The 124,166-nt window shown below is 39.5% G+C and overlaps 2 protein-coding genes across 2 annotated transcripts in view; one reads left to right on the top strand and one right to left on the bottom strand.

Moving 5' to 3' along the window:
• Positions 1 to 2,696: 2,696 nt before the first annotated feature.
• CD226 (CD226 molecule) lies at positions 2,697 to 86,976 on the top strand. Its single transcript, XM_068563670.1, has 6 exons — positions 2,697 to 2,742; positions 3,047 to 3,385; positions 63,047 to 63,394; positions 79,082 to 79,184; positions 83,923 to 83,980; positions 86,744 to 86,976. Exons 1-6 carry the CDS (start codon positions 2,697 to 2,699, stop codon positions 86,855 to 86,857), a joined length of 1,008 nt encoding a protein of 335 aa, XP_068419771.1. The 3' UTR covers positions 86,858 to 86,976.
• Positions 86,977 to 108,242: 21,266 nt separating this feature from the next.
• The window catches only part of DOK6 (docking protein 6), a 419,540-nt gene continuing 403,616 nt past the window's right edge, over positions 108,243 to 124,166 (bottom strand). Inside the window, exon 8 of the mRNA XM_068563092.1 lies at positions 108,243 to 108,608. Within this exon, the coding sequence (XP_068419193.1) occupies positions 108,469 to 108,608 (140 nt within the window). The 3' untranslated portion in view covers positions 108,243 to 108,468. The remainder of the gene's footprint in view (positions 108,609 to 124,166) is intronic.

Here is a 124,166-nt window from a genome sequence, read left to right as displayed (position 1 = left end):
TCCCTTCATAAATCATGCAAAAAATGGCTGCCTACACAACAAAAATAGCTCCGGACCAGTCTCTGTTTGCCTTTGGTTAGACGTTGATAAATAGGGCTCATCCTTAGCAAAGTTGTAACAGCTGAACTTTATCTTCAGTCCCATGTCTTTCTGCACCTTTCGTTCACATCTGAGACCTCTAGGTCCTTTGAGTTTAGACATATCAGAATGCAAGTGCCCTTCTGCTTTCTTCATCCTTTAGCTACACTGACTTCGGTGCCTTGCGAATGAAGGGGTTACTACAAGTTATTATCAATGAGCACCTGTTTTCCAGTAATCCTCCCACATTCCTGAGTCCTTACTCCCAGTGGGGGGGGGGGGGCGGGCATTCACTGAGGGTCTTTCTGTCTTTCTGAAGTGAAATATAATTTCCTTGACTCTGATTGGATCTACTCAGTCCACGCTTGGCTTCTCCACCTCCAGCCCCCAAATTAGTCATAGTTGTCAGTGGAATGGCTCAGATTTGTCATAATATCCCAGTGGTTTGGGAGAAGTGGATGCCCAAACCAAAACAGGCTTTTGTTAGCAGTGAGGAGAGGGAAATGGGTGATGCTCGGCTCTCTTTCTAAGAATTTAAATCAGATCATGTAATTCTGGTGCCTAAAAGCCTCCAACAGCTTCCACTTGCTCTTAGAATTGTATCAGAAAATCTTCATCCTATCTATCTACACAATCTGATCTCTTGTCACTGTCTGTCCCCATCTCCTCCCAATGGCTCCAGCTACAATGATTTTTTAAAACAAGTTCCTCCTAGAGCTGTTGTTGCTTATGCCATAGACACATGTCCCAGGAATCGTGCTTGGTGCTGGAGTGACAGATGTAAGCAAGATGTCAAGTTTGAACTCCCTTATGGATGTCATTCAAGACACTTTCAAACAAGACCCAATTTCATTTTTGTCCCTTCCCACCCACTAGACGGTAATCACATCATTTCCTGAAAATGCCCCGTGTTTTTGCACCTTTATCTCCTCTTCTCATTTCTCTACTTGGAAAGTCTCATTCAGGTTGGAAGGCCCAGGATGTGGTGCACTTTTTTTTTTTTTTTTTACAAAATCTTCCCCAAATCTGTTAGAATGAATTGTTCCTCTCTGGGATGTTGTAAAACTTGATCAAAGAAATGATCTAGTTTTATTATAACGAATTGCTCCTTTAATCTACCTGACCCAATACTTTATACATGACTAGAGGGCAGAGACTGTGTCTTTCTCATGCTTGTGTCTCCAGGACCTAAGCAGGGTACCTGGTAGAGCTCAGTAAAATTTTCGTCAAATTGTTTCATTAAATTACTTACAAAACAGAGATGAGAGTTACTTCATCTGACTATATCACAGAGCTGTTATAGGCACAGATAATATAGATGTGAAAGGTTTTGGAAAATAGAATGCTCTGTAACCATAAGGTAGCACTATACGTTATTATATGGACACATTATAATTTTGTTCTGATTATCATTACATTTTTTATTTCATATTTGATTTCATGTTTCCTGAGAAAGTTCCCACATTAGATACTGTTTGTTGTTAAGGAGAGGACACCTGCTGGTGAACTTTTGGATGGAATCACATAGGCTTAGAGTCAGCATTAGGCAAAGTTGTCTTTAGTGGTGCCTGCTCCCCCTTTTCTCAATTTTTACCCCCCTTTTATTTTGACCCTCTCATCAGGGATCAAATGCATTCTTACATTGTTGCCTCTTGTTACAGAGGCAATAATATATTTCTATGCTGACATGGTTATACGTTCCCAGCAAGTTCTTAGGAAACTGAACTGTTATTTTATAAGAGAGGGAAGGGATCAATGACGCACCTACTAAGATTATGTAAGATGGAACCATGGGGGAAATTAGGTGAAGGGTACACAGATCCTCTCTGTACTATTTCTGCAAATTCCTGTGACTGTACAATTATTTCAAAATAAAAAGTTTAAAAAAATCAACGATAATGGTGATTTGTATATTCCCTGAGCCACGATACTTTGGAATCTGGAGGGCCTTCAGCGGTCCCTTCATCACCCCCAAAGCAAATGCCTGAGGTCAGCGAAGAGGCAGAGGTGACAGGAAGCCATGCCCCGTGGGCCGTCCATGCTGGTGGAGCTGCAGGCCCCTCCCTGTGCCCTGTAGACTCTGCCCCAATGTCACATTCTCAGTGCAGACTCCCCAGCCCTCCTATCCCGGGGGGGAAACACTACCACCCCATCCCGGTCCCCACTCTCCTGCTTTGTTTTTCTTCATGCACTTACCACCTAACTCTATTTTGTCCTTCTTTATTTTATTTTATGCCTCCTCCCACTAGGATGTAAGTTCCATTATGGCAAGGATTTTTTTTTTTTAATTTATTGCTGTATCCTCATCGCCTAGAGCAGAGTTGGGCCCAGAGCATGCACTCAGAGAATGTTTGTTCAAATGAATGAATCTTTGTAGAAAATGAAAGCTTGAAAATAAGCTATTTCCCCGAGAGAGAAGTAACTCAAATCTGCCCATCTTTGTACGAGAGCAAACCTGACTTTGAAGCTAAGACCTTTTTCCTGTGTTCATACTTCAGATAAAGAAGACACTGCTGATAGGATCTGAGAGGAAGGAAACAGTGCACCGTGCTGGGGCTCTCAATGTGACATTATAAAATTGTCTTTCTCTAGACTGGCCTCCCAAACAGGTTCCAGAGATGGATTACCTTACTTTCCTCTTGGCTATTCTTTATGTATACAAAGGTAAAGATAATGTCTTCATTTAAAGAATTTACTCCTTTTTTAGTCTTATAGTGTGACATGTTCAGAATTTATAATGCTCTTAGTTGGCTTAGATAATTTCTCACTTGTTCAGAAAAACTACAAGTTGTAAATACCAATTATCAGCAGTGGAAACCTTTTTAGACTAAGGTAGAAACTGTTAGCCTTTACCATGATCTCAGTTTACTATCTTGCTAGGTCTAGAGTAAGCTTCAGATGTCTGTTTGGTGTTTCAATCATCAGGTCTAATTGAATTCACATGATCACATGATGGTGTGTCTTTCAGCTCGATGTGAAGAGATATTTTGGGACACAACTGTTCAACTTGCTAAGAATATGGCCCTAGAATGTGTGTATCCATCAAAGGACACTTTAACCCAGATGGAGTGGTTCAAGATCAAGACACTGGAGAGAGAGTCCATAGCCATTTTCAACCCTACTTACCGTGTGATCATAAGAGAGCCGTACGCTGATAGGGTTTACTTTTCAAATTCAACCACGGCCTCTAACGATATGACCTTGTCCTTCCATAATGCCTCTGAGGTGGATGTTGGCTTCTATTCCTGCTTTCTTCATACCTTCCCACATGGAACCTGGGAAAAGGTGATACAGGTGGTTCCATCAGGTAAGTGAAATTTTTATTTACCTTTTTACCCATCTACAATATTTGTTTCTGTAAAGACCAGGTAGAAGCTGTGAAATGCTTTATCATATTTTTGTGCCATTTTCCAATTCCATTTCTAGATTCTATATTATTGTTTCAAAGAAATAATACTGTGAATCAATTCCGTTTTTCTTAATGTGCTATCATTTCCAAGTAGAAGAAGCGTCTCTTGAATTCGAATGTCATGGGAGAAAGCACAGGCTTTATCTTGTCTTAATGAGAGCTTGAACCTAGATTAAGCTGATGTTGGCAATGTTTGGGTTCAGGGATCAGACACCTCCTGTGACGTAGTCCCATTTCCTTTTGCTTCCAACCCTGCTTGTTCAGAGTCCTTTCTGTAACACCAATTCTGGGTTTATTAGTGAATCCTAGGCAGAGTTCAAGCACTGGCTCTGTTTTTAGCTTCATCCAAGTTTCACTAGAGAAGATGCTTCAGAAATTGCAAGCTGTCATTTCAGAAAGAATCTAATGATCTCTTGAAGTATTTCCTGCCATGTCTACCAGTGATTGTGCTTTGACGCTTAGTTAGTCCTACAAGTAATAGCCACATGGATTGGGTGTGGTATGTTGGAAAAACTTGGGTTTTATAGCCTTTACTTCCTTTATAACCTTATATTGGCTGCTCAGTCCCTCTGAATCTCAGGTTCCTGAACAGTAAATTGAGTTAATAATACCATTCTCTTTGTTGAATGGTTTAGGGATCTTATATGTAAGGAACTTGGCCCATGGTAGTCGGGGAATGGTAGGTATTATTATTACTGTCACTATTATTATTTCCTAGGCTTTTGATACAAAATGACTAGCGATGAAAGTTTTAGTTGTCAGAGATAGTCTCGGGAAAGAAATAATTTGGGACTGTGTGTTTCTTGTCTGGTGTCTCTCAAATTATATCCCAAATAGACATCCAGCAGAGCACATCAAATACCACCTGATATAGTGCTTTCTTTTTAAGAAATCCGTATTATAAAAGAACAATTTAAAGTACTATATAAGGAATATCTAATGGTCAGGAAGTAAGAAAAATTCCCATGTGTTAGTTTTCCCTTTCTCTTTAGGAGTACCTAAGTTCAATGATAATTCTGTGTATATGGGTGAGGCTTACAGAGTGTCCATTAGCAAAATCTCTTCAGCTAAGTACTTACTTATTACAGACTCCATTTTGCCCCCCAGGGTCTCATTTGCTGCGTGTGCAGCCACCTGTGAAATGCTGTTTGCGCGTCTTCAGTGTATAGTCCACTCTGATTAGCCATGCAGGTGGCGGAGAGGATGGGAAGGGTCTTAGGTGTGAGTTGTTTGGCACGTGGCCTGAGCCACCCTGGCCAGAGATAGATGCCCCTCCCCACCCTGCCTCGTGTGGTGAGCTTTTGTAGTTTGGGTCCCAAATCGGGTATTCCGATTTCTGTAAAGAACAACCAATTGAAAACAGGTACACCTGAAACTAACACAACATTGTAAATCAACCATACTCCAGTAAAATTAAAATATTAAAAAAACAAAAATGTCCATCAAGAGAGGAATGGCTAAAGAAGATATTGTACATATATTCATATATACACTAATATGTATAAGATAGATAACTAATAAGAACCTGCTGTATAGCACAAGGAACTCCACTGTACAGTAGAAACTAACACAGCATTGTAAAACAACTATACCCCAATAAAAAAAAAAAGAAGGAAAAAAAGAGAACAGGTAGAGCGGTGGTTACCAGGGTGGGGAGGTGGGGAACGGGGGAGACAGATGTTGGTCAGAGTACAGAGTTGAAGTTATACAGGATGAACAAGTCTAGAGACCCAATGTACAGCACGAAGACATTAATGATAGTTAATATCATTGTCTTGAACACTGGCAGTTTGCTAAGAGAGTAGATTTCAGGTGCTCTTATCACCAAAAAATGGTAACTATATGGGGAGAAGATGTGTAAATTAGCTTGACTATAGTAATCATTCCACATATCATTTTGTTGTATATGCCCTAAACTTATGCAATTTTTATTAAAAGCAAAACAAAACAAAAACAGGTAGCTTGACCTCTTGTGAAGGTTTAGGATAGAGGGTAGCACTAAATTATTGAGAACTAAATTATGGTTGCCACACCAAAGTAGGATTTTTAGCATCATGTATGAATGATTTGGGCAATATTTTCTTGATTTTATCATCCAGATTTATTTCTCCTATTATTATTTTGAGGATAGGAAAAGGGAGATCTCTGCCTCATGGGGCTTTTTCAAAAACAGTGGTGAGATTTTCAGTCAGTCGCCAAGAAAGGGGCGGCTAACTCTCCATCTAGTTCAGATTAGAGTCTGATGGTATTCTTAAACATATTTTGCTGTTGTTTTTGATCATTTGTATTTTTAAAGAATAGATTGCATTAACCAGCCAGTGAGAGTATTTCATTCACTTTTGAGATTTGGAGAGCTTCATTTTTTTTTTTAAACTAAGAAAGGTAGTGAATTTATAAAATATAGTAGCTGTATTTACATTAAATATACTTAAATATACTTAACCTTAAATATACTAAATTAACCTTAAATATACTTAAATTCTTCCATGTGTGCTTTATTAACAACATATCAGGATCTACAAATATTACATGCTTGTATAACATAAAGGGGGAGTTGATGATCTATTTAACAGTGAAAGATTGGACTTGGAATCTGGAAATCTTAATCTGTATAATAGATCGTTAAGATCTGCAAAAAGGTGAAGGAATTGAGCCACATGCTCTCTAAATATACTGATTTCTCCTGTTCACTGAAAGCTGATGATGTGTGAGGAACTTGATCAGTACCTTACCTAGGTCTTCTCGTTTAACGCCCCCTGCACACTTGGCTGTGGATGTAACCTTGATTTTCGAGTGAGGACACTGAAGGGAAGTAAGGTCTAGTAATCTGTTCAAGTTCTCAGACTTCGTTTGTGTCCATTGGATAGAGTTGCAATTACAGGATGGAAAGTGCCAGCTTAGGGGGCATAGGAGCCGGCGGGAGCCCTTGAATGAGGAGACATCCATCATTGCTTGTCCTTTTGGCCTCCCTCCCCCTTGAGTTTTCAGCCCAGAGTTGAAGAGCAAATTGGATGTCTTATTCTGGATAAATGATATTGTTAATGCAAAATTATGTTAAAACATGTGTTACCTTCAGGACAGGCATTTCTTAATCAGTAACTGATTTAGAGCATTTAATGGCAAGAATGGCTGCATTTATTTCACTGCCTCATGGAAAAATATGCTGAGGCGACTTGAGAGGTGACATTTCAAAGGTAGCCCTTTCATGGCAGAGTTTGCGGTGGAAGTGGGGTTGTGGAGAAAATTACCGTAACCCATGTGTCTCTGGCTTTACTAGTCACTTAGGGCAAATGTAGTTATATTTATGGAAATGTCCCCCCAAATGTATGATGCACCCCAAAAACTCTGCTAGCTAACTCGGATTAGGTGCCTACTGTGTGTGAAGTAAATGCCTGTCCTCTCGTTTAATGCTTGTGAAACACCAGGCGGGAGATTAGCATGCTCACATTATACAGCTGAGGAAACTGAAGTTCAGGGTCATTAACCAACTCAAGGTTGCTGAGCTGCCAAGCCGCAGCACCAGGATGAAACCAGCTGATGTTTCCAAAGAACCAGAAATGAGAGGAAGGGGAGCTTGACACCAGCAGAGTGAACATGAACAATTAAAAAAAAAAATTGAAGTAGAGTTGCTGTACAATATTATATAAGTTACGGGTATGCAATGTGGTGATTCACAATTTTTAAAGCTTATACTCCATTTATGGTCATTATCGAATATTGGCTATATTCCCTGTGTTGTACAATATATCCTTGTAGCTTATTTAATACATAATAGTTTGTACCAGGAATTTTTTAGCATAGAGAGACTGGTGTGAGGGAAGAAGAGAAAAGGGCGTCTCCGGGGGAACTGATGGTGTGGAGAAGGCATGAGGAAGTCTGGTTCACGCAGAGGACAGAGCTCCAGGAGGGGTAGGTCTCACCTGGGCTCCAGGGCCCCTCACCGCCTGAGAGGCAGCCTTGAGGGTGAGGAAGAAACTGTGACAGTGGGACCCTCTCTCTGCTCTTACAGCAGAGGTGCTCTGGGGCCCCAGGTAAGGTTTTATACAGTCGATCCTATGTTTAAAAAAGAAGCCAAAGCCCATGGGGCAGGAGGATGTCAGAGAAGAACTTCGAAAGATGGGACGGCCCAATGTTGCTGAGCCTAATGGGGTTGGAACTTGACCCTGCAGTATAGACTGTGGGAAGTCTCTGAATGTTTTCAGAGAGAGACACATAATGACCACTTTTTTTTTTACCACCTAGAAGATTAAACTAGTTGCATCCTTATAGAAGGGGAAGAGTTTAAGGGGCAGGGTGAACAACTATTATTTTATGGATTGGAATGCTTATCCACTGCTGGTAGGAGTGTAAGTTGGTGGATCTACTGTATTATTGGTATTGGTAATATTCAGAGTTCTCCAGAGAAATAGAACCAATAGGATGTATCTGTGTATAGAAAGACATTTATCATGAGGAACTGGCTCATGTGATCATGGAGACTGCAGTGTGGGCCAGCAGGCTGGAGACCCAGGAAAACCAATGATGGTGTAGATGCAGGCGGAATGGAGGCCAGGGAGGCCAGTCTTTTTGTTGTATTCAGACATTCAGGTGATTGGATGAGGCCCACCCACATTATGTAGGCCAATCTGCTTACTCAAAATTCACCAATTTAAATGTTAATCTTATCTAAAACCACCCTCCAAATTAATACCTAAAATTAACCATCACATCTATTCTGGAAAATGATATTGCGTTAGCTAGTTAAAGAACCCCATTCCTAAGACCTAATCCTTCTCTCTATTGTATATTCTGGGGATTGCCCACATGTAGGAGGAATGCCTGAGAATGTGTAAGGCAGCAGATCACTGTGATAGCCAACAAATGAATGATCGCGATGCTCATCAACAGGGATGAATTTTGGGAACATTGTGTGAAAGAAAATAGCAAGTTTCAAAAAAACACACAGGGGATGATTCCTTTCCTTCAAAGTTTAGAGACATGCAGCTAAACAATATGCTACTTATAGATACAAACGTGTGGTAAAAGTCTAAGGAAAGCAGATTTCCGAAGCACAGGCAGGAAGGAGATAGAACCAGGAAGGAATACAAGGGTCTTCCAAGTTCACAATCAGGTGTTTTTCTTATACAGGTGTTTTATTTCCCATCTGTCTTAAAAATGTTTTATGAAACTTCTCTCAAATCTATTGAATTTCTAATAAAAACAGTGAAGAAGGATACAATTGCAATTTTGAGCAGTTCACAGGTAATTATCTAAGTTAAGGGTAAGATCTTCATTCTGATTTGGCCTGGAGGGCTGGAAGAGGGTAAACAAGGATTCCAAGTTTTTATGATTCAGGGACTGAAAAATGATGGTTTCCCTTAAAAAGATGGGAAATTAAGAGACCAGTTTGGCTTGGAAGAGAGTAAATAAGTTCAGTTTCAGATGCATTGAGTTGTAAAGTAGCCTTTGACCAGCTCACGGCTGAAATTACGGAGTGACAAACCATAATGAAGTTCAGGATTGAAAATACCAATTTTGGAGTTGTCTGGATGATCACCCAGCGCACGTGAAGAAGATGGTTCACTAAGAAACTACTTGTACGTGGGACGGAAGCTGAGGCCGTGGCATTGAAGGATGGTATGGTCACATCGAAGTGGGGGGAGCATTCATGTTAAAGACTGGAGAGGGCAGAGCGAGGGGAGGGAGGGAAGAAGCGGGGGAGATTCGAGATGCAGGACAGACGCGTAACTGGTGTAGGAGCCAGACGGGTTTCCTCTTAGCTCATGTGTACAGGAGAGGGTTAGATGGTCCCCTCCACACATTCTGGTGCTCTGTGTTGCTGTATCACACAGATTTCCCGCTCTGTGATCTTCCACACTCCAACCCCCCCATCTCAACTTTGACACGGGTTGTTCCTCACTGTCTCCTTTTTAAGGTTTCATTCTTTGCTGGGTGGGATGAGGCTCCCTGTGTGTCATCCATGCTCGGTCTTAGGTGGGTCTTATCTCTATTCCCGTCAACGTCAGTATTTGCTTTTCTCTTGCCAGTTACTTTTTCTTTTTCCTAATGTTGGGGTGATCTCCGGATTTAAATTTTATTTAAATCTGGAAATGGGGGCGTGGCCCAGATCTGGCTGGTAGAAATGGGTGTGCTGATTTGTAGGACCGAATTCACTTATCCATTAATTCACTCATCAAGTCTTATTGAGAACCTACTATATTCAAGATAATGTCTGTGGTGGGGAAGCTAGAAAGACATGATCTTAGCCCTAAACAGTATGCAGAGCATTAGGGGAGATAAAAGTTGTATATCACAAATTATAACGTAAAGCAAAGAGTAAGTGCTATTGTAGTTCAGAGGATAGAATTTACTTTCAACCGGGAAACTCAGGATAGATTCCCTGAAAGGGGGGAATTTGAAGTTTACCTTGAAGGAGGTAAGTCAGAATATTTGGACATGGAGTTGGGCGGAGTAGCATTCAGGAGAATTGCTTTAAATATTATCTAAAAAATAGATAACTTTGGCTCTGCTTTAACCTACTTTGCAAGCCAACACATAGGATTGATCAACAATGAATGCAGTTTATTCTGCTTTAAAATTCATCGCTTGGTTTATTTCAACATGTTGACTTAATGCTTCAAAAGGCATAGGAATCCAGATGTGTTATGCAATTGTATTTTGCAATGTATCTTGAGAATATTTTCATACTCTCATTTCACCTTGTGTGTTATCTATCGCAAATTCAGAAGGAAAGAAGAAAACTGCACTACCTTATATATTAGTGAAAGGTGCAAAATTATGGAGGGGAAGCCTTTGTCTAAAAGCCTTCTTCGCCAGTCAGTGGAAATTCCAAACAGGGCTAAGAGGCCGTGGAAAAAGAGCCTTTCTTACTCTCCTGTTACATGGGTCACCAATACATACCAGCATGTTTTGTCCCTGCTGGATTCTTTCAGCTTTGCCCGTCAGATGCTTCTCTTTTGCTTTGAGGTTGGGTTTGTTTGTTTGTTTTTAAGTGAGGTAGAAGAATAAGAAAAAAATTCTTTCATATCTACTGTTTAAAGAATTAATAAATAATTATTAACAGATAACAATAGGTAATATTAATAAATAATAAACTCTCTTAAGGTCCATTCTTACAAGCTCAGAAATCAGTCTTGAAAGTTTCCCCATCTGTATAACTGTGTGTTATACACATACATATATGAGAACAAAAAAGGGTTCTGTGAAATGTTACATTTCAGCAGTTTTTCATTTAAGGAAGAGAAAAGATATTAGGCAGTATCAATAAGAAATAGCCAACTGATGAAAACAAAAACATTTTAAAGGCTGAGAAATCTCACTCCTTAATGAAATAAAATAGTACATAGAGAAGGCAAATGATAAAGAGCATTTTAAGACTCGTGGAAAGCAAGGTTACGGTCACTGCACTTCTCAAGGGTGAAATTAATGGGAATCGGAAAGTGGACTACTTACCAGACCCGGGCCAAGGTTGTTTTCATTGAGTTGCTTTCTGTTCGCTAAGCCAGGGAGGAGATGCTTGAGAGCACGTATCACCATGAGATTCAGTGCTCAGGCTTTGGGGTAAAGCTCTGTAATCAAAAATCAAAAAGGGAGACATAAAAAACAACTCTGAAACAAGGCAATACTGGATTTATATACAAAATTAGACTCAACAATTGAATGGCAGGTAAAGTTTAACATAAGGAACAAATACACATCTGGGTTTGGTGAGAGTAGTTTTTTCTGTTTGCCCACCTGAGGGCACAGGCCTGTGTCCACTGTGCCACCTCCATGCCCTGCGAGGCCGCCCAGGCTTTCCCACTTCTCAGCCGGGTCAACGTCCAGAAGAGAACATTTTCCCTAGACTTGTTGGGAAACCCACTCAGGCGGTCCAGAGCAGGGGAGGCACCTGGCTGTGATCTTAGCCTGTCGTGGTTTTGTTTACTTCCACAAGCCCTACCCTTCCTTGAGCAGCTATTGTTATTTCCAAGATGACCCTGGCGTAAGGGTGGCTGTGGCTCGAGGATGAACTACGGCTGAAGCAGAAGCACGGGCTCCCCTGTGGCCCTCGGAGACGGTCTTCGCGCAGCGGAGACACACGGTTCTTGGGTTTTCCTCCTTCGGCCCTCAGCCATCAAGACAACTTGCACCTCTTCTATCACTTGTGACCACAACCCTCCTCTCCCCAGCACTCGGGCGGCTGCCAGCCGCGGGCTCTGGAACACGCTTCCTCTGCAGAGTGGGTGCTGCTGGCGTGCGGTGTGAGCGCGGGGCGGGGATTGTGGCTTCGCGAGTAAGAGCCCCTGCGGGTAATCGGAACCCGCTGGGCCCACGCACACTGAGACCCTCCCCTGGACCGTCTCGGCTTCTAGATTCTCTTAAAAAAATTCCTCTCGTCAAAGGTTGAGAACAGCCCCGATGGAGCTGTGTTCACCGCATCTTCTCTCGGAAACTTCTCGTAGGATTAGGGGGAGGCGTCAGGGACCTTCAAAGAGACCTTACGGGGATGTGCATCCTGACAGACCACAGTCCTGACGGAGGGTAAAATGATAAAAAATTTTGTAAGATAAAAATGCTGGATTTGGGAAATTTAAAAACGAAGACGCGCAAGGAAAATAAATAACTGAAGAAAGAAGGAGAAAGGTCAAGCTCTCAGGACCAGAAGCTTAGGGCTGTGCAGCCCGCTTTCTCTTTGAGCCGATGCTGTCCAGGGGCAGCTGGTTCAACGTTTATAGAAAGAAGACTTGTCTCTAAGCTCTGCTCTTGGTTGCTGGTTTTTGTTTTTGTTTGGCTTTTATAGGGAGTGGAGGTTGCAACTAGGATAGCTTTTCTGTTCCTTCGAGAACATTTCTGAAGACATTTAAGATTTTGAAACCCTTAAGAAATTTAAGACTATCAAGCCCATCCTTCAGGGATCAATGCGAAATTATTCCCCTAGGCACCATCTCTTCTACTTACTCCACAATAGTTTTAATTGAATAACTCAGCTGATGGGGCTTCTGGCACTTCCCTTGAGAGATTACTCACAATCCAATAAATCTCAATGTGAGAAAAATTTCCCTGACTTAAGCTATTTAACCAACTTACATTAAAAAAAAAAAAAAAAGTCTTCTTCATAATCTGCCCAGAGAGAAAGACCCATGTTCCGTAGAAGATTGATATAGAAAGCTTTCTAAGGATGGAGATGTGAGATGCAATATTCACATTTAATAGCAGTGTAAATAGCTATACACGTCATACCGGCAGGGTTTAGTAGGGCCAATAAGGATGATGTCTGGGCATGAATTCTGTGAGCATTTATGTGCACCATTTAACTAGCAGAATACTTAAGAAACTTAATATTCTCATTTCAGCAAATTACCTCTTAAGAACATATTTGTTCCATTTCTTGGCAGGCTACATGAAATCCTATAAGCTACCAACACTGACATTTCCAGAATAGCTTACTGAAGGTGTATGCGTATCTTTAGGATAATTTCCTTCTTGACATGAAGAACCCAAAACTTCAGAAAATTTTAGGTCATCCACCTAATTCATTCCACTAATGGAGAGAGTACATTTATTTCTCCTTACGAACTGGACACTACAATTGAAAGTGTGTATACCATTTTTCATTTGAGAAACAGCCAGGGAATTCAATACTTGTCTCTGAGGCAGAGCTCAGTAACATTAGTGTATGTCCCCAAATGAGATCATTTTGTGTCCCATTAGCTTGTGACACCACAATTCTCAAATTATGTCCCTGTTATCTTTTAAGAAGCATAGTTGCTCATTTAAATAAGTCAGTAAATATAAATAAAGAATATTTATTGAACACAGGACTTGTTCCTTCTTCCTCTTATTTTCCTTAAATCCTACAAATGGTTCCTAAAAGAATGAACATTTAATAAGATGGAAACATTTCCAATTACTGGTATTGTGTTTCTTTGAGCTGACACAGTGTTTGAATTTTTATTCTTAACACAGTCTGACTATTATGTTTTCAGTGAAAATAGCAGAACTGAACCAAAGAGCAAATTATTATACCTTATTGTTCAAATGACACTTTGAGATGTTCTAGTCTTTTATTGGATGAATGTTGATAACAGTAATTTAAAGAATTGTAAGCCCTTTCTAAATACATTGAATAGACATTTACAGTTTGCTGTGAGGAGAAGAAGAAATGAGTAAGAAGGTCACTGTTTTTGAGACGTTTATAATCTAAGAGGGGAGGTACGTACTATACATTATGTAAACATGAGGACTGAGTAACCGTGATGTACAGTGGAACTTGATAAGTAGCATAGAACAATGTCTGGGAAGTTGAGAGTGGCAGAGGTTACTTCTGGTTTGGGGGACCTTGAAAGGTGCCTGCACCAGGCTGAAAATCTAGGTATGATTCCAGAAAAAAATGCATCATGGAGAAAATCCCATGAAAGGGAAATGCTCTTTGCATTTGGGGCAAATGAAAAATACATTTGGTCACAAGCTTAGAGGAAGGGCAGTGGTGGAAGGTCTAGTTTTGAACTTCCTTGGTGGTTAGTAAAGTTTTCAAACAGCAGAAGTCACATGGGTCATGTTTGCAGCCATTATTTGGAGCCCTTACTCTAGCAGCTGCGTGTGGGATGATTTAGAGGTGGGGAAAAAGAAAGATGGGAGACTGGGAAACAAGGGAGAGGGAGCCTGCAGCCCTGAAATGCAGCAGGGGCACTGCCTCCAGGGCATGGCCCACCAATGCAATCTTCACAAAGTCTCTGCTTACCTTGCTAAATCACAGCCAAATGAAGCTCCCCCCTCCTCAAGGGCTTCCTTCCCATCCACTCCTAGCTTTCATTCAATAAACAGTTAAACCTTAGTGTGCCAGAGGTTGCGGGTACATAGACATGTCCCAGTCTCTGATCTCAAGCTGAGGACTCATTTATAATGCCATTCGATGCACGGGACAGGTGCTGGTTGCGATAGGATGGTGGTGGCGGCAGTGCGTGTGTGCGCGTGCCTATACGTGTGTGTTGGAAGGATGACTGGAGCGGGAGGAGGTCATTACGGAAGCTTCAGAGAACAAAAGATGCTTGAGCTTACTCATAGAGGGAGATGCCAAACCTCCTGGGTTGAAGGATGATCATGCTGTTAGCGGGATGGCATGCCTGCTAGAGGGAACTCACGCTAATGCTACAAAAGCAGAGTGAGTCTGGTGTGCTTGGGAGCCAGCCTGCTGGGTGGAGCCCGAATGTAAATTAGTTTAAGTGGCTAGTGGTGCCAGGTGGCGAATCTGGAGGGTGGAGAGCAGAAAAGAACTTTGTTATGCTTTCTACAGGGGCTCCAGATCTTTGCTTGGGAGGGGTGGGGTCAGTTTGGGGAATACTCGACTTGGAATTGTGTTGCGTAGCAAGGCCTTATTCTGACTCAGATCGCATTTTCTTTGCAGTGGGGTGGGAGCTAATGTTCCCTCTGGTTCCATTTTGTGTCACAACCGTACACCATTCTAAGGTGATTTTACTTTATTTTAGGCAATGGGGAGCCATTAAGAATTTGAATTAGGTGAATGGTTTGCAATTTAGAAAGAGAAGTCAGGCAAGACTCTACAAGGGGATTAGAGGAGAGGGACAAGTGAGGGAAGTCCAGAGGCTGTTATGGGCTGAGTTGTGTCCTCCCAAAATTCATATGTTGAAGTCCTAGCCCCCAGTACCTCAGAATGTGACTGTATTTGGAAATAGAGTCTTTAAAGATATAACTGAGTTAAGATGAGGTCATTAGAGTGGACCTTAATCCAATATGACTGGTGTCCTTATGAGAAGAGAACATAAGGACACAGACATACACAAAGATAAGACCATGTGAAGACACAAGGAAGAGGTGGCCATCCAGAAGCCAAGGAGAGCAGCCTCAGAAGAAATCAACCCCGCTGGCACTCTGATTGCAGACTTTCTGCCTCCAGAATTGTGAGAAAATAAATTTCTGTTGTTTAAGCCACCCAGTCTATGGTACTTTGCTGTGCCAGCCCTAGCAAAGTAATACAGAGGCTATAGTAGTGGGTCAGACAAGAGAGGCAAAATAATTAAACTGAGGCAGCATAGTGGGGATAAAGTAGAGAGGGGGTATATTCAAGATAGAGTCTCTTACTAGTGTACTTTTCATTATTTTGATTTCTTCCCCTCCCAAAGATTCAGAACGTATATAAAAAACCATTACAACTGCCAGCACTTTGGCTCAGAAATTGCTGGAGCACACTGTTCCCCCTGCCTTCGTGCTTTGTTGGGACTTTGTTCACAGCCGCTCCTGGTTCTCATTGTCTCTCCATCCTAATTTGTTCTTTTCGATGCACACCCTCTCTTCTCCCCAGACTAGGTACACATAGTTGTTTTATAATCTATGTCTGACATTCTAATATCAAAAGGCTCATTTCTAATATCTGTTCTCCCCCTGCTGCTGATTCTTCCTCTTACTGCTTTATTTCCTTATGTTCTTGGCTCTTTTTGACTGTGTGCTGCACATCACTCTTCATAAAGCATTTCTGGTTGTTCTTTGAGACCCAGAATAAATGGACCTTCATTCACAGAGGCGTTGTCTTGGATTACTTTAAACTTAGGCTTTGTGGAGCGCCCCTGCTCTGGGAATTTAGACTGTAAATTCGCGTGAGAACTGACTTGTGCTTACAGCTACTCAAGGATTTTCTTTCTTTCCATGGTCTCCTAGAGGTGTGAATGAGGGCAGGTTTACTTCCATTTCATCCTTACCATGAAGGTGTACCCCCAGCTGTCTCAACCAGAAGAGAGTCTTCTCCTCCATTACCTATCGCAGGGAGGCCCTGGGCCTTGACACCCATGTCACTTGTGCTGTGTGAGGCTCAGAATCAGAGTTCAAGTTTGCTGAGATTGGCCAGGTGTGCTCAGGGCAAAAGTGGCTTCCTTCCATGTTCTCACCTCCCTAGTTTGTCACTTTCTCTCAGATTTCTCCTGGTGACTCCTATGTCATCTGAAATTTGATGCTTTTAAGATATTTTAAATTGTTTAACATACATATTTAGTTGTTTATTTTTTAACATCTTTATTGGAGTATTATTGCTTTACGATGGTGTGTTAGTTTCTGCTGTATAACAAAGTGAATCAGCTATATGTATACATATATCCCCATATCTCCTCCCTCTTGCGTCTCCCTCCCACCCTCCCTATCCCACCCCTCTAGGTGGTCACAAAGCACCGAGCTGATCTCCCTGTGCTATGCGGCTGCTTCCCACTAGCTATCTATTTTACATTTGGTAGTGTATATAAGTCCATGCCACTCTCTCACTTCGTCCCAGCATATTTAGTTTTTAATAGGAGGTTTAGCGCTAATAATGGAGCCTGGTATTTTACTAGAAATGCAAATATCTACATTTCTAAAAAATAAATCCACCCCCGCACACAATCTGTTCTGCTCCCAGTCTCTCTCATTTGAGTCAATATCCCCGCTTCTCAAAACCATAGAAGTCATTCTTTATACCTTATTTTCTCTCATTCTTCCCATTTAAGTGGCTAGACTTCCAAAATAAATATCTCATCCATATTATCTCAGCCTATATTGCAAAGCACTATTGTTTCTTACCTCTATGTATTTTTTTAAAAAGTTTATTCATAATCTAGATGCTTTTACATGAAAGTTTGATCCGAGTAACATAGCCCATCAACTACCCAGAAAGACAACATCTGTTGCCCCAGTTTTTGGACTCTGGACCTGGTAGGACTATGTTTCTAGTTGTCTGTGTTCTACGTGCCGATAAGGGGTGCCTGATTTCCTTCATTGTTGATCATCCCCTGATAAGGCAGGCAGTCTGCTCAGCTCCCACATTTCTGGGAATGGGCTCCGACAGTGATTATACAGCAGGAGAGTTGAGAGAGAAGATTTCATTTTGTCTTGGCTGTTGGGTGTGAAGTAGCAGGAGGATTCAAAAGTGGTACCAGCTTTTTACCTGGGATCCCGGGCAGATGGTGCTCTCACTTCCTGAACTGGGGTGTATGAGGTGAGAGGAAGGCCTGGGGTGGGGCTGAGTGGTTCAGTTCTGGACATCCGCATGGAGCTCTCTCATAGGCATGAGGAGTTTTGAGTCCGAGCCCAAGAGAGAAATTGGGGTGGAGTGTAAACGTGCGGTCGTGAGTGTGCACGAGTGTGCACTCAGAGCTTTGGCTGGTGATCTTTGGCATCAATAACTATGGTTTATTGAATGTCTATTATGTGGCAGCCCTGGGCAGGGCCCTAAAGGCTTTACATGGATTCTTTTATTGATTCCTCGCAATACCCATATGAAGTAGTCTTATTAGTACAGAATTTTGAAAATGCATTCAAACAGAAAGTGAAGGCCAAACCATGAGAGTGGAGGGAGAAAAAGAACTTAGCACATAAGGGTGACTTGGTAAAACAGTGTTTAGTGGACATGAAAAAACCAAGATGAAAGAGATGTTATTGGACCAGGAGAAGCCTCACTATCTAAACCAGCATTTGCAGGCCGGTTCTGGCCCCTAAGGACCACTCCATTTGACCAGCACATTTTCAGAAAATTGGAGACACTCCTAAACATCTGGAAGGACTGTCAATATTGACCTGACTTTTCTGTTTGGCAGCCTTTTCTAGGCTGAGTAGCAGCTGCTTTTTCGTGAATGATACATTCGTTAAGTTCTCCACAGTTCCCACTGTTCCCTCTCGTTCTACCTTCTGGCTTCTGTAATTTCTGTTATCTTCCTGGAACCTCTGGGAATCTGACATTTCAATCCTTATCTACTCAATTAAGCCTAAATCTTGAAAAGTGCTATTCAAGGCCTTCTAAGATTTGGTCCTTGTGTACATTCCAAGCTTGTCCCTTTGTGCATCCTTCTTTCAGCCAAAGTGCGTTAAGTTTTGATTCCCTAAACGTCCTCTGTATTTCTGAATTTCATGTCTTTGTGCCTTTTCTTTCCCTTAAATATTCTTTCACTCCATATACTACTCATCCTTCAGGGCACAGCTAAAGAAACGTTGGCCCGTCCCTAAAATGGAAAACAGTGTCTCCTTCTCCACTCCCCAGATGTTGTTTGTGACTACTTTTAAATTGACTATAGGCTGGGACTTCCCTGGTGGTGCAGTGGTTAAGAATCCGCCTGCCATTGCAGGGGACACGGGTTTGAGCCCTGGTCCGGGAAGATCCCACATACCACAGAGCAACTAAGCCCGTGTGCCACAACTACTGAGCCTGTGCTCTAGAGCCCGCGAGCCACAACTACTGGGCCCACGTGCCCCAATTACTGAAGCCCGCGTGCCCTAGAGCCCATGCTCTGCAACAGGAGAAGCCACTGCAATGAGAAGCCCGCACACCGCAACTGAAGAGTGGCCCCCGCTCGCCGCAACTAGAGAAAGCCCATGCACAGCAACAAAGACCCAACACAGCCAAAAATAAAAATAAATAATTTTTTAAAAAAGAAAAGAAACTTAAAAAAAAAATTGACTATATGTCATTTTCTTTGTATTCCACCTAGCGGGTGCCATGCCAGTTTCTTCACTGCCTCCCCCATCAAAACCCTCAGATCCCTCCACTGAGGACCATACCCCATCCCCCTCCCCATGATCCCAACACACTTGGACACTGTTCTTTGCACTTAGGAGACATGACTCAATAAAACAGCAAAAAAGTGGGAGTGAAGGGAGGGGAGTGAATCTTCCATAGGAAATCGTCAGCATCAACCCCTGATCAGTACCTAGGAAAGGTGTTTATTCCAAACACAATTAAGTGGAACAGAACAACCTCTTCTGATGCCTTCCAGGAAGTGTAAAGTACTTTCCTGGGTGGTAAACAGAGATTTATAGCACATTATATATAAAATATAGTTTGAAGTATTTTTTGGTGTAGTTCTTTCCCCTAAATAATTTAATTATTTATACCTAACTTCATTCTAAAAGATAAGTAGAGGAGATTTTTTTTCCCCCTAAATATATTCTTTCCATTGGGCATTTATTAAAATGTACCTAACCACTTTTCTGCATATTTCACAGCTTGCTGAGATACCTTGGTAATTCACCCCACTGGTTTGTTATTTCACCACACAGAATGGTTTAGTGTCATTCGCAAGGTTTTCTATGGATGTCTATTAGCACATTATTTGTGAATGTATTGTGAGTTTAGTACACCAAGTTCACAGAAGCATTATTCATAACAGCCAAAAAGATGGAAGCAATGCAGGTCTCCAATGAGGGATGACTGGATAAACAAAATGTAGTAAAGACACAATAAATACTATTCAGCCTTAAAAAAGGAAGGAAATTCTTACACTTGATATTATATGGATGAACCTTGAGGACATGATTCTAAGTGAAATAAGCCAGTCACAAAAGGACAAGTACTGCACGATTCCTCTTATATGAGGTCCCTAGAGCAGTCAAATTCATAGAAACAGAAAGTAGAATGTTGGTTGTCAGGGGGTGAGGCCAGGGGATGGGGGTTGTTTAATGGGTATAGTATAGAGTTTCAGTTTTGCAAGATGAAAAGTTTTGAGGATTGGTTGCACAATGTTGTCACTGTACTAACACTACAGAACTGTACACTTAAAAACGGTGAAGGTGGTCAATTGTATGTTACGTAAATTTTGCCACAATTAAATGTAAATATAGAAAAATATATATTAAATATATAATAGTGAGCTTAGTTACAGGATTAATTCATGGGAGATTTACACTGTTGACAATTTTCTTTTCAGAGAAGTTCTTTCTATCTATTGTGTTGCTTTTTGTCTTCATGACACTGAGAACAAAAATGGATTTGTGGGCAGAGAACTTTGGGTTCTGGTTCTGCCCTTCTTCCTAACAGTCTTGTGACATTTGGAAAGTTCCTTCATTTTTATCGAGCTTCAGTTTACTCATCTATAGAATGGGAATAATAATATATGCCTTATGGGCAGGCTTGAGGATTAATGAGATAATGTATTCAAGACCCTATGAGGTCATAGCAGGTGCTGGGTGCATGGTGGCTGCATTGGATTCCCTTTCCACGCTCCCTAAAAAACTGGATCTTCTTGTTCTGTGTCAAGAGTATTTCCACAAACACCAAGTAAGCAGTTACCAGTTGCCAGGCAGTCCACCAGGAACCTGAGATATTATGATGAGTGAGAAGATAGAGCTCCTGCCCTCATCCCTGTTATATACTAGTAGGGAAGAGAAATAGGTGGTACTATATCACAGTATGATAGATGCTCTGATGGGGATAAATGCCAAAGGGGGCTATCAGAGCCCTTAGGGTGACCCTTGTCTTTCCTTATTGTGCAAGTTGTGGGCAGGGTATCTGACAACTAAAGGAGGGCCAGGAGCTGGCCAAAGAAGGAGCCGAGTAGATGTATCCTCCACAGTAGGACCAGCACGTGCAAAGGTCCAGAGAACAAAGAGAGTGTGAGGTGCTTGAGGTGGGAGCCCATGAACCTGGAAGGTAAAGTATGAGGTAGGGATGGGGACAGGTAAAAGGGAGAGGCAAGCAGGGGCCATACACTGAGTGGTTCTGTGTGCCGTGCCAGGGACGGAGAGCTGATTGAAGGGTTTGGCCAGAGGAGAGAGAGTAGACTGACTGTGTCGTGGAGAGTAGTTTGCATGGGACCAAGATTGGAGGGAGCTTGGGCTGGAGGCTATTTCAGGAACACAGACTGGAGGGGGTGTAACTGGGCTAGAACAGGGCAGTGGGGATGGAGAGCAGGAGACATGTTTGACAGATATTTAGAAGGTACAACTGACAGGCCACTGATTGCGTGAGCGTGTAAGGGAAGAGAAATTCAGCATGACACCGGGGCTCTGAACAGTGGGGAGAGTGGGATGGAGCCATCTTGGAAAGGGGAACGTGGCTTCGCAATATCTGTGAATTGAAAGTGGAGAAAGAAGTTCTGGAAATCTAAGTAAGTGTATCCATTGGCTCTCCTTTTCCACATCACTGTCTACTTAGGAAATTCTAGGAGGTGAGTTGGGTGTTGTTTCTCTTTGCAGATATCATGATGCAGTGTCCTTTCTCGTTTATAGCTGGTTATGAACTAAGTGCTGTTCCAGCACATCCTCCCAGTTTTCTGGACAAGAGTGAGCCTCAGTGTAGTTAATTTTGTGACCTTTCTAGAGCTCCCCTGTTGGATGGTGCCCACTGGAAAGATACTTGTTCTGAAGCATGGCCGCCATTCATAAATATCAGATGCACATTTTGTCAAACAAGCCTTCATCGAGCATCTGCAGAGAAACTTGAGTGGAGTTTCCCTGTTCCTGGGGAGGTCATTTTCGTCCAGTTCCTGAGTTAGGTCAAGTGCTCATCATTTCTTTAGAGTAACATGTTACCTCTCTGTTCTAATGGGAAAATCTGCAAATTCCCTAATAGCTTCCATAAAGATGGAATCAGATAATTCCTTAAGTGTCCTTATTCTCATTCTCTTTTTGTTCTCTGAAAAACTTGTTGTGTGTGCTATTTTCAAATGCTATCAAGTTTCTCTCACTCACTTTCTTTCTGATGTATTTAAAAACTTTTTGGCATTTATTTTGCGGTCTTTTGCAAGATGTTTTTCAAATACTCTTTTTGGCCTCATTTGTACCTCTGGGCTTCAGCACTCTCTCAGTTGGATGATCTTTTGTTTTTTGGTGAGACCTTCATCCTACGGTGGCGCTTTCACTTTGCTAGTCTAGCCATGAGTGGTTTTGTTTTAAACACCCAGACCTTTAGATCTGCAGCACTTACTTTCCCTGGACTTTCAAAAAGGTGTTTTTCAGTAGTCTTGGGGTTTCTTTTGGGATTTTTACTCTTTCAACTATATCTTTTATTTTTTTAACCAGAAAACATGCATTTTATTATCCTTTCTATATGTCATTATACAAAATTTCCAATTTGTTTTTTTACTTTGCTTTCCAGTTAGAATTGCCTTTAGTCATTTTGATCATGACAGGTGCTTCAAAGCACATAACATGTATCTATTCCATTTCACAATGTGATATAAATTTCAATGTATCTTTATTTCCTGTGGACTCACGGAACAGTTACATGTACAACCAAAATGCAGGGGGTCAATAGTGTTTTCAGAGGGGGAATTCAAGATAGATTGTAAATAAATTTGAGTTCACCAGTTTAATTTTTCAGTCTGCTCCATTTTGCATAATATTTTCCTCAAAGTTTTATAATATTGGCTAGAAGGTCTAAAGAACAACCCAAGAAGCTAGTGCCCACTTTGTAAAAATTTTAAGTTTCTGTAACACTTGCCTATTTAGACAGTTTCTGTGTATGCTATCCTTTCATACATGATGCTGTATCTATCTTCTAGAAACATTTTCTTTTGTCCAAAGGCACAGTACTCCATTGATTTTTATTGATTAACCTATTTCCACCCTGAATCAGATGTGTCACTTATATCAAGCTTGTCACTTTCTTGAAAGTTTCCCATTAACCCACTTAATTTTTTTTAGGCCTCCAGGATACATGGAGATAAAGTGATGGATTCCTACTGGTCAGTTCCCAGATAAGGGGGATAGAGATTTCACTAGGGAACAGCACATTTTAAGAAAGGCCAGAGCTGATGGGGCAAGGCAGGGATAAAGGAGAACATGTTGGCAGTTGCTGCTAAGAGACTTGAAAAATCATGTGTTTGGTGGGGTTCGAATCAGTCAAAGCCGAGGTCCTCCTGTATCTACCAGCCCCTCATCCTCCAATCTTGTCTTCCTGCAACCTGACCCAGCCTCTCCAACATTATGCTGTATTTTGCTATTTTGTTACCATATTTCTGCTTCAAAACTACTCTCAATGCCTCTAACTTAAAACTGTTTGGAGGTGGAGGTGGAGCTGGGGGGTGGGGCCGAGAGGGGCTCCCTTCCCAGGCTTTGGTTTTCAGCACTGTGTGTCCTCAGTTTGGCCTGGGTCTGAGTTTTTTGACTTCATGAGATTAGTGCAGAGAAGAGTGTGAGGTTCTGTTGAAGCCCAACGTTTCTACGTTGGGTCTTGGGCTCTTCAACACCGATTGTTCCTTTGACCCTAGTCTATGTTTAGTGTAAAGCATGATAGACACTCAGCAAACACGCAAGGCCTTTCATCTTGACAATGAAATGATTTCTCAATGAAATGATCCTTATTAGGCCTCTATTAATATTTGAAAAAGACTATCTATCCTTTTTAGTTAGAACAAATGTTAAATTTTGCAATATATTTGCTGCATCTCCAATGTTGTTATAAAAACCTTCTGAATGTTTACTTTTCCAGCTTTGTATACACCTTAGTGCTTCATTTGGTAAATGATAACTTGTTATTTTTCATGGGGAATTTCTTATGTTTGATGGACCTGGTAATGATGGGTAATAAAAACAGTAAGGATTCTTAGTACTCTCTTAAGTGTAGTCATCCAAAGACGGAAATAGGATCTTGTTTTCAGTTTACACACACACACACACACACACACACACACACACACACACACACACACACACACACACACACACACACACACCACCCAAACCAAACCAAAACCAAAAACCTGAAGGAAAGAAGTCTCTAGGGTAATAAGAATAAAGAACATCATGGAGACAAATTATGCCAAACGGCACTGGATACAATTTAGAGTGTGCAGGACATCTAATGTTTATTATGTCCTTCACTTTGATGTACAGTTACATTGACTAATGAGCAGACAGGTCATGTGAGGTCATATTCAAAGATCAGGTAAAGCGAGGAAGACCTCATGAGTCTCCCCACCAGGCACACGTTGAACTTGACGTTTTCACAGGGGCTCAGCCTGGAGGGCGGGGTCGCTGGCGTATTAAGGAGATTGGGTGGGGACGGTGAAAAGGCTGGTGCCCTCTGGTCTCAGTGGACCAGAGTGGCTGAGGCCGCTTCTGCCCTGGAGGTGCTCACAGTCTAGTGCACAAGAAGGTGTGTTAATTTCTGACAGCAGTGTCTAGATGGGAGAGATACCAAGGTGAAAACTTCCTGTGCAGTGAAGGCGGAGAAGGCTTTACAGAAGATCCCCTTGGAAGAGGTATTCAGGAGGGTTCCAGCAGACAGAGCAGCCTGCACGAGGACGCGGGGGAGTGGCTGAGAGTGTGGGCACGTGAGGCCTCGAGTGGCGTCGTGAGGACGGAGATTACAGCCGCGGGCGGACTTGGTGACGAGGCGATGAGAGCAGAAGAGGGGCGACAGACTCTGCTGGCCCAGGGGGCCTGAAACTGGGGGTTTGTGTGGTGCAGATGGTCGCGATCAGACTGACAATCGGGAAAGACTGCGCTCTCGGGAGAAAGATGGATGTGCGTCTCCATAGCCTCCGCGTGAAAAGCAAACGCATCTGAAGATGACGGTGACTGAAGACAGGAGGAGGGCACGTACAGCTGATTTACACTGTGCACGGGGGCTGACATTTTTATTTAAAAGGGCTCCAGAATCAGTAGTTTGTATAGGTCAAAGGAGGAGCTACGGGACTCCCCCGGCGGTCCAGTGGTTAGGACTCAGTCCTTCCACTGCGGGGGGCACGGGTTCGATTCCTGATGGGGGAACTAAAATCCCACAGGCCGCACAGCCTGGCCAAAAAAAAAAAAAAAAAAAAAAAGTAGGAGCTATGATGTGCTGTAAGATACACACCTACTATTCTGGTCCATAATGAGCCTTTGGTTCTTTCTGTTAAGAAACTGAATCACATTTCACATTCAAATACTGACTGTAGCTTCAGTAGCCATGACTTTGTTACCATACCTTTAAAATGAGAAGGATAATAATAGTACCTTTAAAATGTAGGGTGGCTTTGAGATTCAATGAAACACTCCCCAGAAAGTGTCACGTCTCAGGTCAAATTGTAAGTACTGAGTACATGTTAAATATTAATATCATTAATTGGCCAAAATTACCACATCAGAAAGAATGCACCAAAGTTGTTTTCTTTTGAAGAAGAGTTATGAGTAGTGCTGTGTAGAGTGAGAGATACAGAGAACATATGTTCATGAAAGTAAAAGAGAGAAGGGTCAAGATTTTTCAAATAATATAATAAAAAAGGAAAGGGATACATTCATAGGACAATAAGGGCTGATATAGTACATGCTGCACGGGGCATTCTTTTATCTCCTATCTGAATCGACATTTGAAAGTAACAGGGGTGTGTTTTCTGTGGGAAACTCCTGTGTTTCAAAACACGTGAAGTGAAGGTTCATAAATATGAAGGACAAAGAGACTAGGCCACCTTTAATCAGAACCAGTGGAGGGAGAGAAATAAGTTCATTTGCTGTATCTTTCCTGAGATAAGGGAGACAGTTAAGGTCATATTCCATGTTTGCCAGTTTGGGGTTTGAGTCTACGAGGAAAGAGTGAGAACAGAGCAGATGAAGGTAAGGGGATAGTTCATGTTCCTCAAGATAGCTAGTTGGCTCTTTTTTGAAAGAACTTCATTTTTAAAATCCTCATGCAGTGTCTGGTACTACTCTGCAAATTACACATCTTGTTAGTAGTACTTACCTATCAGTCATGATGAACAGTTCTTTGTTAGACTTGATGGTCCTGCCTTGCATTGATCAGCAAAATAAGATAAAAATATGCTTTGCAGAATGCCATTTACTTCACACAGAGATAATATGCTTTGTTTATTCACCATCTATTTATTCTTAAAATTTAACCTTCTTGCCTTCAGTTCTTTCAAAAGTAGAGTCATGACTTTTCTTTTGCTACCAGACATTGTTTGAAGGGTTTTATCTACCTTCCAAATGACCCTTTCAATTATTGTGGTGAAAATGAAATGTTTTGCCCTATATGATAAAATTTCCTGGTTCATGGCTTCTTTTGAAATATTTTAGATATTCTACTTTAGTCATATAAAAGGTCAAGTTTTTTTCTCCTGTGTTTGAAAAAATTTCCCCAGCAGCTTTCTGGAATGTTTGAATTACTCAAGTTTCCCCCGTATTCTTTCTCACCTTGAGCATGATGGAAGCAGAGAGGCCGCAGCCAGTGTTGGGTCATCCCTGAGAAATGAAGAGGCAGATTGGCTGAGATAATATCCAGTACTGATTCGGTGCAGTGGTCGCAGCCTCTCCTGTCAAAACATTTACTATGTAAAGTTTCAACCTTTTTGTGTGTTTGACATTTCTCTCCCCGTTGCTCTTTTCTCTCGTCTTGGTTGCCAGATCTTCCTGAAGCTACATGATTCCCAAGTCCTCCTTCGTCTTTCAATTTCTAGGCCCTGGACAGGCTCTCCACCACCTCCTGCCTCCTCTGATGGCTTCCTGTGTCCAGAGAACGGCACCCAACTCACTCTCCTGCAGTATCACTACTTTGCCCCAAACATTCCATCTACAAAATTCAGCGTAAGCACACATCCAACATTCCAGGCCATTTTCAAGGTTTGAATCCAGGGGCTCCCGGCAATTACCAAGCTCTTTTGCTTCTTTTCAGAGTGAATCCAAACTACTCATTTTTTTTTTTTTCACTAAACCTTCCCCCTGTGATCTCAAAGCATAGTGAGCAATGGATGAATTATTACACTGGAGCCTCAGTCTTGGATAATTTTCAGTGACATTTTTTTTTTTTTGCCACCAAGTTGTATAAGGAATCAAAGATATGTTTCTATGCAAAACTCAGGGCTTACCTGCTGTTCTGAATGATGATAGAGAGGTAAAAGCAACAATTGGGGAAAGTGTACTCAAACTATCAAGACAAAATTAGGTAAGAAAACATGTAAGTCCTTCTGTTTTATTCTTAAAAGTCAACCGCTATAGCAGAAGCGTATCTTAGAAGCAGCACTGTGAATAGAGAGATAAATATAGGTCAAAATATGGGCATAAATTGAGGGAGGGTGGTCTAATCTAGCGGGAGGAGGAGGAGTGATACAGAAAAGCTTAAGGGAAGGATCCACACCTGACTCCAAAGCCGGAGGCACAGGCAGGGGAGGAGGGGAAGGAAGGATGGAGCTGAGGGAGGGACTGACCTTGTGTGTGCGGGGGATGGGAGGACCCAGAGTGAGCTCAGGGACAGGTGAGCAGTCGACCAAAGTTGAAGGTTGGCAAAACCAGGCCCATTGGGAGCTTCCCTGGTGGCGCAGTGGTTGAGAATCCGCCTGCCAATGCAGGGGACACGGGTTCGAGCCCTGGTCTGGGAGGATCCCACATGCTGCGGAGCAACTGGGCCCATGAGCCACAACTACTGAGCCTGCGCATCTGGAGCCTGTGCTCCGCAACAAGAGAGGCCGAGATAGTGAGAGGCCCGCACACCGCGATGAAGCGTGGCCCCCGCTCACCGCAACTAGAGAAAGCCCTCGCACAGAAACGAAGACCCAACACAGCCATAAATAAATAAATAAATAAATAAATAAATAAATAAATAAAAATTTTAAAAAGGCTTTATGGTGCTGCTAAAAAAAAAAACAACAAAAAAAACCAGGCCCATAAAGACTTTGGGGATGCATTCAAGACTTTTAAACTGGGATCTACAGAGCCAGCTTTGTGTTTTACCAAGATTGCTCTGACTCTATGATAAGGGATGGATGGATAGAAGTGGGCATGAATAGGGAGAGTCAGTCTCAGGCTATTGCTACAACCCAGGGCAGTGGGGACGATAAGAACATTCAAGAGTGGGATGCAGGGAAGGGGCAGACTGAGGGCTTGTAGGGAGCATGCGTGACTGAACCTGGAGGTGAGTTAGCTGAGAGGAGTAGGCAGGGGGATATCAAGGCTGGCTTCTACTCAGGTACTTGGCATGTGGTGACGCATGTACCAACACAGAGACCATCAGGAGGATACCATGTCACAAAGGTTCAGAAGTTACATGCAGAAAGTAGGACTGTTCTTTTAACATCTCTTAAAGCAAAACTGAGACTATAATGAATGGTCATTAGGTACACATATTGAGTATAAAAATCTTCCCTGGTGTTCTCTTATACACAGATGGCATACACATGGTTCGTGCCCTTAGTAGGTTTATACTTCAGTTGATGAACCATTTATTCATTACAGAAGATGAAGCTAGATCTCTAGTTCCCTGGGAATGACTCATTGCAAAATACTATTTTGTGGTTTGACTTTTGTCTAAAAATCAAGAAAATATACTTTTTGTCTTATGCAATGAATCAAACATATGATGACTGTTTCTGGTTGAGATGATAAATGCTTCGAGTCATAGCTTTCTGGAAAACATTTTATTTCATACAGATTAGTCTGACAACCTAATTTTTTACCTTCTATTTTTAATTTTTTCAGAAGATATATTTCATTTTCAGAGTTGAAATAATATTTGGGGAGAGGGCAAGTGGAGATGGTCAATGCCACACTAAATTATTCCCTAGGGCTAGCATATTCTTAAATTCTGTTATTTAAAATTGGTTTTGGTTTACTTATCATATATGCTTGTATAGGTAACTATGCACTAAATTAGTCTTTTCCTGAAATCTGCAGTGAGGTTTTTGGTTTTATTTGTGAGCAGATAGCTCACAAATCATCGTCTTGGTGGTTATTTCTCGTTGCTTAAGCCACCAGCAATTTATTTATATGCACCACTTAGATGCCTAATTTAAGCCCATGAGTAAATTATTTTTGCGGTTGAATACTACTGAATCTATTGACAGGCAAAAAAGATGCTTTATTCTCCTATCTGTTACTCTACAAGGTATACCTGTGAAATGAAATAACATGACTGTGATAAACCTCACCTTGATTGCAACACATTAGGGTATATTAGTAATCACCACTACTGGCTCTGACACATCCTGTGATTAGACTCAGATCCCCCAACTTTACAGCTTTTTGTTTTGTTTTTAAAAGGCAAACCCGTAAATGTGATAAATGTAATTCCAAGATAATGGAGTTAGGAAGCCGTCACTGAAGGCAATTTTAGAGGAAAATGGAAAGTGTAAAATGATAACTTTAAAATATTTAAAATTACGGAAGTAGAAATTAAATTGCAGACTTTGGAGGGAAGTGTGTACTGTGTGGGGAAAATGGAAGTCACCCCTAACTTAGAGGAAGAGTTTACAGCAAGATAGAAAAGCCAGGGAGATGGCAAACGCGGGGTTCAGATATAACCATTTCAATTAGTTTCTGCTTTTAAAAAGTGACACGTAGCAATAGGACATACACATTCATAAGAGGTATATTTATATGAGCTCTTTATGACCTTGTTTCAAACAGTGTGTTTGAGAACTAATGGTAAACTGAAAAAGAATTCTGTTTTTTGTTTCTAGTTCATCTTTGCTTCCAGTGTTTACAAGTTTAATGTGGCTTTTAGATGAATTCTAGTAAGTGGAGAGCCACGGCACAACAGAAGGCACCCAGGGTCTTTGGTTAGTGACATTAACAGTGGATTCACTTATTAGACTGAAAAATACATCACACAGGCTCTTTGGTCACTTACTAACATGCCTATATGTGTCTATATATTTCCACTTATTCTACTAATAAATTAAAGCAAGTAGCAGTGATTCTAAACCCTATTAGAGCCAATCTTCCCTTTCATAATCAATACTTTATAAATCCCTTTAACTATTTTGAAATCATATTCACAGATAATAAAACCTACCTACACATACAATTTCAAAAGAATAAACATAATGCTTTAAGTATAATTTCAAGGAGAAGTAACAAGAAATTAATTTATTATAAGTCTACATTTAAACATGTAAGTGTTCAGGCTTTATTATGTGAAAAGTGGTCAAATGTGTCCACTCCATCTAGAATCACTGTGAACCATGACTACACGTGCCGTTGAAGATGCAATTACCCTGAATGGTACTGTCACCAATGTTGCTGTTTTCAAAACGAACAACTCCTGGTGAAGTTTTGATACTTCAAGGTGAAATCCTCCCCCATTTAAACTGACCAGGAATAGAATTCCTAAAAAAAATCAGGATATGCTAAAAGAGTTCAGAAATATTTTGGGGGCTTTTTCTTGTACCAATTTACTTTCAGATGAGTCAGGACCTCTTGCATTATTAATTGTAATTCCTTTGAAGGTTGTTAGGTTTTGGCTCGGAACTCAAAAAACATCGTATTAAATATAGTAAGTCCTCAACTGATGGTTACTTGTGTGTTAGTTACTTTAGAGCATGAACATTCCTATTTTATTGGGAGTAACAATGACAGCTGAATGCAACTGAAATGGTTTTGGTTGTCATTCTCAGTTAGAAGAAGGGCCAAAAGTCTGTTCTGTCTTGCCCTTCCTTCTTTTTCCAATTTCTTTGAGTAGAAATATTTTTCTAAAAGAGCGATGTATAGGACCTGGTACAAATATTGAACTCAACAGCGCTTCAGTGAGAAAACTGGAGACTGAAAGAGCCATTGCAAGGAATTGCCAACCAGGTTCAAATCAAAATTGGAAAAGAAATATTTTGTCCTAGGTCCATGGACACGATGAATATATTGATGTAGGATGTACATTGTGAGTTTCATTTCTTATAGTGGTAATGAACTTGAACTAAGCTCCACTGGTTCTTCCTCTCATTGCCAATGGCACTAATATGAGGTGGTCGGAAACAGTTCAGGAAGATCTCATCAAACTCCTCCGAAGGCTCAGCAATGCAGTTGCTCTCAAGACTTCTTAGTGCTCACCTAACACACTAAGGGCCACGGAGCTGTTTGAAATGTGTTGTATGGAATATTTTTGTGGAAAGGTAGGATTTCAGAGCCAGAAAAACTCTACTTCCTGATATATTTACAAACCCAACTCTTGGACAGTATTATAAATAATAGACACTTTTGATCATTGCTCTGAAATAACGCTAAGAAAATATGATCACCATAAGACAGCTTGCCAAATTTTGGAAATGTCTCTAATAACAGTGATGTATTTTCCCCAACTTACTTTGTTTTCGGAAGCTTCATTAGGAACACTAGGGATTATAGAGAAGGCATGGGATGCCAGTTTTCTCCTTGCACACTTCGATAAGAAGCATCTTCTTTCCTTCCCTCTCCTTCCTACGGGCGGTCTATAACCCTCAGTTCTCTTAGCCTGTCTGAGGTTTCTCCTGTGTCCCTGGGGCCGATTCTTTGTTTAATGACAAGCATTTGACTAGGGCACCTGAGCCGTGGGAGAAGCATTCTCTATCCACAGTGCCTCCTTCTGCCTCTGAGACCTGAGCTGGCAAAGGGACCATAACCACAGAGCAAGGCAGATAGAGGTTTACTAGTTCAGCTCTAAGGTGATCTTTTTTTTTTGAATATTTACACTTTAATGCATAAGCATAGATTAGTGAAATTCTGAATTTGCTTCTGGCAGCTTTCCATTTTAGAAAATAAAAATTTTTTTTGTTTGTTTTCCAGTTGTGGCCAAGCTAGTCCTTCTTCCACTTTGAGAAATGAGAAACTTGAATGGCAAAATAATCTGATCTGTGATCTATGACAATATCAAATCCTTTACACATATTTATCTCAATTAAGGACTTGTTTTGTGGTCAAAACTCTGCCACTCTACTTTCTAAAACGTCCTTATGTTCCTTTTTCTTTCTGTGATATCCGTGATATTCTCCAGATCTCTCTCTCTCTCATTTCTCCACTGCTTTTGAAAAGGTCATGAGGTGGAGGCTGGGAAGATGACTCTATGGATCCAGGTAGGATGTTCGTGGTGAAGCTGGGCCAACCTTAAAGGCACATCTGCAGAGGCAGCGTGTACCACCTGCTGTGTGAGGGGCCTTTGCCCATCAGATGTGACCTTTTCTACTGCTTCTCCTCTTAAGAAGCAGAGTGTCACTGAAGCCTGGGGGTACCTTATTCTAGTTATAAGAAGCCAGTGAATGTGACTCTTTGTTGAGATTGGTTTCTGAGATGCTCTCCATCTCCTAGCCTCTTCTTGTGCTGTATGTGGTGACTTGGAAATATATTGCATTTATTATGAGTGATAAGTTCAAATCCTGCCTCTTTCCCTTACTTGTCTGGCCTTAGTTTCATCATCTATAAGACAATGCTAATAATAAGGTATGTATATACCTTATTGGATTATTGTAAACACTAAAATGAAATACTATATGAAAAGCATTTAGCATAGTGGCAAGCAAATAAGAAGTACTCTAGAAAGTATGGCTATTATTATTATTATTATTAGCTCAGATCCAGAGATTACATTATTATCATCCTTATTGACAGGGATCAGGAAACATAGCCAAAATGCTCAGCAAATCAGGGTGACGATTGTAGCTCCAGTGGGGAGGATTTTTTATCCCAAATTTTAAACAATTTTATACTCTAGGTATCTCAGTCTCAAAATTTATAGAGTTTTATTTACCCTTTCTTCAGACTAAGAAAGAAAGAGACATGTGGATAGAAACAAAGAAAAAGTATAGAATGGGCACCGTTTTAAAAGTAGGCAGTTATGTCACGTCATGGTAACACCTCTGATTTTTTGGGGTCTGCTGGGTTTGCACAATATCCTTCCCATAACAGGGCTTGGCCATTTTATGTTGAAACGAAGAAGCTAAAACAACACTTTGAATAAGTATAAGGAAATGAAGAATTTACTTCATTCAACTGAACAAAAACTTAAGAAGTTCACAGCTAAGAAATATGATTAAGAGATATCTTAATTAATATACTGGGCAAAAATTATTTGTTCAGTATATTCCTGAATAATTTCTATTTTATTTTGAGAAAAGAATAAAAGACACAGAATTTTTTAAATGTATGCCAAAGTAGTTACCTCTTTACCTTGATCTAGTGATTTGTAAATAAATGGAAACACAGACTGAGCAGTATGGAGTAGGTGAGGATGGCGTGAAGAGCAGATGCCTGGGGGAGACGGATCTCAGGGTCGTGGCTTCACTTCGAGTGGCAGCGGGTGATTTCCCAAACCTGGGTGGATGTCCTCATCTATGACATTGGAGACGCAGTGACTTGAAGGAGTAGGTGTGCTCATGACTGGTGGGCTGACAGCTTCGCCTCTCTCTACAAGCACTGATTTTAAGGCTGTCCTCGCACTGGGTTGGGAGAGACACTTATTTAGGGTTTATTTCCAATTTGTTTTGGTCCCACCTTCCAAAAAGGGCAGCCTCTAGCACGTGGTGGGCTAATTGGCTTCTAATAACTCATTATTCTAGTTGGATAAATGTCAGTATTTGGGCGAAAGATACTGGAGCTCAGCTGATTTCACTAATCTGCTCTGTCCTGCAGAGCCCAAACTTATCTCACTGAAGCTCTCTCTGAATTTTGACATTTATTACTTACTTTAAAAAATAGGACTTGTACATTATTTTATATCAATCAAGACCCCAGAGAAACAGCTGTTACTTTGATCATCCCAATAGCATTGAAAAATAATATGTAAAATTATGCTACTTCATATTTATCCCTAAAATTAGCAATGAGCTAAAGGACAGAGATATAAATCACATTTTAAAATCTGCCTGTCTCACCAGGGAATGACTTAATTACCAATGATACCATCTGAAAAGACAATGCTAAACCAACTCAATAAAGAGATCTACTATTTCAGCATTTGAGATCACATGTTCAAGTATATTATATAGTGTATGTGTGTATTAATATGTTATTTTATATATTATTATTGTTTTTCTATAAAAATAAAATTGAACTAGTCATTTACAAAAAAAAAAAAAAATAGGACTAGCCCATCCTTCTCAATGTGGTCATGTCTCAGAAGAAACAGAGAAACTTGTATTCTTAGTTAACAAAATGTTGGGCAGTTTTATCTTATTTTTTAATTTTTTTAATTTTTATTTTTTATCAGGGTATAGTTGATTTACAATGTTGTGTTAGTTTCAGGTGTACAGCAAAGTGATTCAGTTATACATACACATATATCCATTCTTTCTCAGATTCTTTCCCCATTTAGGTTATTACAGAATATTGAGTAGAGTTCCCTGTGCTATACAATAGGTCCTTTTAATATAACGTTGCTTTGTGTATACCAGCTTGTTGTGCTGACTCACTTCACCAACACCCAGTTTATTTCTGCCTCTGGGTCCACCCGTATCTCGTCATCATCCCTCTTTCTGAACCCACTGCAGGGCAGCCCCAATGCTCCCACTGTATTTACTCAGTTTTCCTTGTGTCACTCTAGATGATACTGGAAAAATATTCCTCTGCTCCACCGTCAGTCTTGTCTCCCTTTCCTCTTCTAGGTTCCCAAATCCCACCCCTCTCTTTCTAATAAACTTTGATTTTGGAGTATTTTGGGGTTTACAGGAAAGTTGCAAAGATAGTCCAGAGAGTTCCCATGTGCTCCTTACCCAGTTTCTCCTTGTTAACATCTCACATTACCGTGATATATTTGTTAAAAGAAAGAAACTGAAATTAGTGTATTACTCTTAACCAAGCTCCAGATTTTACTGGGGTTTCCTCACTTTTACATCAAAGTTCTCCTCCTGTTCCAGGGTCCAATCCAGGGCACCATACTGCACTTAGCCGTCACGTCTCCCCAGCCTCCTCTGCTCTGTGACAATTTCTGTCTCTCCTTGGTTTTCATGACCTGGACAGTCTTGAGGAGTACTAGCCACATATCCTGCAGAGTGTCCCCGATTTGGGCTTTGATGTTTTTCTCATAATTATCCTGGGATTTGGGGATTTTGGAAAGAATACACAGAGGTGAGGTGCCCTTCGCATCAGATCATATCAGGGGTATCTGATATCCACACACCACTGGGAATGTTACCCCAATCCCTTGGCTAAGGTGTGTTTGCCAGGTTTCTCCACCAAAAAGTTACTCTTCTCCCTTTCTATGTTCTAGTCTTTGGACATGAGTCACCAAGTTCAGCCCACCTTCAAAAGGGCTCCCCTTCCTTTGAAAATAATTCCTTACACAACTCACCAAAAAGATCAAAACAATATTTACAGAGGTTTTAGAGCATGAAAATTAAATAAATAAGAGAGCTCAAGATCCCATTCTCCTGTTTCATCTTTCCATTTCCCGTTCAATTCTTATTCATTGGCACACATTTTATAACTTTCAGCAAAGTGCAGATGGCATTAATACATTTTTTCTCTTTACATTATATCATAAACATTTCCAACATTGATGCACTGACATCTTTATTTTTTATAACCCACTTAGCCTTATTATGTTGCTAGATATTTAGACTGTTTCCAATACCCACTATTTCTTTTTTAACATCTTTATTGGAGTATAATTGCTTTGCAATGTTGTGTTAATTTCTGCTGTATAACAAAGTGAATCAGCTATACGTATACATATATCTCCATATCTCCTCTCTCTTGCATCTCCCTCCCACTCTCCCTATCCCACCCCTCTAGGTGGTCATAAAGCACTGAGCTGATCTCCCCGTGCGATGCAGCTGTTTCCCACTAGGTATCTATTTTACATTTGGTAGTATATATATGTTCATGCCACTCTCTCACTTCGTCCCAGATTCTCCTTCCCCCTCCCTGTGTCCTCAAGTCCATTCTCTACGTCTGCATCTTTACTTCTGTCCTGCCCCTAGGTTCATCAGAACGATTTTTTTTTTTTTTTAAGATTCCATATATATGTGTTAGCATACTGTATTTGTTTTTCTCTTTCTGACTTACTTCACTCTGTATGACAGACTCTAGGTCCATCCACCTCACTACAAATAACTCAATTTTGTTTATTTATTTATTTATTTATTTTAAAATTTATTTCTTTATTTATTTTTGGGTGTGTTGGGTCTTCATTTCTGTGCGAGGGCTTTCTCCAGTTGCGGCAAGCGGGGGCCACTCTTCATCGCGGTGCGCGGGCCTCTCACCATCGCGGCCTCTCCTGCTGCGGAGCACAGGCTCCAGACGCGCAGGCTCAGCAATTGTGGCTCACGGGCCCAGTTGCTCCGCGGCATGTGGGATCTTCCCAGACCAGGGCTCGAACCCGTGTCCCCTGCATTGGCAGGCGGACTCTCAACCACTGCGCCACCAGGGAAGCCCAATTTTGTTTATTTTTATGGCTGAGTAATATATTCCATTGTATGTATGTGCCACATCTTCTTTATCCATTCATCTGTCGATGGACACTTAGGTTGCTTCCATGTCCTGGCTATTGTAAATAGAGCTGCAATGAATATTGTGGTACATGACTCTTTTTGAATTATGGTTTTCTCAGGGTATATGCCCAGTAGTGGGATTGCTGGATCGTATTTAGTTTTTTAAGGAACTTCCATATTATTCTCCTTAGTGGCTGTATCAATTTACATTCCCACCAACAGTGCAAGAGGATTCCCTTTTCTCCACACCCTCTCCAGCATTTATTGTTTGTAGATTTTTTGATGATGGCCATTCTGACCGGTGTGAGGTGATACCTCATTGTAGTTTTGATTTGCATTTCTCTAAAGATTAGTGATGTTGAGCATCCTTTCATGTGTTTGTTGCCAATCTGTGTATCTTCTTTGGAGAAATGTCTATTTAGATCTTCTGCCCATGTTTGGATTGGGTTGTTTGTTTTTTTGATATTGAGCTGCATGTGCTGCTTGTATATTTTGGAGATTAATCCTTTGTCAGGTGCTTCGTTTGCAAATATTTTCTCCCATTCTGAGGGTTGCCTTTTCATCTTGTTTATGGTTTTCTTGGCTGTGCAAAAGCTTTTAAGTTTCATTAGGTCCCATTTGTTTATTTTTGTTTTTATTTCCATTTCTCTAGGGGGGTGGGTCAAAAAGGATCTTGCTGTGATTTATGTCAACGAGTGTTCTTCCTATGTTTTCCTCTAAGAGTTTTATAGTGTCTGGCCTTACATTTAGGTCTTTAATCCATTTTGAGTTTATTTTTGTGTATGGTATTAGGAAGTGTTCTAATTTCATTCTTTTACATATAGCTGTCCAATTTTCACAGCACCAATTATTGCAGAGGCTGTCTTTTCTCCATTGTATATTCTTGCCTCCTTTATCAAAGATAAGGTGACCATATGTGCGTGGGTTTATCTCTGGGCTTTCTATCCTGTACCATTTATCTATAATTCTGTTTTTGTGCCAGTACCCTACTGTCTTGATTACTGTAGCTTTAGCATAGTCTGAAGTCAGGGAGCCTGATTCCTCCAGCTCCGTTTTTCTTACTCAAGATTGCTTTGGCTATTCAGGGTCTTTTGTGCTTCCATACAAATTGTGAAATTTCTTGTCCTAGTTCTGTGAAAAATGCCACTGGTAGTTTGATAGGGATTGCATTGAATCTGTAGATTGCTTTGGGTAGTAGAGTCATTTTCACAATGTTGATTCTTCCAATCCAAGAACATGGTTTATCTCTCCATCTATTTGTATCATCTTTGATTTCTTTCATCACTGTCTTATAGTTTTCTGCATACAGGTCTTTTGTCTCCCTATGTAGGTTTATTCCTAGGTATTTTATTCTTTTTGTTGCAGTGGTAAATGGGAGTGTTTCCTTAATTTCTCTTTCAGATTTTTCATCATTAGTGTATACGAATGCAAGAGATTTCTGTGCCTTAATTTTGTATCCTGCTACTTTACTAAATTCATTGATTAGCTCTATTGTTTTCTGATAGCATCTTCAGGATTCTCTATGTATAGTATCATGTCATCTGCAAACAGTGACAGCTTTACTTCTTCTTTTCCGATTTGGATTCCTTTTATTTCTTTTTCTTCTCTGATTGCTGTGGCTAACACTTCCAAAACTATGTTGAATAATAGTGGTGAGAGTGGTAAACCTTGTCTTGTTCCTGATCTTAGAGGAAACGGTTTCGGTTTTTCACCATTGAGAATGATGTTGGCTGTGTGTTTGTCATATATGGCCTTTATTATGTTGAGGTAAGTTCCCTCTATGCCTAGTTTCTGGAGGGTTTTTATCATAAATGGGTGTTGAATTTTGTCGAAAGCTTTTTCTACATCTATGAGATGATCATATGCTTTTTCTCCTTCAGTTGGTTAATATGGTGTATCACATTAATTGATTTGCGTATGTTGAAGAATCCTTGCATTCCTGGGATCAACCCTACTTGATCATGGTGTATGATCCTTTTAATGTGCTGTTGCATTCTGTTTGCTAGTGTTTTGTTGAGGATTTTTGCATCTATGTTCATCAGTGATATTGGCCTGTAGTATTCTTTCTTTATGATATCTTTGTCTGGTTTTGGTATCAGAGTGATGGTGGCCTCATAGAATGAGTGTGGGAGTGTTCCTCCCTCTGCTATGCTTTGGAAGAGTTTGAGAACGATAGGTGTTAGCTCTTCTCTAATTGTTTGATAGAATTCACCTGTGAAGGCATCTGGTCCTGGGCTTTTGTTTTTTGGAAGTTTTAAAATCACAGTCCCAGTTTCTGTGCTTGTGATTGGTCTGTTTATATTTTCGATTTCTTCCTGGTTCAGTCTCGGAAGGTTGTGCTTTTCTACTAATTTGTCCATTTCTTCCAGGTTGTCCATTTTATTGGCATAGAGTTGCTTGTTGTAGTCTCTTAGGATGCTTTGTATTTCTCCGGTGTCTGTTGTAACTTCTCCTTTTTCATTTCTAATTTTATTGATTTGAGTTCTCTCCCTCTTTTCCTTGATGAGTCTGGCTAATGGTTTATCAATTTTGTTTATCTTCTCAAAGAACCAGCTTTTAGTTTTATTGACCTTTGCTATTGTTTCCTTCATTTCTTTTTCATTTACTTCCGATCTGATCTTTATGATTTCTTTCCTTCTGCTAACTTTGGGGTGTTTTTTTTTTGTTCTTCTTTCTCTAACTGCTTTAGGTGTAAGGTTATGTTGTTTATTTGAGATGTTTCTGGTTTCTTGCGGTAGGATTGTATTGCTATAAACTTCCCTCTTAGAACTGCTTTTGCTGCATCCCATAGGTTGCACTGAAACCATAGGTTTTGGGTCATCATGTTTTCATTGTCATTTGTTTCTAGGTATTTGTTGATTTCCTCTTTGATTTGTTCAGTGATCTCTTGGTTATTAAGTAGTGTATTGTTTAGCCTCCATGTGTTTGTATTTTTTACACATATTTTTCCTGTAATTGATACCTAATCTCATAACGTTGTGGTCATAAAAGATACTTGATATGATTTCAATTTTCTTAAATTTACCGAGGCTTGATTTGTGACCCAAGATATGATCTATCCTGGAGAATGTTCCATGAGCACTTGAGAAGAAAATGTATTCTGTTGTTTTTGGATGGAATGTCCTATAAATATCTATTAAGTCCATCTTGTTTAATATGTCATTTAAAGCTTGTGTTTCCTTATTTATTTTCATTTTGGATGATCTGTCCATTGGTGAAAGTGGGGTGTTAAAGTCCCCTACTATGATTGTGTTACTGTCGATTTCCCCTTTTATGGCTGTTAGCAGTTGCCTTATGGATTGAGGTGCTCCTGTGTTGGGTGCATAAATATTTACAATTTTTATATCTTCTTCTTGGATTGATCCCTTGATTATTATGTAGTGTCCTTCTTTGTCTCTTGTGATAGTCTTTATTTTAAAGTCTACTTTTTCTGATATGAGAATTGCTGCTCCAACTTTCTTTTGATTTCCGTTTGCATGGAATATTTTTTTCCATTCCCTCACTTTCAGTCTGTATGTGTCCCTAGGTCTGAAGTGGGTCTCTTGTAGACAGCATATATATGGGTCTTGTTTTTGTATCTATTCAGCCAGTCTGTGTCTTTTGGTTGGAGCATTTAATCCATTTACATTTAAGGTAGTTATCAATATGTATGTTCCTATTACCATTTTCTTAATTGTTTTGGGTTTGTTATTGTAGGTCTTTTCCTTCTCTTGTGTTTCCCGCCTAGAGAAGTTCCTTTAGTATTTGCTGTAAAGCTGGTTTGGTGGTGCTGAATTCTCTTAGCTTTTGCTTGTCTGTAAAAGTTTTAATTTCTCTGTCAAATCTAAATGAGATCCTTGCTAGGTGGGGTAATCTTGGTTGTACGTTTTTCCCTTTCATCACTTTAAATATGTCCTGCCACTCCCTTCTGGCTTGCAGAGTTTCTGCTGAAAGATCAGCTGTTAACCTTATGGGGATTCCCTTGTGTGTTATTTGTTGTTTTTCCCTTGCTGCTTTTAATATTTTTTCTTTGTATTTAATTTTTGATAGTTTGCTTAATATGTGTCTTGGCATGTTTCTCCTTGGATTTATCCTGTATGGGATTCCCTGTGCTCTCTGGACTTGATTGACTATTTCCTTTCCCATATTAGGGAAGTTTTCAACTATAATCTCTTCAAATATCTTCTCAGTCCCTTTCTTTTTCTCTTCTTCTTCTGGAACCCCTATAATTTGAATGTTGGTGTGTTTAATGTTTTCCCAGAGGTCTCTGAGACTGTCCTGAATTCTTTTCATTCTTTTTTCTTTATTCTGCTCTGCGGTAGTTATTTCCACTATTTTATCTTCCAGGTCATTTATCTGTTCTTCTCTGTCAGTTATTCTGCTATTGTTTCCTCCTAGAGAATTTTTAATTTCATTTATTGTGTTGTTCATCACTGTTTGTTTGCTCTTTAGTTCTTCTTGGTCCTTGTTAAACGTTTCTTGTATTTTCTCTATTCTATTTCCAAGATTTTGGATCATCTTTACTATCATTGCTCTGAATTCTTTTTCAGGTAGACTGCCTATTTCCTCTTCATTTGTTTGGTCTGATGGGTTTTTACCTTGCTCCTTCATCTGCTGTGTGTTTCTCTGTCTTCTCATTTTGCTTAACTTACTGTGTTTGGGGTCTCATTTTTGCAGGCTGCAGGTTCGTAGTTCCCGTTGTTTTTGGTGTCTGCCCCCAGTGTGTAAGTTTGGTTCAGTGGGTTGTGTAAGCTTCCTGGTGGAGGGGACAGGTGTCTGTGTTCTGGTGGGTGGGGCTGGGTCTTGTTTTTCTGCTGGGCAGGGCTGTGTCCGGTGGGGCAATGCTTTTTTAAATAGGACACAAAAAGCACCAGCTGGCTAGCAATTTGGTGCTGGTTTTTGGTGGGAATCCTCAGTTCATGTACATATAAGCCTCTCCTAAGGCTACTTGAATGTCCTCATGACATGGCATCCGGATTCCTCTCTAAGTCTTGGGAGACCAAGGTAATGAAACAGGGAGAGTGCACAAGCACAGCAGCAGCCCTTCAGAGCTTTAGGAAGACCCCAGTATTTTAACTAATGCTTGATAGCCATCTTCATACATATACTTCTTTTAAAAGATTACTGTTTCCTAGGATTTGTTTGTATACATTTTCTCTGACTTAAAAAGAACTGAAATTGAATATTGAATACATATATTATTATATCCTTTTACTACTAAACTTATCTTTTATATATATCCCAAATTCCCTTTTAAATCCCAAATAAATGACATGGGAGCTCCTTGTTTCCCTCGTGCTACCAGTTCTCTCTGTCTCTTTCCTGGATTCTTGCTTTTCTGGACAGATCTGGTGACTCTAGCCACACTCACACTGTCTTTTCAATATTTTTAAGTCTTTAATTGTGGCTTGAATGACATAATTTCAGCCTCTCCTACCTTAGAGGGTTGTGAGGAATACTGTTGCTCTTGCTGTGGTTGGAAAAGCACCTGCAGCCCTTTGGAGAGAAGGTATTAAAGCTGTAAATATTGTGGTGCTGCTTGGTCTCAGTGATGTGCTAGGTGGCACAGCTCCTGTGTGTTCTTCCACTTGGCAAATCTGGGAATAAAGAGCCAAACTCATGGAGGACCTGGACTGGAAGATATTACCTTAGGTTCCTGGGATCTTCTGCTAAATTTATAATGTGTTGTCATCCTCAGAGATGGTTTCACACCCATTTATTCCACAGCATTTATTGAGCAAGTTCACGTGCCTGGCATTGTGCTGAGTGGGCGTGTTGAAGACGCACTGTCTAAGGCCTTGATGGTTTCATAGGGCAGGGCGAAAGAACAACAAATAAAAGACAGCATAATAACAGGTAGAGAAGTAAAACAGAGGAGGGTGTGGTTTGTCTATCTTATGATGATCCTCCAAGAAGCTCGTGCCACTGTTGGGTTTTGCAGGGTAAATAGCGATTTTCCTCGAATGGGTGGAAGGAGTGTATTAAGCCATTTCAGGAGAAGAGGTAGCTGGTGCAAGATCATTAAAGTGAATGCTGTTCTTGGGGGAAACTAGAGAGTTTGACAGATTCTAGCAGGAGATGAGACTGGAGATAAGGGCAGAGGTAAAATCATAAAGGATTTTGCTAGAGAATATGTTTTTGTCCTATAGTAGCAACAGGAAACATCTGAACCTTTCAAAGCAGAGATGTGGCATAATTTGCATTTTTAGCTATTGCACAGATTACTCCAAGAACATGCTTAACTCCTACTGGTGAAATAAATGAATTAGCAATTGTTTATTGATCATCATATATGTGTAAGATATTACGTGAGGTGTTTCCAGAGATTAAAAAAAGTACAATTCATGGTGCAATTATGTTGAAAACTCTTGGAACCTGGTGGAGAAACGAGCAACAAACAAATATTCGAAAGATGATTTTTGCTTCCAAGGAGCTCAGCCTAATCGAGAAGAGCAAGGCGTATCCACAAAAACAGGAAACACAGCAGTTTCTATTTTGCACGTGTAGTAATTTGTTACTAGTTAAATAGACGTGTGGAGTGAGAGTGGAAGCCATTGGACCCCGTGGTGGAGAGGTTGCTGTGGGGAGCGGTGAGCAGGCCCTTTGAAAGGAGTAAGACGAGCTAGACCTTGAAGGGATGATGGAGTCAAACAGTGAAACAGTTTTCATCAGCTCCAGCCACGTTCCCGAAGAAGACTTTTCGGTGGCCTCCTCTCCTCACACTGGTGTAAGCTCAAATTCTAGGCTCCAAGTAAAATTTTGTAAAGTTCCGAAACCGTGACAGCCTCGGTGCAGCCCCTGAGGAGGACGGTGAGTGTGAAAGAGACCTGTTAGGAAGTGTTCCCAGGGAGAACACCCAGCGGTTGGTGTGCCCCCAAAGGGCAGAGGGGTCCCAGGGGACCTGCATGGAGTGCTGAAATCACGTGCCAGTGTCCATGTCAACCACCGCCCCTTCTCAAGTTTATAGAGCTCCCTGCATTGCAGGGGCTGTTCGGAACTCATTGCTTGGAGAGACCCAAGCAAGCGACCAGATCTTTCAATTCTCCCACTTCATCAGTTGCCTTTATCCCTTATGGAGGACACAAATGTCTGAAAGTCTAAGCCCCCCAGAAACCCTAGCCTTTCTCAGTGATGGCCAGATACAGCATACGATATTTTTCCTAAGTAAAATAGGCTTATATTCAGATTTTCAAAAGAGAGCTGTAAGAGTGAATTTTCAGCTTGCTTTTCTTTAAATGCTGTTGCTATTGTTAACTGGAGATTTTTGCAATGCCGAGGGAGACGAAAGGGCAGCAAGTTCCCCTTTCCTTTTTTAAAATGTCTTCTGTTTCATAGATCAAGTCTTCTGGCTGTGGAATTTTGCAGAAATTGCTTCCAATTTCTCAGAGAAATTCTAATTGGATAGGAATCACGTTGGCAAAAACTGCGAACTCCCAATTTTCTGAGCAGTGTGTTTTAAAACTTAGTTTTGCAATTCAGTTAATTTTGTTACATCTTTTCTTTCTGTGGCAGTTGAAGTAGGTGAGCCCTCAAACACGTGTTTATGTGAAGTGTGTGTGATGGATTGTGGGGATGTGCATGTGTCATTTCTTCTTTCCCCCCTTTTAGCATTATATCAATTGCTCCTTAGCCATTTTTCATGTCATTCATCAGAAATCCTTTTTATTTGTTCTCCACAAAAACAGCTGGAAATATTAAAGAAATGTAATGAAGTAGATACTAAAATAAATACTGTAAATAGTGATGTGCCAGAAAATGTGCAATGAGGAAGGAAATTGAACCTGGGGTAGATGCTCTAAATGCATGAAGCTTAGTTAATCAGGCATCTTCCCTTTCGCATCCTCAGCAGATTTTCTTAGGGCAAATAACTTTGCATTTGGTCAAAGAAACTTTGACAGATCTTGGTGAGTCCAGAGTCAGCCTACAGAATGGCTTTTAGTTGGCTGGGAACCAAAATCACACCTTTTCATCCCAGGGTTTCTGCGGACACAGAGCTTCAACGGGCAATTTCCAGAGGCTCTGCTTGTGCAGTGACCTGGTTATGTGTTTCTCCACCCACTCAGAACTGTGCCTTGTCTTTTTTTTTAATCGAAGTATAGTTGATTTATAATGTTGTGTTAGTTTCAGGTGTACAGCAAAGTGATTCATTTATACATATATATCGATATATATTATTTTTCAGATTTTTTCCATTATAAGTTATTATAGGATATTGAATATAATTTCCTGTGCTATACAGTAGGTCCTTGTTGTTTATCTATTATATGCATAGTAGTGTGTATCTGTTCATCCCAAGCTTCTAATTTATCCCTCCCCCTTTCCTTTTCCCTTTTGGTAACCATAAGTTTGTTTTCTATGTCTGTGAGTCTGTTTCTGCTTTGTAAAATAAGTTCATTTGTATCATTTTTTTAGATTCTACATATAAGTAATTTCATGTGATATTTGTCTTTCTCTGTCTGACTCATTTATGTATGTCACTTAGTATGATAATCTCTAGGTCCATCCATGTTGCTGCAAATGGTAATATTTCATTCTTTTTTATGGCTGAGCTATATATATATATATATATATATATATATATATATATATATATATATACACACATACATATACACACACACATACATACATATACCACATCTTCTTTATCTATTCATCTGTCGATGGACACTTAGGTTGCTTCCATGTCTTGGCTATTGTAAATAGTGCTGCTATAAACATTGGGGGTGCATGTATCTTTTTGAATTAGAGTTTTCATCTTTTCCAGACATTTGCCCAGGAGTGGGATTGCTGGATCATATGGTAACTCTATTTTTAGATTTTTAAGGAACCTCCATACTGTTCTCCACAGTGACTGAACCAATTTACTTTCCCATCAACAGTGTAGGAGGGTTCCCTTTTCTCCACACCCTCTCCAGCATTTATTATTTGTAGATTTTCTGATGATGGCCATTCTGACTGGTGTGAGGTGATACCTCATTGTGCTTTTGATTTGCATTTCTCTAATAATTAGTGATGCTGAGCATCTTTTCATGTGCCTGTTGGCCATCTGTATGTCTTCCTTGGAGAAATGTCTATTTAGATCTTCTGCCCATTTTTTGACTGGGTTGTTTTTCTGATATTGAGTTGTATGAGCTCTTTGTATATTTTGGAAATTAAGCCCTTGTTGGTCGCATCATTTGCAAATATTTTCTCCCATTCCACAGGTTGTCTTTTCATTTTGTTTATGGTTTCCTTTGCTGCACAAAAGCTTATAAGTTTGATTAGGTCCCATTTGTTTATTTTTGCTTTTATTTCTTTTGCCTTGTGAGACTGACCTAAGAAAACACTGGTATGATTTATATCGGAGAATGTTTTGCCTATATTCTCTTCTAGGAGTTTTACGGTGTCGTGTCTTATGTTTAAGTCTTTAAGCCATTTTCAGTTTATTTTTGTGCATGGTGTGAGGGAACATTCTAACATCATTGATTTATGTGTGGCTTATTTGTCTTTATGTGAACAGTCAGTAATCTTTGTTGAATGAATGAATGACAAAATCGGTCAAATACCATTGCCTCCCGTTTGTAATCTATCTCCCTGCTTACGTCTCCACCCGCCCCTTCCCTGCACTCACAAGTGCTCCCTCTCCGCTGCCCTTTGCCCGCCCCCCCGGGAGCATCGTGGCCTGTGCCAGGCTGGCTCCTACCTCTTCTCAGTGTGTCCTTTGCTGCAGCCTGTCTGTTCCAGGCCACTCACCTGCGGGAACCTGCCTCCTTTCCTTCCACTCAGAAAGCAATCTAATGGACGATTTCACACCAGTGTGTTGGCGCCTGCCAAGAGCTGAGGTTGTTACATGCATTTTAACAAGGACAAGTAAAGAAACTGATTTCTAATTATAGGGTTTAAGGCATCATAAAATAAGATATTCAGAAAGAAGGGCTTCCTGGGAGCCTATTTTGTGTCTGTGCAATCTAGCCCAGTTGCAGGGTGGAGAGGAAAACTCTGAGTATCACATGTAGACACTTCCCAGAGATGAGGGCCAGGGCGGCTCCATAAACCCCTGCCGGGGGGTCGGGGGGGACTCCCTTCTGTGCCATCAGCCAGCCGGGAGACTCACCTCTGATTGCTGGTCTGAGGATTAAATGTGTTAGCACATGTCATGCATTTAGTGCGGGCACATAATAAGGACACATTCAAGGTGTATTATTTTGCTTTTAAAATATGTTAAAAATGTTTAAAGTATCTGAGACCAAATGCTTTAATGTAGTCTAGACAATTCACTAACGTGACATATTCTCTAGTAGGGGATGATTAGGGTTAGTGTTTATCTCTGATTCTTTCTCTGTGAAACTCTGCCATACAGAAACTCTACATTAAATTTCCAAATCTGGGAGGTCAATTGCTGACATTTTAGCAGAAAACAAGCCAATGCTCCTGGGCAGTATTGTCATCTATTGGTTTTATAAGACCTTAGAACTAGACCGTTTGAAATTCTTATATCCCGTGAGTCATTTCTTTTTCTAGCTGGGAGAAATTGCAGAATTGCCCAAAAGTTAAACGTTTTCAACAAACCTTGCGCTACTGACTTAAATAAAAAGCATCATTCTCATTGTACCATGACAGAGAGATTGCTGTGTTGTTCTTTCAACAATTAAAACCCATGAGGGTTAATTGGGAGATTGGGATTGACATATACACACTATTATATATAAACTAGATAACTAAGAGCCTGCTGTATAGCACAGGGAATTCTACTAAATACTCTGTAATGGCCTCTGTGGGAAAAGACTCTAAAAAAAAAAAAAAAGAGTGGACATATGTATATGTATAACTGATTCACTTTGCTATATACCTGAAACTAACACAACATTGCAAGTCAACTATACTCCAATTAAAAAAAAAAAAAAAAAAACCATGAGGAAAGTTTACAGTGTGAGAAGGCATGGTCACCCTTCCCACAGACCTCCTGGAGCATCTAGGAGCTCCATGAGACTGCTGGGGGCAGCTGGGCTCTGGGCTGGGTGCTGCGGCCACAGCGGCTGCTTTGAATCACAGGGGATTTTAATCACAAGTCCTTCCAGGCTGAGTTGCAAGCGTTTTACTCTTCGATGCCCAGAGAGGGTCATCGCATTTTGGACGTGACGCAAACCTTGTCTTACTATGTATTTTTTCGGCCGAATCTCTGACTTGCCATCCAGGACACACCTGCCTGATTCTAGTTACTTCTTTTGTTTAAACAGATGGCCTCGCTGGGCCGGCCTCCGTGATGACTTTGTGGGCCTGTGTTTTTATTTCTTGACGCAGCTCTCATTCTTCCCTCTTTATCTGTGCTTTTCCATCAAGCAGTCTATTAGCTTATTTTTATCTTGTTTGGTTCCTTTACCTCTTATCTGCACTTTAAATGAAAGACAGAAAATACATGGGGAGAGGAGTTGTGAAGACTGCCCATGTCCCTAACCTGGCGGCCTTGCTGCTTCTGATCAGTTCTGGCAAGGTCCAGATTGTACCGGAAATTCAGCCGATGAAGTCCTCACCCCCAGCATTAGTCTGCTAGGGCTGCCAGAACAAGATAACAGGCTGGGTGGCTTAGACAACAGCAATGTATTATCTTGCAGCTCTGGAGGTTGGATGCCTGAGATCAAGGTGTCGCAGGATTGGTCCCTCCTGAGGCCGGGAGGGAGAATCTGTTCCATCCTCTCTCCCAGCTTCTGGTGGTTTCTTGCAGTCCTTGGCATTCCTTGGCTTGTGGATACATCACCCTGATCTCTGCCTTCATCTTCACACAACATTCTCCCTGTGTACAAGTCTGTGTCTCAATTTCCCTTTATGAGGATACCAGTCCTGTTGGATCAGGGCCCATCCTACTTCAGCATGACCTCATCTTAACTAATTACATCTTCAACAACCCGTTTCCAATAAGGTCACATTCTGAGGTGCTGGAGCTTAGGGCTTCAACATAGGAATCTTGGGGGGATACAGTTCAGCCCACAACACCTGCAAACATCACCTGGGAGGATTCCAGCTTTTTGGAGAAATGCCGTCACTATTTTCATGGCTTTCTACATTTGAAATGATGACATCACAGGAGTTTGTGGGGTGGTCGGAGTGTGTAGTCCATACAGCTTACTGTGGGTGCTCTATTTCTCTTCTGCTTGAAGCTGCTCGACACCTCAGTCCTGTGTCACTCTGTGCCTGTCACAGGCAGAGCTGGGGGGAGGCAAAGTCATACGCGGCAATTCGGCCTTCGAGTCTGTGCTCTTCCTTCCACCCGCAGCTTCCTCCCCATCTGCCTGCCCTTTGAGCCCCACAAGGGCCACTGCTCCTCTTTCTGAACCTTGCTGCCTGCTTGTGACCAGGAATTTGTGTTTCTATTTCTTTTGCTTGCCTTTTTTCCCTTATTTTTTTGCTTTAATGAATTGATTTAGTATTGAGGTATCATTGACGTATAACATTGTTAACTTCAGGTGTACAGCATGATGATTTGATATTTGTATACATTGCAAAATGGTCACCACAGTAAATCTGGTTCACATCCGTCACCCTATGTATATAGATACAGAATTTTAAATTTCCTTGTGCTGAGAAATTTTAAGATCTACTCTCTTAGCAATTGCTTGCTATTTTTGAGAGCTTCATCTCAGGTCACTTTAGAATACTTCCACAGTCCCATGCAGCCAACATTTTATTTTGCATTTGTAGGGAACACTTTATATTAACGAGTTTTTAGAAAAGTTCTCAACTGAGCGCATACATAGTCTAGGCACAGTTGGGACTGTGCGAAGCCACTGCTCTGATCACTTGTCATTAGCTGGTGTAAAAGCAGTGCTCCTGCAGAGAGCTTCAGGCAACTCTGGCTGTTTAATTTTTAGCCTGTTTTAAACATCAGAAGAAGAAGGTATTGTCTCAGGCTTTACCCTGGGGAGAGGTCTCACTGAGCAGGGGCTATTGACTTGGCCTTCCTCCGGAGAGCAGCTGGGATGACCAGGGATGGTGAGTGGAGTCGGGGGGAGCAGTGGAGTCCTGGGGTAACAATGGCATTTTAAAAGACCAGCAAAGAAAGAGGGACCCCTAAAGGAGGCCGGGGCAGGTCAGGAAGAACAGGGGACAAGCAGGAAAGTGCAGTGTCACAGAAGCCAAGGTGTTTCCAGGAGGACAAGGATCCAGTACTGAAGGTCAAGAACGTTGGTGACGTTTGCAGTGCTGGATTTGGTGGAAATGGTGCTCATTGCACTGAAGCTCACGTAAGAATTGATTAGGCACAGTCAGAGGAGCAATGGGTTCCCTGCAGAATTCTGAACGGATGGGGAAGAAGAGAGAGAGACAGCGTCTGAAGTTGGTTTTCAGGCCTGGGAGAGATCCTATTCAGTGCTGAGGCGTTTTGAGTTTTCCATATTCCCAGGGATTGCTTGCCAGCGTGTCATCTGACGTATTTCTCTGCTCTTTGTAGTTCTGCCAATTGGTCATTAGATTTTGAGGCTTGATCAGAGTCAGGTTTGATTATTTGGGCAAGGCTACTACTTCCAAGGTGGTGTTGTGGAGACATGAGTGCCTTTTTTTGTGAATTTGCTGGCATTGATGATTGTTGCCCGGAAACATTAATTCGTTTAGGCATTACAAATGTGATTCTAAACACATTTCTTAATATTATCAATGGATACGCATTGCATATTGTCTGCCAAGTGAAACTGCAAATTAATTTTTTATTCGAAAAACAGTGATTGATGTTTAACTATATGTCAAGCACTGTTCTAAGTCCTAAGGATAGAATGGTAAATAAACATCTATACAAAGGTCTGGGTTTATGAAGTTTATAGTAAAAAAATCTCAGGGTTTTGTGAAGTTGATGACTTTTGTTGCAGAGCTGCTCAAACTGCATGCAGAGCCAATGACCAGTGAGGACTGTGAAGGAGGAAGGGTGAGCAGCTGGGATGTGACAGTGGGCTGGGGCAGTGGCGTGATGCACAGGGCACCCAGGAATGTTTGTAGTAACCAGGGACTGAATGGTGCTTGGAAAAGGTGATGAAGCACTGAAATAATTTTCAAAAATGATCTATTATCTTGCCAGAAAAATCACATTCAAAGTACAGAGGATTTCATCATGTTATTCTACAACAAAATATCATGTGAAAACAACACACAGCCAAACCTATTAGAATGGCCAAAATCCAGAACACTGACAACACCCAATGCTGGCGAGAAAGGGGAGTGACAGGAACCCTCATTCTTTGCTGGTGGGAATGCAAAATGGTGCAGCTACTTTGGAAGACAGTTTGTCAGTTCCTTACACAACTAAACAACCTCTTGCCATTCAATCCACCAATCATGCTTCTTGGCATTTGCCCAAAGGAACTGAAAACTTATATCCACACGAAAACCTGCACGTGGTTGTTTATAGCAGCTTTATTCGTAAGTTCCCAAACTTGGAAGCAACTAAGATGTCCTTCAGTAGGTGAATGGTACTGTGGTACATCCAGATGATGAAATAATATTTAGTGCTAAAAAGAAACAAGCTATCAAACATGCAAAGACACAGGGGAATCTTAAATCTATATTACTAAGTGAAAGAAGACAATATGAAAAGGCTACATACTGTATGATTCCAACTATGTGACACTCTGGAAAAGGTAAAACTATGGAGGTAATAGAAAAATCAGTGGTTGCCAGGGATTGAGCAGAGGGAGGGATGATTAGGCAGGGCACAGAGGATTTTAGGGTAGGGAAACTCCTCTGTATGACATTGTAGTGATGGATACATGTCATTGTACATCTGTCCAAACCCATAGAATGTACAACACCAAGAGTAAACCCTAAGGTAAATTATGAATTTTGTGTGCTTATGATGTGTCAGTTCACCCTTGGTAAAAAATGTATCATTCTGGCGTATGATGTTGATAACGGGGGAGGCTGTGTGTATGTGCGTGTGTGTGTGTGTGCACAAGGGCAGGGAGGTATTAGGTAAATTGCTGTACCTTCCTCTCAGCTTCATTGTAAACCTGAAACTGTTCTAAAAAATAGTCTTTCAAACAAAACACAACACAGACTATTCTGTGTGTATGCTGCGAATTAATATATAACTAAATAGAAGTATAAAATTAACTGGTTTTTATTATTTTTGTTTCTATTTTTACAATTAAATCCTAATCAAACTTTTCCTTCCCTATTAACGATGACATTTTGACCCCTATTTTAAGTAGATTCCCTTTCCAATTCCAAGCACCTCCAGATGCCGGTCTTCTTGTGATGTGGCGTCTCTCTGTTTGTTGTTTTTGGGGTCGTTTCATGTCACTTTACATGTGCCCATCAGAGGGATCAGGTGGCCTGAGCATCAACAAGCATGCAAGGCGAGGCAGGTTCTGCAGACCTCAGCTAGGTCTGGATTTTCCTCTGACACCAGTCAGCTATTCTGTTCATCAGGAGAGGTTAAGTGGGGTTACTCTGTGCTTCTCAACCACTTGCCCCTGGGGCAGGGCCTGTGGCCTTCAGGTCCAGTCTTCGTCTATTGACAGGTGGCTCGGGTCCTTACACAGAGCCTGTGCTGTGAAAGCCTCCCTGTACCTGCTCCCCAAGGGACAGCTCCACCTGAGACCCCCGAGCAAGACCCACAGAGGAAAACCAAACCAAACCAAACCAAACAGGTGCGTTGGCCCTGAAGACAGACAGCAAAACTGTGGCAAGGGCAAGCCTGCCTCTTATTTTCCAGGGTCCAGCATGGCTCACAGAAAATTTTGTTTCTCCTTCTTGTTAAAATTTTGTTTATGTTCTTTCATTTTCCCAACACAGTGTCCCGTATCTGATTTAGCCTTTTATTTATATTGTCCCACAGTTTCCTTCTCTTTTCTCATACCTTCCTTTCCCTGTATGAATTTTAATTTCTCATTCGTTTCCTTTAAGCTTTTATTTTCTTACTTTTTCCATTTCTTATGCATGTTCTCCCTTTTCTTCTTTTTTTGCCCTGGTCTTGTCTCAGCTTACTTAGAGATGAAGTGTTTTCTGTGTGCTTGTTATGTGGGTGAAGTGTTAACTTTGGTAAATAGCTGTATGGTTTCAGGTTGTAAACTGGAGGGCTGTGGTTTCTCTTTTCAACATTTTGTCACATGGAACCACTTGCTGAAGAAAGGAAGCTAGTTTTTGGTAGATATGAGACTCATAGACACAATATTGTAGTTTAACACAGACAGCACATCTTATCGTATTTTAAAATAATTTCTTTTTTTCAAGGGTGGTTTCCCTTCTCTTCTCCTCTTCTCTCCTGTCCTCTCTTCTCTACTCTTTTTTTTTCTTTTTTTGAAGTATAGTTTACAAGCAACATTATATTAGTTTCAGGTGTACAACATAGTAGTTCAACATTTATATTCATTACGAATTGATCACCATGATAAGTCTAGTTCATCTGTCACCATACAAAATTAATACAATATTATTATTATTATTTTTTTGACCACACCATGTGGCTTGCAGGGATCTTAGTTCCCCACCAGGGAGTAAACCTGGACCCACAGCAGTGAAAGCGCTGGGTCCTAACCCCTGGACCACCAGGGAATTCCCAGTACAGTATTATTAACTATAGGCCCCATGCTGTACATTACATCCCCGATATTTATTTTATAACTGGAAATTTGTATTTCTTAATCCCTTTCACCTATTTCACCTAACCTCCCGTTCCCTTCCCCACTGGCAACCACCAGTTTGTTCTCTGTATCTGTAAGTCTGCTTCTGTTTTGTTTTGTTTGTTCATTTGTTTTATTTTTTTAGATTACTCATACAAATGAAATCATATGGTATTTATCTTTCTCTATCTGACTTATTTCACTTAGCATAATACCCTCTAGGTCCATCCATGATGTTTCAGATAGCAAGATTTCATTATCTTTTAATGGCTGAGTAATAGTCCATTGTGTATATATATATACCACATCTTCTTTACCCATTCATCTGCTGATGGACACTTAGGTTGCTTCCATATCTTGGCCATTGTAAATAATGCTGCGGTGAATATAGGGGCGCATGTATCTTTTCAAATTAGTGTTTTCATTTTCTTTGGATAAATACCCAAAAGTGAAATTGCTGGATCATACTGCAGTTACATTTTTAATTTTTTGAGAAACCTCCATACTGTTTTCCACAGTGGCTGTACCAATTTATTACGTTCCCACCAATTGTGCACAAGGGTTCCCTTCTTTCCTCATCCTCGCCAGTACTTGTTATGTCTTGTCTTTTTGATAATAGCCATTCTGACAAGTGTGAGGTGGTATCTTATTGTGGTTTTGATTTGCATTTCCCTGATGATTAGTGATGTTGAGCATCTTTTCATGTGTCTGTTGGCCATCTGTATGTCTTCTTTAGAATAATGTCTTTTCAGGTCCTCTACCCATTTTTAAATTGAGTTATTTGCTTTTGTGAAATTGAGTTGTGTGAGTTCTTTAAATATTTTGGATATCAACCCCTTATCAGATATATCACTTGCAAATATCTTCTCCCATTCAGTGGTTGCCTTTTTGTTTTGTTGATGGCTCCCTTTGCTGTGCAAAAGCTTTTTAGTTTGATATGGTCCCATTTGTTTATATTTGCTTTTGTTGCCCTTCTTTGCTTTTTTAATTGGAAGACAAGAAAGTGGCTCCCAGACAAGCCCTGAGCACATGTGTGACACAGGTAGAGGCTGTGACAGGAGCTCTCACCTTCCTGCATTTCTTATCTGGAGTCTGTGTGCTTTGTGACACCATTACTGTTCTTTTTACTTAAACAGTAGGTCAGAATTCCTTGTTGGCAACTGTGAAGCTATCAAATTAAAAAGGTGTTAGTAACTACTAAATAGATAGACATGTTACCATTCTGGGCTATTGTAATTTTGAAAAATAATTCTTGAAGTTTATTCTCTAGATCAAGTTCTTAAACTGCTTGCTCTCAGGATCCCTTTATACTCTTAAAAATTTTTTTATTATGGTAAGACCATTTAATATGTGATCTAAACTCTTAACAGTTTTTTTTAGTATACAAACATTATTGTTACCTACATGCACTATGTTGTACAGCACATCTTGAGAGCTTATTTATCTTGCATAACTGAAATTTAATACCCATTGATTAGCAACTCCTCATTTCTTCCTTCTCCCAGACCCTGGAAACCACTGTTCTATTCTTTGCTTCTATGACTTGACTATTTTAGATACTTCATGTAAGTGAAATCATGCAGTATTTGTCCTTCTGTGATGGGCTTATTTCACTTAGCATAGAGTCCTCCAGGTTCATCCCTGTTGTCTCATATTGCACAGTTTTCTTCGCTTTAAGGCTGAATAATATCTCATTGTATGTATATTCCACATTTTCTTTATCCACTTATCCATCGATGGACATTTAGGTTGCTTGCATGTCTTGGCTGTTTGAATAGTGCTGCATTGAATATAGGAGTGCTGCTTCTGGATGAATACCCATAAGTGGTATTGCTGAATCACATGGTAGTCCTATTTTTAATTTTTTAAAGTAATCTCCATACTGTTTTCCATAGAGGCTGTACCATTTTACATTCCTACCAACAATATACAAAATTTCCAATTTCTCCACATCTTCACCAACAGCTAATTTCTTTCTTCCTTCCTCTCCCTCCCCTCTTTCCCTCCATTCCTTCCTTCCTTCCTTTTATATTAGTCATCCTAACAGGTGTAAGGTGATATCTCATTGTGGTTTTGGTTTGCCTTTCCCCAGTGATTAGTGACATTGAGCATCTTTTCATGTATCTGTTGACCATTTATATGTCTTATTATGTAAATCAAGTCTTAAGTCCATTTTTTAAATTGGGCAATTAGTTTACTTTGCTGTTGAGCTATAGGAATTCCTTATATATTTTGGAAATTAACCCTTATCAGATATAAGGTTTACAAATATTTCTCCTGGTCTTTAGGTGTTTTTTTCTCTCTGTTCATTTTTTCCTTTGCAGTTCAGAAGCCTTTTAGTTTGATGTAGTCCCACTGGCCTATTTTTGCTCTATTGCCTGTGCTTTTGGTGTCATGTCCAGGAGATCATTGCCAAGGCCAATGTCATAATATGTTTTCTTCAGGAGTTTTGGAGTATCAGATCCTACGTTTAAGTCTTTAATCCATTTTGAGTTGATTTTTATGTATGGTATAAGATAATGGTCCAATTTCATTCTTTCACAAAGTGTATATCAGTTTTTCCAACTACATTTGTTGAAGAGACATTCCTTTTCCCATTGTGTATTCTTGATACTCTTGTTGAAGATCGGTTGACCATGCATGTGTGGATTTATTTATGGGCTTTCTATTCCCTTTCATTGGTCTGTATTTATGTCTTTATGCCAGTACCACACTGTTTTAATTATTGTAGCTTTATAGTATAGTTTGAGATCATGAAGTGTGATGCCTCCAGCTTTGTTCTTTTCTGAGATTGTTTTGGCTATTTGTGGTCTTTTGTGGTTCCATATGAATTTTATAATTATTTTTTCCCTTTACTCTCTTAAAATTATTGAGGACCCCAAAGAGTTTTTTGTTTATGTGTGTTATAACTATCAATATTTACTGTATTAGAAATTAAAATTAAGTAAAACTGAAAAGACCAGAATTTATAAGCACATACCCATTAGCCATCAGAGCCTCTGAAAACATCGGTATCTTCTTATATGAGTGAATTTCTAAGAATATATATATATTCTTGTATGATAAGATTTAAAAAGGTAAATTAAATCTTAATATAACTATTAAAATAAGTTTGATTTTGCAGGTCTCAGAGGGAGATACAGAAACTCCCTGGGGTCTTCAGACCACACTATACGAACTACTGACTTAGTTAGCTGGTGAATATTTACTGAGTGCTCTGTGCTGGGTATTCCAGCTATGGTGGTAGGAAGGTAGGAAAATACTGGATAACCTTCTTGGTATCCAGGAATTCATATCACATGTGGGTCCCTACCCTATCTCTGCATAAGACAACTCATATATCTGAAAAATAAGTTTATGTATATATTCAATGAAAATGATTTGCTCTCTCTTTTACAACCATTGAAATCTTAGTTGGTATGATAACAATCTGGATATTTGATACTCAGACACTCAGTGTTTGAGACACCAGCCCAGCATTACCACAGAACAGTACTGTGAAATTCAGCCTCTTGATATGATCACTACCAAGAAAAGCTCCAGGGGTTTCAATTATGTTTCTTACTATATGGTTAGCAGAGTAAAACTTGAAGGAGTATGTGTGAACAGTCATATCCTCTTTTCTATTTATGTTCTAGCTTCTTTCAAAAGCCTTTTTCTTACATAAAATGTGGTATAAAGATATTTACAATTAGTGAAACTATGTGAAATAACATCACCAATCATTTTTTTAAATTAATTTATTTTTTTAACATCTTTATTGGAGTATAATTGCTTTACAATGGTGTGTTAGTTTCTGCTTTATAACAAAGTGAATCAGCTATACATATACATATATTCCCGTATCTCCTCCCTCTTGCATCTCCCTCCCACCCTCCCTATCCCACCCCTCTAGGTGGTCATAAAGCAGCGAGCTAATCTCCCTGTGCTATGTGGCTACCTCCCACTAGATATCTATTTTACATTTGGCAGTATATATAAGTCCATGCCACTATCTCACTTCGTCCCAGCTAACCCTTCCCCCTCCCTGTGTCCTCAAGTCCATTCTCTACGTCTGCATCTTTATTCCTGTCCTGCCCTAGGTTCTTCAGAACGTTTTCTTGTTTTTTTTTTTTGTTTTTAGATTCCATATATATGTGTTAGCATACGGTATTCGTTTTTCTATTTCTGACTTACTTCACTCTGTATGACAGACTCTAGGTCCATCCACCTCACTACAAATAACTCAACTTCGTTTCTTTTTATGGCTGAGTAATATTCCATTGTATATATGTGCCACATCTTCTTTATCCATTCATCTCTCGATGGACACTTAGGTTGCTTCCATATCCTGGCTATTGTAAACAGAGCTGCAACGTACATTATGGTACATGACTCTTCTTGAATTATGGTTTTCTCAGGATATATGTCCAGGTGTGGTATTGCTGGGTTGTAGGGTAGTTCTATTTTTAGTTTGTTAAGGAATCTCCATACTGTTCTCCATAGTGGCTGTATCAATTTACACTCCTACCAATGGTGCAAGAGGGTTCTCTTTTCTCCACACCCTCTCCAGCATTTATTGTTTGTAGATTTTTTGATGATGGCCATTCTGACTGGTGTGAGGTGATACCTCATTGTAGTTTTGATTTGCATTTCTCTAATGATTAGTGATGTTGAGCATCCTTTCATGTGGTTGTTGGCAATCTGTATATCTTCTTTGGAGAAATGTCTGTTTAGGTCTTCTGCTCATTTTTGGATTGGGTTGTTTGTTTTACTGATATTGAGCTGTATGAGCTGCTTGTAAATTTTGGAGATTAATCCTTTGTCAGTTGCTTCATTTGCAAATATTTTCTCCCATTCTGAAGGTTGTTTTTTCATCTTGTTTATGTTTTCCTTTGCTGTGCAAAAGCTTTTAAGTTTCATTAGGTCCCATTTGTTTATTTTTGTTTTTATTTCCATTTCTCTAGGAGGTGGGTCAAAAAGGATCTTGCTGTGATTTATGTCATAGAGTGTTCTGCTTATGTTTTCCTCTAAGAGTTTTCTAGTGTCTGGCCTTACATTTAGGTCTTTAGTCCATTCTGAGTTTATTTTTGTGTATGGTGTTAGGGAGTGTTCTAATTTCATTCGTTTACATGTAGCTGTCCAGTTTTAACAGCACCACTTATTGAAGAGGCTGCCTTTTCTCCATTGTATATTCTTGCCTCCTTTATCAAAAATAAGTTGACCATATGTGCTTGGTTTATCTCTGGGCTTTCTATCCTGTTCTTTTGATCTATATTTCTGTTTTTGTGCCAGTACCATACTGTCTTGATTACTGTAGCTTTGTTATATAGTCTGAAGTCCAGGAGCCTGATTCCTCCAGCTCCGTTTTTCTTTCTCCAGATTGCTTTGGCTATTCGGGGTCTTTTGTGTTTCCATACAAATTGTGAAATTTTTTGTTCCAGTTCTGTGAAAAAAACATTGGTAATTTGATAAGGATTGCATTGAATCTGTAGATTGCTTAGGGTAGTATAGTCATTTTCACAATGTTGATTCTTCCAATCAAAGAACCTGGTATATCTCTCCATCTGTTTGTATCATCTTTACTTTCTTTCATCAGTGTCTTATAGTTTTCTGCATACGGGTCTTTTGTCTCCTTAGGTAGGTTTATTCCTAGGTATTTTATTCTTTTTGTTGCAATGGTAAATGGGAGTGTTTCCTTAATTTCTCTTTCAGATTTTTCATCATTAGTGTATAGGAATGCAAGAGACTTCTGTGCCTTGATTTTGTATCCTGCTACTTTACCAAATTCATTGATTACCTCTAATACTTTTCTGGTAGCATCTTTAGAATTCTCTATGTATAGTATCATGTCATCTGTAAACAGTGACAGCTTAACTTCTTCTTTTCCGATTTGGATTCCTTTTATTTCTTTTTCTTCTCTGATTTCCGTGGCTAGGACTTCCAAAACTATGTTGAATAAGAGTGGTGAGAGTGGACATCCTTGTCTTGTTCCTGAACTTAGAACAATGCTTTCAGTTTTTTACCATTGAGAATGATGTTTGCTGTGTGTTTTTCATATATGGCCTTTATTATGTTGAAATAGGTTCCCTCTATGCCCACTTTCTGGAGAGTTTTTATCATAAATGGGTGTTGAATTTTGTCAAAAGTTTTTTCTGCATCTATTGAGATGATCATATGGTTTTTCTTCTTCAATTTGTTAATATGGTGTATCACATTGATTGATTTGTGTATATTGAAGAAACCTTGCATCTCTGGGATAAATCCCACTTGATCATGGTGTATGATCCTTTTAATGTGTTGTTGGATTCTGTTTGCTGGTATTTTGTAGAGGAATTTTGCACCTGTATTCATCAGTGATATTGGTCTGTAATTTTCTCTATCTATCCTGTAGAATGTTCCATGCACACTTGAGAAGAAAGTGTAATCAGCTGTTTTTGGATTGAATGTCCTATAAATATCAATTAAATCTTTCTGGTCTATTGTGTCATTTAAAGCTTGTGTTTCCTTTTTAATTTTCTGTTTGGATGATCTCTCCATTGGTGTAAGTGAATTGTTAAAGTCCCCCACTATTATTGTGTTACTGTCAATTTCCTCTTGTATAGCTGTTAGCAGTTGCCTTATGTATTGAGGCGCTCCTGTGTTGGGTGCATGTATATTTATAATTGTTATATCTTCTTCTTGGATTGATCCCTTGATCATTATGTAGTGTCCTTCCTTGTCTCTTGTAACATTCTTTATTTTAAAGTCTATTTTTTCTGATATGAGTATTGCTACTCCAGCTTTCTTTTGATTTCCATTTTCATGGAATATCTTTTTCCATCTCCTCACTTTCAGTCTGTATGTGTCCCTAGGTCTGAGGTGGGTCTCTTGTAGACAGCATATATATGGGTCTTGTTTTTGTATCCATACAGCAAGCCTGTGTCTGTTGGTTGGAGTATTTAATCCATTCACATTTAAGGTAATTATCGATATGTATGTTCCTATTACCATTTTCTTAGTGGTTTTGGGTTTGTTATTGTAGGTCTTTCCCTTCTCTTGTGTTTCCTGCCTAGAGAAGTTCCTTTAGCATTTGTTGTAAAGCTGGTTTGGTGGTGCTGAATTCTCTTAGCTTTTGCTTGTCTGTAAAGGTTTTAATTTCTCCTTCATATCTGAATGAGATACTTTCTGGGTAGAGTAATCTTGGTTGTAGGTTTTTCCCCTTCATCACTTTAAATATGTCCTGCCACTCTCTTCTGGCCTGTAGAGTTTCTTCTGAAAGATCAGCTGTTAACCTTATGGGGATTCCCTTGTATGTTATTTGTTGTTTTTCCCTTGCTGCTTTTAATATTTTTTCTTTGTATTTAATTTTTGACAGTTTGATTAATATGTGTCTTGCGTGTTTCTCCTTGGATTTATCCTGTATGGGACTCTCTGTGCTTCCTGGAGTTGATTAACTATTTCCTTTCCCATATTAGGGAAGTTTCAACTATAATCTCTTCAAATATTTTCTCAGTCCCTTTCTTTTTCTCTTTTTCTTCTGGGACCCCTTTAATTCGAATGTTGGTGCGTTTAATGTTGTCCTAGAGGTCTCTGAGACTGTCCTCAATTCTTTTCATTTTTTTTTTCTTTATTCTGCTCTGCAGTAGTTATTTCCACTATTTTATCTTCCAGGTCACTTACCCGTTCTTCTGCCTCAGTTATTCTGCTATTGATCCCTTCTAGAGAATTTTAAATTTCATTTATTGTGTTGTTCATCACTGTTTATTTGCTCTTTAGTTCTTCTAGGTCTTTGTTAAACATTTCTTGTATTTTCTCCGTTGTATTTCCAAGATTTTGGATCATCTTTACTATCATTACTCTGAATTCTTTTTCAGGGAGACTGCCTATTTTCTCTTCATTTGTTTGGTCTGGTGGGTTTTTACCTTGCTCCTTCATCTGCTGTGTGTTTCTGTGTCTTCTTATTTTGCTTAATTTACCGTGTTTGGGGTCTCCTTTTCGCAGGGTGCAGGTTCGTAGTTCCCGTTGTTTTTGGTGTCTGCCCCCAGTGGCTAGGGTTGGTTCTTTGGGTTGTGTAGGCTTCCTGGTTGAGGGGACTAGTGCCTGTGTTCTGGTGGATGAGGCTGGATCTTGTCTTTCTGGTAGGCAGGACCACGTCCGGTGGTGTGGTTTGGAGTGTCTGTGACCTTATTATGATTTTAGGCAGCCTCTCTGCTAATGGGTGGGGTTGTGTTCCTGTCTTGCTGGTTGTTTGGTTAGGGTGTCCAGCACTGTAGCTTGCTGGTTGTTGAGTGGAGCTGGGTCTTAGCATTGAGACGGAGATCTCTGGGAGAGCTTTCACTGTTTGATGTTACATGGAGCCAGGAGGTCTCTGGTGGACCAATGTCCTGAACTCGGCTCTCCCACCTCAGAGGCACAGGCCTGACACCCGGCCAGAGCACCAAGACCCTGTCAGCCGCCGGGCTCAGAGAAAAGGGAGAAAAAAAGAAGGAAAGAAATTAAAAAATAAAATAAAATAAAATGAAGTTATTAAGATAAAAAATAATTATTAAAAAGTAATTAATAAAAGAAAGTAAAAAGAGAGCAACCAAACCAAAAAACAAATCCACCAATTATAACAAGCGCTAAAAACTATACTAAACAAACAATCAAACAAACAAAAAATGGGCAGACAGAATCTTCGGACAAATGGTAAATACAAAGCTATACCTACAAAAGCACAAAGAAGCATACATAAACATACTCACAAAAAGAGAAGGAAAAATATATATATACCTATATATTAAAAAAAAAAAGGAGGAAGAGAGCAACCAAATCAATAAACAAATCTACCAATTATAATAGGCTCTAAATACTAAACTAAGATAAACATAAAACCACAAACAAATTAGTTGCAGAAAGCAAACCCCAAGTCTACAGTTGCTCCCAAAGTCCACCTCCTCAATTTGGGACGATTCGTTGTCTATTCAGGTATTCCACAGATGCAGGGTATATCAAGTTGATTGTGGAGATTTAATCCGCTGCTCCTGAGGCTGCTGGGAGAGATTTCCCTTTCTCTTCTGTGTTCGCACAGCTCCCAGGGTTCAGCTTTGGATTTGGCCCCGCCTCTGCGTGTAGGTCACCTGAGGGCGTCTGTTCTTCGCTCAGACAGGATGGGGTTAAAGGAGCAGCTGATTCGGGGGCTCTGGCTCACGCAGGCCGCGGAGAGGGAGGGGTAGGGATGGGGGGCGAGCCTGCGGCGGCAGAGGCCAGCATGACATTGCACCAGCCTGAGGCGCGCCGTGCATTCTCCCAGGGAAGTTGTGCCTAGATCATGGGACCCTGGCAGTGGCGGGCTGCACAGGCTCCCGGGAGGGGAGGTGTGGAGAGTGACCTGTGCTCACACACAGGCTTCTTGGTGGCGGCAGCAGCAGCCTTAGCCTCCCATGCCCGTCTCTGGGGTCCACGCTGATAGCCGCGGCTTGCGCCTGTCTCTGGAGCTCGTTTAGGCGGCGCTCTGTATCCCCTCTCCTCGCGCACCAGTAAACAATGGTCTTCTACCTCTTAGGCAGCTCCAGACCTTTTCCCGGACTCCCTCCCGGCTAGCCGTGGTGCACTAGCCCCCTTCAGGCTGTGTTCACGCAGCCAACCCCAGTCCTCTCCCTGCGATCCGACCGAAGCCCGAGCCTCAGCTCCCAGCCCCCGCCCGCCCCGGCGGGTGAGCAGACAAGCCTCTCGGGCTGGTGAGTGCTGGTCGGCACCGATCCTCTGTGCGGGAATCTCTCCGCTTTGCCCTCTGCACCCCTGTTGCTTTGCTCTCCTCCGTGGCTCCGAAGCTCCCCCCTCCACCACCCGCTGTCTCCGCCCATGAAGGGACTTCCTTGTGTGTGGAAACCTTTCCTCCTTCACAGCTCCCTCCCACTGGTGCGGGTCCTGTCCCTATTCTCTTGTCTCTGTTTTTTCTTTTTTCTTTTGCCCTACCCAGGTACGTGGGGAGTTTCTTGCCTTTTGGGAGGTCTGAGGTCTTCTGCCAGCGTTCAGTAGGTGTTCTGTAGGAGTTGTTCCACATGTAGATGTATTTCTGATGTATTTGTGGGGAGGAAGGTGATCTCTGCGTCTTACTGTTTCGCCATCTTGCAGGTCACCTGTCCATCACCAATCATTTTGATAGAACTTTCTGGGTGGCTTCCGCCTTAGCATCCAAGAATTCGAGGACCGAAGTATAATCATTTGCTTCTTCTTTTCAGACGGTTTTGAGACAGCTGTGCCATCAAATAGCCAGACAGTCTCAGAACCTGGAAAAAATGTCACACTCACCTGCCAGCCTCAAATGAAATGGCTGTTACAAGAAGTTACATGGGAAAAGATCCAGCCCCATCAGATTGACCTCTTAACTAGCTGCAACTTGTCCCAAGGAAGAAGTTACACTTCAAAGTACCCAAGACAGATACTGAGCAACTGCACCCAGGGAATGAGGAGGACCTTCATCACCATGCCCCACATTATGGCCTCTGACTCAGGACTCTACCGCTGTGGCTTCAAAGCCAGCACAGGAGAAACTGAAACCTTCGTGATGAGACTGATCGTAACCGATGGTGAGTAGGTGACAGATGCCTTAACGTGTCAAAAATGGAAAAAGCCAGCCACTGTGGATTGGTTTCTTTTGTCTTTTTCATGACTTCATTATTCAAAATATCTTTAATGATTGAATTTAGTAAGTTGTCAGTTATCGAATGTTAGTGTTTACCTTGCTAATCCATCAATCACAGATTTAACAATAATAGATCTTTCCCATTTTTTCGATCTGCCACTTTCCTAAAATTAAAAAAAAAGATTCAGTCAGTCTGAAAAATATGTGGTATCAACAGCCTATAAGTTTCAGCTGTATAATTTCTTTTTTTTTTTCAGCTGTATAATTTTTAATTTTCCAATTACTTTAAAACTTTTTGATGGTGGTAACTAGGTTTTATAATCCTCGTGTATCCTCAGCAATAATAAGGTGTTAGCTTGGTATTGCTGAATCAGTGTTGAGTAAAGTGTAATAAATGTTTAATAATGTGGTTGCTACTTTGCCAGATCAGAGCTTTGGTTCCCTCAGTTTTTTTCAGAGCTGGGAGCAGGAACAGACTGGCCTTGAAGCTTTGAAACTGATCTTCAGGGCCTCTCACCTGAGCTGGCTCCTTCCAAGGCCCGGTACTTATTTTGTATTAGTAATTTGTCTCCTGTGTCATGATGAAGCCCTAAATTGTGTAAACTTCAGGCTCCACAAAACCTGTGTGAGTGTAAGGAAAAGTGGTATTTCACCGACTGATGGGCAGATACAGAGAGGCCTGTGTAGACCCGCATTCCAGTTGAGCGGGAGGAAGTCTGTCTCAGACTGCCAGTTCTGCTTCCAGGCAAGTTTTCTCACTGCAGAGGTACCTGTCAGAGAAAGCAATTTATATTTACTGATGACAGAAATTTTATTTCACTTTATTCTCACCCTCTTCTTCCCTCCCTCTTTTCCTTCCTCCCTTCCTTCCTTCCTTCCATCCTTCCATCTATCCATCCACCCATCCATCCATCTTTCCTTCTGCCTTTCTTCCATATGCTTCTAGCCAACTCATGTGCCTTGGCCTGTGTGTAGACTTTTAGAGCCAAGGCTTCCTAGGATGTGGCTGCGTGTTCATAGACTCTGCTTCTACTGCAGGCTGAGATTCCCTCCTGCATCAGGAGGGAAGGAGAGGAGGTTTTGTATGTAGAGCAGCCTCCACTGCGGCCGCTGGAGCAGCTGCGTGTGCTAAGGAGGCCCTTTGCCAGAGGTTAGCAGCTTTTGTACATAGTCACCTCGGACAGCATCAAAGCTTTCTCTACTCCTCTTAATGACAGAGGGAGCTTAGAACTTGATGAAAAAGAGGATTGATGGAATATTTGGGGGAGAAATATTAAGAGGTTCTTCATGTTGACTCCATTCCTTCAGAGACATCTAGAAAATATTTCTCACCTTTAAAAAAAAATACTCTTGCATTATAGAAGTGTTTCTAAAACCTGGCCAGAAAAAAAGAAAGAATAAAGGTAGTCGCTAATCTTCTCTCAGAGACCAAGGCAAGAAAAAGTTCTATCCAGAAAAAGTCATAAAGAACCATTTTCAAACACTTCTGAAATAAAATCTTGTCCATTATATGTTGAAAAAGTTATTAAAAACACCTTAAATCATAGAGAAAATGGATTCTTGGAGGTATAATTATTTAACTCTTACTAATTAATAAAAATGTCTTTCTGCTACCCAAACATGGCTAAGTTCCTTGCACAAAGCTGTTTCTTTTCTTTGTACATAAGCTATAAACAGTGTCGAAAATGAAGGTGACAGTGTAATGGTCAGCATTGTTAGTGTTCAAGTGTTTTGAATTCTTGAAAAATGGCTTTTTGACATTCAGCTGACAGGTTGAAAGAATATCAACTTGGCCCATTAGTAAAAAGTTATATTTGATAGAAGATGACAGCTGTTTACTGTATGTTTTGGTTTAATTCCTTTTAAAAATAATTATAAGTAAAGATTGAAGATAAAAAATCAGATGGGAAGCAAAAATAGATCACTTGTGTTTCCCTGATGTGATTCGATTATTTCAAGTCCTGAGGCTGTTTGGTCAAAAATCAATGTAGGGATTAAAGCAGAGAGACAGGTATAAGATGTAGAGCTGATTTAATTTATTTCAACTGTCAAGAGAAAGGTGATTGTGACACAGATTTTATAAACCGCTGTGCATCCTTTTGTTAGCTCCCATCAACTTCTTTTATGGGATCCAAAAGCGAGATTTTCAGGACTATTGTATTGTACACACACGCACACACACACACACACGCGCACGCGCGTTCTTCCCCTGATTTTGCCTGCCTGTGTTCATCTTCAGACAAGTACCAGGTACTGAGAGGCCACTGAAAAGATGATACGATGTCAACCAATACATCGTATATCCAGGCCTTGACTTATTTTGAACAGAGGGAGAAAGTGGCAGAAGCATGAGTTGAACCCAAATTTACTATTGACTTTCTTTGCTGAATGAAAAGAAATACTTGACTCCCCCTGTTTGCACTCAAGACCTGGGAAGTAGTGTAAAATGGTTCCAGACTGAGTTTTCTGAATTTGAAGCTTGTCTAGACCACAGGGGCCAGGAACAGGGGAAAAATGCATGCATACTGACAGTGACCAAAATTATTTTTGGCCCTTAATATCCTCTGGATTTTCATTAGTAATGAGAAAAGTATTTTAAGTTCTACCAAAATAATTTGTGAAGTCTTTTAATATTAATTTAATGATGTGCAAACTACAATTGTTTCAACTGAGCTTATTAATTATAAAAATAATGAGGATCAGAGAAATGAAATCAGTCCCTCAGAAAGTTTCTGGAGAAGACTAGTTTTTAACTATATTAAGAAGTATAGTTACTCATGTCTTTCCCCAATCATCTTCCACCAACGAGGCCACTCATCTGAACCATCAAGTTTCAAATAAAGCTTTGATGATCAGAACAGAGCAAAGAGACAAAACAGAGTCCGGGGATGTACACAGTATGCACGGGGTGGGGCGGGGGAGTTGTGCGTGGGTGATTGCACTCAAATGACTAGGTTGGTACAGAGATTCTGAGTTATGGGTTAATATAGAAGGAGGTAGGCTCAATTAAGTGATAACTTGGTGAAATACTAGATCTCATGTAAGAGCAATGAAAGCCACTATCAATTCTTGATCAAAGATGGCACAAAGTAGTATTTAAGGAAGTGTAAGTCAGATAGTAGAAAAAGAGAAATTTGAGGCAGAGGAAATTAGCTAAGAGTCAGTTGCAATAATCAGTACATGAATGACTGAGCTCTCAAACTAGGCTACCACTGTCACATACTGGGTCTTTGGGCCACAAAAAAGGAGCCCACTTCAGGTAGACAAATTACAAATGGCAGATAAATTAGAAAAAAGGTGCCCCTTCCTCTACACTGATGCAGACCCAAGCTGATGCACAGGCTTAGTGATGGGCCACAGGTACCCTACCCACTTGGCTGGGCACACAGGTGGCCTGGAGAAGGGGGAGGTGTCGTTGGTCAGATTGGAACGTCAGCTTGTGCTTGTCACCAACGCCACGTTCCTACTTTCTCCTATTCCCAAACAATTTACTAATTTTCACGACAGTTACCTCCTTTCCTTTAGGGTTTCAGTCTGATCTTACCATCTTATGATCTTTTCATATTAGCTCAAACTGCTTCCCTGACATCGAACCATCAAGCATCTTGAATTTCTCAAACTTTTATAACTAGGAAACTGATACCCTTGAGTCATTTAATAACTTCGTCTATTTGCGATGGTCCCGACTCTTATATTAGAAATTACTTGAGATTAAGGATTATGACATCTCTGCTTAGAGCTGTCAACGTATCTTTCCAGAATGTGCTTAATAAGTGTTCTTGACCGATTCTGTGTATGTTAATATTTCTGTATGTCTAGTAGGGACTGTGTCCATTTTATTTCCCGGTTTTCTAGCTGGATTATTTCTAGATTTTCTTCATCAACACTACATTTGAGGTTTAGTGATTGCTGATCAAAGAAACCTGAACTCTCAGAAGATCCGCTGCAATGTTTGGGGAGAAAATTTTCATGAACTTTGTTCACATATATATCTTTCAAAAAGGTGATTTCCTTTTTTTAGTTCTCTTGTTTTGCATATTCTATATAAATGGTGTATAATTGCTAGTCAGTAGACGTGGAGGATGGAAATTATAAATGGAGATTGCAGAAATTTTCACTAGGAAATCACGGGGCCACAGCCAAGAGAATCTTCCCGTATCTTTCTTCTGTGAGGTATGGGGTCAACCAAGGGGTAGCGTAGAGGAATAGATGCTATAGGTTCTAAATCTTGCCTGTGATGGCTTGGTGGAGATTACTGCCTCTGGACTCTGTGCTCCTGAGTTAGACCATGAGAATATTACGGAGGAGAAATAAACTTCATTTCTTTCTTTGGCCTTAGTTTCTGCTAAAATTCACTCATTTTTCTCCCAGGTGATTTGGATTCCTAAACAGTTTGAAGTTGTGGACAGAATGTATTTTTTTAGGGATTTATTAATCCAGAACCTTCTGTCCCACTCCTCTGAATTTATAATAGATGAAACTATTGTAGGCATGGCAGTTTTCTGAGCTGGTATGCGCTGAGCTGCCAGATACGTCCATTTCCGTGACCCGGTGTGATGAACCTCAGCCTTTTATCATCTCTTCCTACATAGAAAATAATGTCCATGACAGTTAATTTATACGATAGAACCATAGGACCGGAATCCCAGAGCACTGGTGTCACTGCCTGCAGGCTCAAATAGCCTCTACCAATACGGATCAACTACAATTTTTAGCCCAGTTTAGTTATGTTATTAAAATTCTGGGTGATAAGTGGGTATCCAGATGAAACATACTGTTTCCAACATCACAAGTGAGTTGATTACTCAATCAGGGCCTATTACGTCGTTGTAGCTTTACAGTTGCCTCTGCCCACATCAGTTCTTTTATGAGACATCTAATTAAAAAAAAAAAAAAAAGCAACCAGTCAGTCATTCAGTTTGTTTTGTGAGCCCACATGTTGATTTATTCATCTTTCCTAAGGCACACAGTCCTGGAATGTTTGCCTGCAGTCATTGTTTATACGTACCGTATTTGTGTAGATAAACAAGGTATTGGATTGACAAGTTAATATCAGAGAGAAGGAAATGTTGAAAATCTAATGTTAAGTGGATTTGATGGTGCTCTTACATAAGGAACATTGATGAATTTGTATTGTTATCACTACTATAAACAAAGTAAGTTGGTGGTATTAGAAATAGGTAATCCTAGGAACTGCTTTTCTTTAAGTGGATCTTTATCCTCAGCCTGAATTTCAAGTAATTTTCATGACACTTTCCTCCCCTTAGGAACTTAGAGTACAGGTAGGAATTCAAATTCAGAAAAATGTACTGATTTTCTTCCCACTTAAAATCCATGACCACACTTGTGTGAGAGACCTGCCTAATGACTCCAAAGGCAAAATAGCCATTTGGACTCCTTTGTCGTGTGTGTGCTTTTTTTATTTTAAAGCATCTGGGAATTGTTAACAGCTTGTAATTGTCTCTTAGAGCCTTATTAGAAACTGAACTTAGATGACTGTGTGAAGTTTTCCCCAAAGGCAAGTAGAAAATTACTTAAAATTTAAAAAAAAATTAGTTCTTCATGTAAGATTAATGGCATTTCATTCTTAATAGCAATTCTAGTTTTAAGTATTACAATTCAATTAGTCAGACAACTACTTCCAACTTCAACTGAGGTATTTCAAACATGTACTGACCTGACCCTTGACAGATATTCAAAGGTGACCTAGTAGGTTTGCAGAGGTCTGTGTTATTTAAAAGAGCAAGAAATGAAGAATAAACACGGATCTGTCATTTGTAGAGATCCATCTTTGAACCCCCATTTGTATCTGAAAGTTATTTACACTGAAACGATTCAGGGGTTTTTAAGAGTTATTTATTTAACAGAGGAGTATGCTTGGGTAATTTAATAAAATAAATATTTTGTAATTCTCATTGGTCACTCTAAACTTCATTTCCAGAGTTAATTTGATGCATTTCACTTTGCCTAAAACTCAAAAATAACTATGATGTTCACAATCTTTTAAGTATAAGAGTAGTGTTTTATTTAATTAACCCACAGGAAGAGATTCTTCCTTTCACGGATGTAAGGTTGAACTGTTTAAAGCTCTCCACGGCACTGGTGAGGAGTGAGAAATGGCTTTAGCTAAGGTGAATAGTGAGTGAAATGAAAAATCCCTATCAACACAGTGATGGACACAGGCAAGTAAAGAGTAAATATTGAGATGAGAAACTACGTTAACAAAGGATGGGATATTTTCTGTGGCTTCAAATCAAAGAAGCTCAAGGGCATGATGGATGTGCAAATGACCCCCAAATTGGGGCCACATAAGAGGTGAGTTTACAAATATAAAAAAATACAGGCTTGCAAAGTATAACCATTATTCTGATTTTTTCATGTTTTATATAGAGCACTGAGATAAATTCTTCACTCTTTTAATTTGTATGTGTATATACACAGATTTTGTGAATTAAGATAACTGTGAATATTGTTAGGTGGAACAATCTGCCATATGGTAAACATTCAATAAATACATGTGCTTGTGTGGGCAGTTTTACACTCACAAGAAACACACAAGTCCCAAATACTTTAATCAAAACAGGTTGTTTTGCTTTTATGCTGGCTACTGTCTTCTCTTCCTGGTCTAATAAGTAAAGATATCAGCTTTGAAATCCAATCATGCGATTCCTTTTTTTTAATCACTGGCTATTTTAAAAATGGAGAGATCAGATGGATAATTAAACTCTAGAGCATAAAGCTGCAGATTTTGCAATTATTACCAGAGCGCTTATTTCTTATAGCCAGGCATTAGCTTTCACATGTTTTGTAGAGCACTTAGTAAACAGTTTTTTAATTAAAATGTCTTAAGTTGGAGAGAATATTTGGAGGTAAATATTCAGCCCAAAGCTTGCTGTCTGTTTCATATTCTGAAAATATCTGTATGACATTTATAGCACATTTATATATAGTCCTTTATAAATGCCATATAGTTTGAAGTTTAAAGTTTTCTAAGGACCCAAGGGAAAAGTTATAAATAGCAGTTATAAGAACTAAGTGTCGGGCTTCCCTGGTGGCGCAGTGGTTGAGAGTCTGCCTGCCAATGCAGGGGACACGGGTTCGCGCCCTGGTCTGGGAAGATCCCACATGCCACGGAGCAACTAGGCCCGTGAGCCACAACTACTGAGCCTGCGCGTCTGGAGCCTGTGCTCCGCAACAAGAGAGGCCGCGACAGTGAGAGGCCCGCGCACGGCGATGAAGAGTGGCCCCCGCTCGCCGCAACTGGAGAAAGCCCTCGCACAGAAACGAAGACCCAACATAGCCATGAATAAATAAATAAATAAGTAAGTAAGTAAGTAAGTAAATAAATAAATAAATAAGAACTAAGTGTCACAGGGCTTTGTCTTGGCTACTATATGACAAACTCACACATTATGCTTATGTTTGTGCCAGTCACTCTAAGAACTTACTGGTAATTACTCATTTAGTTGTCACAACAGCTCTATTATTATCTACATTTTATGGATGAGGAAAGTGAGGCATGGAGAGGTTAAGTGAGGCATGAAGCCTTATCCAAGATTTCACAGCTAGTAGGGAGAGGGGCTGGGATTCAAAGCCCTGCAGACTGGCTTCAGGGTTCTTTTTCTTAACTGTGGCACTATATTGCTTCTCCAAGTGGAAGGAAAAAATCATTACTGCCATCAACAGCAACATCACCAGAGAAGCTGGCTACTGTGGAGTTCCACAGCCTTGCGTTCATCCTTTTAGGAGGTTTCTAGGTACAGTGGGTTACCTACTGAACCAACACGTAGAGCATCTGTAGGCAAAGGAGTGGGAGTTTGATCACCCACTCTTTTCTTCCAGCTCCACCTGCTCAGGTCACCCCAGGTGCTGTGTCTGTGGGTTCCCCACTGACTTGTCCCCTTTTCTGGGGTTTGCAGGTATCCTGAAGTCACGTGAGGGAGGGTGTTCACACAGTCATATGAGGGACAAGCAGAATCAGGTAGTAGGTATCAGGGTCTGGAGGGGAGTGCTGGTTGCTGATGAAGTCATGTCCACGACAGGAACAGACTAGGGGAACTTTAGGAGTAGCCTCCAGGCAAAGGCGAATCAAGGCTCTTGCTGGAGAGGACTGGTGAGAGCTCAGCTCTCACGTGACTCATTGGCTTTGCAAACACCTGCCCCCAAGGTCTTCACCAGACCCGCCCAGCAGAATCTCCCTGTGGGAAAGCTTGCTCCCTTGAGCAACTTCCCTGGGATTGGCTCAGAGTTCCCGAACACACCCTCCTTCCATCTTAAGTTCCTCCTTCCTCTCAAATCCTGCTCTCCCTCTAGTTCTCGTAGCTGACTAATGACCATTCAACCCAGAGCTGGAGTTATTAGTCATTGGAATAAGGACAGCAAGGACTTAACCTTCAAAATCTCCCAAGAAAAAACAAAAGTTTATTTTCTATATTAAATATTCTGAAGAGTTATAGTCTCTCATATTTATGGACCTTTATCTTGAACAGCTAAATAAATAAATAATTTAAATGGTATGTTATGCCTACTTATGTTTTATTGCATGGGTAAAATGTTCATCTTGATTTTAGTGGAGTATTTGAAAAATTTCCTATTATATCCTCATGGATAAGCATGATAGTGACACAGTAATGTAGAGTTACACTTGGTTAAACAACAGTAATAACAACAATGTGTTGGGGAATTAGAATTGGAAACAAAATCTCCTCCCTACCCAGAAAAGTGCTCCACAAAGGAAGAAGGGAAAGAAAACAATTTTATTGTTGAATAAGCATGAAACCAGAATTGTGATACGCATCACAGGCAGTCCACTAAGAGACTGCAAAGACAGAAGGAAATCTTAACCTTTTGTAAAGCCTGGCAGATACAACCCATTATATGCATGTTCTCAAGGTAAACAGTAACTAGTCCTCAAGTAGGAGGACTTGATAGCATCATTTGTCACACACAGCCCATCCTAAATTCACCTGGTATGACCATCTGTGTTAGCTAGTTGGCTTTATCCAAAGGAAAAATGAGCTTCTTACATCGTTACGCCAGGAGGTAGTTTTGCACCTCGGAGCAAGGTGCCCTTGGAAGTTAGGCTTCTACCTTCCCACAGAATTGGAAGATATGGGCTCTCTCTTCTTTGATGATTACATTCCAAAGATATGGCTTTGATTTATTACAACAAAAGGATACAAAGCAAAATCAGCAAAGGGAAAAGATGCGTGGGGCAAAGTCAGAAGGACTAATTCCCAGAAGGAAAGCAGGTGTTTAGCATAAACCACATTGTTTGTATCAACAGTTTAGACTCAGTAAACCACCCTAACAGTTAAGAAATGGTGAGAACACTCCCCAAATCCAAGTTCCCACACACTAGCCAAGGGCCAACCTTGTAAGCAGGCCTTTCTAAGGCCAGCAGTCATCGGGCTGCTACATTAACTCTTTTCTGCACACTAATTCACCACAGAAGTGAGCAGGAAGTGTACAGGTCTTGACATTCTGACTTGTGATGCGTAAATACAATCTCGTTTAATAAATAATATCTGTTTATGAAAATGGAGAAATATTTTAAGAAATATAACGTAAGACTAAGGAATACTTGGGTAGAAAGGTGAGACATCTAATATGATGGAGTCAGCCTTGAAAATTTTCTCAACAAATTACCAAATCAGAACGTTCACCATCCCTATGCCGCATATGCTGACTTGGGTACCCTTACGGTACTTCAATCGCTGTAGAGCGCTATGGCCCAGAGTACAGCCAGTGCACATAGTGACACCAGAAAGTGTAGCTACTGCGGTCAGCCTGTTGAGTAGTAGACTTTACAGCCTATCTTAGACTATGTGTTTCTCAACTGACGTAAAGTTTTAAAGTGTTTAAGTCACTTGGGAAACTATTTTCCATCAAGAGAGGCAAAACCATTGCAGCAAAACGTGTACATAAGATTAGAAACTCTCTTCCTCATTGGCTTGCTCTGTAATTACAGGACAATTATTTAGATTCTCTTCACCTTATGTTTCTCAGTTAAAATGTGATAATACTTTTATTTTTTTAAATTTTATTGACGTATAGTTGATTTACAATATTGTATTAGTTTCTGCTGTACAGCAAAGTGATTCAGTTATACATGTATATATATACTTTTTTATATTCCTTTCCATTATGGTTTATTACAGAATATTGAATATAGTTCCCTGTGCTATACAGTAGGACCTTGCTGTTTATCAATTCTGTACATAATAGCTTGTATCTGCTAACCCCAAATTCCCAACCCACCCCTCCCCCTCTCCCCACTCCCTTAGCAACCACAAGTCTGTTCTCTATGTCTGTGAATCTGTTTCTGTTTCATAGATAAGTTCATTTGTGTCATATTTTAGATTCCACATATATGATAATACTTTCATTTTGAGGAGGAATAGTTACTATTCACTCAGAAGAAAAATTAGAGGTTGATGTCATGGCCCTTTAATTCTCTGAAAATAATTTATTCCCTAGGACCTTCTTCCTATAAAACAGGGAAAGGTTTCTGAAATACAAAGAGTACAGAATTGATCTACACAAAGAAAGTTGACCTTTGAAAGCTTGGAATCATATTACCATGCCTGTATTTCAGGCATACAGGAACGTTCAACAGACTTCAGACTACCATTTTTTCCGGTGGTCCTCCAAAGCTACAACCATTTTATACATGTTTATCAACACCACTTCTACCTTTCCCCAGAAAGGTGAATCTAGCTACAGGAACAAGCATCCTCTGTTATACATGACTAGTGCAACATGGAATTTCAACGTGAAAAGAATAGAAACTAGTTATTTAACTCTAATTTTGAATGTGTGCATACAAAATATAAGTTCACTCTTAATAGTTTACATTATGTGGTGCTTAAATATATAAAGCCCCTCTACATGTTTTATCTAGAGCCACCCCCATAGCCACCCTTGGATTGATTTCATCATCATTTTGCAGTTGCCAAAAAAGTGTCCAGAACATCAAGTGATCTTACGTCGGGGTCTTCCGGGGAAAAGAATTAGAAGATAGGACTTAGAGCCCAAGGCTTCCCTCCTCCATCTATTTTTTCAGCAAATCAGTGTCTAATGTGGGACGAAGATTGGATGTTTGCATTGTACAGTGAGTCAAAAATTGGAATCAACCTGATAGTGCTGCGTCTGTCAACTAACACACATCTATCCTGTGGGAACACACATCTATGCTGTGGGAACACACATCTATCCTGTGGGAACACATATCTATCCTGTGGGAACACACACAGTGTGTATCCCATCTGTACATAGAGCGAAATCAAATATTTCTCTTCTTTTTGATGAGGTAAGACAGCAAGAATAACTTTTACTGGTATCTAGCATGACCTGCCCAGGGCTGGGTAGAGGGTCAGGATCTCTGAGTTTTTCCCAGCATGTTTTTTGGTCCAGATATTTAGGTTCTAAGTTACTTGGTTTCCCCAGTCCCTAACCCCACCCCAGACTCTAATAAAAGATAAATAGTAAACATCAATGCCTGCTCTTACCCGCCTGGCTCTGAGGCAAGGACCTGGCAGCATTTATATCCCAAGCCTTTCTAAGTGTTTATAACTCAGCTGTAAATCCTTGTCATTGGCAGGAACGTAGCCTGGAGGTTTGCAGTCCTCGAGTAAGTTACTCATTTGTATATCTCACTGACGTGCTTTAAATTGTTTTAACTGTATTTATCTTTCTTTCCTTTTTTAAATAAATTTATTTATTTTATGTATTTATTTTTGGCTGCATTTGGTCTTCGTTGCTGCACGCAGGCTTTCTCTAGTTGCAGTGAGCGGGGGCTACTCTTCGTTGCGGTGTGCAGGCTTCTCATTGCGGTGGCTTCTCTTGTTGCAGAGCACGGGCTCTAGGCATGCGGGCTTCAGTATTTGTGGTGCGTGGGCTCAGTAGTTGTGGCTTGTGGGCTCTAGAGCACAGGCTCAGTAGTTGTGGTGCATGGGCTTAGTTGCTCCGCGGCACGTGGGATCTTCCCGGACCAGGGCTCGAACCCATGTCCCCTGCATTGGCAGGTGGATTCTTAACCACTGCGCCACCAGGGGAGTCCTATTTATCTTTCTTGATGGGAGGGAAAATAATGGCTTTATGGTTCACGACACTCATGTCCTCCTATGAATCAACACTGCATTGGGATGAAGGTTGAAAAAAAAATTAGCAAAAAAGTGGCTGCCGAGAAGAGACAGTAATTCTTTCTTTAAGAGAGGGGCTTGAGGGCTGACGTTACTCAAGCTAAGGTCTATTAGCAGAATTTAGGAAAAAGTGAATGTTAGGAACTATTGATTAACTCCCTAAAGCACCCACACCCATTTGATTTCCATTTTGTTTTCGGTTTTAGCCGCACAGGGCCCAGCAAGTTGGGTGCTTACACCAGCCTGGTCCAAGTCCTGCTGGTTCACATTAACGCAGCAGAGGGGTGGGAAGCTGAGAACGAGGTAACAAGTAGGATTGGCTACAGGCCGGGAGACTCTGGATTGTAAGTGAATCTCTACCAGACTCCCATGCTTTTTGTCGGTGCCCACCATTTCATCTCTAATGCCGGGTACACAGTCTGCCTTGAAACACTGTGTTAAAAGATGAGTGAAGAAGATGGATATGAGTCCAGCAGGTCACGCATTGCTAGAAGAGGTTAAAAAGAGGTAACATATTTCACATTAAGGAATGCATCTGAAATTTAGATTTTGGCTTTATAAGTGAGCAGTGTGAAACAAATGAAGATACTTTTCAGTGGTTTCTACTTAATTCATATAATTGAGAGCTTAGCAAAGAATGCCATCTTAATTCTTAAGGATTCTGAGTACACTTCTGCAAAGACGCTCTCTACATCCTGCACTTTAAATATAACCACTAAAAATTGGCAGAGTATTCTGCTTTAAGCATGCAGACCTTTAAATTTTTGTACTATTTTTTTCTGATTATTAAAAGCAACACATCATTTAGTACATTTGGAAAATAGCAAAAAGCTTAAAGAAACAATTGCTTTTAATTCTATTCCCTGAAGATCATCACTTTAAAATTTTGGCATGTTGCTGCCTGGCAGGCTTTTTCGCCTAAGTTCTATACTTGATTGAGATATCATAGCATGCACAACTGTGAATTCTGGCTTTGAAATTTTAATTAACTTTCTATCTAGAGTCAGCAGTTTTCCATTTCATTGGGATTCTTTACACCCATGGTCCTAATGTCTATAGCTGTGATTCTCTAAGAGGTGGCCCCAGACCAGCATCACACAGGAGCTGCAAATTCTGGGACCCACACAAACCTCCTGAGTCAGAAATTCTGAAGGGGGAGCTCAGCCGTCTGTGGTTTAACGAGCCTCCCCCCACCCCCCTGCCCTGTGACTCTAATTACATTTGAGACCCTCAGCTGTGTAGTCTTACTTTAGAGTGCTGCTGGGAAATAAGGATTTTCTTTTTGCTGTTATAAATGTTCCGCAAAACTCTTTGTTCACATTTCTGAGCATTTCTTTAGGAAAAAAGTAATTAATCAAATGTGCAAGAAGCTCGTGGAAGGGTCTGACGCACAGAGAGCGATCTCTTCCCAGAGGCAGGTTGCAGCAGATTTCTCTCCGAAAATGGAGCCTGAGGTAGTCCATCTTGCCACCTTCTTCCTTTCACGCAAACTTGTCTTTAAGCACTTTTGGTTAATAAGTTGTTTTTATCTTTCTTATTGTCTTAACATAGCTTTTTCTTGATAGCAAAGGTATGTTAAAGATACTAATTTTTTGCCTTTACATGTTGTTTGTGATGATTTTGACCTACAGATATTTTTCACTTTGACCCAGTCAATCCTATGTATTTGCTTATTCGTATAAATTGGAAAGTCGTTTCTCATTACAGAGATTAAACAATACTCACTTATAGTTTCTTCTCATGTTTACATTTAAACATTTAGATCTCTGTAGTCCACCCAGATTGGCTTTTTTTACTGTAATTAAGATCTAAATAGTATTTCAAAAAGCAGGTAAATAATTTTCCCAAAATACTGTCAATTGATTCTTTGATCATAACTTGCATTTTTTTCCACCATGCCAGTTTAATTTAACCTTAGCATCTACTGTATTCAAATTATGTCAGCATAGCAACTGCGGTCCTTTTATAGGCCTGTGTTATAATGCAGATACGTTCAGGTATTTTGTTTGCTTTTAATAATGTGCCAAGAGCTTAAAAACATTAATTTCTTATTTGATGAGGAAAAAATATCCTTGTTCCTTTTGCAGTGGTGGTTCAATGTATTTTTTGTTGTTGTTGTTGTTCAATGTATTTCTGTTCTGAATAAATTTCGCTTTCCTTCTCCCCATCATATTTGGACAAAACCCTATCTTAGACACTATATACAAGGTCTTTAAAAGTGTTCATATATTTTTTCTATCTTTATTCACCTTACAGGTTAACAAATTTAAGACATAAAAATAATGTTTATTTTTTGACTTAGTTTCTTTTTGCAGTAAAGCTTGCAAAAGAATGAGTGGAGTAGACTTCGAGCTCTTATAATGAAAAAAAATCTCAGCTATAGTGGGTCAGGAAGGAAGAAATCATCTGAGTGAAGGATTGGGAAGAATGCTGTGAAAAGTATGGTTTACAGGTTGCTGTGGGATTCCAGGTAGCCTGGGAGTCAGGGTACAAGCGTTTGAGCTTTTATTTCAAGAGAGAGGGAAGCTGTGCTGTTCTCTGCCATAGCTGCCCCTTTCCTGCAAATTTCCTGGAAAATTTGCTGCCTAAAGATATAGAGACGGCCATAAAGATGGTGCCTCGGTTTCAATTCAATCCTGTTTCCATCAACAACACATACTGATGAGTTTCTTCTCCTTGTAAGGAGCTCTGTGGGTGGCGGTGGGTGAGGTGTGCTGTGGGCAGGAGGACATTTGAAAGATGAAATGGTCTCTGACCTCATGGGATCTGGCTGCAGAGGTGAGCAAATATTTGAATATTGCCTCGTTAGCCTCTTATCACAGCTCTGTGATGTAATTGGAAGTGTTGGCATCACTTGACAGTTGAAGGAGGGCTGGCAGAGAAGGTTAGGAATTTGCTGGAGGTCAAACAGCTAAACAATGAAAGAACCAGGATGAGAATTTCAGATTCCCTGACCATTGCTCTTTCCAGTTAATTGCTGAGTTGGAAAAGTAACATGCTTTTCCTGATTATTTTTATCATTAACCGTAATTGAATAGACAATATTTCTTGAACAAAATTCCACTTATAAACATCAAAGTTACATACTGTTGTGTCTTGGATGACTTAATGCATTAGAACTAAGAAGTAATCTTCATTTATATACTATTTTGATGGGGTTTTTTTCTACAAAAGATCTCATGTATGTGATCGGGAGCTCATTAGAATGAAGTGGTATCTGTCTTGAATGTTTTCTATTCTTGGTCTTCTTAAGGTGTCAAACCCACCATTAGATCAAGGAACTAGTGAAAATCTGTGAGAAGTCAGAACTATTTAGGAGATTGAAAGAAAAGTCTTTTTCCCCTATGTCATCCTATTTTTTATTGGAATCTTTGTTTTACATTGTTACCCTGTGATGATTAATATACCCTTTCCTAATTTTCCCACTTCCCTTTCCTTTCTGGCTTTAGCTGAGTTCCTAATTCCTCCTGTAATTTTGTTTCCTCCAGGTAAAACCAATAACCAATCCATCCTCTTCATGGCTGCAGGGACAGCTTTGTTGTTGCTGTTGATTATCCTAATTACCACCGTCATTGCCATTCCTTATAAGAGGTGAGTATTGCAGCTCCTCCTGGATCTGGTTTTCCCTGAGTAATTCTGATGCTGGAGTTTCTCTATTAATAACCCAGTAGTTGCTCAAGCTGTCTTACGACTCAGGTACTGAGTCCCTGTACTTTGAGCGCTGCTCTTGTACGTAACGGAGAAGGAGCTGTGGTAAAGTTGGAGGAGGAGGCTAGCGTGGCTCATTTCAGAACTAGTAGGAGTGGGCAGTGCACCCCTGCACTAACAAAGCCGGCTGCCTGGTGCCTCTGCTCTGCCTGCTACCCCGTCTCTCCTCCTCCTCCTGCAAAGGAGAAAGGCTGCCAGGTGAGGGGGAGGTATGTGTGTGTGACAGAGAGAGAGAGAGAGATGGATTCTGAGAGGAGAAGATCAGGGTTGAACGGTAATAATGCCTTCATTTATTCATTCATTAAATATTTATTGTGACAGTGGTGACTGAGATATAGTGGCATGCATATTCTAATAAGCAAACAACGTGATTTTAAATGGTTATATATTCTCCGAAACAATCAATGTAGGTGCCTTTATTACAAATTATTGAGAAGAAAGGAGTTGGGAGGGGCTGCCCTAGAGAGAGCTGGTGGCCATTTGGCCTCTTCTAAAGTTTCCTACCTCTTACTGTCTGTGGCACACTTGGCAACTTTCTAGGATGTTCTTGGTTAACTCTTCCCTTCTTAGCTGCCCCATGTTCATCAACTCACCAGTCTAGGTATTTGCTGCAATCTTAGTTGTAGTCATATTGTAGTCATATTGGGTCATATTGTACAATAAGGAATTGTAGTCATATTCCTTATACTTGTGATCCAACTGAAGTATTAAATTCTTAAGGAAAGAAGGAACCAAACTTTTGATGTCTACATTTTGAATGTCTGACACATTGTAGGCACTTACTGTATGTTTGCTGAGTGAAGGAATACATCCATCTCCACTCTTCTCCCCCAGTAATGTTACCACTCACGCATGCGTGCGCACACACACACACACACACGCACATACACACACACAGTCCTGCGTGCTTATTGATAGGGTTTCCCATAGGTTTCTCCATCTCGTCGCCGTATCCCCAGCCTCTACCTCTTCGAAGGCTCTCCTCACTGCTCACCTGACTGCAGCGGTACTCCCGAACCTGCTCTCCTGCTCCCAGGTGTCTCCTCTCTTTCTAACCCATCTGTTATTCTCCTGGTTCCTCTTCTAAAAGCTAGACTGGCCACGTCGTCTCCCTGTTTAAGACCTGTTTATTGTCTTTCCACTGGCACCAGAATAATGCTAAGCTCATTAACCTTGTGGCACAGGTGCCCTTTGTTCTGACCCCAGCCCAATTGATCTGACCCCAACCTAATATTCATTCATATTTTCTACTTTACTTACTCCCCTGATATTGACAAATTGTATTAAAACTACAACTTTTATTCTGTGAACACGCCTGACTCTTCCCATTTGTTATGCCACCAAAATGCTGATTTCCCCCATATTTGGCCTCAGAATGATCTGATCCTGCAGATCATTCAAGGTGTGGGATGCATGTCTCCTCTGGGAGGGCTGTCCTGCTTCTCCCTCCCTACAAGTAGACATGATGTCACCATCCAGAATCATGTTGCACTTCTTAACCACCACACCTCGCAGCCTGCTTTGTAGTTTAATCATTTCCATGCTTGTCTTCCCTTCTATTCATAATGGCAGGGATTATGTTTTATTCGTTTTTTAGTGTTTGATAGCATTTAGCGCTAATCTTTCCAAATAATGGATGGTCCATAAGCATTTGTCTCATTAAATTGAAACATGAAGCTGTCGCTGTTCCTTTCTCTCCATCATGGGCTGCCCTCCAGTCTTCCCCTGGTCAGAAATTAGCAAATTGAGGTAAGGAACCCAGGATGTTAGTGACACTGAGGATTTCTCTACTGCTTCACCTTGGTTGATTAAAAAATGCACCGAGGGCGGATATGACAGCAGGAGCACATGGGAACACAGGGGATATGGCTAGGAGAGAGTGAGTGACAGGACAGACCTCGAGAGGGTCACAGATATTGGACAGAAAGGATTTAGCTTCATGAAAATGCATCAATTTTACATGAATAGCTAAATTGAACTGTAGAGTATCTTGTCCCACTTGGTTAAATGTGATAAAAAGAAGATCAGTGGACTTGAATGCATAACCATGGCCGAACACCACACAGCAAAAAGCACTTGTTCTTTCTACCTTGTCATTGGTATTGATTTGTGTTCGTTACTTAGAATGGAAACGTCTTGAAAAATGACCCAAGGGACTAAACAGTGACCTTCTGAACTCTGTCTTAGCAACTGTTTAAAATAATCCTGCCGCTTCAGCTTCTGATGTGCTGACCTGGAGAGAAGCCAAAATACATCACAGGGTGCCTGAAGGAAACTGAATTCTTCCTTCACGCCCAGCACCGGGGAGCCTGTGAGCAGGAGGCATTTGGAGCACAGTTGGTGTCATTTCCAGTTAGAGACCAGAATAGTGACAATATTCAGTGAGCATGGCTAGGGGAAGGCATAGCACCAGTAAACGTGACAGGAGCCGAGATACAGTCTAGAGATTGACACCTGAGTCTGTAGGAAGAAATTTAATATTTAGTGAGCAAATGTTAGGCACTTACTTTTACCTTTGTTGTCAGCTTCGAGGTTCACAGCAAATAGGGTGTCTTGGTTTGCCTGCGACTTTCCCGGTTTCAGCACTGATCATTCCTCATCCCAGGGAAACTCCTTAGAATCAAGCAAACCAGAACGGGAATATGTTTACTGTCTTTATTCTACAGGTGAGAGGACTGACCTTTAGAGATGCAAATAACTAGTCAATTGCAGAGCACAAGTTAGATGCAGATCATCCAACTCTAAACTTCATGTTCTCGTTATATGATAAATAAGTGCTAGGGATGCAATCTACGACGTGGTAAATATAATTAACACGGCTCTACATTATGTATGTCTGTTGTTAAGAGAGAAAATCCTAAGGGTTCTCGTCACAAGGAAAATGTTTTTTCTATTTCTTTACTTTTGTGTCTATATGAGATGGGGGATGTTCACCAAACTTACTGTGGAAATTGTTTCATCATGTATGTAAGTCAGAGTATTATGCTGTACACCTTAAACTTACGCAGTGCTGTATGTCAATTGTATCTCAATAAAACTGGAGAAAAAGCATCTTCTCTTTTCCTCATCACATTGTATATGCTAAACTTATGTTAAAAGTATATTTGTTGGGGTGGGATAGGGAGGGTGGGAGGGAGACGCAAGAGGGAGGAGATATGGGGATATATGTATACGTATAGCTGATTCACTTTGTTATACAGCAGAAACTAACACACCATTGTAAAGCAATTATACTCCAATAAAGATGTTAAAAAAATATATTTGTTTATATATATAACACACATGTATATATATATATTTGGACCTACTTGGGAAAGTTAACTCTATATTATGATATAACAAGCCTTGTGAAGGATAATTTAACAAAGGATCAAAGGTCATAGATCTGTGTCTGTTTCCTCACTTGTGAAAAGAGGATAATAATAGTGTCTGTATCATAGATTTCTTATGAGGAATAAATAAGTTATATAAAAGACCTTAGAAATATGACTTGCACATAGTAAATTTACACATAAAGTAAGTAAATAATTTGTTTAAATACTACTTAATAAGTAAATACATAAATGCACGTAGTCTGTGATTCTGTTGACATGGTAGGAGGATTTCATAGCAACTAGAAGAGACCATCAGAGTCAACATTGATTATCTGAAAAACCTTTCCTTGGAGAGAGACCATCTTGCCAGGTTTTCAAAATTTCTGTGAAGTAATTATAACCTCATCTTTAAAAAAAACTCTACATTTTTGTATCTGACCCATCCCCTCTGTGGTTCAATAAGAATCTTTTCTTTAGGGGGATGAAAAGAAATAGTCACCATCTCCCCATGATAACAATTTCCATACACTTGGATATAGTTATTTCATCTTTGCATTCAATTACATTACTCTCTTCTCTTGTATTTTCTTTTCAGAGATTCCTCCTGAAGTTAGGTTTTTATAAGTTTTGTTGAAACTGTGGAGAGTTTATTGAATAGTATGGTTTCGGATGGCCCGTTTTCAGCTGCAACAACATGACTGTAGAAGCAGTGAGCCTGGTAGTCAGGAAGGAGGGCCGTGAATTCAAATCCCGATTCTACTGATAACCAACCCTGTGATTTGGGGTGAATTACTCTTCCTCTCCGTGCCTCAGTTCCCCAGTTTGTTAAATAGAGAGTTTTTGATGAAATCTGAATAAAATAATCCATACAGGTGGTTTAGTAAAACACCCGGAAGATTCCATAAAGCTTAGTTATATTGTCATTGTCATCCAAGAAGTTGCACTGTTGGCATTTAAAAGGAAGTTTTAATTGTGGGAAATCTCTAAGTCATTTATGTATCAATAATAACCCACTCTGCACCATTCTTTAGTAAACTCACTGAGATTAATTACTAAGGAACACTGGCTGCATATCCATTTAGTTGCCTTCACCATCTGTGAGCACATTGGAGAAGGTACGAAAAATGAAAAAATTTAGGACAATGGAATTTTGGGTGAGTACGTATAAAACCGTTGTGGACAGCTGCTTTAACATAATCACTAAAGGCATGTGGGCTGCAGGTACAGGTGAGGTATTATAGAGCGTCTGAAATAATGCTGGTGCTGGAGTGTCATTCTTATTACCTCTCTTGTACATGTTTTCCCAGAAGGAGAAGGAGACAGAAAAGAGGCCTATTTAAAGAGTACTGGGACACACAGAATAGGGTAAGTTTTCTCAGAATTGTCATTCCCCCACCCACTTTTGTGCATCATAAATGTAAAGTCAGTCCATTTTGCAGTTAGCAATCTTCTTTTTTATTCTGCTTTCAATAACCTAACCAATGCAGTTGCCTGTTGTTCCAGTATCAGCTATTTGATGAAATGGTTATTTTCTGAACTAGTTTCCTATTATTAATACCTTTTGAAACTGTTTGTTCTACATTCACATAAATAAATGAGCAATTACACTAGATAATAATAATCAACATTGCACATTACCAAAATCTGTATTAGTTTCCTAGGGCTGTAGCAACTAAATTACCACAAAGAGGGTGACTAGAAACAACAGAAATCTAGTCTCTCACAGTTCTGGAGGATTGGAATCCAAAATCAAGGTCTCAGCAGGATCAGTTCCCTCTTGGGACGAGACTCTGTTCTGTGCTTCTCTCCTGGCTTCTGGTGGTTGTTGGCATTCCTTGGCTTGTAGACGCATCACTCCAGTCTCTTCCTCTGTCTTCACATGGCATTCTTCCGTGTGTGTGTGTGTGTGTGTGTGTGTGTGTGTGTGTGTCTGTATCTCTTCTCCTTTTATAAGGGAACCAGTCATATTGGACTAAGAGCCCACCTTACTTCAGTATGACCTCATCTTAACTAATTACATCTGCAGCAACCCTATTTCCAAATAAGGTCACATTAATGAAGGTCTGGGAAGGACAAAAATTTAGGGGGGATGCTATCTGACCCAGTACAGGGCATGATAATATTTTTATGTCGTGAGGTTATTGTGAGGATTAAATTAAATTAAACTAAAAGCATAGCAAGCACGTAGAAGGATACAGTGCAGGATATTCATTATTGTTACGATGTTTGGATTAATGTATTAATTAACGGACGTTCAGATTATAAAGCTAAAGACCCTTTTGTTGGGCTGCAGGCATCAAGCGAAATGTGACACTGTCCTCCTCATTCCACCTGCTCCTGCCCCTTAATGTTTAATTGACAGAGGAGAAATTTCCTTCTGGGTTTGAAGATACGAGGGATGCTTATTTTCGTGCTCATTGTCTCCACTATAGGTCAGATATTCTCTTTAACACATACTATTCTGTTTACAAAATTTTACAATAAAACATTTCCCTGAGTGTTGTCTAAAATTACATCCATATCTCTTCAATTTAATTATTTGCCATTGAATGCTACCTGGCCAAAACCTCAAGTACTAAAAAGTTTCTGACAATCCAGTGTGTGTGCTTCAAACTTCTTAATAATCTACCAGTTTAACTTTCTTCTTTCTGTTAGGTAGTTACTTTTTTGCAAAACAAAAAACTTTTTTTCTGAATATCTCATGATTTGCTTTTGGACACCAAGTGCGAAGGCTGGAGAAGTCTGGCTTTGTCTGACCTGCCATGCCTGCACGCAAGGAAACCGTGTTCTGTCACATACAATTTCCGGATCCCTTCTCTGTCCTTAGCTGTTGTCCATTCAAGCCAATCCAAAGCCACATTTATTGCTGTGAATTTCAGAGGAGGAAAGGCGCTTTGCAACTTCCTCACTAGGTATTCAACTCTTCCAGGCTTTTGCAGAATAATGATAATTTGAATGGTGATTAGAAAGTTAGATAGTAAGCTGGTCCGTGAAGTTAGACCTACTTGATTCTTTCGGGGTTTTTTTAAGACAAACTACGTAGAAAACAATAGCACTTGAATTTTCCTTTTACTTTCTCCTCGCAAACACCGAAACCACACTAAATTTTCAGACTACTCACCACAAGACCCCTCTCTCTCCCTCTCCTTCTCCTCCCTTCAATTCTGCCCCACCCCCACTCTCTCTCCCCCTCTGTCACTTATGCTTACATATTTTCTGTCACACACATACAGGTGGTCAAAGTGACCCAATTAAGGTAGAGAAGATTAATGATTGTATAACATCATCTTGAAAGTGAATGTCCATTTATTTCTGTAATTAAAAAAAAATATTTATTTTATTTTATTATGTATTTTTGGCTGTGTTGGATCTTCGTTGTGGGCTTTCTCTAGTTGCGGCGAGCGGGGGCCACTCTTCGTTGCGGTGCGCGGGCTTCTCATTGCAGTGGCTTCTCTTGTTGCGGAGCACGGGCTCTAGGCGTGCGGGCTTCAGTAGTTGTGGCACGTGGGCTCAGTAGTTGTGGGTCAGGGGCTGTAGAGCGCAGGCTCAGTAGTTGTGGCGCATGGGCTTAGTTGCTCCGCGGCATGTGGGATCTTCCTGGACCAGGGCTCAAACCCATGTCCCCTCCATTGGCAGGCGGATTCTTAACCACTGCGCCACCAGGGGAGTCCCTGTAATTTTTAAATTGTGTTCAGTTGCTTATTTTTAAGCCAGCACACTGTGTACTTTAAAAATATTTATTTTTCCATTCAACAGAAATTAATGATTATCCACTATGGGAAAATACTGTACTAGACTTTCCATATAAAAAATGCAAATAATGGTTCTCTTCGAAATAGCCTAACATCAGGAGAGGGAGTTTTATATTTAAACAGGTAATTTATATCACAATATATCAAGTGATAATCAAGGCTAGGTCTCTGTTGTATCTCACTCACCACCCTGAAAATCAAGAATGTAATTTCTCACAGAAGTTCAATACAGTGAAGAGAATGTTTTATGAAATTAACTGTAATAGAAATTTGACCTATATCATGGTTGGACTAAGGAGAGATTTATGTTTTGAGTGTCTTTATTAAGTGCTGAAATGCAGTGAATTATTAACATCCTTTGTGTTTGTCTTTCTAGGCAACCAACAACTACAGAAGTCCTGTCCCTGCCAATCAACCTTCAGATGGTGCAGGAGAGGATATTTATGTCAACTACCCAACCTTCTCTCGTAGACCAAAGACTAGAGTCTAAGCTTTTCCCTTAATCTGAGCATATTAATGATGACTATTATGCACATGGATCTTTATACAATTTCTTCCCACTATTTAGTGTCTACCTTGGATACTAGTTGACCGAATTTATTTCATTTGACAGGAAAAATACTGCCTTAACTAGAGAGCATTCTTAACAGAAATGTTGTAGAAAACCTGACTCTAATTAGCTTACACATAAAAGGAAACTTATTGAATCATGTAATGGAACAATCAAGGGGAGATCAAGCTTCAGGCAAGGGTTATTTACCAGGGCTTAAAATTATGTCTAGAATTAAGTATGGATATAAGACAGTTTCTGCATGCCTTTTCACAGTGTTGGATCCACTTCCTTGGTGTTAGCCTAACTCTCATTCAGGTGTTTCCCTTGTGTTTCCAAGATGACTGCCAACAACTCTTGGCAATTCATAATCCTTGTTTCTGTCTGGTAAAGAGTTTGCTCTGATAGAGCAAACACATTTGGTTACTTGTCCATCATAAAACAGTCATTATGGCCAGAAAGGATGAAATGGCTTAAGTCAGTTAAGGGCTCACCCCTAGAGCTAGGTAGGAGTGAGACCAAAGCACACTACTGGGAAATTCAGAGTTTTATTAGAAGAAGTAAAGGGGAGCCTGGAAGCTGGGCTGGTTGCCAACAAATGCAGACTGTAATGACCTTCCAAGACATCTTCTGTTAGCCAGCTAAAAAGAGTAGGAGGGCAGGTCTAGGTTAGCTCTCTCTTCCCACTTCTAGAACCTACTCTGTCAGCTTGGTCCAGAAGAGTACTTGGCAGTAGAATGACTAAATGGTCAAGAGGAAGATAAATGTGACAGGGAAATCTCTTCCTTTTCTATTTGCAAATAAATTCATTTCTGATTTCATATAGAATTTCACTATCCCTGGTTTAGCTTTATGAGCAAGAGTAGTAGATGATCCAACAATAACTTAATTTTTTTATATTGAATTTTTTATACTTTTGAGAATTATTTTTAATATATAATTTCTCTCAAAAGAGTCAGGTACCTAGACATTATTAGTTTTTAAAAAAATAATTATGTGAAATTTAAATACAAGAAAAAGAATGATAGTTGGAAGTGGTGATATAGGGTGATACGGTAGAAAAGAGAGGGGGAAGAGCACTGGGAGGGTGTAGGGAAGGAGGAAAAGGGATCAAAGAATAGGAAGGTACAAAGAAACTTCTGTTGCTTCAAAGTTTGGCCAAAGACACAGTTTGGCCTAATGTTATGACTGGCAGGGCAATTAGAGACCATGCCTGCCATTGTCCAAATTCTAGATGCAGGCAACAATGAAAAGTATTTGTGAAACTCAATACTGGTCATGGTCACCTTGAAACCACAGTGGTTTGGTAATGACCAAATATAATGATCATTCGTGTCTCTAATACTCATCTTTAAAAGATTCTTATTTCTAGGCAGTTCCCTGGTGGCCTAGTGGTTAGGATTCTGGGCTTTCACTGCCATAGCACAGCTTCAACCCCTACTTGGGGAACTGAGAACCTGCAAGCTGTGTGGCACAGCCAAAAAAAAAAAAAAAAAAGAAAGAAAGAAAAAAAAGATCCTCATTTCTAAAAGGTTCATCACAAAAGCTGCATTTAGGTTTCAAAGTTGGAGACTTTTCATGATAATCTTAAGCAATCCCAAACCAAATTCTCATATTGTCTAGACAAATTCTTAAGCTGTAATTTACAGTTTTAGCAGGCCAGTGGATATTTTATGATTTTATCTTTAAATACATGCACGCCACATAGTACAATTATCTGTGAATTACAGAAATTGTGAATGCCCCTACCTGTTTCAGAAGGGAAAAAGTAAAACCGACCACTCCCAGTTGTACTTACGTACATGCAATGAGAGTTAGCTCTCATTTTTATTTTGTTTGCTTATAGATCTTTATATCTGGATTCAAGAAGTGTTTCCACAAATATATTTGTAACAAAGTTGGAAGGCAGTTTTACAAGAAAACCATCTACTGTTTTCTTGACTTTATCAGATCAATGAAAGTTTCCATGGCTGAATCTATCAATTTGCATGGTGAAGCAAACTTAACATCCTTTAAAAGATAAACGATTTCTTTTCCCTAAAAGTTAATAAAAATATTACTTTCTGGAAGATTCTGATAACCAAATCCTCAATGACTAATGTAGGTGAGGAGTAAAACATTTCTACCATTACAGTATGGTTTCAGGGAAGATTTTAGTGGCAAACCCCTTACGTGTTGCAAAGCCTCCAGAACACTTGAAACTCATCTCATTTTCCATGGGTGTTTTAACCTTTTATAAAAATCTCTCACTCAGAATACTTATGAGAACTATTTACTCTGTCCCTTCTTTTCTATAAATTCTTCCTCTGCAGGGCTCAGAATTTTTGGGGGGATTTGGAACCTTCCTAAGTCCTGCTGCAATTTCTCTGATCTTCTCTACTGATCCTGCTACACTGTCAGCTGTTATGCTGATGAAATTCCGTTCATTCATTTTCTTTCTTTGGATATTCTACTTAACAAATCACTTTCATTGTAGTCTCTTTAATATTATACCTAACTTGCTGGAGTTGTGAACTCTACCTAATATATGTAAAAAACTATGCCTACTATATATATATATATATACACACACACACTATATATGGTATCTATAGTAGGTATATTGTATATATATAGTATGTGTGTATATATATATGTACATACAAACACATATATATATATTTTTTCCCTAATCTGTTGTACCTACTATTCCAGTTGTTACTAAGGAAACCGATCAAAACAGATCCACGGAATGAAAGGTCAGACTTGAATTAAATTATGTTTTAAATCTTTTTTGCAAGGTGTTATTTAGGAAACAAGATGCTTCCTAAGATTCTTTTTTACATATATAATTTATACTGATACATAATACATAATAATCTGTGTTTCCTTTGAATGCCCTTATTTTAGTATTTACATTAAAGTAACCAGTTACAAGGAATTGCTGTGTGATGACAAGGTAGGTAAGTTTGTTAAATGTCATTATAGAGTACACAGTTTTGTCAGGGAAAGAATACATCTTATTAACCTACAATGATTAGGGTATTGATTATATTATCATCAGAGAGACCTTGGAACATTATTTAAAAGCCTTTATGCATGCTGAGAAAACCGCCTAGGAATTTCATTAGCTGTAATCATGCTTATATGGGTGGGAGGCAGGTGGATGAGGTTAGCGCTTTCGGTTAGCAAATAGTCATTTATAGAAAGTTTTAAGTAATTCCGTTTATTACTAAAATATTATACATATACATTTAAAATACTTTGACTATCAATTTACAAGATAAAGTAAAATAAAAATAATTTTAGTAGGTTTACTTTTATTGCAAACATCCAAGTTATGTTTGTTTATATAGAACTATGTTAAAAAAAAAAACTACAGCTACATTACAGCAATTTTCCAAATTGGTAGAGTCCACATCATAATTAGAAATCACTGTAATCAAAATGCTTCTCCTTGATTTTTAATAACGTGCTATATTTTGTACTGCTGGTGTGAAATGTCAGCAAGATTGAAGATACTGTAGAATACAGATGCTTATATAGTGAGAATGAAGGTGCTAAACAGTGAGTACAAAGTTTAGCTTCTTTCCACAGTAGAGATAAGAAAATATCTTTGAAAAATATAAAACAATATAAACATGTAATACCATTATTTTATTATCATCTTTAGTTAGGCCACTATTAGAATGCAGTGTCTAGAAAATATTGACCTTCACGTGCAGGCTTTTTGCATAAATTAATACACTTTTCCACTAGTCTGTTCATTGGATTATTCTAAGTCAAGTCTCTAGGCTCTTATACATATATCTGAAAAGTAAAAATACGGTTTTTTAAAAACTTTTCTATTGCTAGTGATCGGATAGGTAGAACTATGGCTTCTAGAATTAACTGCAATGCTTTCTTAAAAAATGTTACAAGTCTTCAAGGTTGGATTACATATTATGTTTTTCAAGATTTAAAGCACTATGTTGTAAGGTGTTGTAAGAAAAGATCTAATTTGGGGGTATGGGTGACAAATGTCTGGAATAATCCCCATTTATTGCCTATTGTCCCCGTTTGAGTGATAAGTAACATAGTCACCCTCTTTAGAACATTTTTTTCTGGTTTTATGTGTAATTTCAGACTTGGGTTTTGTAAGGCATGCAAATGTTTACCTTGATATACTGTATTCTGTTGTTTGAATGAATAAAATGTAGAGCTCCAAGATCGTTAGTTTCACTTGTTATCAAAGAATATTAGGAGAAAATTCCTACAGAATAATATTAACATGAAGAGTTAAATGCAGAAAAAAATCAAACCAGTGATACTTTGTATCTTCTATCTCAATGCAACATTCAGTTCATCTTATAAGTGCATGTAGTTCAAAGAGTCAAAGTGTGCTGTTCAAGGGTTTTGTGTTTTTTTTGCAAAAAAATAGTAGTTCCCTGTCCTTCGCATTTTCCCTCCATTGAGACAACAAATTTCACTTCTGATTATTTTTTCTACTTTTCTGAGTAGTATACATATATCATTGCTAGGTTTTTTTAAATTTTAGACATTTTTTATTGATTTAGATGTCTTGCTCTCCACGAACTCACCACACATGTATACCTTTCCCATGTACCCATCCTTCCAAAATATTTATATTAAAATTTTGATTATTTCAATATTTGGTGTTTATTTTTAATGATCTTGCCAATACTCTTCTTAGTTGAATCCCATGGTAAAAATGATTATGCATTCTCTCCTACATAACTTTTTTTCCTACCTAGAGTTAATAATTGTCTCTTTTTGTAGTTTACTATTTTTGTATTTACCATAAATTTATCTCAGACTCTTCACCAATGGTCTAAAGGATCTTTCCAGATCCTCTGACATGCAATAGATATTTAGGCAATCTCCTCCTCCTAAAAAATTACTCTAGAACGTTGACTTGGGCTGATAAACAGTGGTTCTTTCTGCATAGCTGTCATCCTGATGTCTCTCTTCATCCAGAAAAAAAGTAGAGAGAGGACAGTACAACCTGGAGTCAATTCGAGAAAATTTCCCAGTATAAAAGGATATGAGGTGCCAGATTACAAGTATTTAAGCAGTACCCAGAAAACGGCACAATAAGAAGCCTGTTATATTTGGGTTTGTGTCTGTAAAAGTTGAGGGTACTGGTTTTAAGCATTAGAAGCAGATGCTGACTATGTTATAGAAAAAACAGTTAATTTATTTGAGTGATATGGGTGGCTCATAGCAGTTCCAGGACACTGATGGAACAAGTTTAGAAAACGGAGAAAAAGTGGCAACTCCAGTGGTCCACAAGCAGGAAACCACTTTGAGCTCTGATAACTTTCTTTCTTCACTCTTCAAAATTTAATCTCAACTGATTTTGTATTTTTCTGCTAATTCATTCTTAAGATGATCTCCTTCTTATTTAATCGCTTATTCATGACAACCTTTATTCCTGGTATTCAAAAATACTTATAGTGAATAAGACTATTATCCTTTAATCTGATGATTGGGTAAGACTGAAATCTCCAATTTACTCTCAATGTTATTAAAATTTCTTGCTACAGCTTTTGATGTGGCTTCAGTTGTGCTAATTATCTTGCTTTTAAATTTTATCATTTCTAATGAAGGTCATCAGAAGCAAATTTTGATTTTTTTTTAGCTCCCATGATAAACGTACAAAGAAATGTAATAGCTCAATAGCTTCTAGAGACATACACAACTCTTCTAGCCTTTCTATAATCTTAGATGTCTGTTTGATCATCATTTCAATGGCTAATGAATAGCTAGCTATTATAAATTTGGGCTATTGACAAATATTGTTATATGTTTTTACTATGCACTATAATTCTCAAAGAAATTTCTTACATTATCCCATTTAACTTTTAAAACAACTCTAAGATATAGGCAAGTTAAATATGATTATCCAAATTGACAATTGAGGCAAAAAGATCCAGAGAAACTGTGTGCCAGATTGTGTTTTGTCCATTGGATTAACAGAGGAACTGTAAGTCCTGGAATCTCCTTTTTTTTTATGTGGTTATGGGTTAGAATTGGCTAAAATGGAACTTGCATGAGATGTGGGACACTGGGTATTGCTCTGTGTAGGTTATTTAGGACAATGTTGATGGACGGATGGAGAGGGTCTGGCACGTTCCAGCTTGTCTTTACCCCCCTCTATTGCATGTCCAGCTCTTCCTGACTGCTGACCCTGTAGACCAAAAATCACCCCAGATATTGCCACATGTTTGGCTGCAGAACCGCAGAGGCAATGGGTATTCAGTGGCAGCAGCTCCACAGACACCTCTTACAAGCTTCCCCTTCATAGCAAGGTAACAGGGTAAAAGGTCAATATATTCTTTTTAAAGTCAATTGCTTTCCTACATACCAGCAATGAACAATCAGAATTAGATATTTAAAAATCAACGTCGTTTACCGCAGCACCAAAAGTATACATATAAAGTACTTAGGTGTATTTTTAACTAAATATGTACAGGACCTGTATGCTTTGTATCCTATTAACTTGTTGTATTCACTTGTTAGTTTCAGGTTTTTTTGGTAGATTCTTTGGAGTTTTCTGCATAGACAATTATGTCTTCGGCAAATAAAGGTAGTTTCATTTATTGCTTCCCAATCTTTATGCATTTTATTTTTTTTTTCTTGTGTTATTGTGGCAGCCTGGACTTCTAGCAAAATGTTGAATAGGAGTGATAAGATAGTCCATTCCTGCCTTCTCTCACCATTAAGTATGGTGTTAGCTGTGGGTGTTTTGTAGATGTTCTTTATCAAGTTGAGAAAGTTTTTCTCTGAATTTGCTGAGAGTTTTTAAAAAATCATGAATGGACGTGGTATTTTGTCAAATGCCTTTTCTGCTTCAATTGATATGATTATATTACTTTTCTTTGTTAGCCTGTTGATGTGGTAGATTACATTTCTGAATTTTGAATGTTGAACCAGCCTTGCATAACTGTAATAAATCCTAGCTGATAACAAAAATTATTTTTAGGCATTGTTGGATTTGTTTTGCTAATATTTTGTTGATTTTTTTTTCATCTAAGTTTATGGGAGATATTTATCTTTTTTTTTTGGCAATGTTTTATCTGGTTTGATATTAGGATAATTCTGACTTCATAGAATGAGTTAGACATGATTTCTCTGCTTCTGTTTTTTGGAAGAGTTGTAGAGAATTGGTATTATTTTTTCCATAAATCTTTGGTAGGATGGTACTTTCACTTTGGAAGGTTATTAATTTTCGATTCAATTTCTTTAATAGATATAGGGCTATACAGTTCATCTATTTTTCCTTGTGTGAGTTTTGGTAGTTCATGCCTTTCAAGGAATTGGCCCATTTTATCTGTTATCAAGTTGTTAGCATAGAGTTGTTCCCAATATTCCCTCATTACCCTTTAACATCCAATTGTTTCTTCAATTGGCTATCCGTAATGATGACCCTTCTTTATTTATGATAGTGGTAATTTTTGTCTTCTCTCTTTTTATCTTGACTACCCTTGCTTGGCCTTACTAATTTTTTTTTTCTCTTTTCAGAGAATCAGATTTTGGTTTCATTGATTTTTTTCTGTTATTTTCAATTTCATTGATTTCTGCTCTAATTTTTATTATTTTCTTTCTTCTGCTTGCTTTAGATTTATTTTGCTCTTCTTTCTCTAGTTACCTAAGGTGTAAGCTTTGGTTATTGATTTTAGATTTCTCTTCCTTTCCAGTCTTGGCATTTAATGCTATAAATTTCACTGTATCCCACAAATTCTGGTAAGCTGTATTTTTATTTTTATCTAATTAAAATATTTTTGGATTTTTCTTGAGGCTTCTTTGACTCATGGGTTATTTTAAAATGCTTTTTAAACCTCTCTATATTTTTGGATTTCTCTACTATATTTCTCTTACAGAGTTCTAATTTAATTTTGTTGTAGTCTGAAAACATTATTTGTACGATTTCTATTCTTTTAAATTTATTAAGGTGTGTTTTATGGCCCAGAATATGGTCTACCTCAGAGAATATTTCATGTGAGCTTGAGAAGAATGTGCATTCTGCTGCTGGATGTAATATCCTATAAATGTTAAGTAGATCAAACTGACTGATAGTGGTGTTCAAGTCACCCATATTCTTTCTGATTTTCTCCCTGCTTGATCTATCACATGCTGATAGAGACATGGTGCAGTCTCCAGCTACAGTTATAGATTTGTCTATGTCACCTTGCAGTTTTATCAGCTTTTGCCTCTTGTATTTTGATGTTCTATTATTAGGAACATACAGGTGTTTCTTGGAGAATTGACCACTTTGTCACATGTAATGCCCTTTTTATCCCTGATAACATTCCTTGTTCTGAAGTCTGCTCTGTCTAAAATTAAACAGGTGCTCCAGCTTTCTTTTGAATTGTGTTAGCATGTCCTATATATCTCCAGCTATGGGCTTGGACCATGGCAGACATTGGATTGGCCCCCAGGAGCCCTCACTGTGGCCCAGAACGCTCTGGAAGTGTACACACTCTCGGCCCACACATGTGCAGTACATACCCCCACCCTGGCTTTGGTCAGTCCTGCCCCTGCATGTCCTTTGGCCCAGAGCCTGGTCCCCACAGCTGGCTGTGCCTTTGGGGTGAGACTTCAGCGCACTGTGATTCAGATTGAGGGTTGGGAGCCCTTGACAATGATTGGGGTTTGCTTGAAAGATGGTGTGGACCAGACTGCCTACTGACAAGTCTGGAATAAGGGCGTCTGGCAACTGGGGTGCCCAGGTGTTTCCCATCCAAGGACCCTCCATCCTCTCCCCCACCCCTCACCCCACCCCAGGAACTCCTGAGATCAGGAGACCTCGGGCTCCTCTGGGATGAATGCTCCCGGCAGCATCTCGGGCATTTTCTGCTGTCCTCTTCGCTGCTCCTGACACTGAGCACAGCCTATATCCCAACCTCTTCTCTACCTGAGCCTCTTACCTGGACCTGCACTTTGCTCCCCACCCGTACACAGCCACAGTCACAAAGTGCGTCCTGAGAGCTTCACATGTGCCCCCTTCCCTTCCTGGGAGACTTCACAAAGAAGAAAAAAGAAAAAAATGTACCAAGTACTCCTAGGTACTCCTCGGAGAGATTTTCCCTCTTGCAGCTCTTTTGTCTGCAGTCTGCTGTGATTATACTGGACCCCTACTGGTGTGACGGCAAGTGGGCGGGGGGAGGGTGTTCTACTACTGTGTGATTCAGTCTCAGCCTATGACTTTGTTAAGTTCACAGATGTTTCCCCGGCGGAATTGCTTTCCCTCTTGCCCTCTACCCCAATCCCTGGCTGCAGAGTTTCCAGTCTACTTCCATGACAGCCTGGCCACTGTTAACTATGTTATTATGATTATGATTTTTGTTTTTCTTTCTTAGGTGAGACAGGAAGGCTGCAGGAGCTGGGACTAGGTCTGAGAACTGTGCTCTGACGAAGTCCTTCCCTCTGGAGTGTAGGTCTTTGTTACTGAGAAGGCTCTTGGCTTACTTCACAGTGGTGATGCTGCCCGTTCCCTGGCCAGATCCACGAGGGAACCTTTCTTGGATCCTCGTGGTGAGACTCTGATGGCTTTCGGGGTCCCTCTTAGACTATGGTTCCCATGAGTTTCTCACGCTTAGTCCACAATTATGTTCAGCAATTCGTCCAGCTCACCATGTAGGTGTTCCTATTAGTTGATGGCCTCAGAGCTTCTGCTCCAGGTGAGGAGATATTGGTTGCTGTAGCTGTCTGGATGTGTCTGTCTCTGCAGATTATGCAGTGGAGGTTTGCCTTGTGACCTCAGTTCTCTGATAGATCCAAGGAAAGTCACTGATTTTTAGTCTGTTCAGCTTTTTCTTGTTGTAATCATGGCCACTGCCAAGCTCTTTCTATGTTGGCATTAAACCTGGAAGTCCTTCCCCACGTACTTTTAGTACATGTATTTTCTACTGTCTTGGTTTCTGGCCTGTTTCTTTGTCCTGATTTTGTGATGCTTCACTAGGGTGGCCTGACACTGGATTCCGACCCATCTGACTCTCTCTGTTCCATACTTATTTTTGTCCCACTTTCATGGGCCACAGATCCACATGACAAAATATTTATTGTCTGTGAAAATTGAGCACAAATAAAATGTAGAATACAATCTGAAGATTTGTATGAGATCGTACGATCATACTGAGTTTCCCTGACTGTTCAGATCAACATCAGGCCTTATAAAATTTTTAGTCCAAAAAGAAGCAAAAGGTAGTAAAGAGACATACCATCTCAAGCCACAAGGAGACAATAATGTGTCAAGTCTACGCAGTCAGCAAAAACTAAGTCAGAGAAACTGTCAGTAACACCCTTCCATCCCAGAATACAGTCTGAGGCACCAGACTTCATGACTTTTTTTGGATGCTGCTAAAAGGGAATAAATGCAAGTCAAAGGAAAGTGTTTCCCTGGTTACATGTATTCAGTATAAATTTATTTTAAGGATTAGTTGCACAGAAGGTAAATGAGAATCAGAAGAATGCATGGGTAAGAGGAAACAAGGCAGTAACAGCATGATCAGGGTGTATATATACATACGAATGTTAGGCTTCATGGAAGAAAACACACAATGCAAAGCAAGATAAACAAAACAGAATGGCAACTTGAGAAAGGAGGTCCACACATCCTGAGGGCCCGTTACACAGTGCTAGTTAGTTATATGCTTTCATAAATGTGTGAAAGAGTCACTTTAACATGAACAATGGACCCAAGTCAGAGTAGCCCTATAGCTTCTTCACTCCATATGGCCATAAACCAAAATATTGCAAAGCTTTTCTAAATAGATCATTGAACAATTTCTACTAAAACTCTAAACTCTTTCTCTTTACATGTTAATAGAAGCAGTGTTGAAGTTGAATATTTCTATTAAGTTAGACTAAGAAACAACCCATTACTGCCCAAGACCTGTAACCATCACTTCCAGATTAGGGAACAACACTAATAATAACCACCAGTTATGATTGTAAGAATCCCATGTCATTTAAGCTTCAAGAAAAGATGGTGTCTAGACAGGAACCAAAAAAGACAAAGATGATCTCTTTTACTCGAGTTCTTAGCAGTGACCTGAATTATTTGAGAGCTCATAATGTTCTGATACATTAAAAATAATGCCCCAAACTCTACAACACACAGTTAAGTATAGCATATAAATTATTGTTTAAAATATCAAACATCATAATATAACATCTCTTTTGGGGAATAGTGCCTCTTGGATATGTATACATTTTACATCTCTATTGAAGAGTTGGAAAGGACAAATGTCACACGAAGGATGGAATAATTACATTTTGTTCACGTATGTAGTGAACAGTTTGTACTATATGCAATGTTGATTTTACCTGAGATATCAGATATCACCACCAATCAGTCTAAGTTGTGTACAATATTAAAAGTAGCAGTGGACAATCTTTCCTATATAATACCTAGTCATCCCACTTACAATTTCTAAATTTATGATGATTCATTTTAGTTATATTTCTTAGTGCTCTCAATGGTCCATGCAATTTAGAATTTAGAATGCCAGCCTCTCTCAGTATTGAGAAAGAGGGCCAGATGTTGGGGAAGGAGGGTGGGGTGCGGAGCTGCGGAGAACATTCACAATACATCCTTTGCGGCATTTTTACTTTAGATGATTTTGCTGACAGTGAGGTGGCTGTAGTTAGAGTGAGTGAAATGGATTAGTTCTGCTAATGGCCTTAATATTTATTGTTTTGGACATCAGGCTCTATCTATCTAGGTCTCTGAAATAGAATTACATTTGTTAAAAAATTATAAACTTCAGAAACAGCAGGCAACCTAAAACATTTTTTAATGGATATTGGAACAAGAAAGGAATTTATTAAGTCAAACGACATTGGCTGAACAGCGCTAGACTGGATATACCTACTTCATGACTTGAAATGCATTCTTTTCCTTAAATGGTGAGTTCCTTAAAGGAGAATCCAAGTCTTACTCACTTGTGAATTCCCAGCTCTTAGAAGATTCAATTAATGTTTTTTAAATTGAATTTTGAAATAGTATTTTTTTTCTTTCGGCTACCTTATAATCAAAGTTTGCAAATATTCAGAAGAGTATAAGAGATGTAGAACAGATTTCTGTAATTCACACATACATAGACAGTGATGGCGAGGGCGTATTCGTCTTATGTACACGTTTGTGTCGAGAGGAATAGGGAATTTTAGAAAAACTGGTTTAACAGAATTTATAGAATAGAAATAGCAAGAGGTAATTTTGGAGTTATGTTAGACTATGCTGCCTAATAATTTCCTGTGATTAAAAAAAGCGAGGCCTAGCTATTTAGAGAGAGAGAGAGAGAAAAAGAGAGGGATTGAGAAAGAAGAAGGAGGAGGAGAGGGAGGGGTGGGAAGAAGGGGGAGGAGGAAGAGAGAAATGCAGAGACAGCTTTGAGAAAGGGATTTAGGAAGCTGATGAGGCTGGTCTCCCTTCCCTCCCTTACTCCTTCATTTTTGCCATCTCAGGTCTTCTGTGGAAAGCCACATAGCCTTTTGCCATCAGAGTGCCCTCCTGGCACTGCTGTGTATCAAAAGTAATTAAAAGGAGGCAAGAACAAGAGCCAAGAGATACCGGGTGCCCTCTACTCATGTTTTGTCAATATCAAGCATTCAGTAAGTATTTAGCCACTGACTAACCTTTGAGATCATATAAATCAGCAGCCTGATTTCCTAAAACACCTAGATACTAGGATAATTCATGTTTCCATGAATATTTAGATACTCTATCCAGTTCTTGCTCAAACATTGATTTAAAATTTTACCATATGGATATCAAAATTAGGTATATTTGCCTCATATTTTTCTTGAATAGCTTGGAAATAAAGATAGCAGTTTTGCCATTTTGGGGAGTTATTTGATTTTGCTTTTCTTTGTATATTACAAAAATAGCATAAAATTGCTATTGGGCCGTGCCCTCTGACATGCATTTATTAAATATCTTCTCTTATGTCAGCTCTAAACTTACACAAACCTTGCACTTTTCATAAAGACCCTTTCCCCGGTAAATATAATCCTCGTGATTTTAATAGTGACAGAAAGGGAAAGAAAAATCCATCAAGTCCACATCACCAATTTGTTATGAAATTAGCACAGAAAAGTCATATCCAGAATAAGCTGTATTTCCTTCAGCAGTTAGAAAGAATGAGTGTTTGCATCATCATTGCCAGTCTCTAAGTATTTTCCAACCTTCTACCTTCTGCACAGAATTGAAAGCACTCATACATTTTTCATTGCTTTCTTCAAATTCATGACCTTGTCCAGATCTGCTTGGAGCAGGACATTTTAGCACTAGGACTGACTGCTTGACCCAAGCTTCCTCACCCATTTTGATTTCTCTGATACTAGGGAAGCCTCACCCTTTCTTTAAAGGCATGACTCTCTAAAAGGAAAAATACTCCCAACTAATTTGGTAAAGTAATAAGATATGTCCAGCTAATATTTAAAGATTAAGTTTCAGGAACAGGTTCTGTGGTCTAAATCCAAGTGACAAAGGTTCTATATCATGCGATGGAAAATAATAAAGAAGCCACTGATGTCTAGTACAGTCATGACCACACTCATGTCACTTTGGATATTAAATCTTTGTCTACCAAATGTTCATTTTTAATAATTTTCTTTTTTTTATTAGAGGGTGAGCATAGTTCTGGAGGAAAAACTTTTTTCTAGTTGTGTGACACTGAGAAAGCCACTTAAAAACTTTGGGTGTGACTTCATTAGAAAATGTGTTGACCACCAATGTCATTTTCAATATTAATATTCTATGATTCCACCAAACCAGAGTCAACCTAATAAAAATTATATTCTATTATAACATAGGGTGAGGAAAACACTGGAAATACATAATAAATTCTCAGTAACCTTACATTTAATAAAGGGTGTTCCTTCTTTTACTTTATTTTAAAAATAGCAAGCCAATAAGTGAAGGCATAATTGACATTTTAAAGGTTAGCAGAATATGATCGCCAGAATTCTGTTTAACTACATAGTTACAGTTCCTCATTCAATAACAAAAATTAAGGAAATCATATAGTATTACAGTGCCAACAATATTAAACAACTCTTGAGTAAAACCCGTCGAGTTAGATATTCAAAATCTCAGTCATGCAAAGTTGTGGTGTAAAGTAGTATTTTTGAACTGCTTTACCTTTTTTTAAGTGATGGGGGAAATTTAATCTTGCACAGTATAAATTTTCCTCCTGGTAGCAATATCATTTGTAAATTTCTTAGAATTATGAGTAAGACATTAATAAGTCTTATCTATTAAGGATTGATATATAGAAACTATGAATTCAGAAGAAGGTAATTCTTGAACTATGCATTTCATGTATTTTACCAAGGGGAAAAAATCACACAGACAGATTTTAAAATAATTTAATTTTCTAATTTTATTATTGCCACATTATAATAATATTTTCTGTTCTGCCAGAAATTCACATTTAGTTTCCAGGGACAGCTATTTCTTTGCATTCCCTTCCCAAAGGTGGCCCAACGAGTATTTAAGTCCAGACGTCCCCGAACTATTATTTATCTGGGATAGATTGTGATTAAAAATAAAGAATGTCAAATCACATATTTTCCAATAGAAGCAAATTTGCAATGGGTATTTTATTTCTTAACAGGGGCCTAGCATCCAAAGTTATTTTTATCAAAGTACTCATAAACAATAAATTTAATCAATGACAAATGACATTTGTTTACAATGTACAGTATAAGACTTCACAAAGTATATATAAATTAATTTAAAAGAATTTACAGAAGGCAGACATACAGCACATAATTTTAATATATTTTGAAGATTCATAGGGATAAGGATTTTATAAGATGGGATAATTCTGTGTGGACCTAGGAAAAAGAGTATTACAGTGGAATATATAGTGTAGGTAAATAGTCAAAAGTGTGTGTGTGTGTGTGTGTGTGTGTGTGTGTGTTAGGGCTTGTGTGGAGAGAGTAACTGGGGCCCCTGCAGACCCTGGGAGGTCTCCTGTCATCTGCAGTAAAGATGATTCTTGATTTCATGTTCATTTACTGTCAAGGGGTAGACTGATTTGTTGCTGTGATTTATACAGTGCTTGCTATAACTAAAATTACAGTGTCTTATACTGGGAAAGAATCTTCTACTTCAGGTCATCACAAAAATTTGGAGCTCCATCTCCCCCCAACTCCACCCACTTATATATATTTTTTCTTTTTGATAAGAAAAAGCATTGTTCTTTGAATTATGCAATATATATGTAAATCTCAATTTTATTAATCAAATTATTTCACATTGATCTATATCATATTAATTTCTGATTCATACTTACTATCAAGATACTTCTGTCATTTTCTTCTTCATTTTCCCTGCCTTTCAGCCTCAGTCAAAGAGTTAATGATATTGAAACACCATAAAAACCCTCTCATAATGTTTTCTTTGAGAGAAATCATGTGGTGGCTTAAAAAAAAACTTTTTTTTAAATCATCATCTCAATTTTCTTTTTCTCCTTAATTTGGGTTTTTAAATTTCTGATTCCTGAAAATAAGCAACTCTTATGAGGGTGTGGATCACTTGAGTGTTAAGATAACAATCAAACTCCAACATGAACACAACTACAGGGACGGTGTGGAGACCTTGCTCTATTTGACCCACGATTCTGTGTCTACAAAAAGGATTGATTTTATGTTCTCTTTAAGTCTAAAATTGTCCTAAAATCAGGGAGCAGACTGAGGAAGTTAACTGCATCAACTACTAAACTTACCAAAATAACTATAGAAAATTTTAATCCACTCATTCTTCTTAAAACCAGAATATGGAATATGGACTAGGGTAGCAGACATAGAAGATGAGGTAAAATAAAAACTTATTAAGCTGAATTATTAGAAGGAAGTTGGTATATTTCAATTAAAAATGTATTTTTCCTCTCCTTTAAATCTTGACAAGATGTTAAAATCTTCAACTGGGAAAAATGTACTAAAATCACAAGTAAAATGTGGTTTTCATATTATTTAGTAATTTTAACTTATTTATTTATCTAAAGTTAATTTAAATAATTGTCTACTGAAGTGTGTAAGAAAAAACTTGATGTGTAAGGTATTTTAATGTAAAAAATGCCATTCCCCAAATTTCAGTTGAAAATGAAAGCTTTTTGAGTTCACATGAAAAAAAATGTAGCTTGGATATTATTATCTAAGTTGTGACAAATGCCATAAATAATTAAAGGAAAGTGCTACAGAATGATAAAGATCCTCAAAATAATAATCACAATTATAATATGATGAACTAGCAGGAATACAAAACATAGACATCTACTTAATTTTTTTATAGTTGTTCAACTATCGCTCTAGGATAAATAAGTCTGAATTTCCAACAAAGAACTCGAAGACAGTGTAGGAGTAATAAAACTTATCCTAATCATTCATGACCTACAACCAGTCTAATGAATTGCCTCATCAAGGCTTTCTATTGATATAGTGGTGATGAATCCAGGAAGGGTGAGGAACATCTAAAAAATTGGAAGAAACCCTTAAATGTACAAGGGCCTATTTATTTAGAGGCCATGTGGTATTTCTCGGCTCCCACCATGCCTAACTGGGAGATGACATGGCGTCAAGGAAACATTCCTGGATTAGAAGCCTGGAATGAGGCAAAACTATTCCTGACCATTTCTTTGCCTTTGAATAAATTACAATACCCACGGGTTTTGGTTTTCTCCTGAGCAGAACATAAAGCGGAAATTTTCTTCTACGTGATTGCTTTCAGAGCTAGCTAGCATTCCATCTATTTAGAAAATGTGTCCAACGTCTCATGATACTTCCCCAAGAGTCTATGAACTATCCCATGCCTCACCTCAGTTGTAATAATTGTAGAAATGATACAACGAAGATTCACATTCTCGAGTAAAAAAGGAAGCATTTGTGGTCGTTTCAGAGAAGAAAAGTGGGTGAATCTTTCGAATACATTGATAGAGAATTCACACGTGAGGCTGTTGACCTCTTATTTAGTCCCTAGCCAGTGTCACAGCTAATACATCTTCGTGTTGAAACTCAGATGAGGTTGACCATACGAAACTGATGCTCGTGTCACTGAAGAGACATTTAACCATGGGTGTTTTGTGATGAACATTCTTTTGTGTGCAATAATTTTCACTAAACTGAAGGAAGCATGCTTGATATGTGTTGTCTTTCTGTGGTAACTCCAAAACCTGATACAACCGATGTCTTCTTCTTTCAATTGCATACTTAGTACGAGGTGAAACTAGTAAAGAAGGCCACGTCTGTGACATAGAACTGAGGGCAAAATATGAAGACAGCAGAGTCCCAGTGTAACACTGGACACTTCATTGGAGTTTTTGTAATTTTATCTAAACTGTTGCCCTCCAGACTAGTCCCCCTCCTCTTACTCTACCCCCTCCATGGGAAATTGCACTCCATAAATTTCATAGGCTAGAAGTTCATTTGTGTGGTGTATCATCTACTATAATTATTAACCCAGGTCTAGTGGCAAAGTGCTATCTATTTTGAGAAGGCCAAGTTTCCGGGATTATAAAGTATAGTTAATGATTGATAAAGCAGTTTGAAATTGTAAGGTATTGACAGACATGATAGATTTGGAGAAAATGTATAATTTTCACTTTGAGCAGTTTTTAGTAGAATGTTTGCTATAAAACACAAAGTGTTAAAGGCCTAAGCTCGGCCCCGCTAAATGTATACTGCCCATTTATTGTGCTGTATGTGTTGTAAAAATCATATCTGGACTACAATGTTTTTACAAGAATATAATTTTCTTAGCGTGTTTTCATGGTAGCATTAATGGTCCATTTTAGTAAGTGGCTCAAATAATCAAGGGAGTAGTGTAATCATGCTTTTTTACAGAGTTTTCTGAGATATTGGCCAAAGAATGAGGGGCAGACATCAATTTTTATGATGTTTTTAATATCTACTATAAAGATACCACATGCAATAAATTGGATTTATAGAAACTACTAACAGTGTAAAGTTACTTATCAGTCCACTGCTTCTATACTGGACAGAAAGAATAAGTGGTTAACCATTTTATAGGTGATAAATTATTTTCAAACATAATTGCCCAATGAAGACAGAGGAAAATTGTACAAGGTACCAGGACTAGTACTATAGTTACTACTTGTTGGAAAAGGTGAGGTTTACTTTTAATAAATACGTTTCACTTTATTTCACATGCTCTATCAAACCACATCTTCCTTAATATATAAGTAAATATATATTTCTTATTTCATTAAGTTCAAATTGTGGCAGTGGCCAAAACCTATTGATTCATAAATATTTATTGCATAAACAAATTAGTTCTGAGTGCCTATTATTTGTTTGATGACTAAGAGAAAGAAGTGTTTTCTTTTCCCTCCCACCAGAATAGTAAACCATTGGGTCAAAGTTATTTTGTACTTTTCTACATAATTATAATGTCACGTGTACAACAATTAATATTATCAGAACAAAAAATTGGGGACATAAAAAATAAATCCCTTCAGGTAATCTTTCCATGAAATGTGTACGTCTTCCAGGCTTTCTCTGCTCTCAGAAGATCCTTTATGACTTGGGTTCCTTGACCACTGCTTTCTTCCAACCCGATATGGAAACTGTGACCACCTTCGTCCACCGGTCTACATCTGGATGGAAAGCTGACTGAGTCAGTTTCAGAAGGAGCCGAAAGATGTCTTTGGTTCATAGCAGTCACTCCCTCACAATGAAAAAGTCACGTATATTAAAGAAGAACACAATTACTGAAGGGAGAAAAATGCTTGCAAAGCGTAGAGGCATCTTCAGTCAAAAACCTACAAGCTCGAGTGAGTTGGATACACGCCTAGGACCACTCTATTTACTCCACTGGTGCTGGTTTTATGACCTTCCAGCAGACTGGTTCAGTAAGTTTTCATCTTTGGTTTTTGCAGAATATTTATCTGCTTGTCACTGATTACAGTGTGCATTGCCTTATGCCAAGTATATTAGGTTACTATAAATTCTCCTATCTGTTCATTTAGCAATTTTGACTTAGCTGCAATTTTAGGTATAGTTAGAGGAGTATGCTAGAATAAATCTCCAAAAATTTATCACGAAATCTTTTACAGCATTATTCTCATTGTGATGAGATTGGCTTAAGGACATGGGAAGGAAATTTCTCTCTCACTGACTCTTTTTTATGACATTATTTTCTGAATGAACCGGCCCAAGGTTATGCCTGATCTTTGGGACCCCCTCAGTTGCACTCACTGGTAATGATCACAAGCAAACAGTGTTCTGGAAACTACTTCATGCAGGACTCGTGTCTCCCACCAAACAGACACAAGAGCAGACTCGTCTAATTAGCAGAATCCCCCCGGACCCGCTGTCTGTGCTTCTGGCACAGTAATAAAGCTGAGACATATACCAGGACCCCTGAGGATCTGTCCCCCTAAGTTCCATGTAGAAACTTGTGGTCTGTAGGCAACAACTCGACCGAGTGAGCCGCGAGAGGCTTGCTTTGAGCGCGGCACCCCTGGGAGCTGTGCTCAGATGGTCTCAGCTGGGAGTTGCTCTGGTGTGTTTCACTCGCGGCATTTCAAAAGCAAATGCCATGTGCTAAAGTAATTCAGAGGTGTTCAACCCTGAAAGCTGGGATTTCAGGGAAGGCTGTATCATCGTCAGGAACCAGTCATCCGCTCTTCTGCTGTGTCAGCAAAATTCACAGTGCAGAGCATTTGAGTAATTTTCTTTTTATCCCTGAAAGCTTAGGATAATTATTTTTCACAGCCACATTAACTCTTATGATTAGCATCTTGAGGGCATTTTCAGACTTATCTGAGAGATATGGAAAATCTAGGCAGTTGCTATAAGTGCAAATTTATCACAGAGGGACTGAATACCGCTTTTACCACTAGTAACTCTCCACAATGAATTGTGACTCTGCATTCAAGCTATGGACATGGATGAAAACAAAATCTTATCACAGATCAGCAAAAAAGGTACCCTTTCAACAGACTAACTTTGAAAGCTTAAAAAAATTTTGATATTGAAAAAAAAATCAGGTTTTCATCTTACACGACCTGGGCTCGCTGTTCTTTAAATCCACCTTTGGAGTATTTATGAGCTGACCATCTTAGGCACGTGGCATCAGATAATTCGGGCAAAATGATTTTTATTTTTACTTGAGTAAACTCCAAAACTAAGGGCAAAAATATCTATGTTGACCCAAATTAGCCAAACTTCCCCAGTTCACGTGGAAATCACCACTTCCCTTTAAATCTAGTAGGTTTGTCATTAGTCTCAGGAATGAAAAAAACTTTTTTTTTTGGATCCATTTTCTCTTATAATCCCAGCCAACCCATATCCAGTAAAAGGAAAGTAAAGCCCAGCCAATTCTGGTTACACAGTAAATTACAAGCCCCTGATGGCTCTCTGAGAACAGCATCTCTGACACATAAAATGATACCTACAATCCTGTCCCTATTGTTGGTCTCCTGACTGCAAAATGTCTGATTTCATTTAAAGTATACTTTTATCTCTTTCTTAAACAGATTGTTATTTAGAGTCCTCCTTTTCCTCGAGGTTAAATGAAAGCCAGTCGAGGATCACACCCAATCTTCCCCACGTAGCTCAGAGGGGGCCAAAGGGAGAAACATCGTCACCAACAAGGGATTACTGAACAGAAAGACAGTGCAGTGACGTGACGTGCAGGACAGCCAGACTGGTTCCTTCGCTTCCAAAGTGGTCCCCCTTTTCACATTGTCACCTCTGTTTGTCACAGGAGCAGACGTGACTACATGAATACTTTGCTAATAAGAAGCCTTTTTTTTTTTTTTACAGCACTATTTTAAACATAGCTATTCAACATAACAATCTTAATTTTAATGCACCAAATAACAGTTTTCAACAATTTAAGTGAGCATATCCTGTCACTCTCAGCACACATTGATATATACTTGTTAGATATAGATGGATACAGCAATATCCATATCTATATTTGTCTACAGACACACACACACACAACACACACACACACACACAGCGCACACACACAGAATAGAGCTACAAGGCCCTGCTTAAGAGTGTGTTCCAAATTTCCTGGGCGTGTTCCCTTGTCACTGGGCTTATTTATACGGAAAGTTGTGATGCCATTTGTAGAGCTTACTGGATTTGTCCCTGTCGAAACCCTCCAAGCCACAGAGCTTATGGTGGGTCACCTTTCTAAGGACAGACCTCTCCTCAGGTGGGAGGACTGAGCCAGGAGGACAGGGGCAATGCGTTCACCCAGGTACGGTCCAGCTTGGGCGACTTCTCACCCTGCCCAGGCTTCTGCTACTGTCAGACTCAAAGGATTTTATTTAAATGACTGTTCAGACGATTTGGATTCTATTTTTGTAAAACGTAGACTCCCCCCCAAGAAACTCAATAAATAAAGAATTTAGCCACGGAATCAAGGAAGCAGAACTCCAGTTTTTAACCTTCCACTGGGAGCGGGGATAGACCCGACCCATTTCAATGTTCCCTGCAATTGGTCCTCCGCGAGGCAGAGGGCGCGATGGCCCCCAGGCAGGTCCGGGCAGACTGTCTCTCTGGTCTCAGCATCTCTCTGGGTGTCATTGGATGAGGCTGGAGCTGTAGCTGAAGCCGTAGCTGCTGGACCGGGACAAGGGCGGCTGCGTCTCTTCGCTCTGCTCCGAGGCGTAGCTGGGAAACGTCTGTGCACGTGACATCTTCGAGGCCCCGAACCCGTGACCTGGAGAGAGAAAAAGGAAGGAGAGCTGTACCAAGAAACTGACTCCGAAAAGCGCGAGGTGAGTAGGTAAACATGTAGAAACGGCGCCTGGTTCCTTGGTGAGTTAAAAATGTTGTATGCAGGGCTCAATAGTTTCCTTAGTGTGTCTTCTCAAAAATTCTGGATGCCAGAGAGCTAGGGATCTCAGACTTGTACTCTCCTTCAACCTTTGGAACAAAAGCACAAAAAGCTTTTCCAAAAAAAAAAAAAAAAAAATGCTGTTTTTGATGGAGAGCCTGTAAGCGCTTTCTTTTCTTTGATACTCACTTTTCAGCGTACAGAAGCAAATGACATACTTCTTAAAAACCTTTTGAGCAGGCAGACTACACTTTACCCTAACCCGTCACCATCAATTATCAGGAAAAAGCTTTCACAGTGATTGCGTTCCAGGCCCTGGCTTCTCCTGGCGGGTTTGTGAGTAACCGAGCCCACTTCATGACATGGTTAACCCAAACGATAAACCTTCGTGGTTACTAAAATGGCCTCACAGTTAGGTCTTATAGGAAATTTATTTCTATGATTTTATAGTTCAGATGCACCCCTGCGACGAGAAATTTGTTTAATGCAAAATCTAGAAATGATTACTGGAAAACTAGCAGAATGCTAACAATGTAGGGAGAAAAGATGCGTTCTAGGGCTTCAGGTGAACCTCCCAGGGGTCTCCCCATCCTTCTTAATCAGTCAGTAATTGTTCTTCACACGTGAGAATGATGATTATCTAATGGATGAGCTCAGTGGGGAGAGAAGAAAAAATACAGTGTGCTCTGCCCTCTCAGAGCTTCTGTTTCACTCAAAGCAAGAGATGTATTGAGTTTGGTTTATATTTTTTCTCGTCTCTATGGCGAGGAATCCAGGGAAGATGATCTGTTAACACAGAAACATCAAACATGTCATCAGTCTCTTCAGGTGGGGCTGGCGTTCGCAAGGTCATGCACTAAAAGCCAGTTTCATCGTCAGGTGTGTTTGGTGGCTCGGAATCTATCCGTGTCGAGTCTGAAGCTTGGGATCCAGGGAGGAAATGCAAATGCATTGGGCAATAAAAAGGTAATTAAAGTGGTAGAACCTCTTAATGTTAAAAAGTTGTGAGAGCAAAATCTTGCTTTCGAGATAAAAATCATTTTAGTTTCATTGTTGGCCTGGTTCTCTCATTAAGACTCAGCAGTAGGTCAGGGAGGAGAGGCCTGGGCATTTCCTACTGAGGCCGTTTGGTCTGCTCCTGTGCTTCTGCCACCCAGCCTCCTGCTTCTGAGTTTCCAGACCTTTCTGCTCCCTTCCCTCCCTCTCCCAGGGTCCTGAAACCCCATGTCCTTTCTGTGCTCCTTCAGGCCTGAGCGGGGCAGGGCTGCCTTGCCGTTGCCGTCTCTCACATCTCCTTACTGGTTCAGTAATTGGACCGACAGCTGATTCAAGGGTCCAGTTAAATTCCATCATCAAATTCTCATAAAATCTCAGCTAAGTGTGTCTTCTCTTTGCTGTAGGACCCTGAGGAGGCAATGAGGAAGATGAAGCTGGGGGTAGGCAGGAGGGTTTGGCCGTTAGAGGCGAGATCAGCTTGGGCACTTAGGAGTCAGAGCTCCGGGCACATGCGCTGCCCCTGCGGCTAACTCGTTGTAACTGATCTTGAGAGACTTACTTGGTCTCTGGGTTTCGAAGTTTCCTTATCTGCACATTCTGGATGACAATAATGGTATAATATGGTACTTTTGAGTATTAAATCAATGTGTATCAATTAAATTCATACACGTTAAATGCATCCCCACAGCAAGAGACAGATGCCATGAGGGACTCTATCCAGCACGGCCATCCATAGGGGGCAGTCCATGAAGGCTTCCCTAAGGAGGTGGCCTTTTGACATGATGCTTATACGACAAGGTTGTGGTACACTAATCCAATATGGGGAACATAACTTAAAATTTTAACAGTTTGCCTCCTTATCTCACCATTGACTTGCTGGATGATAGTTCAGTTCCCGTAAGAGGAGAGACTGGCGTTCATGAGCACAAACCAGTTGGAAATCCTAATATTAAGACCATGTTCCTGGCCTCGGTTTTATCCTGTTATTTTAAAAAATGTTAGAAATATCTGAAAGAGAGCAATGCGAGAGCACACCTTTAATTCACATTACTTGTGGTCTAAAGGCTAAGGTTTAAGTCGTGAATATAGAAGAGTCTTTGCCTATGCACACAGAATCTGGAATCTTGGGGGTAAAACTTCAATCATGCAACTAAAATTTGCCAAGCATCTACTAACATAGTTCAGGACTCCACAGGGAAGACAAAGTTATGGAAACCATGGTTCCTGAGTTTCCAGAGTTCACAAGCTGCTTTGGAAATGATCATCAGACAAGGATAGATAACAGTAAACATCAAATGAAGGGTCCGCACAGCCAGTGCTGTATGGGATCAGAGCAGGACGCCAGCGGAGCTTAGAAGAGCTGGTTACGGAACTGCACACTTCAGTTCAACCATCACCGGTGACCTCTGCTCCGCAGAGTGTGTAGACACCACCACCACGGACTCTGAAACTGCTGAGTCCAAAATCCAGCTCTGCCATCCCTTTTTGAGCCTCATTTTTTTTGCATGGAAAGAACATACTTTCCTAAGGTATTTTGAGGGTTAAACAAAACAACATACAGGAAGACACCTGGGATGGTAGGTACCTAATAAATGTTAGTTTTTTCCCCTTCTTTCTATGCTGAATGTGTCCACACTCTTGTCCGTTTTCTTGTTCAATGTCTACTTTGTCTACCCTCGCAGTGCGCTGTTCTCACTGTGACAGGTTTGGAATATTATTTTCCTTCAAGGTCATCTTGAAGATTTCTTTGTTTCCTCTACAAACAATTTCTAGTCTAATTGGAGATGAAATGATGTTTTTTCTTACCTCAGCCATTTCTTTATGGACAGTTCACAAATGATGCTGTTTCTGCTTATCACAAAAATAACATACCTCAATCAGAGCTGAACATATGAAGGCTTAATAAGTGCTGTTTGATTTTGGCAACAATGAGTATGAGAACAAAAGAGAGAAGTAATTAATCATTTTCTCAGCATTTATTTGCATTGTGCCCTTAGGCACTGTTGATGAAAACAAAACAAAACAAATCAACTTTGTGGCTTAAATTAAAAACTTGCTGGACTAGACCTGTTCATTCCACTCAACAGAGACCCTATTTAAATCCTTCCTAAACTTTCCCCTCCGGACCATCCCCCGAAAGACAGACTCTGGGCATCTGGGGGATGCTGCAATTTAACAAATTTGTTCATAGCTATCAGTCTATCTTAAAAGTCCTTTTGAATTTTCATTTCTACCCCATTGTATATTCATGTTTGTTTTAATAGAAAATAATATTTTCTACCCATATATTCAGGTAACATTGACAATCTGGGAGAGAAACATAGCATATTTACCTGGTGGTTTGAAGTATACTCTGAAATGACACTTCATACCATCCCCTACCCCCTTCCCTCCATGGCAAGTATATGAGCCCCAGATGGAGAAACATGGGTCCACTCCAAAAAGAAGGACATATATTGGATACAGAGGCATTTAAGACATTTGTTTATTCTAACAAAATTACATGACTTCTCCTGGAAACTGAAGAGTACCACGTGACAAGAAAGGTGCAGTGACTCTAGCCATAGAAGGAAAACTTCCTGCCGTATCATGAAAGATTCAAACCAGGAATAAACTAGATGGAACACAATGCAGTAGAAAATAACTACCAAATCTGAATGCAGGACCAGAGATTCACATCACACCTAGGAGAGAAAGTGAAGAATGACAGGCTCTTGTAAATATCTCCTCTTTCCTGAGGGATTAAGTAGTACTTTGCTGCCTGGTACAGAGTTACCACTGCTCATTCCCTTTCTGCTAGCTTCTAGTTTTCCATACTTACTAATACCGATTTTATTCTTCACATAAAATATAAAGGAAATTGTTTTGGAAGGAAGTCAGAAGATTCCCAAAGCATAAAACTTGTGGTTATTAATTGGTAAGAGGCGATGCCCCAGTAATACTACGTGCTGATGTGAATTTGTGTGTTTTATTAGTTTGTTAGAATCTGGGGGAGAGGAAAGAGGGTTGTCCCTTTAAATAATAAAACAAAGGAAACAAAGCAGGAAAAAATCCCAAATAAAACAGTTGCCTCCTGAGGAAGGGAGCAGCCTGGAATAAAGGCATCAGCGACAAGCAGGACTAGGGGGGCACAGGGGAGATGCTGATTTCCGTGGCTAGAAACCCCTTGTTAGGAGAGGGCAGACAGCAGATCAGGCCCGGGTGCCGGAGGAGGGAATGGAAGAATAAGTTGGGGTGCAAAGCACAGGGCTTAAGGGCTCTCACTGCAGTGAATCTGGGGCCAGCAGGGTTTTATGGGATGTTTAAAACTTGTATGTTTACCTTGCAGCCAGGTAAAAGGTGAAACCAGACAGGAGGTAGAAGCAACAAGGGCCATCTCCAGTCTCTTAGTAAAAACCTACCATGTATTAGTCATGCTTAGAAGTGCCCAGGACCTGTGGTCAGTGGCTCTTCTCTAAGCTGTATTTGAATTGTCCTCAGTTTGTTCTAATTACAGTTCAAAGCGGACTGTGTTTTGGTCGATCTTTGTGCTCTCCTGGGGGGGGGGTGCTCCAGAAATGCCTGTGGGGATTCCAGGGTCCCAGGAGCTCCATGACCCTGGAATAGATTTGCTGGGGGGAATTGAGGCTCGGTTCAGCGCATCTGAGCCACCGGGGAATGAAGATCATGGGTTTCAATGCAGACAGAAAGTGATTTGGAAATGAAAAGCCATGATGGAATAACTACTGTTCATTGAGCACATATTTCTATGCTTAACTACCTTAGAAATATTATTTTAAAAAATCCTCATATCAATTCTGTAAGACTGGGTAGCTTAAACAACAGATATGTATTTTCTCATAGTCCCGGAGGCCAGTCTGAGGTCAAGGTGCTGGCAGGGTTGGCTCCTGGTGAGAACTCTCTCCTGGGCTGGCAGGGGGTCCTCACTGGTGCTTTTCTCTGTGTGCACTTTCCTGGGGTCTCTTCCTCTTATAAGGACACTAATCCTGTTAGATCTGGGTCCAACCCATATGATATTATTTAACCTTAATTGCCTCCTTCAAGGCCCTATTTCCAATACAGTCATATTTGGAGTTAGGGCTCCAGCCTATGAACTTTGGGGGACACAGTTCAGTCCATAGTCCATTCATTTTATAATAAATAAAATTAATCAGGAGACATTAATCTGAGAAAATGTAGGTGACACCTTTTCTTTTGTTAGGGATTATTATTTTCTTGACCTTTTCTCTGGGAGGTATTTGTACTTGCTAGTGAAATTATGTAATTTGGCTTACGATTACATAAAATGATTAAACATGACATGTAATTTTTCATCCTTCAAATTGTCAAAAAAAAAATTTTAATGGTGGTTTTATGCCACTGTTTCTGATATAAACTGTCAATTTGCATTGCACTAGTTTACATTCCCACTTGGAGGGTATAAGAGTACTTTTTATCTTAACATTAGATGATATGGATATTAATTAGATTAAAAATTTTGCCAGGTGGAAGGATGAAAAATTGCATCTTATTGTTTAATTTCCTTTTGCTACATAAAGTATTTAAATTTTGTAGTCAAGTGTTGGTGGTTTCTGGTTTTGTGTCTTGAAATAAGTCTTTCTTCATCACGAGATTATTAAAATATTTTCTTATAAGTTCTTTTTATATTTTCATAAATTTCTTTTGCTATCTTCAGCTTTTTAATTTATTGGGAATCTCTCTTGGTTCATGCCCTAAGTTAAGGATCCTGTATTGTGTGATGGTTAATTGTGCTGGCTCTGAAGGAAGACGACTTGGGTTTGAGTTCCCACTCTATCCCTTTACTGTTCTGTCCTTCAAGTTCCTCAAGTGTAAAATGGCAATTATAATAGTTTCTACCAATAGGATCATGTGTTAAAAGAGTTATTTCATAATAGCACAGTCTAATGGTGTATTACATTAGTGTTTATATAATATTAACACTAAGAGCGGGGGTACTATATCGTGGTATATGCACACGAGCGTGCAAGCACCACACACACACAGCCCACCAGTTCATTTAATCTTCACAGCCTGCTACTGAAGTAGAAACAAAGCGTTTGCAATAGTGCCTGGCATTGATCCTTTGTTATGAGGTTCATAATGATGTGTCATGGTGTGAGTATTTTTCCAAATACTTTATGAGATTTTTTTTTCAATCAAGGAGCCAAGGTGTCTCATTTCTGGGAAATACTTCTGGATTATTATTATAATTTTTGTGAATTATTTCCCTTCCACCATTTTTCTCTGCTCTCTTTCTCCCACTTCTGTTCCCTTTCTCTAACCATCTATTATTTATATGTTCCAGTGCTGTTCTGATCTTATAATTTTCCAATCTTTTTTATTTTCACTCTCTTTTTTTGCTGCTTTATTTTGTGGGAGATTTGAGGTTTGCTTAACCTTCTCTTCCAAGCTTACTAAATTATAAAAAAGATTTTACTGCTCTAATTTAAATTTGCAAAAGCTTTCTTTTCCCTTTTCCTTTCCCTCTCTTGTTCTCCTTTCTTTAATATACATTCATACATATATTGTTATTAATAATGGCACTTTCACCCCTAAAACTATGGACCTTTTTTGCTTGTTTCATAAGTGGACATCTAAATATCCTTTACTCATATCTTTAAAAATTAGAAATTTTTGAATGGGAAAATGCATATTATTTAATTCTATGTAGTACCCAGCCTCCAGTTATAAAGAGACTGGTGGGTTAGCAACTGCATTCTAATACTGAAAAATATCCAACACAATATAGTTTATAATACTTTAATTTGTTTTAAAGATGGTTTAATTTGATTCATACAGAATTACATTTTTAATACCCATTTCATAAATTCTCTGGACTAAAAATAGTCTTCTATCTATTATTCTGGTTGATGTAGCATTCATTTTTCCCTGTTGCTTGCATTTCATTTCTCATGTATTTTAATTACCTACTGGGATATTAATCTTCTACAACTGTGATATTAATTTTCTATGACTGTGATCTCTTCACAAGACTTAGCTGAACTCTTCACTGTTAGCAGAATGCATATGAATAGTTGTGGAAGGTATAAGCAATCTGTGGCAGCTACTAAAATGGTAAATATTAACATGGGGTAATCTAAGTTGAAACTGAGTAGAGAATACATGAAATAAAAATTCATCAATGTTGCTCAACAAGAGGAATGGGAAAATATTATAAAAATTCAGTTTTTTGAGGAATGGGAAAATATCATAAAATAAAAATTCCGTTTTTTATTTAGTTTTTGAGCTATACATTTTTCATTGCTATTTTCAAGGGTTTAGGTATAAAATTTTGAATATAATGTTAATAAAAATAAGTTATATATTGATACATCTTTGTTTCCATTTATGAATATATTATTTATAGAAAGTTTTAGCAATCAAGGAACTATTCAGGATCATGAAGTAGGGTGTGCCCAGTTCAGGTTGAGATCTCCAGAACTATAATCTGAGGTATTTTAACAAGTTTACTGGAAAGTCACATTAATCTCCTGCAAATCAATAACAAGAATACTTTCCAGCTGATCGTCCTCAAGATGATATCTTAAGGAGAAAATGGAAAATTTTATTTGATATAATTCTTTTCCAAAGATTTTAAACGAATGCATAGAAACACTTTTCCAAGAGCATGGGACTTCCCTACATAATGTATAGTTAGAGATTTGAGTTATGACAGAAATGTTATAGAAAAAATACTGAATGTCACATAAGTTTACATAGGAAGTTTCAAAAAAGACTAAATATGAGGAAGATTAACAAAATTATTGAAAATTTACTGTCAGGTTTTCATAGAATGTAGCACAGTTTTATTCTGCAGTAGATACAAGGTTAAGCTTGCATTTAGTCTGAGGACCTCTGAAATGAGTTTGAGGATAAGTGTCCAAAAATCTGCTTAGCACTCGACACGTCTGATTTCATCTCATTCTCTGTAGAACTTTGCCTAGAATTTTTCCTTCTAGGAATGACTGGGTTGATTTTTCAGAGATCTGGGAAACATTCTGATAATCACAAACAAAATTTTGTCTTCTTAGATTTGTAAATATTTTTTTTGTCAGCATAAGACCACAGTGCCCAAATGGTCATGGCTTTCAGACTCTGTATCTCACCATTAGGAATTAGGCCCTCATGATGCTAATAATGAAAGAAAATTCCAGATGGTGAGTTGCAGCAGATGAGATATGGATGTGGGGCGAGGACACACCCTGGAGAGTCTGTTATATCTTATGAAGCCAATTGGATATTTTTTTAATAGATGATAGAAAACTTTTGAATGATTTAAAGATGAGTGATTGGATTGGATTTGCGGTTCAAAAGCTCGCTCATTCAATGAGATGACAGAGGAGCTGTAATCAATCTTTTCCCACCATCACACATCTGATAGATTAAATTTAGCCCCAGATAGAACAATTTCTCACAGAAGGTAGTGCAAAGATAAAAAGAAGCCTCTGGTTTTATGTGCATTTCCTAGGGTTTACTTATAATTCTTCCTGATTTTCTCCAACTCATCAGCATTCTTCCAGGTCCAGTGGGAGCGTTGGAAACTGCTGGTACCGACCTAGAGAAGAATGAGGCCAGAATGGTTGGGTGTGGTGAGGAGTTGAGGACATTCATTCTCATTGAGAAAGACCTACAAATATTTCTTACTATAGTTAAATTAATATTCTGCGTTCTCATTATACACTCAATAAACTGCAGTAATTTCAGAACCTGGAAACCTGAAGCCTAGATAGTTTCTGGTTAGTAGCACTTCCTGGAAAGTCGATATTTCAGTGTCTGTATTGATATTGAAAATATCCAGATAAATAGAGAATAGGAGATCTGAGATTCATGAAAATGGAGTCAAGGAGTACAGGACAAAGGACGTGTTCTGTGGACATTTCTTCTGTTTTATGAGAAACTGCTGCAAAAATCCAAATTACTTTTCTAGGCAGGTTGAGAAATCCTTATTAGGCATTTTATCACCATTGTACCCAGAGACAGCAGTGAAAATCATCTTAACCCTTGGTTAGCTTTTAATTTTTAATTAGTTATCTTTATTTTATTTTTACTCTGTGAGAGGTTGAAATATATTTTCATCAGTTATTGTTTAATATTAAGTACTAATGTCAAAAGGCTAGAAAATGTTTGTAGAATTATTACCATTTTACAATGTCACATTACCTGTAATGGTTTCACTGAAAACAGGCCAGGACAGGGAAGTGTTGAGAGCACAGGCTCTAAGGCCGGTCCTGGCCTCACCAGGTGACCTCGGGTCGGATACAATCATACATCAAGTATCCGAGTGCTTGACTCATGATATTAGTGGTCATTAATACTGAGCACTAACAGTGTACCAGGAAGTGTCAGATGTTTCACTTAAGTTGATTTACTTAATCCACCTGGCAGCGCTGTAGGGTCAGTCCTCTTACTCTCTCTCCCGGGTGCACAGACACCAGTGCTGGAATCCAGGCTGCTGGCTTGAAACTCTTCACTCACCCCGGAAGGTTAAGGCTACCCCACAGTTAGCACAACAGAGAAAAGGGCATGATTTGGCAAACCAAAACATATTTTAGAGGCAAGGGATCAAGCAGGCCTCATAACTTTTTTTTCTTTTAATTCCCTCAGTTATATTGATTTTCAGAAGAGCACAGGATAATCTGAATTACTTTATTTCATGTTACTTGACTGTGAGACTATGGATATTGACTGTTTTTTCCAAGAGTCTTTATTTCTTTATATGTTTTACATTGATTTTATAATTGTGAAAGTCAGAAATGTTAGTTTCTATCGTTTATTTTTTAAAATATTTAACAATCACTTAATAGAATAAAATGCTAAATCTTAGAAAGTTATGATCAGTAATCCATCTGGATTGTTCTTGGATTATGTCCATGACAGTGAGTTGGCCAGTGTTACTAAATTCACTCAGTTTCACTACTGCTGTAGAGCGTAATATTTTTATGGAAACCATTTATGTTTACATAATTAATAACATTGACTTAAATTGGTAAATCATATAAAAATTAAAATTTCCTAATTAAGTCAAAGACAGAAAAGCTTTATGTTTCCTTGAGTCTTTATGCCTCTACATAAGTCTCTAATTCTATCAAATTTTAAAAATTTCTAGTAGTGGGAAATTTGGCCAGCTCTTTGAGGAAACATATTAGTTTATATTCTTTCCTACACTATATATAAAAATAAATTACAAAGACCTTGAAAAGCAAGTGAAATAATAAGCATTAAAAATCACTAGAAAGAAATCTAGGAAAGTAGTTCGAATTGGGAGATTTTTCTAAGTATGAAAGCAGCTGAAGTTAAAATAAAGGGTCATTTGTCATTTTTTGACAACAAGTCAAAAAGAATCAAATTCTGAGTTTTAACTCCTCTAAAGCTGGACGGCATTCAGTCCTGTGGAGCCTCACTTTTAATGTGACTCTGTCAGGAAAGTGTTTATTAGCTACCATTTACATGTTAGAGAACATTTCAGCCTGGATTGATTCACTGAGGGGTCATGACAGTGGTGGTAAGTGGGCTTGAAGTGGTCAGAAAACTATTTTTGTTAAAAATTTTAAAGGAAATTATATTTTTACTTAAGACAAGTCTGCCCAATGTGAGTACATTTTCTATGTGCTTTGGTTGGATATATCATATATATATACACATATGAATACACACATACATATATACACACACATACATATGTATATATGCACATACGTATACATATATTTCAGGCTGGTAGTACTGTCATCTAATGATTGCAACTTTTGATCTTCAGTCATATGTATTTTACTTAAAACATTTTTTTGGTAGACAAGTCATTCCAAACATAAATCCAATGAAATGATAATGAAAGAATCTCTCAGTGAAGATGAGTGCAACAACGAAGACAAAGAACAGGCATCTCTCAGGAGCTGGAAATACAGAATTCTAGAGAAAGGACCAGGAGGGCGCTGAGAAAGGAGAGCATTTTTCCTTGACCTGAGAATTTGGTACCAGTGTTATATGAATTCGGCCATAGCAAATAGGCCCTCCTGTTCCTTTCAATCAGGAGATTAGAAATGTAATTCTCAGAAAGAAAATTAGAGAAGTTTAGTTGCGTAAGAAATGTATTCCTCTCAGTTGTGAAAGAAGTGCCTGGTAGACCAGAGATGGGACCTTGAGAACTGCTGATTCTGCCAGACTCGCAGACTTTACTAGCCTTAAGCCTTGAGCAGAGTTATAATACAGATAATTTAAATGGTTTCAGCAGGTTTAGAAACAAGACTGAGACGGCAAAATACTACACCTTCTAGAAACTTTGAAGCAAAATTGTATGGGGAACACAGGAAAGTTAAAGAATATAATTCAGGGTGTGATAGACTTGAGTTATAGAGTCCTGACTGTAGCTGAAGCCTGAGGTTCCTCTTTATCTGTGAAATGAGAACAGTCCTAGGAACTCCCCCTGAGCAGTGGAGATGAAGTGGGACAGTGTAACTAAACCGATGCAGGGAGTAGATCCCAATATGTTGTAGTAATGCCTTCGTTTTGCTTCCCTTTTATTTGAAATGGGTTTCTGGATATTGTTGAATTTACTAAATAACTAGGCTCTGATAAATTGAAGAGAGAATTTATTTCTAAAAATGGAGGAGGGAAAGGTGAGTTGTTTTGGGGTTCCCATTTGGGAAAGCCCAGCAGCTGGAGATCTGATCACTGCAATGTTCTCTGTCACCTACAGACAAAGAATGAGAGGCTTTTAAAATGGGGAAACGCTTTGTGCCTCTTCAACTTGGCATTCATCAATTAAACAGGGGAGCATGGCCAGAAAACAAAAACTTGTTCATTACTGACAGGTGGTATTTCAACACTGAACCCACCATTCTTCCCGGCCCGATTTCCTGTCCTCCGGTACTTACTATTTCAGTGAATGGCACCCATCAACCCAGCCCAGGTCGGAGAACTGGGAGCCATCCTGGTCTCCATGCTTTGCTGTCATCTCCCCTCCTGCCATCAGCCACTAAGTCCTGCAGGTTCTACCTCTTCAAAACCTTTTTTTTTTTTTTTAATTGGAAATTAAAAAAACATAAGTGTGTATGTCCTTATGTTCAACATAAGTGTATTTATTGGAAATACATTTCTTTTTTTTTTTTAATTTATTTATTTTTGGCTGCATTGGGTCTTCGTTGCTGTGCGTGGGCTTTCTTTTTAGTTGTGGTGAGCAGAGGCTACTCTTCATTGCCGTGCGCGGGCCTCTCATTGCGGTGGCCTCTCTCATCTTGGAGCACCGGCTCTAGAGTGCAGCCTCAGTAGTTGTGGCGCACGGGCCTAGCTGCTCTGCAGCATGTGGGATCCTCCTGAACCAGGGCTCGAACCCGTGTCCCCTGCATTAGCAGGCAGATTCCTAACCACTGCGCCACCAGGGAAGCCCCCAAAACCTCTTGAATCCACTTATTTTCTTTATGCTCCCTACCTCTGCCCTAAATTTCTCATCAGGCTTATTAAGGCCATAGCCAGCCAACTGGTCTTCCTGACCAGTGGTGTCCGGCCCGCTCCACACCTGTTCAGGGTAAATGCAAACTCTCCCGCATGGTACTTAAGTACTTAAGGTTCTCAATGGTGGTGACAAGGGTATGATTTGGGTATTCTTTACTCGACCCTCATGTACAAAATCCATCAGTTCCACTCCTCTCCAGTAAAAATCCATGTAAAAACATTGCTTTGCTTACAAGTTTCAAGACAAATCCTCCAGGGCTTCCTTTTAACCTCATTGTTACCCTTAAACTCTTTCCTACATGTATGTGTATAAATACATTCGAACTGCCCCTAACGACTCTGATTTGAACTGTGCTCACTTCTCCAGCTTCAGGTTTTTCCAATCTCCACCTCCACGTCTGCTTTCACGGCCTCTTTCTAAAGGACACATGGTTCCCAGCTAAAGAGGCTCCCTGACCCGTGGCATGGGCTTCTTTCTCTGCTTGGAATGTCCACCCTCACACTCCTTTGTGCTCAGCTCTTTCAGGCTAATTCCTGTTTTTCTTGAAGAATTCATCTTGGAAGCCTGACACAGTCCTCTGCACCATCTCACCCAGCCTGAGTCTGCTGCGCTTTTTTTTCATTTTTATTTATTTTTGGCTGCGTTGGGTCTTTGTTGCTGCGCGCGGGCTTTCTCTAGTTGCGGTGAGCGGGGGCTACTCTTCGTTGCAGTGCGCGGGCTTCTCATTGCGGTGGCTTCTCTTGTTGTGGAGCACAGGCTCTACGTGCACGGGTTTCAGTAGTTGTAGCACCTGGGCTCATTAGTTGTGGCTCGTGGGCTCTGGAGCGCAGGCTCAGTAGTTGTGGCGCACGGGCTTAGTTGCTCCGCGGCATGTGGGATCTTCCTGGACCAGGGCTTGAACCCGTGTCGCCTGCAATGGCAGGCAGATTCTCAACCACTGCGCCACCAGGGAAGCCCTCTGCTGCACTTTCTTAGCACCTCCTGTATACCTCTTGCTCATCTCTTAACGCTTCACCTTGGTGTCTCTTCTGTGAGCTTTCACCCTGAACTTGAGGAAAGGAAGCTTATTTACCTTTGTCTTTGGAGCCTTGTAAAATGCCAGGCTCACAGCAGGCACTCAATAAATATTAATGAATAAAACTATGAAAAATGCATGCAGCAGCTCACTCTGTGCAGATAGAAGATAGAAGGACCGATATCTCATCGATTGCCTCGCACGTCTTTGATGGTCAATAATTATTTTGTTGAATCAAAATAATTTAATGATGTCGCCTGGTCCTGGCTGATAGGGAAATGACAATCCTTTTGAAAATGAGAATTTTAATAATAATGTAAGGCTAAATGTGATTGTCAAATGTATGCTATAGGTATAAACAGGAGAATAAGGAAATGATTATTTTTAGCTTCATTATAATATACCGACCCCAACAAATGTACCAATTTAAAAGGTTTTAAAAGATCTGAACAGATGCGAGTTTAGTGAAGAAATGAGGAAAGTGAAAGTTTGTTGGTAGACGATCCTCCGTGAGCCTCTTGCATCTCTGCATGTTTTGTGAGCAAAGGCACGGATGGCCTTCTTCTGAAAAACGGAGCGAGTGTCTCCCTCTGGAGAAGAGGGAAGACTTGCTGTGTCCCATGCAGTAAGGATAATGTCTCCCTCTGGGACAAAGTTCAGGCTGGATAATCGCCCACCATAAAATACTGGGGCTTGTGGTTCCTCTCCTGTAACACAGCCTACTTCATATGTGGGTGTCACCCGACCCTCTCTTCATCTCCCTGTAAGAAATGGGACTCAGGAAACCAGCATAAATGCTGGTACTCTGGCCAGTGCTCTTGCTGTGAGTAATAAAAGGTCCTTAGTCTCTGATCCAGGGGTCTCTTGTCTTCTGCCAGCATCCACGAAACTGCGGCAGGCTGACTGGCTAGCTGGTATGTGGGGTGAAATCTTAGACTGTCCACAGTTCTTGACAATGTTAATAAAGAGTGATATTTAATGATTCTCATGATAATGGCAGTGACTTCCAGTTTTTGTTGGATTTTTACAATGACTTATTATTTAGTAAGACTCTGCTAAGTTTCATTAATTCTTCATTATCTGAAATACACATCATATCTTAATGAAATAATTTCATGATAGTGACCAATAGGACAGTTTCATAGAGAGAGCTGAATAACTCCATGATATGTGAGAAAGAAAGAATGAATACGGACATTCTGGAATTCTTACTAGAGAACAGAAAATTAGGGAAGCAGTTCTCTTACCACTCAAATTCATAGGATGGATATACTTATTAATCAAAATTAATTTCCAGTAAAGACAGTCCAGTCACCTGAGAATTATCCAAATTATTTCTTATAAGGCATATAGATTTTTGTTGCTGCTATTGTTTCGATGGGGAGAGTCTCTTCTTCAGATGATTTTTTTTTAACAATAGCATGCTGTCAACATAAAAATAAAATGGAGAAAAAAATCACAGCGTTCATTTGATTGTCACAGGGAAGAAAGAAACATTTTAGGACAAACACAACGCAGAGAAGATGAATGATTTCTGCGGTTTTAGAATGAAGCTTTCATTCTGTTAGAGCCTTTGTTAAAAACAGTGAAGCATGTTTTAATTCTGAATATGGAAGACTGTGCTGGAAGATTTGCTGCCCTTTAAAATTGCTCTAGAGACGATTGCTATACCGCTATAGGGTACTTTAAAGATAGAAAATAAAGAGATTACAGGGTAAATAGCTTACAAGCTGTGATGGTTAACATTCAGGGGATGATTAACTGGTGAATATATCTCTCATCAGAGTTCTTTTGTTAAGATAGTTTCTTTTTGTCTCCTGTGACAGACAGTTAAACTGAACTGAGAAGATGCAGTCTTAGTGTATTTTAGAATATCCTGTTACTGCTGTTAGAACGTGGGACGGAAAGCAGAGAAACGTGGCCTACACAGGAAGTGTGGTGCGGGGGGTTTTGAGAAGCCAGTTGACAATCAAATACG

This window comes from Eschrichtius robustus, chromosome 14 (genome assembly GCF_028021215.1).
Source record: "Eschrichtius robustus isolate mEscRob2 chromosome 14, mEscRob2.pri, whole genome shotgun sequence".
Classification (NCBI taxonomy): domain Eukaryota; kingdom Metazoa; phylum Chordata; class Mammalia; order Artiodactyla; family Eschrichtiidae; genus Eschrichtius; species Eschrichtius robustus.
Note: the sequence above shows the minus strand (reverse complement) of the source record. Positions and strands in the feature narration are given on the sequence as shown.

Excerpts from the sequence above, each read along its gene's own strand:
- CD226 (XM_068563670.1), top strand. The coding sequence starts at position 2,697 with ATGGATTACCTTACTTTCCTCTTGGCTATTCTTTATGTATACAAAG. Across the intron at positions 2,743-3,046 it reads TATTCTTTATGTATACAAAG|CTCGATGTGAAGAGATATTT; the intron begins GTAAAGATAATG and ends TGTGTCTTTCAG. Across the intron at positions 79,185-83,922 it reads ATTGCCATTCCTTATAAGAG|AAGGAGAAGGAGACAGAAAA; the intron begins GTGAGTATTGCA and ends ATGTTTTCCCAG.